General features: G+C 42.1%; 2 protein-coding genes across 3 annotated transcripts in view; both read right to left on the bottom strand.

Annotated features, from left to right (window-relative positions):
- Positions 1–37,157: 37,157 nt before the first annotated feature.
- On the bottom strand, positions 37,158–123,201 carry TBX15 (T-box transcription factor 15). Its single transcript, XM_015874154.2, has 8 exons — positions 122,655–123,201; positions 72,240–72,453; positions 64,913–65,014; positions 62,728–62,899; positions 62,183–62,350; positions 58,792–58,856; positions 52,626–52,723; positions 37,158–39,354 (listed from the first exon to the last, which is right to left on the bottom strand). Exons 1-8 carry the CDS (start codon positions 122,854–122,856, stop codon positions 38,570–38,572), a joined length of 1,806 nt encoding a protein of 601 aa, XP_015729640.1. The 5' UTR covers positions 122,857–123,201; the 3' UTR covers positions 37,158–38,569.
- A 16,223-nt stretch (positions 123,202–139,424) lies between these two features.
- Positions 139,425–144,179, bottom strand: part of WARS2 (tryptophanyl tRNA synthetase 2, mitochondrial) — a 41,288-nt gene continuing 36,533 nt past the window's right edge. For both annotated transcript variants that reach the window (XM_015874134.2, XM_015874142.2), the window contains exon 6: positions 139,425–143,083. In XM_015874134.2, the coding sequence (XP_015729620.2) occupies positions 142,635–143,083 (449 nt within the window). In that variant the 3' untranslated portion in view covers positions 139,425–142,634. The remainder of the gene's footprint in view (positions 143,084–144,179) is intronic.

Genomic DNA, 144,179 nt, shown 5'->3' with positions numbered 1-144,179 from the left:
AATGTGTGTCCAAAATAAATGTTGCTGTCAGAGCTTTCTGTAGAACAAAAAATCAAAACATTGACAAAATTACTATCTAATAAGTCCTACCTTCAGGGGTTTAAATATTTTTTCCATCTCTGTTACACAGGAGCATGCACTATATTTTCTGATTTGATGCAACTATTAGTGACCTGCCATCTAGGTAGAATTATTTGCAATGACTTGAGTCAGGAGCATTAAGGGAATCTGCTGAATTTCAATCAGAGCATGATCCCCATTTCCCCAAGGGCCTGAGAAATGGTAGATCAGAGGTACTGAAACACATGAATAGATAGCTTGTAAAATATGATTGTAATGCTATAAAAATATATAAATGATGTGTCATGAAAGTTAAGCCTTTTATTTCAAAATATTAGGAAATTGAGAGCCATGATTTCATTAGTGAGTTGATGCCTTCTAGCTGCATTCTGCTAAGGTCTTTAATATGTTACATCAGCACACAATACAGGACATAAAGCTTGAAAAATATTTACATTACAGCTCTGGATTAAACCAATTCAGGCATAGAAAAGTGACATTTCTTGGGGTGATGCTGAAAGAAGGCAGAGACTGTTATGAAGTGGGTGCTTGGGTGATGATGGAGCATATACCTTGTTATGAGCTGAGCATCAGAGTGCATGGCATAAAAACCTTGTGGCCGAGCTGAAGAATCTTGACTCTGGTTGAAAGTGCATGGAACTTCAAGAATCCAGTATGCAATTACTGGGGTTGGCCTTCAGCCAGGACATCATGGCTAAGACCTCTTCTGTTAAAAGTGCTATGATAGATTTAGGATAAGATTTTCCCAGTGGCTTCTGCCAAACTCAGTGTTCCAGGCAGTAGAGCAAGAGAGAATGGGCAAGAGCAGACAGCACCACTATGTAAATACTAAGCATAATCAATGTCTGCAAATAGTGTGTCAAATAATAGTGAAAGAACAGTGTTTTTGTTCAGATTTTGGGGGACTTTTCACTTATTTGCTGTTTCATTAGGCTGTCAAGGGACAGGAGGATTGTGTCACAAAACTATGAAGATTGAGATTTCGTGCAACAGTGGACATATAGGATTAGTCACAAAATCTGATTGCCCCTTCCAGAGCAAATTCTCACATCCCAGGCTGAGAGTTCCTTAGTTTGGTATTTGCTCTTCTCTGAAAGCAGAAGTCCCTGAGGGAACAACTCTACTTACGGTGAAGTTAACTACATGTAACTGAGACGTGTGTCAGCTCAATTGTCCCATTAAATCTCCCTAAGAATTGCTGTGAGGCAGCAGGCCTATGTTTAGAAGATCTTACAGGGGACTTGTTTTGCCTCCAGAAGTGGTGAGGTCTGCAGTATCAAAATTAGAGAACTCTGGGTACTGCCCTCAGCTGTCCCTGGGACAGAGTTCTACCCATATTACTCACAACCTTGACATAAAACACCAGCTGTCTTGCCCTCCTCTCTGAATATTGACCGTGTTCTCTCCAAGGTCATGACAGCAATAGGTCCAAGAAAGTTGAAGTCAGTGCGGAGCTGTACCTACTTCCTCTGCTGATGCATCCAGGGCATCCCAGCTGAACATACCACAGATAAGCCCTCTTTCAAACCTTTGCCCTTCATTTCAAAGACTTAGCTGGTCCGTATCTCTGTTTATTTAAAAGTCCGTCTCAACCTTGGCACTGATATCCAAAAAAGATCAAAGAAGAATGCTGGAAAAGCAATTTCAAAACACTGTCAAGATCGTGGAGCACAGGAAGCCAGTAATTCAGTTGCATATACCTGGATTAAGGGGAGCCCATTCCTTGCCCTTTTGTACCGCATCATCTAAAAACTGGAAAGAGGCTCTGTCCTTGAATGAGAAATAATTACACAGATAACTCCCTTCTCCTTCTCAAGTTACTACCACCCTGTAGCAGCCGTGGGATGAAGTAGGTCTGCATTTTGCATTTTATTAGTCACTTTGTATTTTATAGACTTGGAAATGTCAGAAAAGAACACCCGCTATATAGATCTTTTATTTCACATGTCACACTTTGTTCATGAACTCACACCAACTGGCTCCATGTGTTGCTGTATTTGGCATCTCCACAGAGGAGGAAGAATCTCCCTTCAGTCCTCTCCCAGGAGGTGACCTCCATTCTCGAGAAACACAGGGATTAGCTGAGCCAGCAGAGCATGTGCATAATGCTGCTGAGGAGAATGGAAAGTGCTGCATGGCTTCAGTGGGGTCTTGTTACATGCAGAGAACTGACAACTGCAAAGGGAAGAAAAAAAAAAAAGAAAAGAAAAAAAAAGGAAAGAAAGAAAGAAAAAAAGAGAGAGAAAAAAAGGAAGAGACTAAGAGGGCACAGGGACTGAAGCACACCGAGTAATGACATGGCTTGTGAATGTCACCTTCACAGTTAAAAAAGACATTGCACTTACTGCTCAACTCTCAAAGAATTCCACAGATGTTCCATCTGCTCTGCAATTTTGCGTGGTTGTTATGGAAAAGGTTGTTCTAAAGAATACTTTCAGTAGCTCCAATTTAGCCAGTGCTTGAAAAACGGATTATTAAAAATATCAACTTTCTCATTGGTACAATTGAGTGTTGGTATCTCCTACGCTTTTTGAAAGGAAGCATCCTATCTTCTCTACATCTGGTTATTAAGGCTGTGTCTCACGGGCCATCTGGAGTGTCTCCTGTTGTAGGCGCTGGCACTGCAACAGTAACAGGAATTACTTATGTTTTCTGATCTTTCAGTCTGTAAAGCAGTCTTAACCCGAATTAGCAAATGGACCCCTGAGTGTTACTGAGGATGGATGAGAAGACAGCCTGGATACTTACATGGTCAGCGATGCATGTGAAAGAAAAACAGCTTACCTGTCTGTAACTGTTCTTCCTAATCATGCTAGTAAAAAGATTTATTCAACTTAAAGGAAGTAAATTATTATTTTTTTTCTTATCTGGCCTACAGAATTGGTCTCCCAGACTTATGGATAGTGTCTTAGCAGTGAATGAGAAGAGAAGGAGGGTAAGTGACAATCAGTAATTGTCCTTCATTACAGACAAAATATTAATAAGGCAGGCAAAATATCTTGATGACATGTGTAGTTTATGTAGATGCACACACACAGGTTAATTAGCACATACGGAAGATACATTTCTTGTCCAAAATACAAAACCAGTAATATTTCAGACAGTCAAATTGTTTTAACAAATGTAAGAAGTACAGCACAGATTACCTTACTAAGTATCTGAGGTTTTAAAACCAAATACTCACGTGTTGTGAACTGACGGCAAGTAAAATGTAAAAAGAAAAAAGAAACAGAACAAAATACTATCCTTGATTAAGAAAAGACAAAACACAACTCATTTTTGATGTGCTAAATAGGAGTTCTCTCCTTGGAGAACTCCTTAGAGTTTCCTTGGAAATGTTTAACTTTGTATCTGTGATTTTGCACAAGAAAGACCATCAAGAGGAGAATCTCAGTCAGACCAGAAATGACCATCATATCAGACACCAAAAGGTGGATCGTTCCAAAACCTAAACACAAAATCTTCATAGAATCACAGAATCACAAAATGTCCCGGGCTGAAAAGAACCACAGTGATCATCTAGTTTCAACCCCCTGCTATGTGCAGGGTCACCAACCACCAACCAGGCTGCCCAGAGCCACATCCAGCCTGGCCTCGGATGCCTCCAGGGATGGGGCATCCACAACCTCCTTGGGCAACCTGTTCCAGTGTGTCACCACCCTCTGAGTGAAAAACTTCCTCCTAATATCTAACCTAAACCTCTTCTGTCTTAGTTTAAAACCATCTTGTTAACTTGCAGTCAGGACATTTTGAATTGGATCATGGAGCTTTCTGTAATAATGGATTTAATTTCTCAAGTCTTGAGAAACTGGAATAATTCCAATGAGATATTAAGAAACTAGTCTGCTGACATTTTAGAGTGATGAATAGCCTGACAGGGGAAGTTACGGGTCAGTTAAGGTGATAGCAATACTGGGAAAAACAGCAGTGGTACACAATCAATAAACAGTTCAAGCACAAAAATTTATTGAGTGCTAGTCAATGAGGTTTCATGGAAAATGGATTCTAATAAAATAGTGTCACATTGCTTATTAAAAAGATTATGATTGTGGCTAATCTTGTTAATGCGGAGTTCAATTTTTACAAAATGTGATTTGGAAGTATTTTGCATTCTGATTAAAACTAGGCTAGTGTTAAGACACTACAGCACATATTAAATGAGTTAGAAATCAGCTAAATGACTGAAAACTGTTTGCTAATGGGGAATCTTCAATGGAGGGGTGTGTGTTTCTGTTCAGTTCTGATGGAGTTCTGATTTTAGTCCTGCACTGTTGCATATTTTTGCTGATGGTTAAAGCAAGTATAAGAGGAGTTTCTAATTAAGTTATCTGATCACTTGGGATTTATGACATGGTAAATGAGGTGAGAGCATGTGATGGATGTAAAGAAAATTGGGTTAATCATTAGGCTGAAAGTAGCTGAACATATGTGTGAATAGATCCAAATCCATAGCACAGTAACACATATAAGAACAACAACAACAACAAAAATGCAGACGATGTTTACAAGATGGGAGATCTCATTCTCAAAAATAAATAAACAAACAAATAAATACAATTTAAAATGAAAAGCTTTAGAAAGAGCATTGGAAATGTGATTGAGAAATATGACCAGTCAAGAAGATTTGATGCACTTGAGGTAATGCATTCAGCAAGGCCACAGAAGAGGCAATGAGGAAATGAGTACTTTAGCCCTCGTGAGAAACAGGTTGGGAGCTGCCACTGTAAGTATTGAGAGGAACATGCATGATGAGGCATGGAATCTTGGAAGCCCTACAGTTGTAATGGGGCTGTTTCAGGGAGTGTTTTAGAGTTACAACTCTGGGGAAACCGCTAAGATCAGAAACTTCCTGTGGTGTACAAGGTCACTTAGAAATGTCATATCCCTGAAAGAAACTCATAAACTGGCTGGCTTCCTCTTGGTAGGCTTACAAAAGCTCTCTGCTGAGGTTAATTGGGAAGGCTCCCTTGAGGCATTTTCAGTGATCACACTCAGTGATCACAGCACCAGATGATTTCAGCCTTGCTATTTCTTTAAGAAGATAATAGCCTTTGGATGCAGTTCCTGCTTGAACTGAAAATCCTGGGGAAGGAAAGGGCAGTATAAGTGAGGACACTGATTAGGCAGAGTGGCCATAAGGACTTTGCTTTGCCTCAGATAACGTCAGCATGGACAGAATCTCATTTACTGGCAGACCTATATGATATATAATGGCTTCTATAGATCAGTGAAGTAAGGAGTTGATGATTCAGAGGGTCATCTAGGCACTTTACTCATCTTGGTGGTAGGCACTAAGAGACCAAAAATTAACAGGCAGGCACAATATTTGGAAAGACTTTGGAACATTTTTTCTTCTTGTATGCATGTGAATCTCAGACTCCTTACCCATCTCAGAGTACTTAAAGACCCTTAAACCTGGTGTTAGTTTTGTGTTGGAGTACTGATGCAGAGTAGGCATCAGATTTACAGAACAGAAAGATTCCTTTCTAAACTGAAATTACCCTACACCATACCTGTAAGTTCAGTCACTGTGTTGGCCAGCAAGAAACCTGGTATACCCTTCATATATATTTATTTATATTGAGCTTTATTTTGCTCAGGGTCAGTAGGATACCGAAGGTCCTTCCATGAGTTCAGATGTTGAAGGCTGGGAGAAGCAACTAAAAAATGCTGGTTATCTCAAGGAAGTTGGTTGAAGGAGTATATTTGCCATTCTGGAGTCAATTGTATTATTCACCCCTCATCAAGTTTAAGTGTGTCACGTGGAGTGGGGATCAAAGAGAGCTGTGGATGTGCTGGCAGCCAGTGGGAAGAATGCATATCTTCCTTTTGTTTCCACCAGAGGAAAGAATGCATATCTTCCTTTTGTTTCCGCCCTTCAGTTCTCTCTGCCCTTGCATGGGTTTGGGCTATGTAATCTTGAGGCTGGGGGCAAAAGAAAACTTCAACATTACTCTGTCATCTTGAAAAGGAACTGGGGCTTGTGTCAAGGCCCTCAGTTCTACCGATCCCATTCCCGCATGCAGAGTGGCCTAAGGCACTGGCCTTCTAGGCACTCTGTGAAGACCATCTACACTCTGGAGCTTTCTTTGGCTAGTGACAAAGATGTCCCCAGGTATTGATTTGTGGAAGGTTTGCTGTTGCTCATCAAGTCTGTTAAATGGCAGGAGTGAGCGTACAGGGCAATCTAATTATTTTACCAAGTACTTTATCTGGATTTTCAATATGTGAAAATGTTGAGTGTATGAAATAAGCTGAGTATAACCAAAATACAGTTATGGAAGAGGTATTCCGCTAGATCTTGAGGATGTAACTAATCTGAATTGAAACCCTTGCAAAGAACAGGCCTTCACCCTGTAACATACTACATAAAACTGCACTACTGCTACTACATGCAACTGTAATGCAGATACGTTCAGCTCCAATTTCACTTGTCCTACAAGATTTTTATTTACAAAGACTATATTGAAAACCAAACACGGTGTTGACAAGTTTCAAGTTCCTGGTGGGAGCTTCTGTTGTTATGGGCTGTTAGGAAGGAAGAGGAGATGATCTTTGACTGATAATTTGGCATGAGGGGCCACGTTTTGACAGTGATCTTGACCTGGCCTTGAAACTTGCACCTGCTGTTCTCCAAGCACGGTATTTCTGGGGGAGGGTAGAGAATTATACTTTTCCATTGCTCTAATTTGATTTTGCAGGCTGAGGTACGGTCAGGCCCTTAATACAAGTCAGTGACAAGTTCATAAACATACTCATTATATAGCTTGACTACAGACAAGCTGACAGGGTTTGAATTGTACAGAATTTGGACTTGTGATTAAAAATAGATCATACTCCACACTTGCACAACAGTCAGATGGGCAAGGGAAAATTCACAAGCCATATTTGAAAGGTCTCCCAGCACTTGCATTTCATTCTGTCATAGGAACAATGTGAAAATTTGGTGGCAATGGCATGGCCGGCACAACAGCAAATCCAAATCTGGCAGGATAATTTGAATTGCACACTACTAGCCTGGGCTGTAGCTGCATAGATGGAATTGGCCAGGTAATGAACACCTCCAGGTAAATTCTGGGAAAGGGCTTGTGTCAGGTGACAACAAAGCTTGCAAGAATGATTGACTTCCATATGTGTGACAAGACCAAATTTGCTCAGTGTAGAAAGGATAAAACAAGTAAAGGACTGCGAACTTTAGTGGCAACATTAGATTAAAAGGCAATTCCCAGGAGACTTTTTTACATGGTTTAGAGTGAGTCCATAGTAGCCACTAACAACTGAGGACAGTATAAACATTTAAATAAGATTTTAAAAGTAGCTGAATGTTTGCATGGTAAGTGAAAAAGATTAAGTTACTGTGGAAAATAATCTTAAAATGAATTGTATGAACCAGTTCACTTCTGTCAGAATAAACTAGGAAGGAGCTTACCCTGTTGTTCCATGTACACAGACATACAGTTTCTTCTGAAGAAAAGAGAATAGAGAGAAGACAACAGGATACCTTTCATTTCTGTTTGATCAGGTGCGTCAGTTTTCAGATTCCTCCAGAAATAAATGGAGGAGAGACATTTTTAACATGTAATGCCCAAATAAAATTATATGGGATCCTCAAAATACTTTTTTCCTAAAGTCCTATCTTGCAAATAAGCAGAATTATTGATTCTTCTTCTGCTTTAACCATGTTGATGGAGGTGTTGTCATACTAAATTTCTACAGAACCTTTCAAAAATTCAGCATGATCCACATGACTTATATCTATCATTCCACACTAAACTTTACAACCTTCCTGCCTTTCACAGCATTTCTTATCAGCCCCTTTGTGGTACGTGTTCAGATATTGATATTGCTGAATGAATACTTCAGGCCTGTCCTGAGATTAGAGTACTTACTTTTCCAGAACATACACAAGAAAATCCAGCATCTCATAAAATAGTCAACTGCCCCCTAGAATTTATAATAAATAAGAAAACCTTTTTTGTAAAGCAGTTTTGTCACATAAACAGTAGTTAAAAAGACAAGTAAATGCCCTAATACTTTGGAAATGCCTATGAAAGTAGCATTAAACTTCTAGATACAGATTGGGCAACACAAATTGATTCAAGATATATTAAGGATAAAAGTCTGTACCCACAGTAGATTTACAAAAGTCTACTGCTTTTAGATATTGTTCATTAGTATATCAATATGAAAATGTTCCTTGTTGGAAAGAAGTGATGATAGACACATATTTCAGGTATACATTTCTTTCTCTTTCTGTAGACATCTCTGCCAACAGACAAATTTCTCATTAGGACTAAAGGTACCTAGTTCTCTTAGCTGTCAGAGACCACTAAAAACTCTTTTGTGATTTAAATATACTGCATGCTGCATACCAGTACAAGGTATTCTTAATTCTTTGTCCTTAGAAAGTCTGTTGACCATCCACATTCTCTGGAGGCCCAGGATGATGGTAAAATACATCAGCATCTTTTCTGAGTAGCTTGTCAGCCCAAGCATAAAGATTGAACCAGATTAAGAAGCTGCTAATTCTTACACACACCTGTATACTACATCCAAGTTCAGATGCTGTCTTTGAGCAAACTGTTTATCAGAGATGTCACATCTAGCCTGAAGTGATAAGCATCTCTAAGGCAGAAAATCTGACAAGTCATGGCACTCTTATTGTAGACTCACAGACTCTGCTGAATGATGCCTTTGAAAGTGTTAAACCAAGATCATCAGGAGTGCTAAAAGAGTTAAGTAACAAAATATACTAAACCAGCTCAACTGTTGATGGGGTGACAGGTCAGACCACCCCACAGTAGGCTGTGCCCAACAGAATTGTTAACCCTGAGTTGAGCATGTTGGTATTTGCAAAATAAATAAAATAATTTATGAAAATAAATTAAAGATAAACATAGTAAGCAAGTGAACAATGTGAATGCACACATGTAACAGTGATATGTAATGCAGAGTGTAATTAGATTTGCACATTCTTGGTACAAAATGGATTTTAGAAGGATTTCTCGTGGGTAAGGCTACTGAATATGAGAAAGGAGAAAGAAAACACATCAAGGGGTCTTATTCTGTGAGCTGGAATAACCCAGCATGTCCCCTGAAAATCCTCAGAACTTCAGGTGACAGGCAGTAGAAAAAAAAGAAAAAACTAAATTTATGAATAGAAAGGAAGTGGCTTAATGCAAGATACGTTTTAATGTAGGCTACTTTGCCAAGCCTAGCAACAGTTTCAGAATAGATTTGGAAGAAAAGTGAAACGTATTTGTCACTAACATATTTATCTAGGGTCCTTCATCTCAGCTCTGTTTAGGCATCATAGACTGGAGTTGATATTCAGTGGATCATGGAAGCTGGGGAGGAAAAGCTACTTGAAAGAATGAAGAACTAATGTCATTTATGACTAAGGAAACAGTCATATACGTCATGCTCTCTTGAACAAAATGGCAAGTATGTGTATCTATTTCCGAGATCTGTGCTCTCAGAGCAAATTCTGAGCAGTCTGGTTTGCTCTCATGGCTGGCTCTGCTTTGAGCAGGGTCTTGGGCTGGAGACCTCCTTGGAATTGGTGGGATCCTATGATTCTAAATCATGATCACTTCTACATCAAGGCATCCAAATTTGATACTTCCCAAATCCTGGCATCTGAACGTGCTCTGAATATGTACCAATTGCATGACTGGATGACAGATGGTACTCACCAACCCTTACCAGCCTAGTTTCCTATATAGTTAGAGAGAGATGTGCTCCAGCAGGTCTCCTTGTCTGAATAAGGCAGAGGCTGTGGGGACACTGGGATCTCAGAAGCACCCAAAAGTGCTCAGCGCATGCTAAAGTTCTTTAAGAAGACCTTGTCACTGTGATCACTGTTGCACATTGCTGTGCTGGGCACTGTTAACTCCACAACAGACTCAAGTAGAAGTCATTTCAGAATCACAGAATCACATTTGCTGAGACTGAGTCAGTTATTCTCATGCTTACCTGGTCCCCTGGCAGCTCAGCCTGTAAGGTCCTCTGGGGAGTAATGTTCACTGATTTGCCAGCAGCAGTGTACTAGGAGTCCTGTAAACACAACTGCTACCTGTAAATGCTTGTAAAAATTAGGAAGACCTCACATGTCATGCTTGGAACAAACAATGCTCTCTTCTTACATCCAAATAAAGCTCTTGGGCATTCAAGGTTATCTCTAGCACACTTTCTTTTGACTCTGAGCCCCCAGCTCTTGCTACCTCCCATCCTCTGACTGCTGAGCTCCAGTGCTTATGCACAAAGCTGCAGCCCATTTAAATCAATTCTGACACCCAACACCTCTCTGTTTTCTCAGCCTGCCTGCCCCAGATATTTCCCTCCAGCCTTGACAGAACGGGTATTCACAGGGCAGCTACAGAATAACAAGTTTCCATTTCTGAGACGGTTGTATGGGGAGCTTTGTGGTGTGGCAGCTGGCCAACGGGTGATCATTTTGCCAGGGGAACTCACTACCGGGTAGTTAATTTGACATGCAGAACAGAGGGGTTAGGCTCTCTCCGAAGTCCAGTCAGTCACTTCTAGATTCTCAGTATTAAATTATACCTGACGTGTAACTCCAAACTAATGGCACTTGAGTGCAAACCTTGACTTCAGTGAGGCTGATCAGACCAGCAGCAGCTCATTTGCTGTGACACAATCAATTTTCCTTCTTTACAGACATATGTGAGCTGCACCACTAGGCTCTCCACAACATCCACATCAGTAAGCTGGAAGAAAAAAGATGAAGATATAGTAGTGACAAATAATGATGATGAAACCATAAATATGAGGTTAGAAAGAGCAAGACTTATTTTAGTGTTAACAGACCAGGCCTCTGAATTCACTCCTTTTCCAGAAACTGCAGAAAGTGTAGGAATAGGAACATCACTGCAGAGATGTGTTCCTTCTTTACACATGCACTTTCTCCATCTCATTTAGGGCTTGGACTGAAAAGTCATTATCACCACATGGTAGCTATCATGGGCTAGCTGACATGTTATAAAAACCTAATGTAGACAGTGTGTATTAGAATCTTAGCCAACACCTGAATTATTTGCCAGAACTCTTTGAGATAGACTGTTTTGTGGTATTTGTATCACTGGCAAGAAGTAGAAGTAAAAGAAATCTGGAAAACATTTCTCAGTGAAAAAAATCTATGAAGTGTTGCAGAGTCTAGAAGCAGATAGATGGTGCTGAAATTCTGATCATTTATTCAAATGGATGTGGAGTCCAGGAGCCTTTTGGGCTCTAAGGTCAGTGATTCATACATTCTGATTGTGCTAAGAGTTGTACTGACCTGGTCCTTCATGTTCTCTGCAATTCACTGGCCACTCATGTTGCCCAAGGTCTGCACCTCAGTGTTTCTGTTGCTCTATATATGAAAACGGAAGGATTGTGCCTGCTTTTCTCAGTCATTTGGAAATCAGGGGAAAACACTTAAGACTATCAATAAGAAATGTATTATTCTCTTTCAAGGTGACACTGACCTTACCTGTTTCAGTGTTGTCCCCACATTATATGAAGTATCCTAAGGTCCCAAGGGAGCTCTTGCTATCTGATTAGACATTTGTGGAGTAGGATGATGACTGGACTATAAACTAAAATAACCGTAAAGGACAAATAGTCCCTTGGGAATGGAGTTCTACTGATGTTCTCTCTCTCTGAGCTAACTGTGAGAGGTACTGCAGAGCCATTACTACAGTCCTGGGATGGCAAATGGAGGAAAAAGATGATTCTGCAAAAACACAGTTGGAATCTGTAGTACCCACTTACCAGGGAATACTGATATTTACTGAACTTTTCCATCCCCATAGATTGACTACAAAGCTATTGAGATGTTACACCACAACAGAAGTACTCAGGTGCACTGACTGACCTCTTTCTGACATTTCTTGCAGAGTTTTTTCAACAGATCCAAACTCTACCTGATTTATGAAACTGAACTGGAATTGTTCCACTCATGGGATAGTTTTGCTTTGTTTCTTTTCTTTCCAAATCCCCAGGAACTGTGACAGATCTCCGGAAACTCTCCGAGTCCACTGCATCCTCTATGACAAGGACTAGGGTTGGGTTTCTTCTTGCTGTTGTTCTGCCATGGTTCTCCCAGGCTTTTTCATCTGTGGCCAGGTAACTTCAATAAGAAATATAACATTTCAATTTGTGCTCAATAAAATAGGGTCAAATATATTTTTTCCTTTTTTTTTTTCTTTTTTCTTTTTCTTGCCCCACTTCTTTAGAAATTTATAGTAGGAGGATGCATCTTTACACCTTTTGCCTGAAAAAACAAACAGGCAACAAGAGAATTAGTACAAACAATTGTTACAAATGTGCAGTGAAAACGAGGAAGTGGAAATGGAAGTAATTTCTAATACAACTGCTAGTAATGCCATGTGGCAGAATGTCTGGAGAAAAGAGGGAGGTGGTTGCTTGATACCCAAGGATGAGGATGATATTAAGAATCATGGTGCATCCAAACATGCTCCAGGTGGGAAATATATGCATTTTACTGGAAAAGTCTCAAGTGCCATGCTGAGAATTTCCACCAGTCAGCCCTTTTTGATCCCACAGAGCACACACAGCTTGGCCAGAGGTTTCCCAGTGATTTTGAATGTTTTGTTGTCAGCTCCAAGAAATGTGATCCTTGAAGTCTTCAGGCTTTGGGCCACATTTGTAGCAGATCTCATGAGGAGTACCAGTGCGATCCACCAGAATGAGCCTACCTTATTCTATAACATACTATCTTGAAATGAGAATTAAATGTCTATGCTGGCAGGAACTGGATTTTTGATTAGCAGAGGAACCATTAGTGCTATCTGTGTATTACCAGGCCTGCAAAATAAAAGGTCACAGAATCCAGTAACCTGTATCCTAAATGACTCTGCAAGTGCCAGACTGGTTCCCTACTGGGTGTTAAGTGAACAAGGAAATTTACATCAAGGTCACACCAAATGGGAGCTGAAGAATTGAGTAGTGCTGTGCTGACATGGCCCTCATCCTGTGTGGCTGCAGGCATTTGACACCTACTTGTAAAGTTCTTGTTCCAAGTGCATTCACAGATCACCTTTCTGGGAGGTTACTTTGTTATAGGCAAATATAAGGGGACTTGGTACCAAGGGGTAGATCTTTCTTTGTTAGAATTAGAAAATAATAGAATGTGCTGAGTTGGAAGGAACCAGCAAAGGTTGAGTCCAACTTCTGGCTCAACACATTAACATCCTATGTCTGAGAGTAGAGTCCAAGCACTCCTTACACTCCAGCAGTTCAGAGCCATGCCCACTGCACTCTGGTGCAGAACCTTTTCCCACCCCTCATCCTGACCATCTCCTGGCACATCTCAATGCCATTCTCTCATATCCTGTCACTGTCACCAGAGAACAGAGCTCAGCACTGCTTTTCCACTTCCCTTGTGAGAAGCTGTAGGCTGCCACAAGGCTTCCCCTCTGTCTCCTCTGCTCTGGGTTGAACAAACCACAGAACTTCAGCTGCTCCTCATTACCTTTTGCCCTCTAGACCCTTCCCCATCTTTGTCACCCTCCTTTGGATGCTCTCTCACAGTTTTATGGCCATCTCACATTGTGGCACTCACAGTGCAGGAGGTGAGGCCGCACAGCACAGGGCAGATTGAGACAACCCCTCCCCCCATCCAGCTGGCAGTGCTGGGCCTGATGCACCCCATCGGTTGGCCCTTTGGGCTGCCAGGGCACACTGCTGGCTCAGATTCAGCCATAAATAACCCCCTGATCCCATTAAGTGGGGCTGATTTTCTGTCACTTGTTCTCCAGTCTGTACACACGTTCAGGGCTGCCACATCCCAGGTGCAGAATCCAGCACTTGCTCATGTTAAATTTCATGCAAATGATGACTGCCCGGCTCTCTGATTTATCAAGTTTGTTGTTTTTCTTTTTCCTGAAAGGTTTCTCTATTCCCAAGGGTATCAACAGCTTCTCCCAGGTTAGTATAGTCTACAAACTTTCTTAGTATACCTTTGAATACTGTATCCACGTCATCAATGAATATATTACAGAAAACTGGCCCTAAAATGGAGAGCCCTCTAATGATCAGCAACCAGCCTGATTTAGCCCTATAGCCCTTTGAGCCCAATCCATCAACCAATTGCTCATCCATTACATTTTGCTTTTGTCCATAGCCATAGGCCTAACATTTTATGCAGAAGGGTACTATGAGAAACTTTACTGAAATCCAAGAAAATTGCATCCACTGGCTTCCTTTGGTCATCTACATGGGTAACTGTATCTTGAAAGGAAGTTAAGTTCATTAAACAGGGTTTTCCTCTTGTGAATCTATGTTGGCCATGACCAACGATTCCACTGTCTTTCGGGTGTTTTTCAATAACTTTCAGGCCACAGTAATCAGACAGTAATCAGACATCCAGGCCAGTAATTATCAGGGTCTTCTTTCTTGCCCTTCTGGAAAACTGCCATCCTTCAGTTGGCTGGGACATCTCCAAATTCCCAAGATCACTGAAAAATAACTGAGAGATCTCCAGGTGCTATCAGCCATTTCTTGGAGTACTCTGGGATAAATCTTTTAATTCCCAGAAACATGCACAATTCTGTCTGGTTGTGGACCACAGAGATTTGTTGGTGTCTGTACAACTGGAGGAGTCCATTTTCAGAATAAAGTGCTCTTAATGAATGATTTTTGTAGCTTTTTCTATGTTTCCTATCATGTCATGACCTATCACTTCCCTTTTCCTCCCAATTAGTTTAATCTGAACTTTGCTGTTTGCACCTTAACCTCCATCAGCCTGTTATCCACAGAGAAAGAGTACATGACAAGCATCTAAGTAAAACGCCAACAGTGGCTGATGCCGTAAATCAGAGGGGTTTTAGAATCTGATGACAAACCAAATTCCTATCAGAACAGAGTGGAGCTGACTCCTCCCAAACTGTCATCGAAGCTGGGCCATAAAAATCACAGCTGTCACCAAAGCATGCTGGGCCTCTGGGGGACATGCCATCCTGGGGACTCATCTGCTATGTCCACGGCCAAATTCCAAGCCCTCAGGCACATTCCGCTTGACATTTTGTCACATCTCTTACTGGTGCATCTGTTCAGGAGCATTAACTCTTCCTAAATCACTTTATTCTTTTGTTTATTTATTTATTTATTTATTCCCCTCAGTAAAAATCCAAGGGCATGGGAGATGTAGAGGTCTGAGCTGGGGTCTGCAGCAGGAAGCAGAATCCATGTATTAAAGAAAGGGCTGTGGACAGCCTTGTAGGTAAATAATCCTGTAGGGCATATTGTTAATTTTACCTGTGTTCACATAAATGTTTTTAATATATTTCAACTTACATTCATACATTCAAAATGATAAAAGATGTTCCTAGCCGTGTCCTCTTGAGTTTTATCCACAGGCAGAGATCTGTTTCCAAAGGAGAGGAGTAAATATCTAGTTGGACCATGATGGTTAAGGTTGTCCTGAGATGACTGTGCGTTCAGTAGCAATGTGAACTCATAAAGACATTGAGGCGCTTTTCTGTAACCAGTTGTTGGGTCCAGGTTATAAGATACCAGCATTTACGTGAGTGGAAAGAATATTTATGTGTTCCACCTGTTTATGAGATAATAAGCAAACTGGGCCATATCAATCCTTGGATGGATTAAATTTTACAATGTGGATATTAAAAGTCATAGTTACAACCTGTACTGTGAGGGAAGCAGAGGTGAAACTTTGTCTCCAGGCATCAGAGAGACTGTGATGTGTACTCCAAAGTCACTGTTGACTTAGAAACATGAAATCTGAATGCATGAGGGCTAAACATCAAACTAGTTTCACTAAAAATAGAGAAGGACAGACTTCTGGCTGAGAGGAACCTGGGAAACATTTGCTGGACTTCTCGTGTTCTGTTGACAGAACTTTAGAGAGTTTCTAAAAGTAATAATTGGCAATTTATTTACGCACAGTATACTGCATCTGGAATGACATAACTTGGTAACAACTCTTAAAAAGGACAAGAAAGTAGTAGCTAATCTAAAGGTCATTGGTTTCCTGAACACCATTGACCACAAAAGTGTATTTATTATCTGTGGAAGGGGGGGGGGGGGAAATCACATGAAACAATAATTAAATTTCTTATTTGAAACTCCAATTCCATTTTCCAAAGCTTTTAACTATTCCTGATTAGATAACTTGGAAAATCCTAGCCAAGCTTTGGAATCATTTTGTGAATCTCCTACCAGGTCAATGTTCAAAGTCCATCATCGTTTGCATCCGTAAAATGTTACATATGGATGGAAGTATTGCTCAGTGGAAATCAGACTGGTTAAAAAGGCTATCTGGAAGTGGTGATTAAACAAGATGTCACATGGAAAAGGTGGAAGTAGCTGATGATTAATATAATTTATAGATTAAGAATATGTGAGTCTTTAAAATGAAAGTGACCAGTGGCTTTAAAGAGAACACTTAAAAGTGTATTAGGGAAAAAGAAAGACTTGGTTAACACAGGTAGTTTTAACAGAAGAATTGAAAAGTTGAAAGTGTTTGGCTCCCATTGTTGAATGGAGAGGAAAAAAAAAACAGTGGATGGGCTTTTTTTATGTGGTTCTATAGATGGAATAAAAGTTTGCCATCTGTAGCAAAGGAGAGTGCAAGATGGAAGCTACTTAAAGATCCTTGAAATAGCTTAGGAGCTTTCTGAGCGATATACTTTTCACAGATGTTAGCATTCTGGTATAATTTAGAAGTAATGGAGGATTCTTACTTTTGCTCCAGTAACTAACAAATACAGATCTACAGGGAAATCTTTAGACTTTGAAGTGCCAGTTCAGTTTCCAGCAATAAAGCACATAGTTTGGAAAGCAGTGGCTTAGAGAAAGTCACATGCATCAAAGCTCTCCACAGAAAAAAGAATATCTCCCTTTGCATTTATAGCATTCTGCAAAACCCTTTGGTTCTGTGTAACAACTTCAAGCAAATATGGTACACTGGAATATTCTCTAGTTAATTGAAATTATCCTAATAGAGGTTTTCCTCGGTATTGATATCGTGTGCTTCTTTGCTGAAGGTCACAACCTCAATTAAGGTATAAAATGTGCTTTGCTAAGATCACAGTGGGATAAAATTTGTTTGCAGTGCAGAGTGCACTTTTTTTGCAGGGCTGTTGTTTGTGTACATGGATCACTTCCTTGCTACTGCAGAAATATTCACACAGGTGTTACCTGAGGCTTCTTCTATTGTGCCTAGACTTTCGCTTTGGTCAAACTAAAGTTGTGGGACTTAATGTAAAGGTAGCCGGGCAACTTATAGTGTATCAATGATAAAGATAAGGTCTCTGCAGCCTGGTGGGCCCATCTTTCCTGTGAATCTCTGAAAATACTTTCAAGAGTAACTCAATAATGTTTTAAACGATTACTAAAATCCAACATTATAAAGTCCACAGACCAGGTATATGTTAGCAGAGAGCATAAAAGAGCTTTGCTGAAGAGTACTCTGAGCTACTCCAGTTGATATTTCATATGTTCTGGAACACTGAGGCAGCTCAAGTTGATTGTAAAAAACTAGCTGGTTTCCATTTGTTCAAGAGAATAAATGGGTTCACTCAAGAAAACACAGGCACATTAAGCTGGAATCAGTTGCAGGGAAAACTATAGAAAGATTTGTATGAGACATGACTGGTAAAGAATTAAAGGATACTGATGCATTTAAAAATCATTAGTATAATAATATGGAGAACAGATCCCACCAGAAGACAATTAAGATCTCTTTTCTTGGAGAGTGATTATAATATGACCAATGGAAGTATTTCTGGCGGCTAAAGCACTTGATTTTGGGCAACAACATTCAGATAGAAGTTTCAGCTTGTGCCAACATCCAGGCTACACTTGTTGGAGAATTTTTCCACTGAACCAATTCTTAATAGAGAACAATTATAGTTATACATTTTTAAATAGGATTTTGTTTTATATATATGTATATATATATATTCTGTTTGAGAAATTGAAAACATCTGTTTTGGTTTTGGTCTCTATTGAAATATTTCACTTTGCTACTTTGCTAAACTGATGAAAAGCTGTACTTGCCCATGATAATTCAAAGTTTCATTGAAAATGTAGATATAATATGCTTACATATTTTTCTATTCCATCCTATGAGAAGCTGTTTCATGGGCACATGAAAGCTCTTTCATCTCCACAAAACATACTTGTGTCACTGCTGGACTGACCACAGCTCTCAATAAAGGCTTATTCTTAGTGAGGAAACCGTAAGAAATTGTAGCACTTACCTGCACGATTTTAAGCCCTTCAGTCTACAGCCAACTCACAGGCTGTGATTCATTCTGTGGGCCTTTGGATTTAGAAAAGAAAATCTAAGCAGTTCATCATCAGCTTTGAATGCTCCAGACATCTGAAACTAGAACCTAAAGCGGCCTTTACCAAATGGAAACAGGGAAGATAGTGCTTAGTGGAATCTTTTTCCACTGGAGCACCTTATCTGCTAAGCCCTCTACTGCAGAGGTCTCCTTTGAAAGCAGTTGGTCCATGTCAGAAAGGGAAGAGTGAGATTAATTGCACTATACAACAGAGTTGCAACAGCAGAGCCCAATGCTTCTGATAACTTATAACACACTCTTTGCTTGTGCTGCAACTTTGTGATGACTCAGGTAGCCTCTGCTCTGCTTTGCTCATTAGGGCTCACTTCCTAGTGGCACACCTATAGGTTAGACTGCTATAGTCCTACATAGCACAGTGGAAGGAGATCTGTGTTTATGGTTTAGTCTTTCTGTTTTGTTGCTGCCAAGAGTAAAAATAGAGTGTAATGGTCTTCATTTCCCTTTCTCCTCATTACTGTCACTGTTCCCACCACAATTTTCTCAGTCATCTTCCTGTGCTCTGTTACTCTTAGTGGTTATTTCTTCCCTATTCTTTGAGGTTCCTCCTTCCTGACCTGTCCTCCTTTTTTTCTTTTGCTTTGGTTCCTTCAATTTTCCTTCCTAATCACTCCTTGTCACCAGTCTCTCTACCTCACAGACTCCCAGCTGGCTTCTTTCCATACCCCTTATCCTTGCTTCTGATAGCTGTTGGATTTTAACCTCTTGGAAACAATTTTTTCTCTTCCATATCCTTTAACCCGTTGCATCTGGAGGCTGGTGCTGACACAGCTGCATTCACAGAAGAGACCTTTTACAAGCTGCCCACTCCCATGGCTCTCACAGCTGCTACTCTGCTTCCCATCTTCAGGATGAAGGGTGTTTTATTTCTTTTTGTTAGGTAGGATGGGGGTACACTGAATTTTGCTTCCAGTGGAACTCAGCTGTTGCTCCTGAACTGCTCCAATGCAAAATGAATGGAAAAAAATTTAGCAAATTTTATCCTTCAGAAGAAATTGAAGTCACATGCACATGATAGTGAAGAACCGTCACAGAGAGGGATTAAATGCTACACAGTAAATAATGACAGATACACGGCAAATATGTATCCCTCTCTTTGCTTTTTCACCCTCTTCCTCTCCTTCTATCTGAGCAGCCAGCTCTGTTTCTACTTTCTTCCATCTGGCAGCTCTCAGAATAATCTCACCCACCTGTTAAATGAGAGAACGTCAAGTTAAATTTACAGCAGGGCCTGGAAACAGGATGCTACAGAGAAGTATTTTAATTAAAATCCTCTAATTGAATGCATGCTTTCTTGTGAAAAGGGAGGTGCCAAGAAGGGCCTTGATGTCACCACCTCTACCCCCGCTTGCCAAAAAAGGGAGACAATTGAAACCAGCTCTCAAGGTGGAAAGAGGAAAGGGCATTTCCAGGGAGTTTTCCAGGGTCACCCTTGCAATGATGTTAGATGGCTCGTCAGAGGTTTGCCCTTTACCAGAATCAGAGCAGATGTTAGAGCAGCTCTACTTCTTCTGGTCAGGCACTTTGCAGAGTAACAAGATGCTGCATATTAAAGGTAGGGAATATCTCAATGAAATCTGAACTCTGGATAGAAATTCAACAAATATGAAGCCTCTCCCTGACGCGGAGGTCACCATGGTGTGAGTTCTCCTGGGAATGCTTCACAAACAGCTTCATTAGGCAAACAAGTGGGATTTTAAAACTCACTTTGAGACAGTTGCTGGAATGAAAAGCAACTTGATGGAAAGCAACATTTTCATAGGGACAGATGGAATCTGATAGCAAGAGACAAAAGTCTAGGGATCCCATTGGGAGAATCTAGATTATAATGCCTGGATGGGGCCAGTGGACCCTCATCCGGACACACTGTCTGCCTGAGATCTGCTGCAGGATATTAAATGCAGTGTTAATATGTTGAACAACAATTGTCTGGTAACCACGCAGCACTCAGAGAGAGGAATAACAGAGCGGGTATGTTCAAACAAATAAGAGTGGGAGTTAGGAGGAAGTATTTGGGAAGAAGAGGGAATTAACAAGTGCTGTAGAATTGCGTCACTGCAATGTAACTCTAACTCTTCTAAATACTATGCAAATCCACTGACACTATATACTTCCTGTAACCATGACACCTCTGGCTTTTCTTTCCTTGTTATATAGTAGTTAACTGTTATGAAGAGTGAGTTACGGAGAACAAAATGCACAGTACGTGCCTCTATCTAAAGACACAGTAGCACTAGTAACAATTCACAACATTCTGCAGTATTTACAGGTTTTTCCACTAGGCTGCCCACAACACTTGGGAGGGGAAGTTTGGCACTACTGCATTCCTGTGCCTCCATGCTGGTAAAGGTCACTTCCCAGGAGCCTCAGGTCACAGAGGAGAAAAGATCCCGGCACCCTCAGGTGTTTGCCAGCCCTCCTTCCTTGACAACAGAGAATCCTTTCATAAAACAGATTCATTTTATGTTTCAATATCTTAATGCTTCATTGGACTATTTAGAAATAGGAAAATCTTACATCCCCTCTTGAGAAATCTGGCAGGCATGTTTGGCTTATGCTGGGAAGGCAAAACCACTGGCAAACCCTGCAGTCTTTGCTAAAATTTAAAATGGATAGTCCAAGTGTTAAACACATTTTTACACCCTTTGGGATCTCTGGGGCATCAAGCATGAAGATCTAGGGAAGGGTAATTTTTAAAATATTTTTATTATATATATATATTTCACAGAGCATTCCAGAATACAAGAATGACTTCCAGACCAACAGTAGGTAAGTCAAGTTTTTAGGATAATGGGGAATAGAGATGCCACCACTTGTCCACTTTACCTATACTCTTGTTAAACAGATATTAAGCTTAGTTACAGCTTTGAGGAAGTGTTGTTCAGACTAGGAGCATAACAGCCATTCACACACCAGTACCAGTGCTTGCCTATTATCTATCAGTTTACATCACCAAATGTGCTCTGGAGAATGCTTGAGCATTGATTTTTTGATTGACAGCAGAATTAGTGGAGCAGGAGTGCAGGACCACTGAGGTAAATGTTGATAACAGGGATAGGGGTTGAAGATGAACTCTTAGGATGATTTGGAAAAGAACTGCTGATAGTAGAGTTTGATCTGTCAGGCAGAGCTCAAATATTTGCATACACAGGGAGTCTTTTAGAAAGCGAGATGATGGAAATAACTCAGGAAACACTTAACAAGGTTCTAGAAGATGTACCTTGTGAATACGCTCCACTGTATGCAGAACAATTCCACAGAAAAATGTGTACAATGGAGAGGCTGAAGGTTTCCACAAACACATTGCTCTATAGCTGCACTACCCATAGTGAATGGCAAAAAGTGTTAGAAGAGTCCAGAAGTGGGTTTGAGATCCTCAGCTGATGAAAACATTTCTGTAGCTGGCAAAATCCGCATTTTGTTTCCTGCTAGAACGTTTCAGAAGAGCGCAGACACACAAGAAAAAGTTGATTCTGCCTAAAATCCTTTAAGTATTCTACAGCGCTAAGTGTGTTCAGCCATAGACTTAATTCAGACCATATGAACCTCAGGGGTAATTTTCAAGCAATCAGAAGGTAACAGCTCAAGATGAAGAGACAGAAAAATATAGCTAGTGCCACACTGCAAACCTTGCACAGTATACTCATACAGTGTGCCAGGAATATCTGTTTCTGCCCAGTTGTTATCAGGCTGTTAAGCTGATATATAAAAGACAGTGAGAAGTGTTGTCACTTGCAGCAGGGATCAACGAGGCTGACAGAGCTCCAAAGCAGCAGCTGTAAATGGAAGAGTCAGTGTCATTTGAATGGAAGTTTTAGAAGCAGAAGTCAGGAAAGAAAGAAAAATGCAGAAGCTCACATAGATCAAGGCTGACAGGAACCTCCCCAACATCACTTAGTCTCTCCCTGAAGCTCATGGTGGGGAAAAGCTAAATGTGACTAGTGACAGAGGCTCTGGGAGATCAGGCTGCTGTTTTAATAAAGTAAATATTTACCTGGAGCAAGGAGCACTCAGCTGAGGCAAACTGCAAAGTGAGGTGAGCTAGGTAATGCATGCTTGTTTTAGGTCTCCCACTGAAGCTCAGCCCTATGCTGCAGAGGTATGGCAGTGAAAGGGCTTCCAGTTGGTAGATGCCTGTAAGAAACAAGCCTAGCCAGCATTTGGTGTTGCTGTCTGGCTGCCTTCTTGTGGCTTTTGGCAGACCCAGTAAATGCAGCCAGCATCCGAGAAAGCCAAGAAGACTAGGTTCACCATTCACTGATAGAAGTTGTTACTCCAGGTTGGGTGTGAATCCAAGCTGTGCAGCCAGAGCCCTGTGTGGTTGCAAGGGACTGACCCTTTCTTTTATCAGTTTGCACCTCTTCCTTGGAGACACAGTTCCAATCTTTAATTATGTGAACTGCACATCTCAATGCTCCACTGACCATTTTGAAGGAAAATGTTAATCACTCATATCTGTTACAAAGAAGAGACTCAGCAGTTCAAACCACTCAAATTAGTAGCACTGCTACTGGCACACTGTGGAGCTTAAGGCATGTCTGAATCATCACCATCAGCTAAATAAGCATAATATTTTTAGTGAAGGAGTGCTGCATTTTGCAAACACCAAAGCTTTCAATGGAAGAACCCATCTCGAGTCTGAGTGTGTCTCTGGGGACACCATATGATCTGCTAAATCAAGATCTGGGGCCTCCCAAAAGCTCTGGCAGTCACCCACAAAGTGTATTTATCTGTGTGACATCACTGAAGGGTCTGTTTGAAGATGAAAGTCCCTAAGCTACATACAACAGCAACATCGTTTATGCCCACTGCTAGAGTGCTCGAACTCTTCAGGGTGCTTGAGGTCTCGAGAGTTCATGAGTTTCCACTGCTTACCAACTGCTTGCCCATTTCCAGAGCTGTGTGGGACCTCCAAAGGGTGTGCTGTCCCATCACTTCCACTGCCAATCAGTCAAGCAAAGAAGCTGTCTCCATTTCTAGTTAAGTATTACTCAGATAAGGCTTGGTGTGCTCTGAGGAATGCATCATACAGGGATTTCTCAGGACAGATCCTCACTCTTCCTGGAATCTCTATATGCACTGTCTGTACCAAAACTGTGCTAGAACTTACCTACTCTGAGCCTTGCAAGGAGTTGTGTGGGCCAACAATTATTCAAGGGTAGAGAAGAAATGTCTCACTCAAGGCAATACTATTCCAAAAGTAAGTATCACCCCTTTGACTCCTCCTCCAAATCCCCTTTGCACTGATGTTGGGTTAAACATCATGTAACTAACACATGGCTTTCGTTGCTTTCACCTATTTCTTCATTTCCATGCCCAAAGGGAAAATTTCCCAGACCCTGGCTTGTATGTGGTTGTTTTCAGTTCAAAATACAGCTGTCAATCCCACATAAAACATAGGCTCCATTTCCTGCTCTTTCATTCCCTGGAGATGGAGGAACTGCTGCTTGGCCTCTTAGCTTTCCCCCCTCTCCTACCACATCCCTCCCTACCTCTTTAAAGCTATTCTTTTCCTTTATTTTTATTTTATTTTATTTTTTTTCCTCCTCTCCATGGATTTCTTTATAGCTGTACTCTCCTCCTCTCCTCTGCAGCCCTTTGCTTTTCATATCCTCACTCTGAACCACTCTGGCCCATTCTTGCCTCACCTCACATTTCTCTGCACTCCCTCAAGCTCACCCATGCCCTGTGCATTGCATTCAGCCTCCTCTTCCCTTGTGCACCCTGGGCTCTCTTGTGCATCCTCAAGCTGCGACTGTAGCTAACAGAGCTCCCCAGTGTACTCTCACTTCCCTCCCTGTTCCCTAATTCCCTGCTTGGCTTTCTAAGAAATGGCCCCTTCCATATGCCTTTTCAGGCTCATTCTCCTCTGTCTAAAAGCAGCCTGCCAACATCTTAGAGGCTTTCATTTCCAGGAGAATCCAGCTGGTGGAAGGCTATCACTGTCTTGGCTGAGGACCAGCTCAGTACGAAGTTACCAGGAGTGATTGCTCAGTTGGTTGAGAGCCTAAAACAAAATGCTGAAAGATAAAGCTATTCTGAATAATGTGGATTTGTGTCAGCAAATCCTGTGGGGAATATATCAATATCAGATAATTTGAAACTTGTTAGACATGGTCAGAGGATATATCCTCTTTCTTGCTTCTTTCTTGGGCTCCTCATTTCTCCTGTGGGCTATTCATCCTTCTCTCTGTCCCTGATGACTTCTGCTTTCCTTTTTCTACCATTTTTCTCCTCTTGTTTTCAGGTTACAATGAGGAGTAAATTAACAAAATAAAGTTTAAAAAAAAAGAGTCTCAAAAAATGCCCTCAGGACAATCAGAAGCATAGAAAAATCTGACCTTGAAATGCCTGTAAAATCATGGAGAAAAACTCAAAACCAACTGCATGTGAAATTGCAAACAGGATAGAGGTAGGGGGGGAGCAAAAGGAAAATGCATGACAAATCCACATGAAGTGTCCCAGACAGCTTTTGTCTGCACAGAAATGGTTTTATGGGATTCTCTGCAAAAAAAGAAAGGAACAAAAAAATTAAGGACTCGAGTTCAAAAGATCAAGTTGCATTTTCATTGATCTCAGACTTGTAAGAGCTGCCCCATCAATCACAGTTGCTTAAAAATTCCTATTAATGGCCTTGAGTGCTGGAGCAGCCCATATGGTTCATCTTTGTAACATTTGGGCATCTCCTTGGGAGCAGTGTGAGATCTGTCAGTGTCAGAGACCGATGCTCTGTGCTCATCCCCACATCCCCAGAACTGCTGAAAGGAATATACTGTCACTACAGGCTTGAAGAGCTCCATATGATTCCAGAAAAAAAAAAATAACAGCAGAGGAGGAGAAAGGAACGAAGACCAGAGGGTTTGACTTGCACAGAAGCTGGGGACCAAGATAGAAACCCACTGTTTATTCTAGGAGGTGTATGGGAGAACTTCAAGCTAAGGTTGCCCAGAGAAGTTGTGCAGTCTCCCTTTTGGAGATCTCTAGAGCCACCCGGATGTGGCTCTGGGCATCCTGTTCTGGATGTCTCTGCTGCAGCAGTGAGATTGGACCAGATGGACCCTGAGGTCCCTGTCAACCTCAGCCAGCTGTGACTGTGTGGAGGTGCTGCATGACACTGCATTGAAATAAGTAACAATGTGCAATTAGGGAACTGAGTACATGGCTAGTGGATACTTTAGCACTAGGAAGGAAAATCAAGAGAAGAATTCCCTGCCATTATGCTGAATAATGTAATCAGCACCATGGTAGGCTTCAAGTCTTGCCATGTACTGCTTGAATTCTTCTTGTTCCGAGCAGTGAAGTCAGCATGGTGGCAAATCCCTGAGTTGTGATTATCAGTACTTTGTACTTGTCTGTAAAGCTGTGCTCCTCACTGGTAGCTAACTCATGCCCAGGGGTAGCAAATGTGCTTTTACCGAGTTGAAGTTCTCTGGCTGTGGACTTTGGCATATGGGCATCCCTGTTGACATGGACAGAAGATTAGGAATGTGCTTGATGCTGAACATGTTTAAGCCTTTCTGCTATTTCAGATGAATATCTCATCAAGCCAAGCTGACTCTAAAGCCCTTTATGCCCTAACTTTTCCATGGAGACAATTCATATACAAAGCCAAAATTCAACAACAACAAAAATCATTCCCTCTAAGAAGCATACATTTGTCTTCATAGTAAGTTCTCCTTCTTCCTTTGTACTGGGGAAACTGTAACGAGGATGCATTTCTAAACTGTACCTTCAACTCAAGTCTATACTGGACTTATGCAGTAACAAAACAATTTAGAAATGTACACTGAAAATAATTGTGCTGTATCCTGACTTTGATAAGAATCAGAGCATCCATTTTGCCTGTGGTGTCCCAAAAGTTGTGACAGAGCAATTAGGAACCATCAATGTGACCAGGAGGTCCTTTGAGTTTCCACTGTTCTTCTGCAGAGAAATAATAGAATAGTAGAATTATAGAACTGTTTGGGTTGGAAAGGACCTTTAAGGTCATCAAGTTCCAACCCTCCTGCTATAGGAAAGGACACCTCCCTCTAGACCAGATTGCTCAAAGACCCATCCAGCCTGACCTTGAATGTTTCCAGGGAAGAGACATCCACAACCTCACTGGGCAACCTGTTCCAGTGTCTCACTACTCTCACAGTAAAGAATTTCTTCCTAATGTCTAGTCTAAAATCTACCCTCTTCTGGTTTAAAACTGATTCTGATTGCTCTCTTGGTACAAGACAGCATCTGCAGTGGGAGGAAAATATTTACAAACCCTACTGCTCTCACACACCTGATTTGCCTCAAATAGTTCACAACTTGTTTAAAATAAAAGGGAATTGTCTGCAATTAACCAAGGTCAATGCAGTGACAGGGAGTAGTCAGTTCCTCTGCAGATGGGTTGGGAATCATGTGGGATGCAAAGCTCAGGTGCTACTCACAGGGGTCCAGGGTTAAGCAAAGGTCCATCTGCTGAGGGGCAGATGACAGTCACAACAGTAAGAAAAACAGTTTGCTGGAGAAGAACTGAGTTGAGATATTGGTGTGATTAGCCCTCCCTACTCAGAAAGACAATCTGCTGCAGTGAAGTACTTGTAAGCGTTTGGATTCAGTTTATTGAACAGAAACCTGGCTAGTGCTGAGTATGCAGTGACTTTTTCCTACTTCTCATCCTTTGTACACACATACACAGGCACAAGCAAACTTTTTACAAGCTGAATATCAGCACATGTTCACTGTTTCACACATTTTCATCTGGTCTCCTTTTGCTCAAATGCCTATGCATCAAAAGTGATCAAGAAAGGTCATCTGCATTCTGTGGACATCTGTTTCTTGATGGTTCTACAAAGGTTCTCTCTTTGTAGCTTCAAGGAACTACCCTGGTTATTTTCTCTTGGCCAGTTTGAGCCTGCCTTGCCTGTGCTCACAGCAGCAAGAACACTTTTCCTGGTGACTGCCTTAGGATCCCGGCAAGATGCCATAGTCTGTGCAATGAGAAATGGTGATCTCATGAATTGGGGAGGGAAAAGAGGGGGCGAGACTGGATTTTTGGTTTTCTGCATTTAAACCCCACCAGGTTTTGTGTTTTCATTTCAAATTCTTTCCAAAATACTGTATCTATTTTCCTTTAAGATACTGTGACTGAAATGACTTTATGCTTTGCCTCCGCTGATTATTTTTCTAAATAGAAAGAAGATATTTCTAAATTATTATAAATTCTAAATAGAAAGAAGAGCATTTAAAGCTCTTCCGCCCCAAATAAATAAATAAATAGAAATGGACAAAATGAACCCAAAGGTAAAGCAAAATAAAAATAGGAAGTTGTGAGCTCTAGAAACAGCAGTCACAAATGAGTTAAATTTCTTTACGTGTGGTCAAATGAAATAAGACCTGGAGGGACGCATGGTTTTTTCTCCAGCACCCCCTGGATGCTGAGATGTAGGCTAATGAAATGCCTGGGAGGCAAAATTGGCCCCCATTGTGTCTTATTTAACTTGGCTTCTTGAAGGACTCACTTTTTTTGGTTGGTTTTTTTTTTTTTTGGTTGTTTTTTTTCCTAAATTTGGCTCTTCCTTCAGCTCTCACACCTTCCTTTAATGTAAATGCCCTTTATATTTCAAATCTGTCTTTTCCCCAGCCCTCCGTACCATATTGTTTGGACAACTGTCTCCTTTTCTCTGTGCACCTACACAAAGCTTCTGGCACAAGCCTGTTTATCTTTACACAGAGGGGGAGTAAAATCAAACTGAAGATCCCTGTAGTTTCCAGGGGTGCATTTTCAGCTCTGTGCGCCAGTAAAGAGACTGCAGACCTAGATATTTGCACTGGCCAGCAGCAGCATGGTCTGGAGCAACATGCATTTTCCTGCCTGTGCAGCCCACAGCCTTCGCAGGCTCAGCTGAAAACTTTCACCATCACCTTGCCAGCTCTAAATCATCCAATTCCAAACCCTTGGTGGGAGCAGGGCTGCCAACCACCAGATCAGGATGCCCAGGGCCACATCCAACCAGGCCTTGAATGCCTTCTGGGATGGAGCATCCACAGCTACTCTGGGCAGTCTGTTCCAGTGCTCACCACCATCTTGGTAAAGAATTTCTTCCTTACATTTAACCTAAATCTCCCCTCTTTTAGTTTAAAACTCTTCCCCCTTGTCTTGTTACTATCAGACCAAGTAAAAAGTTGGTCTCTCTGCTGCTTTTAAGCTCCCTTCAAGTCATGGAAGCCTGCAATGAGGTCTCCCAATAGCCTTCTCTTCTCTGGACAGAATAAGCCCAGCTCTCTCAGCCTTTCTTCATAAGAGAGCCATTCAAGACCTCTGATAAACTCTGTGGCCCTCCTCTGGACCTGCTCCAACAGCTCCACATCTTTCTTGTGTTGGGAGCCTCAAGACCGTGTGTAGTATTCCAGATGGGCCTCACAAGGGCAGAATAGAGAGTGGAAATCACCTCCCTCTCCCTGCTGGCCACCCCTCTTTTGGTGAAGCACAGGATATAGTTGGCCTTCCAGGCTGCAAGTACAGACTCCTTGCTCATATCCAGCTTTTCATTCACCAGAACCACCAAGTCCTCCACAGAGCTGCTCTCAATCAAGTCTCCCAGACCAAATACATATCTAGGACTGTCCACCCTAAGATGTACCCATGGAGATACCACTCATCACTGGCCTCCACAGCAGGAATATCTCTTCAAAATCAATCAACATAAAATAGAATTTACAGAAAATCTGAAATTATGTTTTGTTTCTATATGGTAGCCTTTTTTTTAGACATAAATATGCCCAACAAATTTGCTGGAAAGCAATCAGATCATTTTCCCACTGAAAGAGAAGGTCGCTACACATGCAGCATTGTGATCAATCTCAAGTAAGTCTATCTAAAAAGGGCAATGCCCAAAGCACAGGAGAAAAATGAAGGAATAGAATAAGCACAGGCTACTCAGACCAGGCCAGATGTTGTAGAAGCACATTCATCCATGTCACTGCAGACTCTTTTTCAATGGCTACTGAGTCAGGAAACATCATAGCTTACAGAACTGACCATGTCTGATGACTGCATGGACTACAGAACTTCATAACTGTTTTATGCCACCAAAACAGTCCTAGAAGAAGGGCTTCTTCTGCTACACCTCTTCAGGAATTGAACACCAGCAGTCAATAACATTTTTCTTTCTGGTTTTGCTGTGAAGGAGAAAAAAAATGGGGGAAAAAAAACAAAACAGAAAATCTGAAAAGACAGGAAATAAAAATGAATGGCTGGACACCTTGGGATTGCTACAGGCGGCTCTGGTTCAGTGAGCTTTGCTGAGCTGCCACTTTGCTGGCCTGGGAGATACATTAGAAGATGATATTTAGAAATCATAAATAATCTCATTATATTGCAGCTGCTAGCATTCTGGGAAACAGGGATAAAAGTAGTAGAGAACTGAATTAAAGAGTCCCCCAGTGGAACAATTGTGGCAACAGCTGAAGGGAGAAAAAACGTAGATATTATGGATGAATTAACCTAAAGAATTTTTTAGGTTTGGATTCAATCTCAATTGCATCTCAGCTGCTCTGAGAAATTGTGAACTCCTCACTTTCCTCCTGTGGGCAACTCATGGATACTGTATGTTGTTCTTTCTGTTGTAGAACTGTTGGACTTAGAAATGGAAAACAGCATGAGCCACAGCCCACCCTGGACTGCTCTTGCACTACTTTCCTGAGCTTTAGAGCTGTGACTGTTCCACAGCTAGATTCACCTCTAAAGATACTTTACTTGACATTGCCCCTTGAATTTCCCTGCTCTTACTGTCTTCTCTTCACATGATGTTGTGTACAATGAAAGCTAAATCACTGCTGAAACTCTGTGTCAAGGGCTGTCAAACACATTGAATGTACATGGCTATGGCCCCATCAGTTGAGATATGATTGAAAGACCACAAACAGATCGTGACGGACAACACATTGAAGAAGAAAATATTCATGAGGGTGAGTTGGCCATAGATAGGTGATTTTAATGTACTGAATTGCATCCCTATTAAGAGCTTTCTTTTAATATTTATTCTTCCATACCACTGCAATTGCAAATTTGAGAGCAATAGCCAGAGACGTTCTTACCATTTTCTTTTTCTGTCAATGGCTACAACCATCTTTTCCAGATCTGAGATTTCCTGTCAGCCACGATATTTTTCAGATGTCCACAGATCCAAAAGACAACCACTTCTTTCTTTCAGTACTGTGTTGGTTTTTGAACTCACAGCATTAACAGCAGTGCTTTGTTTTATTAATAAGATGTTTTACAAACCCTTCATAATTTTCTCAAATTTAATCGTTTAGTCCTCAATGAATTAAAGAAGATAGTGATGATTTCTTTCAACTTATTTATGCTCTTAGAAAGCTTTTTGCATCTATTTATTTTCTTACATTTTCAAAAAATCCCTTCTTATTTGCTTTTATTCCATAGCAGATTTCTCATTTTCCTTCCTGCCTTCCCTTCCCTTCCCTTCCCTTCCCTTCCCTTCCCTTCCCTTCCCTTCCCTTCCCTTCCCTTTCCCTTCCCTTCCCTTCCCTTCCCTTCCCTTCCCTTCCCTTCCTTCTTTTACTTGTGAATGAGAATGTTTAGCAATTAGCTCATGTTGTCTGATATGTTTAGGAACTATAGATAATGTACTAATGTAACAAATTTAATAAATCTTTTTTGTCTGTTTTGGTTGGTTGTTGGGTTTTTTAATGGAGTAAATGTTCCCTTTCAGAGGCTGAGGTTTTGCTGATATGATTTTTGTCTTTGTGGTCCAAAACTAAAGCTTCACTAGATCAGTTTTTTTAGAGTATTTCAAATTCTCCATTCAGGGAGGAGGGCAGTTTATTATGTGTTATCTGCACGTATCTCAGCTACCCACTGATCATCTTTCCAGACTATAAGTTGTACCCTTTACTTTGTGTTCATGGCCAATTCTTGCTCATTTTGGATTTATTTTTCATTTCTGTGTAGATTTCTTCAGACTAATTTGAACCCCTTTTGAATAATATAAATATATATTTTTAACCTTCTCCCAATTCAACAAACTTTTTTGGTTGGATTTTTTTTAAAGTTTGGTCTTTTGTACAGTTTGAGACTGCTCCCAGTTTCATAATGTTCACAGAGCTAGAAATTATAGTAGTAGTACTATATGTAGGAAATAATTTGAGAAACTGAGTGCAAAACTGCTTAAAACTAGTGCTCCAAAAATGTATGTCTCCAACTATTCTAGGCAGAACCACCTGCATGCAAGGAATGGTTAACATTGAAATTCACCTTCTGGCTTTCTTTTCAACAGGTCTTTTATACCTTTCAGAAGTCACAGGTATTGAGGCATGAGAATCATGCGTAGTTACCCAACATAAATCTTAGATGACATTGCTGCACATTATCTTCTCTTTCCTCATTTGGTGTATTTGTTTTTAAGCTTCTCTTTTTGTGTTACAGGAAGATGAAAGTCACGGAGTATTGTAGTCTTGTTACCATCCTCCCATTACTGTATTGCAGGTTTTCTGCTAAGACATCAGTGCTGAGATCTTGGTGAAAGAAACACACTTCTCAGTGTTTACCAGTTTCATTGCTGTTGATCACGTCCCTGGCAATCAGCATAGGTCATTATTTGAATCCTTGCTCTTGTATTACTCTGTTGCTTTTTTTACATACACACATCTGCATTCATACTTTCTTCATACTTCCATAGCAACATAATATAAACCATGGAGTAGAATGCTGGCCCTGGTTTGGATGGTGTTGGCAGACTATACTTAAGTTATGCTGGGTTAATTGCACCACGACTTGTTCCAGCTTTAGTAGGAGAGGCAGATGCAGGTAATTACATCAGGTTTGCAATCACTAGACTGAGTTATTTATTTAAGACATCAAATTGACTGTAGTTTTTCTTTGTGCGTGTTTCTGGGCCAGTTACACCACATGAAAGTCCAACCATAGTAATGTTCAATTGCCAGAATGCACATTAAGGGAAATATTATAAAACAGCTCAGGTAGGAGAGGAACTGGAGGCCATGTCACCCCCCCTTCTCACAAAAGAAGCACTGGTAAGGTAATGAGTGTTGCAGTATTTCATGGGGGCAGTTGTTGACATGGTCTGGTGAGGAAAACCCACTCCTTGTGCAGGTACCTTCACTAAGTACATGTACAGGCAGTCTTGACTGAACCAGCACAATGCTCCTCATTACCTTAAGAAGAAGGCTGATGCTCTCTGCTCGCAGTCCCAGCTAAGCCAGTTCTGGGTCTCTGCAGTATTGCTGAGTCCAGTCAGTTGGAAATAATGTCATGAGGTGCGCACAGTGCCAGTTGCTAAAAGGGAGACATGAACTGTCCTGTTTGTGAATGTGTCCAAGAGGAGCACGCAGAAGTCACTCTATGTATATCAGCAGAGAAGCTGAATGGCAGAGCTTCCAAAACACTCTACAAATTTAGAACATTGCTGGGATAAGAACAGCATCTGTAGGAACTTCAAGCAGTGTAAAATTACACAGGCTCCTAATCTTTCTCCCCCACAGCATACGAGTTCCATATTGAGTTAGAAAAAAAGACCAGCTTAGTGCTCCAGGGATAGACTGTTGCACAATTACTCTTGCTGTGGTGGCTTATTGAATCAGCTGATGCTGACTGCTATCCAATACAGTAGCCATGCTCATCAGTGGGATGTTGCAGCACAACGGCAACTGCATGCAACAACGTGAGCTGACTTTTTTGTCTAGTTGCCCAGTCAGGCAGACCAGAGTTGATGGGGGTTACCATCATGGACAGGATCTAGTATTTAAAGAGTTGTGCTCCATATACCACTCCCATTGTGATCATATTATTTTTCCAGATTCATAAAAAGTTACTGACATGATTAGGCAACACTTAAAAAGACTTTTAGGGTCATTTTATTTTATTTTATTTTATTTTATTTTATTTTATTCTATTTTATTCTAATTTTTATGGCAAATGATGGTCAGTCAACCCTCACCTACATCCATAAAGCTTCCACCAGCATGCAATAAATCAACTACAGTAGCAGATAACTCAGTGTGATTTTTGCTGTGGTGTATTTAATATAATGTCACAGTGCATGTATCTTAATCTGTTTTAACGTCTGTGCTCTAAGTATTTTGCTTTAGTACACAGCATTCACATACCCTCCAAGAACACTATGTTGCACTGAGTGCAATGTTCTGGTATCAATGAACTGCACCGACTGTGCACACAGCAATATTTATGACCTCAGCCTGTCAGTATATAAAGAAATGAAGCTAAATCAGTTTTCAAGGCTTGCTGACAAATCTACTCTGATTATTTTTGCTCCTATCATCTTTGTTTGTGTAGCAGTATGAAAAGTCTACTTTTGGAAGAACCTGTGCCACAAGATGAGAGATCTCCTATTATGAATATTTCCACTACTTTTCCTGACATTTGGATTGGTCTTTTAAAAGACAGACTCTTCATACAAGAGGTACATGACATTTCATCTTATTATTCCACGGCATCTAATTAGGAGATGCAGCACTTTCTGCACTGTAAGCCAGAAGCCTGGCTAAGAGCAAATGGGTGAAGCCTGCTGGAATAAAGGCCTCTGGCTAACATGCAAATGCCAAAAGGAACTAATGGGAGAGTGCTTGCGGGATACCTGGCCTTGGTGTGGCTTTTCTGAATGTGATGATGTCATGTCACCTTTTCCGCAATGATAAAAAGAATAAGGGCTTAGTCCTCCCCTGTCTGATACAGGAACTCATGTCTTTGACACTGTACCCACACTGTCAAAGCTGCTTAAAGGTATAAAAGGAGTTCAAAATTTTGTGACAAAATACAGAAGGATGGAGGGGAACCACACAACTGCAGCTTCTCCCCAGGCTCACACTTGCTATGCAAATCAAAGGCTCCTGAGTGAGAGCAAGTCCATGCCAGGAAGGCTGGCTAGCCCTGTGGTTATGGCAGCTATTCAAGGAGAGGGAGTTTTCCAGGTATGGCTGCTGAATTCTGCATACTGTGACTCATGTCTCCCATGAGGCAAACTGTTCCCACGTGGATGTCCCAAACTGGCCCTGGTGCATCTCTCACATTGCTTGGGCATTGCCTCTTTTCTGGGAAGCCTCAGTAAAATGTGGCAAATAGCTCAGAGATTTCTGTCCGTATGGGGTGGATGGGGAGAGAAGAGCCTATATTGTACACAGGATATCTCTGTCACACATGAGTTTACTTCAGATTCACTGCTGACTGTTCTTAAGCTGACTGTCTGCTCAGGAGAGTGTTGTTCTGGGAGGATTTTACCTGTACACCTAACAGAACACTGAGTAATTTATTTTGACTTGCTTTAAAATGTGCCTGTTATTTTTGATGCTACCTTCCTAACACTGCTCAACTTTTACTTCCTTCTGTGACAACCAGGGAAAAAGCTTATTAATTTTTTTCCCATTTCATTGTTAACTTCTTTTTAATCCTCATAGAGAGTGAAACTCTCACACAAATCATATTTATGTTTGTAGTTGTAACTCTACATTATGGAACATGCAGACAGTCCTCTATACTGAATATTTCAGGAACAGCAAAGTACATATTTAAGTGTTCTGCTGATATCCTAAGTCGAAAGAGTAACTAGTTCATTAAGCTTTTTGAGTTTATATATATGTCACATAGCTATATAAAATCTAAATAAGAAAAGACTATAAGTAGAGTCAGTAAACACAGTCAATAAATGCTGACCCTGAGATCAGTAAGTTCTGAAGGCAATACTGAAGGCAATTGGACAGAGTAACATTATCTCACACGCTGGAGATTGGTAGGATCAGGGATAGCCTGCTCACTAGCTTGAAGTATCACATTGCTGAAGAATCTAGGTGATAGTTTCAAAGGTCTTCCCAGTGTGTTGCTACTGAAACGCATGGAAACTGGGAGTCTGGTTCTTCATGCTGATATCGAAGGTTGTGCCCTACACTGATCCTTTGCTTTTTTTTAGACACCGTGTCAAGTGATAATCTTGGTTGACATTCATTCTTTGTTTTAACAAAGGTTGGAAACATATATTTTGATATTGAGAAGGATTTTGCTTTAGTCAAATCACATTCTCTTACTAGTTGAAATACAGACTCACTCATAAAGATTTAAATGGAATAAATCAGAAAAGCAGTATGATTTCCCTGATATTCAAAAGGCAGTACCAGAGTAACGTATGAGAAAGTGTTTCAAGAATAAGCTTATTTAGGCTGAAAAGCAGTGAATCTCATTGAGGGGACTCCACGAATAGGTTGAGGAGGAGACTGGACACTCCACAGGTCTCCGTGTCTGGCCAAGGGGCAGCCATTCTGTCTGGCAAGCAAAACATCCCTGGGGAGCTGCTCTCTGGAAAGACATCCCCTTCCTTCCTCCTCCTTCAAAAATGGGACAACTCTCAGGCCATTGCCTCCCCACGCCCAACACAGCCATGTTTTGGTCACCATGGGACACTTAGAAATCTCAGCACCATGGTTTTCTGCTTCAGTTTCCTCACTGTTTTCAATTCATCTTAAAAATTGTTAGTTTGCCAAGAAGACCAATGGTACTCTGGGGTGCATTAAAAAAGAGTGGCCAGCAGGTTGAGGTTCTCTGTCCCTCCTCTGCCCCGGTGAAGCCACATTTGGAGTACTGTGTCCAGTTCTGGGCACCTCTGTTCAAGAAAGACAGAACTACTGGAGTAAATCCAGAGAAGGGCCACAGAGATTATAAGGGGTATGGAACATCTCCCTTATGAAGAAAGGCTGAGAGTACTGGGACTGTTCAGTCTGGGAAAGAGAAGAATGATGGTTAATTTTATCAATATCTAAAGTGCAGGAGTCAAAAAAATGAAACAAGGCTCTTTTTGGTCGTGCCTGATGACAAGAAAAGGGACAGTGCTCATGAACTGAAACACAGGAAGTTCCATGCAAACATGAAGAAAAGCTTCTTGACTTTGAGGGTGACAGAACACTGGAACAGGCTGCCCAGAGATGTTCTGCAGGCTTCTTTGGAGATACTGAAAACTCACATGGAGTCTTTCCTCTGTAACCTACTGTAGGGAGTCTGCTTCAGCAGAGGTTGAACTAGATGTTCTCCAGACATTCCTTCCAACCCTTGTGATTCTGTGATTCAGTGACATGCAGTGCAAATGATAAACTGACAAATACCTCAAAATTATGATTTAAAATGAAATAAAAATTATACTATTATCTGTAACTATTTTTTATATATATTAACTGTGAAAAGTGGCTCTGAAAAACTTTTTATTATACTTCAACAATCAAAATAATGATTCTAGCAGTCCATAAGACACAATTCCTGTGAAAGCAGACACCTAATAAATTCTGAGTAATTAACAGAACTTCTACCGTAAATTATGCTCCCTGGGGTTGTTTACTAATTACTTAAGCTGATAGACTGCTTGAGAGAGTTGTTCATATTACAAGAGATCTGATTATGATCAATGCTATGGGTTTAAGTTATATAAAACATCAAGAATTTATTTAGGTCTTCCTGGGAAACAAAGTTCTGGGCTAGTAGTTGCAGAACAGCATTTCTGACTGTTAACATTCTTCTTGATCTGCCCCAACACAAATCCATGCAGATGCTTGCATTCTCTTTAAACACTGTACCTGGACTTTACCTCAACTTTGTATTTTCATTTCCTCTATAGTGAAAGCATGTATGGCAGTACTTAGAAAACTGATGTCTCTAGGAAACTGTTAAAGAAGCCTCATGGACAAAACTAAAAATAAAAAACACAAAAAGAACAATTGCAAAGATTTATTTAGCGCATTCTGTGCTTGGCACTTAGAAACAGAGTTCCGTGCATAGGGCAAATCTTTATACACCTTTTTCTTCATACATATTTTACATACCATTTTTATTGCCCTCTTTTATATTCATAATATTGACTCCCCCACTAGGCATATAAATACATTTATCTACAACACCTCACAACAAATCTCAATAATATCTGTATTCTGTTACTTGGTATTTGCATTTTCACACAACTTAAATGCATAGCTTGCACCAAGCTACAACTGTTTTCTTATTTTTAAAGGATTTGAAGAAGAAAAAAAAAAAAACAAAACAGAAGAAAATAAAACGTAAAAGAAAGTTGGTTAAACAGAGATCCCATGGCAGGCAGGAGATTGGAGAATACTCGACCTCATTGTTACTGAAATGCTATTGGTTTTCTATGGCAATTCTTACATGCAAGGTGAGGGAGGCCAGTTGTACTGCTGCAGAGTGCTCATTTCTCATTGTTATTCCCCACGAGTTCAGTCTTGAGAGTTTCCTCCCATTGAGTTGAGTGCTACAGGACACATGTTCCCCACAGAGGCTTTTGTTCTTTTGGCTTGAGTACATCCCTTTAGGGAATGTCAGTAAGAGCTGATCTCCTTCTCCCCCAGTGCATCTTTTCAAAGATGCTTGCGTGAAGCTTCCAACCCTGCTCATGTCTGAGACTCATTTATGAGTTAAATTTTTTCTCTGTCCTCTCTCTCATCTCTGTCTGCAGACTGAGTACTGGTAGACTCGACCCTCAAAAAGAAAACACTGGTCGAGCAGAGATGCAGTGAAAGTACAGAAACCTCTTTTGGAAGAGAAGCTCCAACTCAGCAGTGCCATTCCTGTGCTACAGTAGAAGGGGCCATAAGTCACTGATGGCTTCAGAAACAGGCTGAGCTGCTTCAACAAGGGACAGTTCAGGAAGGGGAAAGCCTTTAAAACTTTGGCCCATCATGGGCAGTACAGCTTCAGGACAAAGTCTTGGGAGACTGCCTTTCTTCAACACCCAGAGAAGACAGCACAAGGAAATGGCTCCCTCAGCACCGTGAGAGCTCACACTAGCTGAGAGTTAATGCATAAACTGTATGTTTGGTTTCTTCACTCCAGCTTTCACTCATTAAAGTCCTGCCCTTCTCTCTGCAATGTCCAGAAGGAGCAGACACTCCATGCCAGGTCCAGAGGCCCTGGATTTCAACAAGCTGCAGTGGCTGTCAATGGAGGTTTTCCACAAGATTCGGTGGTGCATTCCTAGATGGCTTGTGTTCTAATTTATCATTACAATACTAGTTCCTCTACAAGTTTGAAGGCAAAAAGGTACTAGGATGGGTTTATCCATGGAAACAATGCAGGTCCTATTGCCTTCCATGCCAAGAAGAGGCACTGCAGGTTAGACCATGTGCACAGACATCTGTGAGGAGGAGCCCTGAACAGCACCATACTGTCTGTTGTCACAGGCATTGGCTGTCTGCTGGTTGCTGGAGGGAGGGCTTATCATGTGCATCCCATGATCCATCCCTGTGGAAAGGTATTGCCTCTCTCCAAAGGCCCCACTGGATGGGGAAGAGCAGAGTAAAGTGCTTTGGGAAGTGGTGAGTTTCTCCGGGCTTGCTGCCAGCCTTGGGGAAGCAGGGAAATTGTATCCATAGAGGTTGTAGGGATTGTGCAGGGAGAAGGCGTTGTAGGAGCTCTGCTGCATGTGGCTGCCACCAAACATGTGTGAAGAAGAAGAACTGGATGCAGGATTGCCTGCTTGCATGACATACTGAAACTGGGAGCTGGGGAAGGACCCCAGCTGGCTGCTGTAGGCCTCCATCTTGCTGTTGCTGGGCAGAGAAGAAGGAGTTGGCATTCCTGAGATCAAAGATGGAGTCCTCTGAGGCATGAAGCTTTCGGAGGGCTGTGAGGCAGAAGCAGTGCCACTCTGCAGCCGGTTGTAGCCACTGTCACCCAGCCCTGGGTAGCTCTGCAGGGCAGCCATGTTGCTTCTGGCACATGGAGGGTAGTCAGACAGGTTGAGGTTGCAAAGCTGACTCTCCCGGCAACCAACATTGAAAGTGTTGGGGGCCAGATGGAAGGCTGGAGGGGAGCAGGATGGAGAGAGAAGGTGAGAGGAAGCAGAGGGTGATGGAGTCCCTGTGCTGGAGGTTGTTGGGGAGGTGCCTGTGCTGCCTCCTGCAAAACAAAACACATGGGAAGATGTTCAGAGCCTGAAATCACATGTGCAAAACAAGACAGTCTCATTAAGAAACAGCTTAGTTTAATAAAGAAACAAGGGTGGTAAAATGGCCGCTGGAAAACTTAGTCCCTCTTGGCAAGGGCCTTCACTTTATTAATAGCATCCCTTGGTTTTTCCTGCTGCTGTTTTTTGTTGTGATTTTGTTTTTCAGTGGAGGTTTTTCTTCCCTTTTGAAATAGGAGATGGAAGCAAGCATGCCACAGAGCATCACAGGGTGGAGGAAAAATCTGCAAGGAAGCATTGCTCCATCACTCAAAAAAATCTGCTTTATCTCCTCTCCTGGATTCCAGGAAGACCACCAGTCAGCAATCTGTATGGCCCTGCTGCAAACATGCTTTATCATCCACTCCTTGTGGCAGGAAGTGGCTGAAAACATGTTGGACTTCTGCACTGTTCAACAGTTTTCTTAGATGGCTCATGGTGCAGTGGTGCTCATGTAAGCCAGAAGTAACACAAGTAACACTGGAATGAATGGACAGAGTTTTGAGCTACAGTCTGTTCCACAAAGCTGATATGTAAAGATTTTAACTCATGTGTTTTAACTTTAAAAAGGATTCCATATGTTGTATCACTGATGTTAACAAAATATTGATATTTATGCATGTCAGTAGTATCAATATGTTATACATTATTTATGTTACAAATGGTACAGTTAATTAGTTTGCACAGCAGGGATATTCACATATTCTGACCCAGAGAAAAGAGTGCCACCAAAAATAGGAACTAACTGAAGATATGTGATATGAAGAAGCTGGTGGCACAGTTCTGAGTTTAAGAAGGGATAATTATTGTCAAGATTATGAGATAGAGAAAGCTTCTTTGGTCAAAAAAACCTTTGGAATGCTGATTTCTAGTGTGAAATATTTAATATTTTTTGTTGCTGTTGTTGTTTTGGTTGATTGGGTTTCTTTGCATGAGTATCCATTTCTGAGTTAGAGAGCTAACACTTAAGATTCTTCTAAAAAGAGCAAAGACATGCTGGTGAAGTGAGTGGATTGGAGGAATCAGGGAAACTAGGATGACAGCTGGTCAGGCAGCATTTTGGAAAGGCTATAAGATGACAGGTGAGGCACTAAGGGAATGGAAAAGAGGGTGGTAGAGTGGGCGATTGAAATTTAACCAAGGCAGACTGCACATTAATAGGCCAAAGTAAGGGACGGGTTTCTCGTGTGCTGTCCTGTGGAAACAAAAACCAGAAGGGTTTTAAGAACAGTCTGGGTTTGCTACTAAACAGGAGAGAGAATGAATAAAGGAGATGGGGCGATAGTTGAGGTGATTAGGAGATGCACTAGAAAGTGATCCGACTATGTCTGATTCTTCCTACACATCTAGTATTAAACAGAGTAGGATATTAGGGTAGAAGTGGAGCTTTGAGAAATTTATATTTGTTGTTGTTTTATTGTTTGTTTGTTTGAAACAAAAGCCAGAAACAATAAGAAAAGCAGCCTTGGATAAGCACAGCCTGGATTGGCTGCAATGACTCAGGCAGAAACAAGAAAACTTTTGTTTCTATGACGCTAAGTCGAAGAAGTCATTCCCATTGCCAGCCATAGGAATGAATGCTTATTGCTAAGCCACAGATCAGATCCTTTAGTCATTTATTCAGAAGACAAAAAGAGAAATATAACATAAAATCTGTTAGAATTAATGTGAAAATGTCAGATTTCAAATAACATTGTGGATTTTCTACATGTCTTTCTTGATAACACTGAAATGTTCAGACCTGCTAGTGTATCGTAGCTCCAGAGCCCAACAACCTTTTATGTGAGTTTATAATTATGCTTACAAGAAGTACCATTCCCTGCTTTGTTCAAATTCTCTGAATCTCCAGCTGATTTTGTGTCATTGGTTAAGAAATTACATCCTTTCTCCCTATCTTTCTGTTACAGGATGTCAAAACTGCAACAAGGCCAGCAGAAGGGAATCCTCCTGCACATTTTCATTGGAGGTGAGTTTGATCTCAAGTATACCACTATAGATACATATCTTCCTGTTACATTGGCTTTACAGTAAAGAAGGTAACCTCTGACAGGGGACAGGAAGACAACTGAGTTCAGATACCATCAGTTATCTATCAAAATACAGAAATTTATTTAACCCAGAGATAATCATGCACTTCAACTTGATTCTTTACACCGTGTATTTCATGAACAAACTTTGGACTGTGATTAATGTGTTGAAAATGTCTGGTGAATAAGTAAAAATACATTTTTTTAATGATCGGCTTGAAATGTAATACACAGAATAAATTACTAACTCCATTTCAGTCCGCCTCTATCTCTTAGTTAACATGAGAAAACTATACAAGAGAGGAGCACACACCAGTTACCTTGAGTATTAGGTTTTAAATATCTTTAAATAATATAAAAGGGGACTGATTCTGAGGTATGTGTATCCAATGATTTGGCTCCAGAGCACGAGTAAGGATAGATCCCTAATTAATAAATTCAATGGTTACTTAATGGTTCATAAACTAAAACTATGAACTGCATGTTTCAGGTTACCCTAAAGGGGTACTACAGTGATTCTGCTCTTAATAATCACTATTTGCAGACCAATAGAATAAAAGACTGAAGTGACAACACAGTAATTCTAAAACACTTGAGGTAAAAAAGTTCTTTTTCTCTACCTCTGTAATTTTTTCATGATAAGAAAGTGACAGATCTATCAGCAGAAACAAATGCCAGACATGATGACTTGCTTTCTCAAAGTCTTTGCTGCACATGTCAACCATTAAGGACAAGATATTCCGAACTTCTACTGCAGTAGAGCATAGTGCAGTTTCTGATCACTCATAGAATAATCTTTACACCCTTATGGAATAGGAAACACTACAAAGAAAGGCCCATCAGCTCATGTTCTTTAGAATTCAAATAGCTCTATTCTGTTCTCAGTGATATTTTTGATTCATATTTTTTGGAAGCACTAAGTTTGGGCAAAATGCAACCTGGACTTTTGTGAAGTTATAGCTTGAACTGTAGCTGTTATGAAGTCAGACAAATATGTGTAGAGATGGCAGTAAGCCCAGATAATATATCTACACCATACTGTACACTCAAATGTACAGATGTGTATGTCATTTTAATGGAAGGCGTAGACACAAACCAATCTAGTTAAACTGATACACAAGGATATGCTTAGGAATGGATTAAGTAAACTGAAACCACATTTAGGCAAGAACAAAATGAATCTGAATAATTCTCCTCTGTTTTTTTTCTCTACCCACTATTGCCCATGGAAATAATTGCCAACACCAACATCATTTACCACTGATGCCACAGCACTCCTGTCCTCCATGCTTATCGTAACTCTAAAGTGGTGAGTTATCCTTGCATTTGGTCTTCAGACCATTTCAGGCACTGCGTACATCATGTCCAGAGTTTAATCAAGCCTGGTACCATCCCAAAGGAAGCCTGCCCTTTGTCTGAGTATACAAGTGATAATGAAGTTGACTTTGAAGGGACAAAACCATTTCCAAAGACAGAAGGTGAAGAAAGATTTTGTGCAAGAAAGGTCAGAATTTGTAAACCAGAATGAGTAGTAAGAATCATGGGTGAGGTGGGAAGACAGGAAGAAGACTGAAATTGTAGTGGAAGAGAAACACCACAGAGAGGGTGGGATGTAAAAGCAAACATTCTTTTCCACACCACTGTTCCCTCCTCTTTTTAATGAGATATAGAAATATAGGCTGCACACCATAATTGAATACCTGTCCACAAGAATTAGGAAAACACCTACAACTTCTCATCTGGATAAAAATAGAATTGTCATTAAAATTTCATCTTAAGTAGCTTATGACAAGCCTTTGCTTCCTGTCTCGTGCTTCCTTCTAAGCCTTAGTAATGTACTGCATCTCAAGTAGACTCTTGTTTTTGCTTTTACTTGCACTGAGCTTGTGTTAAAGATAATTTCAAGATAAACTGCAAACCCAGACACAACCAATTCAAGAGTATGATGTGCTTTACAAGGAGGGGCAACAGTGCTCCTGAAGCACTCAGCATGCCAGGACATACAAAGGGACCACTTCTGCACACTGCAGGCCAACTTCTAACACCATAGTGTAGTTGGAAACACATCTGCCAGTAGCCAGTGTTAGCCAAATGAGGCTTCTGGCAAGAGGGAGGTAAAGAGGAGAGTATCAGAGCCAAGAGAGTCTGAAACAATTGTTCATGGAAAATCTTCTGGTATCTTTCTTATGAATGACTTCACAGTAGCCAGCTGACCCACAACTTATCTCAATCTTCTTTATCTGGAAGATGCACATAAATCACACTTTGGACTCCACTGCAGCATACTTTCCTTGCTAGTGTTTCCAGACGTCAATTGCTTCCATCACCTGCAGTTCTTCCATGCAAACCTCTTGGTCCCTGAAGTCCTTATTTAATGCACAGGAAGAGATCAAACACTAGTTGAAGCTATAGTCAGCACAGGAATGGCCAAGCACCAAGGCCATGCCTTGTACAATAGCAGAGTCTCATCAGACAACCACACAAAAGAGCACTGCTGATTATTGTCCTGGAGGAACCACAGCTCCTTCTCTAATATGTTGACATCTCCAGCAGGCAATGGGCATGTGTCTGAGCTCCTGATGGTGCAAGAAAGGAGCTGTAGCCACTAGTCTTTGTCTCATGGTTCTCCTCATGGTGCTTTGATTGAGTTAATAAGCCCTCTTGAGAGGCAGTTTATATTCACTCTGGCACAGAGCTATGCTAATGCAGTTCTCCAGCTTTCCAAATGGAGCTGGCTGGGAGCTGGCATGTGTCTGGCCAGCAAAGAACACAGACTTAGGCACCTGTCCATGCAGATGTGCTCTTAGTTATTTCTGAATGGTCTGGACATGTATGCATACATAAAGGGATTTTCTAAAGCATGGAAGAAAGCAACCCTTCTCAGGTTTTCACAATATTCTGCTCTTGGATAAATGTGATGGTATCCATGCAGGAAAATGTATTAAGGAAAAAAAAAAAGAAAGAAAAAAAAAAAAAGAAAAGAAAAGAAATAAAAATTATTTCCCATTGTGTATTCACATGTTAATATACCCTAAGCGTGGCTTAAGAAACTTACACTTCATCTTCTGAGTTACTGTACCTTTGGTGGCTGAACAAAAATTGAGTACTCATCCAAAGGTAGATAACTTGGACGGTTGTGAGGAAGGAATTGTACAGATTACCAGGAGATCTGATTGTTTATGATGCCAGATGGTGCCATTCTCATAACCTGATCTCATATCCTTGAAGACTCAGGCCTAGCACAAGCGTGGATCTATTCCTGCTTCAAGTAGCACATTTCAGTTCTGCTTGACGCCTACTTGCACCTCTACGTTTTTAACTACCATAAAATGAGTTGTCACTTCTGCTCCCACTTTTCATGACAACTTTTGTCTTGTAAGCATAACCAACATCCTGAGGTCTTTCCTCCTGTTCCCATCTTTCCCGTACCCAAACCTAAAACCCTCACAACTACTGAAAGTTCTTTCACCACTTCTTTCTTACAATACTACTAACCCTTCTGAGTTCCACATTTACCACCACAGGAAACTAAACAGCTCTGATGTCTTCTCCTTGGTTTCAAACTGAGCCAGGGCAGAGCCACCAAGTCTGTGACATGCCTCCTTTCATTCTCTCCCAGTTTCAAGGAATTAAAAATCTCATCTTCCAGGGGAATGAGAGCTATTTCTGCCTTCACAGAGTAGCTGTTTGTTTTTTTTCTCTAGAGTCCTTGGCCAATTATCAAATTATGCAACTGCTGGTAAAATGTTTTAAAGGCCCAAATGGGCCCCTAAAGTAATTTCATGCTGAATTGCTGTATTGGTAGGGGAAACATTAAGAGTATTTTCTTGTTCTTAGAGATACAACTTATCACAAAAAGGAGGGCTACTGCAATATGTTAAAGTTTGAGCAGTTAGGAAAGAAACTATCCTGAAGGTTAGTAAATCATAGAGAAAGATATTTTATAAATTTGTCTCAAATTACAGGAATCTGTGGACTTAATGGTTAAATCTGCAACTTTGATTAATACTTCTCTAGCACTTCTGAACCCTGTAACTCAAATTGGCCAGTCAGCAAGTTAGAGATAAAACCTGCCTCAGTTACCCTCCAAGATAAAATACTTCCAAAATCTTATGTTGAAAATCATAATTTTTTCTTTAATGTGAGCAGGCACTCCAAAAAACTGTAGTCTGGGACTTCTGATTTTCATTCCCTTCTATATCCAGAGCACCAAGAGATTTTTCTCGAAAGAGACAACTTCCCCCTTCTGTTCCCTGTAGACTTTAGTACAGTGGGTTTTATTCCTTGCAAAAGTACAGTTTTCTAGAGCCAGTTTCACACAGTCTCAGGAGCAGACTTACAGGATGTGGCTTTGTTTTGTGTGTAGACTGCTGAAAAGCAGATTTTATACCACGTTTGTAACATATACATCAGCTACTACAGAAATGTTTTCTTTTCCTCTTCTTCAGATGTGGGCATCAAATGGACCAGTTCTGAAGACTGATAACGCCCCAATTTTGTGGAGAAAATTACTAACCAATGATAATTATGTACTGTTTCTCACCATTACAGCTATTATCTTTGATAGCTGATGTCTGTGTCATGGAATGGAAGCTACACCAGGTGACAAATGTAAATTGAATTGTGAACCTCTTTTTCCACTCTTGATGGAGTGAGCTTTGGTCCAACATAGGCCTTGGAAGCTCCAGCACTTTCAACAGTGAAAAATAAAGTAAAAACCTATGAAACCCCATAAACACACCGTGGATCAAAATTTCTGAGTTGAGGAAAAAATGTCAGCATTGTGTCAAGCTCAAAGAACACACCATATTATACTTGAAAGAAAACATGACACTGAGGAAATTGTGCAGACTTTTCAAGTATCACTGCTTCTTTTCATTCACATGAAATCTGATCAAGATTAATGGAACAATAGAAATTTAGGCATCAGCAATTAGGCTTCAAACCTAAAAACCTATCTGAAATAATAAATTGTTCCACGTTCCTTTCAGGTCATCAAGAAGTGGCAAGAACTTTGACTCACAGACCCTCATGTCACATCTGGGAACGTATTTTAATTTCTAAATATGGAAGATGAGATCTTGGAGCACCAGCAACAACCCTTCCCTGAAGAAAAACTGGCTGCTATTCTACATGAATGGAGCTGGAATCATTTGTTCTCTGTTGCTTCATTCAGATGAGGCAATCTACTGGCCATTTGAAGTACGGAGCTGAAACCAGAACTTGATCCCAATAACTCTGGCAACAAGTATTCTGTTTCCAATCTCCTTTCAAAGGATTCAGGAGGATAATTAGCACCAAACCCGTATGTCTGACCTCTGCCAATAGCCTGCACCATTCACAGTTTCTTTCCAAAGGGAAGTAGCATCCAGATTATCTTGGTGGCACTGCTGAAAGAACCAATGGCTGCAGTCAGGAGGTGAGTGGCCAAGCAGATGCATTCATGTGTTGTTCAGATTCCTTTGACATCAGCAGCTCCACACTCTATTTTGTGCATATGGAATCCCAGACAAAGCCAAATGGATCTTTCTGCCCCAAAATGCCTCTGAAGTCAAGTTCTGGAGGGCTCTGCTTGACCCCAATACATGTATGTGCAGTCATGATTTTGTTTGCAGATGGGTGCAATCAGGTTGGCTCTCTGAACATGACGCCCAGCAAGAAAAACAGTATACCAAAGGAGAAATAAGTGACAAGCAGTACAGACAAACCTTGACACTGCCTGCAGAATCAGGGCAATGTTTACAGACAGAGAAGCTGGAAAATCAACAACACCTCTGTTCAGACTGTCTCCCATCTGCTAATGTATCATGCAGGGAGTCCGTTTGTTCTCACTGCTAGTACAATAAAATTTTGCTCTTATCTAGCAGTAAATGAGTGGATTGAATCTATTCCATACAGAGGAGAGGGATCCTTTTGTGTATATCCTTGTCAGCACAAGACTGCAGTGTTATGATAATCTCTCTCAGAGGGAGATGATAGAGCTGTATTCAAATGCCACTTTACATACGCATGCTGCTCTATCCTATCAGAGACAGCAACAGCTCTCTAGCCAGAGAGGAGCTCACTTTTTTTGCTTCTGCTCTTCCCGTTTAGACCTCTTTTAAGCTTATGATGCTAAGATCAACAGCCATTAAGGATGATTTCATGGGCTGCCTAATGGGTGCCAACATACAAAACTGATGTAAGAGTCATCCATTTCTGTTGCACAAGCTCTGCATTTTTCTGTCAGACTTTGCTGTAGCATGGTGTTTCCTGCCCCACAGCCTTAACAAAATGGCTTGACATAGTGACATGTTTTAGTGGGCATGGTGGTGATGGATTGATTGTTAGAACTAGATGATCATAGTGGTTTTTCCATACTTAATGATTCTATGATTCTATACTTGAGATTCACCTGGCAAGATCAACAGGAATATTCAAATCTGATAGAGAACAGGTTGAATTTACTGCAAGTAAGTGGTAGAGGGGCCTCAATAAAGGTACCTAGTCAACTGAGGAGACATAGTTTGAAAAGAAAGCCTTTAGACTTCGTCACTTGGACCTTGACACTTGTGGGTTTGGTACATGTACCAAAACAGTGATTTAATGGAGAAATTACATTTTATGTGCTGTAAATTTGCTGATATATCATATCATGTGACTCTCATACTTGACCTGAATTCTTGCTCGGGAGCTGATTCTTTTCACCAGTTGCCAACAAACATTTGATTTAAATTTTTGCCTAAGTTATCAGCTTTTATAGGAAGGTTCCAACGCTGATCACTATTCTAGTATTGTCGCAGTGTCTTTCTAGTCCCTATGTCCTGGCAAAACTTGCAGTCACTGATAGTGATCTGCTCATCTCAGCATCCTGTGGAAAACTGAATATCATATGGGAGCCAGCACTGGCTCTTTTTACACTTGGAAAGTGACACAATCCAGAGTTACTGGAACTCCTATTTTCTTATCCCCCTTCTCTTCTTTTTTCTTAATGTACCCTGTTAAAATCGAGAAACTAAGCCACATACTTTTAATAATGAGAATCTGGATAAAGTTCAAGCTAAATTTTGAAAATAGATTCCAATTAAAGTCTTTAATAGATTCTTGGCTTTCCTCACATCTCATTGCCATGTGCATTCAATAATCCCAGGCCCCCTTTTTCCCTACTAATAAGTAGTCTGCAGAGTGGTTGACATCATTCTCCAGAAGGTCAGCCCTTCCTGAACTGCTGTTTTCTGAGCATCTGTAAAGTTCTGTTTTGGGGGGACCTTTTAAACTACTATCTTGAGTTCTACTATAATACTGTCAAAAATGGTACTTGCCCTAGTAAAGCTGTGATGACTTTGGCATTATGTGGTGCAAAAGAGACTTTGTGCTCAGGCCAGGAAGGTTCACAAACAGAAACGGCATTTTCTTCTCTTTGGTACTACGACACGGTGATAACAGAGCTATGGAGACTTACTGCTGTGTTTTACTACACTGGAAAGACATGGAAATAAAGTTTGTGTGCTGCTAGTACAAGTCATGAGACATCTGTGTGTGTGGTTGTGCTATCAGGCTCCCCAGCTTGTGTGGCAGCTGAAACCTATCATTGTGTAAATCAGAAAGTTATTTAATCCCTGTATGAAACAGCTGCATACAATGCTCTGGGTATTGATTCTCTGTGTCATCGTGGCCCTTACTCAACATATAGCTTGGGCCAAATGAATGAGCAAAACTCTCAGATGCATGTTAAACAAGAGAAAAGCTAATATGGAAAAAATTATAATACCTTGAGATAATTGTATCGTGTAGCTGTATCTGGAATACTCTGTGCAAACATGTTTTTAAAGAAATGATTAAGGACACAGAAAACCTCCCAATACAAGAGAAATAAAATGACTATCTCTACTCATGGTGAGAAGTGCAGATAAGAGACATAAAAATCTGTAAAACAATTAATTGTATAAAGAAGGTAGATGGGAGGGAACTTGTGTCCTGCTTATCTCATTACCTCTCCCCAAAAGGGATAAAATATTCAGCTAGAGTTGAAAAGGCAGAGACACCTGAAAGAAGTGTTTCACACACTTCTTTCCAATTAAAAGATGGAAACCACAGTTACAAGATTCTAGTGAGTGATGGGATGTTACCACGTATTCTTTTCTCTGCAAGATAGCACTGGCCATAAGCACTTCAGTTCTTTTTGTTCTTTTTGATTAACTATGCAAACTGAGCTTCCATTCTCAAGGATCTGCTCCAGCCAATAAATCATTCCAAATTTTTTCCCTTTAATTAATTTCTTTTCACCCTCAAAGATATATACAGTGGAAGACAATATTATAGTGTTTGCAGCCAGGAAATGTTCACCCAACTGCTTTCCACTATTTTCTTTTTTTCTACAACAAAGATTGTATGTCCCTGTGTATCACTGCTCATCCACCATGAGTTCCAAACCTTTGTCAGTGCCAATGCTTTCCATCACACTCAGTAGGTATGCACCCTACATTTTGTTCCCAGGCACTTGATATTGTATCTGGTTGAATTTAAACCCACACTTTGTTTGAATGCATGCAGGTTACCAAGCAATCCCTGACCTTTCATACCTTAATCCCCATCATCACTTTTAGCATGGCAGTCATTATGAGATTTTTATCTTTTAGCAAATGTGTGGTTGTATTTGATTCCAGGCTGGCTAGTCCATGAGACAGTCTCCACAGAGAAACACTGAGACTGTCCTCATAGGGCGGTGTTTTCACATTTATCATCAGGTTTCCTATTTACTCAATGGCTTTGAGATTGACCTACTACTCATTCCTTCACATATGAAAACTTTTTCAAGCTGGTACAGGTGGCATTAAGTTAAATGCTCAAAAAATCTTTCACAGCTATCCAGTTTTTTCTATCAGTCAAAGTTCCACCCCAATCAGTAAATTTGGTTAGATTTGTCTGACAAATCTACTTTGGAAAAGGCAGACAAGACATTTATTTCATAGAAAAAAAGCATACCAAAGGGCAAAAGAAAAGGTAAGAATCCATAATAATCCTCAACATGTAAAAATCCAGATTTATTTTAAAAAGCAGAAAACGCACTGTATTTACACTGCTAAAGTCCCAAGCTTCTGTCTTGGAAAGCATCATTTTTCCTACCACAGTAAGGGGTACTCATCCGTAGAAAATCAGGGCTGAATTCCACAGTCTCTGCAGGGAATCTATTCCAGCACTCTGCTAGACTTCACGCAACTGGAGCCTGTTACTTCTTCTCCTATCCAGCACAGACAGCATTTTATTTCAGTGCCATTATGTCCTCCCTCTCTCCCTTCTAGCCTGAACAACCACGGCTTGCTCCTCATCTATGGTATCTCTTCCTAGGCACAAGGCCATTTTTACTGCCTCCATTTCAACTCAGTGCAGTAGATGTGCACTTCTCAAGCTTCAAAGGACATATCTAGGCATCATGAAAAGCCACAGCAGAGGGGAGAAGCAAGGAAGGACAATACACACATCCACAAAGTCTCCTGTAACCCCAAGGCAGTTTCCTATAGCCAACCCTGGGGCACTCCTTGCTGGTGCCGGGTGTCAGCAGCTGATTTGCTTCTCATAGCCAGGAATTAAAATAGAATGTGTTTGTACCTTGGCTTTGCACCCACAGCTGAGACCAGAGTTCAGCGTGTCAAAAGAATCACTGGAAAGAGGAGCACTACAAAGTAGGGAGTATTTGTGATACACTAATTTGGGGCTGTTTCATTTGGATAAATGCAGAGCTTAAAAGCACTCACCGTTTTCTAGTGAATCGTGAAGTTTTGAGACCAACCTGTGGACACAGCTTTATTTAGGGCTGCCCTGCTCTCACTGAACTGTAGTGCAGTGGTGGTGGTCTGAACAGAGCTGGCTGGTCACAGGGTACTGGCTTGCTTCCTGGCTTTTCAGCTGCCAAACTATATTAAAACAAGCTAAAAATACATTAAATATTTTCCTTTCCTAATATTACCTTACCACGTAAGCGAGAGCTGGACTTGCCACTAGGATGTTATCTGATAACCACTGGGAGGGGAGGGAGCCATGTGAGCCCGGACAGGAGGTAAGCTGGGCCAGCCGGCTGCCAGAGGAGAGAGGCCACTCCAGCAAGGATGACCATGAGGAGAGGTTGTTATGTTTCTATTTAGGTGGGTGATGAAAACCATTCTGAATCCCTGCTTTAACCCATCTCTGACCGCACAACCCACCACAAGTTGCTGCTCAATGCATATCTCTGAGCTGCTGCAAAACATCTCCTGCCCCCCACACTGTGTTGGATCCTCAGTGGGCAGCCCTCAGCCTCCCTCTGGAGTACAACACATCATCTCCAGGTGGGTCCAAGGTCTGGAGGGAAGATTTGGTTTGATGTCCAGCACAAACTAGAGAGGCCAGAGAATTTGCTCTGCTACACCTGGCACCCATTTAATTCTGACTGTTTGACCTCACAGGTGTCACATCTAAAGATACTTTTGCTTTATTTCTTTTGTTGTGTTTATACTAGGGGGAAAAATAATAGGTTGCAGTGATAGCTCTGTTCCCAGAGATGACTGTGTTTTTAACTAGAAAGAACTATAACGAAGTCAATGGGTGAATCTTATCAGCACAAAATAAAAACGATGCCATAGCCTGAAACTGGAGATGAAAGCCCTGTTTAACAAATGAGGGATATAAAGGGCAGAAGCTATGAAAAGACACAGCATGAACAACTGGGAAACACTTGGGCTACCCAATAATTCTTCCTAGCCTCATACTAACAGTAAGTCTCTCCAGCAAGGCTACTGGGTTTTGCAAGTAAGACAGTGTGATCCTGGGGGAGGTGTGCATATTTCTTGCCTCCTGAGGCTCCCAAAGGACACAGACTCCTTCTCCTTGTGTTTCCGTGCAAATGGCAAACTGTAACTATAAATGATGATCAATGCATTTGACATGCTGGAACATTGCCTCTGCCTGTCTTTGAGTTTAACTCAGCAACACCATGCATGTGGACTGGTTTATCCAATGCTGCACTTCCTCCTACTCCATGTCTGAGCTCCGAGGAAGTGAGACAGCTGCACTGTACCTCATAATGTATAGCCTGTCCAATGTCTCCTAGCTGCCATTCACCCTCCCTATGTCCTTTCACAGTCATCGAGAGTTCAGCAAGGTGAGTGATCTCCTGGCAAAACAGAGCATGTCACTGTGCCTGCACTCTCTTCTTCTGCTTTGCACATCCTTTGTACACTCACCTTGCTGCTTCTGCATGGTGGTGAAATCCTCAAAGGTGAGGGTGCGCACTGGGGGCCTCCAGAAGGCGTAGGTCTCCATGATGGCCTCCAGCCCTGTCCTGCAGGATAGAATAAAGCAAGAACATCAGTCAGCCAGCAAGGGTACTGGCACAGGGAAAAGGGGCTCTGACCTCACTAGACAGCCTGCCAGCGGCCAGTAAAATGCCACCAAAATGTCACCTTGGCAACTGTGAATTCCTCCAGCAAGCCTTTCTGGTTGCTGCAGTAAAACAGAATTTCCCCAGTCAAGACTTCCATGGTCTTCCAGTACCTTTTTCAACAAGGATCCTAAACTTCCATCTTGCTTCACAGGGGACAGATGACAGGCCCTCAAAGCACACTTAGACAAGCAAGCTGTCATACATACAAACATGGGAGATCAGAGATTAGGCCTACAGAATCTGAGAGGGTTTTTATGAATGAACCTTCCTTGTCACTTCCCACTTCTGGACACTGTTCTGAAGGGCTTTTGGAAGTCATCCAAAGGGGAATCTTGTTGTTTTTGTATTTTGACCAGAAATGCAGTAAAAGGCTTTTTATAAAAAGGTCAGTGACTTCTTTGTTTTGGGTCCATAACTCACTACAGCGACAGCACCAAAGAGAAAAAGCCAAAAATCAAGTGAGAACAGCTTTTCCTCTCAAAGGGCTGGGGTCTCAGGTTTGTGGGGTTTATTTCTACTGCAAAATGTTAGCTATGCTGGAAGTCTCTGACTCCACGAGCTCACTGAGAACAGATGCATTACGAGGCAACCCTCTCTGCTCTTTATGAGACAGTCTCCTGAGGTTTCTGCCTAGGAAAATTTCCCCTCTGTGGACACTGAACCTTGTGCTGTTCCCAAGGCCTCTCCTTGCCTCCTTTCCAGCAGGAGGCTATAGCCCAGGCACTGACTTAACACAACTAGAGATGCTTTGTCAAATGTGAGACCATATCCCCTTTCAATGCAAAAGGCTCTAACATCCCCAGAGCCTCTCATCAGATGTTGAGCTGATACTGGAGCTGCCTTTTGCTTCTGAAAATGTCTTTCTGCACGTGCCTCCTCTTGCTCAGTTAACTTTCCAAAGTCTCCCCGGAAGCTCAGATGCTTTAAATACATTGGAGTTGGCAAACCAAAGTCTGTATTTTAAGAGGAGGTTTAGAAGAGAGGTTGTTGCATGGTGTTTATTAGCTGCTAAGCTGTTAGAAGTAGAAACAGAAGACATCTCTGCATAGCAATCTCACACTAGCACTGAGCTTATTACAACAAAACTATCTGGTTAATACAGTGGCCTCTGCCAGCTCATGGAGCTTGGAGACAACGAGAAAGTGCTGAGTGTGAGCCCATCTGCTAAGCCGGGCTCTGTGTGCAAAAAGCAACTCTCAGGCTGCCGGACCACTCCCAGGATTTCCTCTGCCACACACGTGCAGACTCCAGCTGCTTCTCAACACAGCCAGGAAGAGACCGATTCCTTTCTGCAGCCTCCTGAAACGATCCCCAGCCTAAATGCTGAGGGAGAACTTTCTGGGTCCGTTTATCCTGGAAGCATAAAATGCCCTGCTGATTCTGAAGGTCTTTTCCAGCCTAAATAATTCGGCTCCATTCCAGTTAAATCCAGCCCCTAATGGGCTTTGGTGAAAGGAAGCATTAAGCTATTGCTCCTGCCTCATTTACAACTCAGATTGACTCAAAAGTTCAAGCTTCCTAGCAATTAGAGCTCTCAGTCTACAGCTTTCCTTTGCATCAATACAGCTCTGTTGTGTACTGTATTGTTTGTATTTCTAAAGAAATAAAGAGAAAGAGAGAATAGTCAGGAGATAATAAAAGAAGAAATAAAAGTAGGAATCAGAAATAATGTACTTCTTTTGGGGACTGGACTCTAACTCTTTCTATTACTGAGGATGCCAGGGAATGAGGGATGCCATCAGGGACCCCTCTCTTCACAGACCTCCACCACAGGATAGAAAGAGGCTGCTCTCCTAGGCAAAAGCGGAGTGCTATTCTGTGCATGTATCATTCTCTACAGGGAAAAACAATCCTCAGTCTACCAATGGAGAGACATTTTGTAACAGCAGTGAATGTTGATTAAAAAACCCTCTTTTCTGAACTTCTGAAATACTCAGAGGTTTCTTTTGGTCTTCAGTGAGTGTTGCTGGTACCAGTGTGCTGAAATTACCCATGTGGCATCCACTTTCTCTTCCAAAAAGAAAAAATAAGCTCTGAAAAACTGACTTCAAAATGCCTATCAGGCCGTAAACGCTTCCCTCTCACAACAACTTTATGAAGGAAGTAAGAAAGTATAAGAAGAGGACTTGCTGCCAGCTTTACTTTAATAAGGTCAGTCCTTTAAAAGGTATCCAAAATTCTCTCTTTCTTTTTCATTCATTATTTTTTTTTAAATTATTTTGAGTGCTATAAAGTTTTAATAATAGGCAATAAATGAAACAGTTCCATTGTCTGAAAAATGAAAAAAGATGTACGAGCTATCTGTGCACGTCCATAATCCATCCCATATGGCTGACCCTGCCATTCCCACTGCATGCGGGATGCAGGTCATCATTTCATTGTTCACAAGGGAGGCCAAACCACTGGCTCCAAGCATCCTCCTGACTCTCTTACTCTAGACAAAAGCTCTAAGACCACTTCCAACACAAACGGCTTTTATTCACCTCAGCTGCCCATATCTGAAAAGAAAGTGTTGTTGCTTGCCTTCAGCTTTGTTGTTTTTTTTTTCTGTCCATCACCTCACTGGGTTTCCAGTCTGTCTCTCCTTCCGGTTTTCTCCTACATATGGAGCATCACACCATCAGATGAACTCTATCCAGTCTCCAAAAATAGGTTCTGTGGTATTAAACCTGCACCACTAAACATTTGGCTAGCTGATCTCTGTATGTCAAAAATGCTATTTATCAATCTCTTGAAGTTCAGGAAAACAAACAAGTAATACCTGGCTTGTAAGTACACTGCCCTCTTAAAGAAGAACCTCTTCTATGTTAGAGTCCTTTTGCCACTGAGTCCAGTTCTTTTGTTTCACCTTTACGTATGTTTCATCTATTAAGAGGAAACTAAGCCTAGGCTTCATTGACTCAAGCTACCTCTCTGACCCATTAAGGCTGATGGCTAGATTGCTGAAAAGCATTGATTAATATTGTTTGAGTGTTCAAAGACTTCAGAAAGTTCAGCTGCTGAGCTATTTGTATCCTTCCCTCCAAAAGACTTCACTGCTGCCTCTCCCAGCATAAGCACTGCAAAAGAAGGCAACCATGTGAACAACTGAGAGATATCCAAGAGGGGATACACAACAAGATCGCTCCCTCACATGAATAAAGGTAGTTATACTGTGATGGGAGTTCCCAGAGCAAAAGGCTTTCAATACACTCTTGTGCCAATGAAAAGAGACCTCACTCATAAGGAAATACATAGGAAAGCTGCAAGTTGATGCAAAGGAAAGATTTAAAATGAAATTTAATTTGAAAAAAAAAAAAATAGTCAACCCTGCCATTCATGCAGCAGGCAACAACAGTAAGCAGTAAGATAGATATGAGTGAATAAGAAATGAGTGAAAGAAAATCATGCCTCTTTGTTTTGTGGAAAAGCCTCAACACAAAGAAGAAAGGCAACGTCTTAGAGAAGTGACCTAAGATTTCAGTTTGCTCTGTTTTTCCCAGTGTTTGTATTTTCTTTATCATTTGCTGGCAAACTACCTATGGCTGTGGTTCAGCATCCCGATGTGGCTGGTTGCCCTGGAGCACTCCCAGATGTTCTGCAGCCTCTGCTGCTACTAGATTGCTGGGATCTTCTTAAGATCTCATACAGAAAACCCTTTGGACAGATATACTCCTGCTTCACAAATTGTGCCTTTCTCCAATTACCCCACATTTTTAGGGGGTCATTCTCCAGCTACAGCCTGGTGCACTGTAGATGACCAAAGGTGCAAGGATGCAGGAAGTTGCAGAGCATTATGATTGTTCAACCAGTTGGCCAGTGATGGGATTTAAATTCATTAGGGGAAGGGGAAGCATTGAGCACATTTAAGAAAGGCCCCAGTTCTTCAATCCTTTCCACATACAGCTTGAATCTTACTGATTTTCTCCCTCCTATGGGTACACCTATGCACATGTCCCCCTGAAAGGTAGCAGTTGAGCATCCCAATGTCCTCCGCTAGCTGACAGCAGCAGTACAACCTTCGCCAGACTGCTGCATGTGAGGCAGGCGCCTGGCTGCTTATATATGCTTGCAAATACCTTTGCCTGTTTTTTCTTCCTAAAGCCTCAGGCTCCTCTCTTTGATGTGTAATACCTTAAAGATTTTAATTCCTCTTTACATCAGCAGAGAGCCTTACTGAGCTTTCCCCACAGCTGCAGCCATGTAGCAATTTCCTGCCCTTTCTTAAATCAATGAGCTACAAAGATCAGTAATTCCCAACCTTTTCAGGAAACTGTCCAAATTCACTGTGCTTGGACCTTATTAATGCCTTCCATGTTCATCTAGCCCACCATGGACCTGGAACTGCATCAATCCCTCTTCTGAGCCCAGCCTCCAGTGCAGCTGCAGCTGCACACAGGGAAGACCTTGTACAGGGGCATATGCTATTTCCCCCAAGCAGGGATGGAGAGAAGAGCACATGTACCCTAAATATCAGAACTAATACTCTTGATGGGGATTAAATAAGGATTGGAATGTCTTTTCACAAAGCAGCTTTGTGATGGAACCTAGAAAGTTTTTTGAGTGAGTAGGATATATTCTCTGTGAAGATGTATTTAAATGGGTGATTGAAAACACAGGGGAGTTGCCCACTCATTGAAGGCTTCCAAGTCAAACCATGAATGAAGTTGCAGTCCTGGTGAAAGCAGTCAAGAGGACTATGCAAGTAAAGACTAAATCACAATACCCATGGGGGCAGCAGATGAAGACAGTGAACACAACTTGTACTCTGGCCAACACATTCAAAGCCTTGCTTTACTACCTTAATGCTCTTGTAATGTAGTCATATATGTTCAATTTCATCATTAATTTAATGTTAAAAGCCTTTGTCATGCTGATTCAAAGGATGCCCACGTCATTGGTAAAACTGAAATATTTAAGTTTATCACACACTGTTGGAGTTGTGCACGACACCATAACGTCTTCCACTAATACAAAAGGTTTTTCCATAAAAGTTTCTGCTTTTACACTGATCTATTAAAATATAAAGTATTCTAAGTAGTGTTTAAGGTGTTCAATTTAATCTTTTCATAAAAATCCAGACAAAATTTAGTAGCATAAAGTGAAAAACTTTGACATCACCAGAGAAAAACTGAAAAGTTTCAAAACCCTATCAAAAAGTCAATCTTCTCTTCTGATATAAAGCAAGCATCTGTACTCCAAGTTTTAGATTTTCCTATGAAAATTACAAGATAAACCTATCTTTTAGCCAGACTCAGGAGTGATTAAAAAAATGAATAAAATGTAGAAGCGTCTAGATCCCTCTTAACCCCTTTTATAGCATCATTCCTTATTTTGCAGAGAATTAACATTGCACCTATTTGTTCATTTTCCAAACTGCAGCCCCCTAATTTTCCATCTCAGTTCTTCATTTCAGCAACAGATATTTCTGAGGAGCTCTACAGTATCTGCACAAGTTCATTTATTTTAACTAATATTTTGTGTATTTTAGTGTTATACCAGTAATATGTATATAGAAGCCTATCAGAGAAGCTAAAGAATATTTTGATCATGTTCTAAACAACCAATAGAAAGATTCAGAGAAACGTGGAAAAAAAAGAAGTAAGCATAATATAATAATTATATAAATTATTAAATAATTTCACTATTAAGATAGGAAAAAGGTCAGCAAAATGAATATAAGAAGAAAATACCCTGAAGAATAGTGATTATGGAAAAGATGTTGGCATAAAAGTGAATATTTAATTAAATATCCAACAGCAAAAATACACAGTCACAGAAAAATAAAAAAATGTAAAGCAGGAAAGTGATGCTGTTTGACAGGTCTAATAGTATACAGAACCACATCTAGGGCTTGGGTTTGGAGACTGCATGACCAAAGCTTCCCTCTACAGTTAGAAAATGCTGCTCTTGGTTCCTAGGTAAATGCCCCGTGCACTCATCAAGGAAGGAGATCAGTTTAGACACACAAAAAAATCTGTCCTTACCTGTTTCTTCCAGAATCTCTGAAGCCTTTAGCAAAAGGGTTTCTGTCAATTTTTAGTCTGGTGATCTACAAAAGAAGGATAAGAGAATTTGTGCATCTCCTCAAAAACTATTTTTCTTTCAATAAATTAAAATTAGGGATGATTACCACTCTTTTCCAAGACACCTCTATGATTAATTTTTGTATGCTTTGCCACAGATTTATGTTAAATTCACCCTTCATTGTCTATAAGTAGACCATCAGTTTAGCAAAAAAGTAGTGCAGCACCAGGAAACCTGCCTTTGCTGTTTGTCTCTGAACATTTGCAGAGCACAGCACTGGAGATAAGAAGCTATTCCAAAGAAGAAACCCTAGGATCTACAACCCAGCAATGGCCCTGCATTTTCAGGAAGCAGGCTCACCATATTGGTTGGCAGTAGGGGTATCCCCACCCCAGCGTTCCCAGTTCCCAACAGCTGGATGAACTCATGGGCCTTAAAGCAATGCTGAGGAGAAAAGGCCAGGCAAAGTGCAGCCTACAGTCTTCCAAAGACAGCAGCTGGCCACCTGATCACATGCACAGCTGCCGTGATGCTCAGCATCTGGGTGGCCTTCAAGGAATTGCTGTTGTGGAAATCATTTCTTTCCCCTTTTTTTAACAAAGAAGATAACTGGACAGTGTTTTTTGAGGAATGTTCCCTCCAGTTTTCTTTCTTGCTTGCTTGCTTGCTTGCTTTTTTTAACAGAAATTCCATGTTTTCAAGAATGGAAAATAATACTGAGATACTGAGGTGCTGACTTTGCATTCTGTGATATCCCTAATCTGATACCTTCTCTGGGTCAGCCTCCCCTTGTCCTCTACACACTGGCTCTGAAAAGGAACCAAGACCTCCAGATCCAGCTGAATTTGAGGTGTTTTTTGCTGAAACTGCTCAAAAGGGACTAGTTCAATATAAACTGATGTAAAGTGGACTTGCAGGTGTCTTTCTTCTGTCAGAATCAAGCCCTTACTTCTGGATATTAGCTTCAGATATGGAATGCAGTTCCTATTTTTGCAGAAGCTTAATTTGTGAACTTAATTTCCGCTAGGCTGACTTTGCAGCTGTCCTGGGACTTGTGTGTACAGAGACAGAAATGTTGTGTGGAGTATGAAGTTACAGTAGAGGGAATCCCTGTGGTGGCTTTGCTAACATTTTACAACTCTTTCCTGAGACACTTCTCCCAGTAAGGCAAAGTTTTACAACCACTGGAGGGCAAGTGTGTGGATTCAGTGGATTTATATTTATTTTTAATAAAAAAGCTTTTTCATCCCTCCAGAATCTCCTTCATTGCTGCTACAAAAATACCCCAAAAATGTTTTGGAAGAAAGAAAACACAAATGTTTGGAATTCAGAGATGATAGGAAGAAATTTCAGTGCTTTTTTCTTACAGTAAGGTGGCGTACAGACTTCCTTCCTTTCCCTCTTGCAAATTGTGTCTTATACATCTGATCATCAGAAAAAAAAATGTCAACTTTTGAAAACCTGTCATTTCTTCTCCTTTCTCTATATTCTTTCTGTGTTTGGTCTACAGTTATAAGTTTACTGAGTTCAAGAATAGGGGTGGGAGAGCAAGAGTAGAAAGTTACAAGTGCTACAGTGATAGTGAATCCACCATGGTGGTGTAATGTTTGGACTTTCTCTCTGCTCAAATAGTTTATTCCATTTTGGATTCTGTATGAAGCCAGTTTGAGGGATTGGACTGAGAAAAAATTAGGAATAGGTAGAAACAGCCATAGGAACACTGCTTTTATATGTTACAAAACAAAAAGTGTGTAAAAATTCACTGGCTAGTTATGACAGTCTGCCCTGAACTGATTTAAATGGTTCTTGTACTTAGTACACTGTTGTCCTATGTGTTCATGACTTCACTTTCCAGAAGCTCAGATGGCAGCACAGAGAGATGTTTGCCTTACCATTTCTGATTCAAGCCTCCAGTAGAATGTATGGAAGAAAATTGTGTAAATTATTCTCCCAACAGGCTTTGTAACAGATTGTTTTTCTTCTAATGTGGCTTGTGTCATCATTCCATCTCTCAAACTCAAATCTCAAATCTCATTATTTGTCCTTTCAAACTCACTCTCAAATCTCATCACACACAGCAAAAAGCCTCATCAACTGAGATTTTCTTTGACACGGCTGGGAAAAAATTACCTTACACTGAATTTTTAATGTCATCACAACAGTTTCCCCCCCATTCCTCCAAGGAGGATTATGGCAGGAATTGGAAATGTTGTGCACATCTCATCTGAGAATAAGATAAAGAGTACATGTACATGAACAAGATGAGCATGCCAAGCCTAAAGCATGGCAGAAGTGGTGTGAAGACTGGAGGAGTGACAGGGGCAGAAGTGGCTGGCAAATAAGCAGCACATGTGAAGAGTATGGAGAGAATGGATGGATACAAAGAGCTCTCAGCATGTACAGTGACCATGCCTGCAGAAGCAATGAAGCAGACAACCTCCTTCTTCAAAGGCTTTGTTTCAAGAGACAAAATGAAGGAGAAAAGACAGCAAAACTGTGGAATTCAGAGTCCAACCCTTCCCAAAACTTCATTATTTGCTATAGCCTCAAATGCATATTTTTCTTTAAACACTAATGTTTTCCTAATAATTGTTGTCCTTTTGAAGATATCTTATATTTTGAGAAGGAATTCTGTGATCAAATGCTAGTGTGGACTGAATTTACAGTTTTGGGTGCCAAGAAGACTAATTCAAGAAAAATGGCAGATCTGTCACAAAGCTCCTTAGTCAATGCTTCTGCAGAAAGAATCCCACTGCAACAATACATTTTCCTTATATCTGGATTCACTAGTAATTCTTTACTGTAATTCTTTACAGGATCAGGATCAAATATGAATTGTGCATAAGAATTTTATTTAGTGTGCAATAAATAGACTACTGTTGCTCATACTCAAAAGCTTCTTTTGTGAATAAACCACTGATGTTCCTTTTTCTTAAAGCTTCTACCTTCACTGAAATGAAAAATAAAGTTTTGTCTGCTAGATAATGGCTCTGAAGTGTCTGTACTGCTTCAAAACTGCAGTGTGGACAGGACATTGGAGTTTGAACCACAAGGTGGCAAAGAACAGTGAACAAAAATACGTACCTCTGTGGCTGATCTCATCTACTTATTTTACAGTAAAAATGACAGGTGTCTTGTCTCCAAAATGGTTGTCTGGGTCTATTTTGTGTCTACTGACTAACTCACAGCAAGCATTTTGTTTTTGTGCAGAAAAGTACAGTGGGCTTGTAAACTGGACACACTTATTTAGCCATATTTCTTGGAGAAGTTAATGACTCACAAACACAAGAAGCACACCAACTTTTTTATGGGCACCCCGCATAAAAGATGCTTGAAGACACAAAACTTTACCTGTTGATTCTGGTAGGCTGTCACAGTGGTGAACACAGTCTCAGGGAAGTTGAAGGTTTTAACCCCATCTCCTGAAGGAACTGGCTTCGTCGGAGAAAGATCACTGCTGAAATCCTTGCGGATGACATGAACACGAGGCTGGTACTTATGCATTGAATGTAAGATTATCTGAAACAGAAAAAAAGAGGAGGAATACATTTTTTTTTCCTAAAAATTCTGCACTACATCCACAGGTACAAGAACACAGGAATGGAGTGAGGACTAATAAAATAGAGTTACTCTTTCTTACAAGTTCATATGACACAAACATCAGTTGACCTGTCAAATTGGACTTTTTGGAAGAGAAATAGGCTTGTTGCTTTAAAGGGACAACAACCATTTGAGGAAAAGCACTAAAGTAGGGAAAAACATTTCCACAACCATGGGGAGTGTCTACACTTGTGGGGTCACCAGGACAGGGGTGCATTAGTGCAACAGCATCGCTATTCTGATTCTGGGATGAGCAAGGCTGGGAAAGTATGAACTAAAATTAGCTTCTAACTTACATGTCCTTGATCATCAAGTTCATTGTTGGTCAGCTTGAGCTTGTCAAAACTGACCACCTGCCTCATCCAAGTGTCTCCAGAAGCCAATGAGTCTGGGTGGATGTAAACCCTTGGGGGCACTGGAGAGTCAGCATTGCCAGCCACCATCCATTTGGAGCTGTGGTACACATACCTGGAAGAGGAAGAGGTGATGGGTAAGAAAAATTGTCACTCAGCCTTTGCAGGAACATTTCCAGAGTTCTCCCTCTCCTGCCACCCTACCACACACACTCCAAGAACTCATTTGCAGTCAGGGGGGAATGTGCTTTATTGCAACCTCCTACCTTCTAAATGAAAGCCAGATTACCTCTGAGCCACTTGTTCGGACTTGATTCCTTATTAAAACCACCTTCACAGTTATTTTCCCTGTAAAACTCTGCCACATGTGCCTCCTTAACTCCTTAACCCTCTCTGAGCCAGAGTAAGAGGACGGAAAATAGTAAATAAAGCTCGCTCTGAAAATCACAGAATCACAGAATTACAGAATGTCAGGGATTCGAATGGACCTTGAAAGATCACCTAGTCCAGTCCTCCTGCCAGAGCAGGAACACCTAAATTAGGTCACACAGGAAAATGTCCAGGCAGGTTTTGAATATTGATAAGTGATCTGTGATCTCTGGAAATATGCATTGATGGCCATGCCAGATTGTACAAAACATACATTCAACCAGAAAGGCCAAAATCCTTTGGATACCACCAGAACAACCGATAAAAAATAATGTCTCATTTAAAATATGGTGAAATCAGAAACCCTATTTATTATAACCAATGTCAGGATTAGAGGAAAAAAATTAAATTATCTTCCGTGTTCCTGACCTAACCATCCTGTGTATGCCAAAAATTCCTCTCCTACAGCTCTTCCTAGCTCTTTCTTTCTGTCCTGTGGCTCCTGCAGTCTAAAGTATTTCACAAACAGTCCTGCTAACACCTCTTAATTCTGCCCTGCACTGCCCTTCCTTAGGTCTCTACTCAGCTCTGCGAAGCTATTTCAGTCCTTACCTACTTACAGTGATTCATTTCCTGTATTTTTAAAAGAAATGGAGAAGAATGTTCATTCATTTCAGCACTAGTTTATTCTATGTGGTTGCATAAACTGGCAAGGGCAGAAACAGAATATAAGACAGTCTTCTAATTTTTGAGTTAAATACTCTCAGATTGTCATGGTTTTGTACATTACATTGAAGGAAAGAGGCAAAATAACTAACTGGTTCTAGGGAACTGTCTTGATGCTACCAAAAATTTACTTTCCTGAGAAACACTTTGCATAATCTGAGAGAAAAATGCAATATTTAGCATTTGAGGAAAAGTTCTTGACTCCTTGAGATGTGGAGTAGTAAGTACTATTTTGGGAAAATAGTTGCTCTCAAGGATCTTATGAGTATAGATAAATCATTTCTGTCTGGGTCATATTGCTTCAATAGGTGCATATCCTTATGCTACAGGGCCCATGGCAGAACACATTACTGCAGGCGGAATCTTAGGAGACTGCAGTCCAGGATGATTGGCTTTCTGGGCTACAAGTACATATTGCCTGCTGAGATTGTTTTTCAGCAATCAGTACCCCAAGATACTTCTCCTCAGGGCTGCTCTCAATTCATTCTCCATCCAGCCTGTATCTGTGCTTCAGATTGTCCCAGTCCAGGTTCAGGATCTTGCACTTGTCCTTACTGAACTTCTGGAGGTTTGCACAGACCCGCCTCTCAAACCTACTGAACTTGCTCTCCCTTCCCTCCTACACGTTGACTATACCATAAAGTAGAGTGCTTACGGTTCACTCAGTCCTACTGTCATTGTCACCGATAATGATAAGTAGAGCCAGTCCCAATATCATCCCCTGAGGTATGACATTTGTCACTGATCACCTGAATATCAAGCTGTTGATTGCAACCCTTTGAGTGATACCAATTCCTTATGCACTGAGTGGTCTATCCATCTCAGATCAAATGTGCAAGGAACTATTTTAAACCTCTGTGGTTTTGTCTTACAATTCTGGTCAGCTCACCTAAAGCCTTAAACCAACAGAGTCTCCTCCAGCATACTTTAGCAAAAGTGTATAACGACATATTATACACTATTGCCTTTATTGGGCTTTTACCGACACTGATACATCACAAAATGCTCCTATCTCTATGCCTATAAAGCTTACCTGTATCTCTTGTTATCCACAGGTACAATATCCATAGCAATATAATATTGCTGGTGTGGATCCAAACCTGTTATTTTCACCCTCATGGCTGGAAACATTCTCCTAGGAATAGAAGGGTAGAAACAAGGGAGAAAATGGTGAATAATGAAGCTGAACAAGCTCTTTGATCTGTCTCTGACACCAGAATCATGCTACTTTTACAAAGATCACTTCTTGGCGTGACACATAATGAACTTAGTATGGATAGCAAAGATTGCTCTGTCAGTGCTTTGAATCATCCTTGTTTTTTGTTGCTGTTGCTTTATTGGTGGTGGTGTTTTTGTTATTTGTTTCTTTGTTTTTCCATTTAAGAAAAGGAATAGCAGGATAAAAACCTGTTAGTAAGGCACTCTCAGTCAAGTACTTTCTATTCCTGACTCCTGGTATTTAGCCTTCCAGACAAATTGTCCCTCAAGTCCAGGCTCCACTCTCAGTGCTTCACTATAGATGTAGGCAGCATATATATTCTATTTTGCTGTTTTTTCTTTTCATCTAGCACTATGGTCTCATGACACACCAAATGCTTACTTTGAGAAAATTACATTTCAGTATGGATTTTAATTGTACTGGAATAATATCTAAAGAAAAACCATCATTACAGAAGATTACAGACTCTTGACTTTACGTTCATAGACACTTAAGAAAAAGGTGCCTTAAATGAATTTGCTTATTAGACCTACATCCCACAATTAACAGAAATACTGGTAGTGTCACTATGGCTTTCCTGAAGTCTAACTTTTTTGTAAATGTCATCTTCTATGTGATGTCTAATCCCATTATGTCTTAATTTTTTTCTTTTGATAGGTAAGTTATGAAGCTTCTACAACAAAAAATTATTTCCCTGCTTTTCTTCTCTTGTCTGAACACAGAAGAGCTGTACTTTGCTCTGGTCACTGTTCCGGACCAAGTGTACAACAAACCTTGACCTGAGGTCCCACAAGAGAGTATTATTCAGTTGTACTACTTCTATCCAGAAGATACAGAACTTTGTTGGGAGAAACTAAAAATACTGAGTACCAATGTGTAATTACATGCTGATCCTCTGACAGGTAGATGACTCTATATGGAATGAGAGTAGGTTAGATGGAAAGGGAATATTAAAGGGGAAATAAATAAATAGTATTAAAATGATGATGGCAGAATTAAAAATAAAAATAAAAAATAAAATAAATAAAATAAATAAAAATAAAAATATCTTTGTTTACTGTTTCCAGAGGCCTCCATAGAAACCACCATCACATTTTGTCTTCTTGTTTAGTGAAGAGTAGTGAAATGTCTGAGAAGATTTACATCTCCACCCAACATTTTTATTTCTTGAAGTATTAACAATAGAGTCTGGAAGAGGGAAAAATGGAAATGTTTGTGGACATCTCCAAACATGCCTTTCAAAAACTGCACTGTGACTGTGAGAAATTATTTCATTCTTTCTTTCCCATCTGCACTACATATATACACTTGGAGAAGAGGGTGGGAAGGAAAAGCTCAGTGCTCAGCATTCACCCTGCCCACAGCTTTTCCATTTCAGGCCATTGAGAGGCAAAGTTCTGATGTATTAGTAATTAAAGCTGCCTAGGAAAAGGCTTTCATTGCAGAGGTGGGGAAAACATCACCTCGCAGCTGCCAGCAAACTGCTAGAGTTATGAGAGACGTAAAAGTATCAGAAAAGTTGCCTGCAGAAACCCTTCAAGGAGAGAGTAGATTTGTGGAGTTGATGGTGTAAGTTTGCTAGCTAAGCAGTTAAGGGGGAGGAAAAGAAATAACGGATAGTCTTCAGTGTCTTGAGGGCATTACCTTGTTTCTATCATAATGGCTCATTAAATCTGCCAAACCAAATGGGTACAGAATGTGGCATTTTATGAATCCACTCTCCTTAATTGGATAGAGGTGGCTTGGGAGTAGCTTAAGAGGTGGGTCATGTTTCAGAGGGTTGATGAGAAATCCAGGATTTAATCTGAGTCTCTTTGAGACTAAATCTGCACACTACATTGGGAAAACTGAATGCTTTGTGTTCCCAGCAACTGTCTCCAACACTTCAATCCTGTGTAAGGTTGCAATATAGCTTATGGGCTTGTTTACTTATGAAATACCTTGTAAAAGATTGCCACAGACCATTCAACAGGCTTAGAGGCTAATCTCTACTGGAGAAAGCATGACTGAACCCACTGCTTTCTCTAAGGCTTAAGTATATTTATAAAGTTTTGTAAAATATTACTGTGATGATTTTCTGTGGGTGTAAAAATAACTTGGGTTTGTTTTTTTTTTTACATAAGGATGTGGCCTGGAATTATCACAGCAGGTCTCCAGCAGCACTGCTACATCATCCCTGGAAAGGGGAAGATGGAAAAGGCAGAAATAAACAGTAGTGACTGAGGGACTTGGGTGGAATGTGATATGAATCCCTGTGCTCTTCCTGTGAAGTTTTTGAGCAGGCACTTCACATTAAAGGATAAGAATCTAAGAGGTACCTGGCAGGTTATCTCAAAACACAAGTGCAATTCCTTGCAGCTTTTCAAACACTTGAAATCCTGCACAGATAGCTTGTTAGGAATTCACATAGCATGTGAACTGATGTCACATGACAGTTTAAAAGAACTGACAAAATTCACCATAATTTTCATGACTGTTCAGCATAATGATTTATACACTGCTTAAATCAAAGAAAAACTAACTTCAATGGGATTACATTTGCTCAAGGGTGACATCTGCTAAATGGAAACCCTAAAATGAAAATGTGTTCTTCAGTTACAGCAAAAGACCGTTTGTATTTAGCACAATCTTATTGACAGTAACAGACAGAACAGACACTTCCCATCATAACAAATCTGATTAAGTAACTGTAAAATATTCAGACTGATTTAGATGCGCAGATTAGGTGTATGTAGCATTTACAATGTGCAGAACTCTGCAGGGTAGCCTGAATATACAGCTATTTTACACCTCATAATACTTTGTCTTTTAAGACTGGTGCCAAATGTGTATTTGTTTAGAAAAACAAACTTGTGAGGAGTTAAAGTGAGGGGCAGGAAGGGAAGACGTGAACACTACATCAGAATTCCACAACTAAATCTTTGCTGCTGCCTTTAACTGAAGAGCACCTTGGAACTCTTGCTTCCTTCCACTGGAAACAGAACAATTATTTGGTAGTGTGAACAGCTGCAAGTATGTGTTTCATAGAACTCAGGCTCATAGTACAAGGCAGGCAAAGAAAATCCAGTCAATATACCACTTATCAGGAGGCAGAGAGGAGCAAGGCCACCTCTTACATTCACTATTCTCTTTTAATTCCATTCTTATTACTGAGCCTAGCATGAGCACCCAGCTTCAAGACATCCCTCAGTACAGATTTGGTAGCTATGATAAGACTCCTGTGATTGTTACCCTCATTTCTGAGAAGAAATCCCAAATTTGCTAAAGATAGAATCAGTATCCTTGGAGGAACACCTTCCAGTTGTGCCTGTGTACTTGGCCACCCTTGTGTAATCACCCCCATGAACTGTTTCCCTCCTAAGGCGGGACTTAAAGTAAGTTTATTTTATTTTGTAGAGTTTAAAGCTCCCTTTCAAACCAAAAGGAGATAAAAGAGATTGTAGATTGGAATGCACTGCAGCTGACAGAAAGAAATTTGCATCTTTTGCAAAAAGAACAAAGGACTCTTGTTATAAGAATCTTATTAAGTCTGAATAGCAACATTCTGGTAGAAAGAAAGAAGGGAAAATTCTAAGAGGACTGTAGTCAGTTCACGGAAACAGATCAAAAAATAGGCATCTATAAATGCAACTTCAAGAAAGAAAAAAAAGAGAAATTGGATTTAAATGTGAGTGGAAGTGGAGTTTAAAAGTTAGAAAGTGTAGTAGGCCTGATGTAAGCAGGATATAGTTCCAGAAATAAGTTTGAAATGAGAATGGAGACTAGAAACTAGCATTAATCAGTAAGAGCAAAAAGTCTTCGTGAAAACAAGCTGGATCCAAGGAGTGTCTTACCACTCATAGAAAGTTAAGGAGCTGCTGTACGTATAGGCAACCGACTCTGCAATTACAAGGGTTTTCAAAATAAGAAGGCCTTGTAGGATTCTAATAGGATTTCTAGAGGGAAATTGACAAAAAGGAGAACAGTCTTCCCTGGAGAAGCAAGAAATAGGAAATGAAGCTGTGCACCTCTCAAAATTTCAATTAGTAATAGGAAATCCTGAACAGATAATAACAATTCATGTCTCGCTTTGTCAGAAATCGTGCTATCTAATCTATGGGATGCACAATGTATCTGTACCTGTGAAGAAACAGAATTCAGTTCTCATCTATCACAGAAACATCCACTCTGAAAAAAGGGTATGTTTAATCAAAAATATTAAATATTTAAATAGTATGTTTCTTCAAATCTGTTAGGACTGTCCCAGTAAACAGATGTCCTGGGTAAATAAATTGACCAGATCTTCTTTATGCTTTGCAGTGATTAACTTTAAAATATAGTCAGCAGAAAAAAATCTCCTCCAATACTGTTAATATAACCACTGGAGATAACATTAAATGGTAAAGACATGTACATTTAGTAGCTATACATGAAGACTGCTCTGAAAGCAATGCCTCCTATTTTATTATGTTGGCGCATGATATCAGAGGAGAAGGCTAGTGATGTAGTAGTATATGTTGGATTTTTGTGCCAATATCTCATTACATTTTGTTGTGTGACAGATGGCAGCTGAGAGGCAGTCTGACAAAATGGTGTCTGACATGGAAATGAAGAAGCAAAAATGAGTCATTGAATTCCTACATGCAGAAAAAAAATGTTACCCACTGACATTCATCAGTGTTTGCTGAATGCTTATGGAGACAAAACAGAGGACGTGAGCACAGTCAGGCGGTGAGTGGTGTGTTTCAGCTGTGGTGATGGTGATGAGAAAGACAAGCTGAGTTCTGAACAGCCACACACAGCTGTCACACCACAAAATGAAGAGCGTCTCAATCAACTCATCCCCACAAATCAGCAAAATGCAGTCAGAGAACTGTGTATGGAGCTGAATATCTGTTTCAGTGCATTGGAAATGATAGTGACAGTGTTGGAACAGAACAAAGTTTGTAGTAGATGAGTCCTATGAATGCTCACACAGGAACAGAAAGAACTTCATACGCAAATATGTGTCTATTGAACCACTCAGTATGAGGCTGTAGGTTGCAATTTTCTGGATCAAATCATTACAAGATGCAGAATCACAACTATAAGCTAGAGTAAAAATGGCAGTCCATGGAGTGGCGACATGAATTCCCCTCAGAAGAAAAGGTTCAAGATGAAGCCTTTAGTGGGTAAAATGATGTGCATTGTCTTTTGGGTTAGGAAAGGAGTGATCCTTCTGGATTTCCACCAATGCTGATCGCTTGTGAAAATGCACAGATAATGCTGGGTTATGCTGAAAAGTAGAGTTTTGTAGCTATCAAGTTGTGTTTTTGTGATCTTTGTTGTAGTTTCCAGGGAAATAAATAGGGGGTGTTACATTTGGAGTGACCTACATAGATTGCGTGGGTACAGTCAATGATTAACTTAATGACCGTGAAGACTAAAGAAATAATAAACATCTTTCTTCAAGGATAAATGATATGATTTAAAAATGTAAAGAATACATGGTTTGCTTGGTATGTTAAACTTTGCGCTGTGGTGCATCAGTTTTTGTTAGTGGAAAAACTGTCAAGGCTGAAGCTTGTAAATATTCTCTAACTTGCCACTTGAGAATGCCATTAATGGTTTTACAGAAAACCACATATTGAGTCTGAGAAATATTTCTTACAACTTATACAGGCTTACCTGCATCTATTCTCTAAAAAATAAAATAAAATAAATCAAAATACATATTATTTTGGGCTAATTAAATAAGTTTAATATCTCTAATAGCTCTGATTCCTCTGCCAAAACTCCTGAGGCTTCTGTGAGAACAAGTGTTAAACAATTTGTATAATTACATTGGCTCTGATGTTGCAAGTTTTTGAGTGATTTTTGTAAAGACACTGTAATTTCCCTGCAGTTTTTTAAGATCCCAGAGAGGTCAACTACTTCATTCAGAAAAGTTATCTTCATATCAACAAGCTCCGCTCATTTTGCTGTGCTGCTGTTAAGCCCATCCCCTCCATTTATCATAAAAGAATGAACTTCTTCCCCACCCCTCAAGAAAACAAAACAAAACAAAACAAACAAAACAAAACAAAACAAAAAAACAAAAAAAAAAAGGAAGAAAGGAAAGGAATGGGAATGGGAATGGGAAGGGAAGGGAAGGGAAGGGAAGGGAAGGGAAGGGAAGGGAAGGGAAGGGAAGGGAAGGGAAGGGAAGGGAAGGGAAGGGAAGGGAAGGGAAGGGAAGAAAAAATATTGTGGAAAATTTGCCCTCCACGTTTCTGCAGTAGGGGCGGAACAGCTCTCGTGACAGCCGCGCGGTTCGCTCCCGTTGAACAACCCTGTCCATGGTGCTGATTTTCTTAGCAGCAATTTTAATCGCAATTAAAATACCGTTAAGTGGAGGAAAGGAAAATTATATTATCACAAGCACGTGTAAAAAAAATAGAATATTTAATACCTTGCTATATCTAGAGATTTTGCAGCTAATTTCAGGTTGTGTTTGGTGAACAGATTCTCACCATTGTTTTAAGAATAGACAGCAATGAGACACTCGAACAGGAAGGCAGAATGACTTTCAGCATTTTGTTTTTGTTTTTGTTTTTGTTTTTGTTTTTGTTTTTTAAATCTGGCTGTTAGTGACCCTTCCTGGCCACAGCTGACATGAGATCATTTGCAATAGCAGAGGTAAGCACTAAACCTGCTCTTCATTAATACAAGAAATCTTTGGAATTTATCTACTCAGAACTGCAGGAATACATTATGTCATAGCAATGATGAGTTTAAACTAGGCTATGTGTAAGATTAAATCAGTTGGGTCATGAAGTGCTAACAGAACTAAAAAGTTAAACTTAAAAGTTCTGTTAGTCCCCAGATCCATAACTCGTCTCAAACTTAGTGCAGCCAGCAACAAAAAGACCATTTATTTATTTGCTGTTAGAAAGAGCTATCTTCAACTGCTTCCTACAGTTGCCATCTACCCTTTGGAACCACTGGTTCAAGCAGAAATTTGGAATCACTTTATTGAACTTCATAAAGTTGGTAGGATATGCAGCTGTGAAAATCTGACAATCATTTACATTTGTTCCCTCAGGTATTTATTTATGGGCTTTTCATGAATGAAAATAGTTGTTCGTTTGTTTTGTTCTGTTTTTTTTTTTTTTAACTACACAGAAAGCCAGAGATATCTTACCTGCCTGCTTTCGTGATGATCATCTCTGTCCCAATGTCATGAAATCTTTTCCAGAGGTCAGCACACTGCAGTTCTACTTGGATCTCCTCCATGGATGAAGGTGGAGGAGGCTGAGGACCTGATCCACCAGATGTAAGGTCAGAATGGGAGCCAAAAGAGCAAGATGTTCTTTCTGCCAGCACCTCTGTGTCTGACCCAGTGCTCTGTTCTGAGTCTGCAAAGTAAACATACCAGGTAAGACATTGCAGTTTCACCTGCTGTGAGTTAAAAAGGGAGAGAAAAGGAAAGCCAATAAAGGAAGTGCAAAAGAGTGATGCAACTGGCTTTTTTGGTATATGGTATGTCACGATTTATGATCTGATTTTGGTCTTTGAGCTTCCAACATAACATCTGGCACTCTTGTAAAGCTTTACAAACAGATTTTAAAAGATTCTCAACATAAAATATAAATAGTAACAAACATCACTGCAATGCCAGGAATGGAACACAGAATATAGATGAAAAAAAAAGGAAAAAAAAGTGAAATGAAAAATAATAATAATTGAACCCATAATTTCAATCCAAGATTAAATGGGCTCACTGGAAAACTACATTCCATTTAATTGAATATCCTCCCACAAAGCTATTCAAGAATTAGTTATTTTTAAACAACTTTTTTTTTCCTTTCAATATCTTTGTCATCAAAAATAATGAGCATTTTATATTTTCCTATTTGGCAGTACCATTTTGGAAATGTGTTTTATTTGTTTCTATAGCATTTTTTGGAACAATGTTGTTTCCTGGCAAAATAACCATGCAGTTTTTGGTGAAGAAAATGCTTCAGGCTTCTGAACAACAAAAAGGGAAGATAGTAAACATATGGAATATGTTACAAAGGAAAGCAGATGAAGAGAACTGCATAAAACACTACATGAGACACTCAGCTCACTTTAAGGGGGAAAAGTAAGACGTAATAAAAAAAGAAAAAGGAAAGAAAGAAAGCAAACAAAAAACTGAGGCTGGAGTATCTTAAAATTACAGACTGGCATGTTGAGCCATGTAGCCTCATCTCTGCCAAAATATCTCATATACCTTAGATAGATATATAGCATGTTCTATATTTCATTCCATATAGCACGTCCTAGATTTCACACAATGAACTTAAGTGGAACTTTGCAAATAACAGTATTTCACTGCAACAGGGTGTACACCCACATTACAACAAAATAATTCACAGTTCATTCTTTAAAGCAATGTGTTTACATTTAGAATCTGAGTTTTAGCAAATTGACACATGTATTACATAGATGACTGAGTTAGCAATAAATTGATGTGAAGTACTTGGTCAAATGTATCAAGAAGAGCTCTGTAGATTTCAAAGACAATACAAAATCAATACCATATATCATCTGCATTGATCTCCTAAGTGCATGCATGCCAGTGAGGGAATAGAACAATTATAACAATTCTATTATATAGAAACTTAGAGAGACAAAAACTAAAACATATTTAAAATGTGGTGAAATCACCACAGCTGTATTTCCTTCCATATCAACAAGTGCTAAAGACTCTTTAGTAACTCTTTAGAGGTCATGCAAGCTAGTTCTCAGTTTTACACTGTCTCTGAGACAGTATCTCCTGGATACTTGCACACCAGTGCAGAGTGCCATGGTGAAGATGCTAGGAGTGCAGATGTCACCTGCAGAACCCACACCCCCACAGAAACATTCTGGAAAACTGTTCTGCTGCAATGGAATGGACATGAACAGTTTGGCTGATATTATTTAAGAAACTCACAGCCCAAATGCCATCATGAAGCCTTTGTCTTCTCTGAGAACCTTATGTGGACTGGATAATAGACTTGCTTGAAGGACACAATAAACTTTGACAGAATTTAGGCAACATGCAATGTAGAAAATCTGTAGGACACTGGAAAGGTTTTGCATGTACCATTTCCAAATACTTTTGAACATGTGGTCCTTTATTTCTCTCACTGACATCCGAGCTGGGCTGAAGCTACAACAGATCTGTCTCTCCAAATGAATAGCATGAACCAACCAACAGAAAACCACTATGTGGAAATCAGTATTCCACCTAACACTGGTATCATAAACACAGTCTAATTCAAGATAATATGAGATAACCTGCTGGGATTCTGTGACAGCAAGCTAGAGAATCAGTGTGAAATTACAGAGGGGTTAAATAAATTTGGTGCCTGCATAAGAAGCCCAGTGATGCAGGAGCAAAGCTATTTCCTCTGGTTCAAATGATTCCTCTTCAAAGGGCTGGAGGACATAAGCCTGAATATGCATCATTTGCTTTTGTAGTGATGTTTAATCACTTTATCCTTTAAGAATAAGCAAGATTATGCTTCTTACATCACTTTAAGACCAATCTGTATACCTACTCATGAGATGAACCATTAACCAATAGTCTTATATCTTCTCGGAGTTCCGAAGAAAGTGAAGGTAAACTACTGTAGGACAAGTAAACATCTGAGATGGGACGGATGGAAAAACTTTTATTATAGAGCCCTTCTCCTTGAATGAGGTATTAATCTGAGGGTTTATATACAGATAGAGTAGTCTAGGACATATCATCTTTCTGGTTCAGGCACTTAGAAACTGTATGACCCCTGAAACAGTATAGTAAATGGCCAACAGATGGCACATGGCTAGATATTGTTCCAGAATCATTTCAGTATTTTCTGGACAGCCTTTCAAAATGGGCATGTAAATGGGGTCTCAGAGAACCCTGGGAATTAACTGGAATTTCATGCCATGAAAAAAATTAAATACCATTGGCTTCAGCCCACTCTCACAGATTTTATGCCGATATCACTAAACTGACTTCAGCAGAGCTTTGGGGGATGTTTTTGACTATGGTGGAAGTGGAAGTATAACCACATCCTTGAACATAAATTGCCATGCTGGCACAAATCAGCAACTGCAAAAGGAATTCACTGATTAATGATATGCCAACATCTACCCAAGTATGCAGTAGCGCATAGTGGAAAAAATAGTATCTTCGTTCATATTATAATGTTTAGTGCCCCAAAATGTGATCTATAGTACTGTAAGATAAATGCTCAGAACAGTAAGCTCTTCCCTCCAGTTTTGGAAATGGAAGAGAGGGAGTCTAAAAGTATGACTGCTCTTTGTTCAGTTTCAGTAGGTACTAACACAAATTTTTGGTTTTTTTTTTCCTCAGCCATTCCTGAGCGAAGTCCTTCTGAATGGTGACAGCCAACTGTAGACACTAAGTTCATTCCAGACCCAGGGAATTCAGGGAAAGTTAAGTGTATCTAATAAACGAAAATCATCTTTAGTGACAACCAGCTCTGTAAAACCGTGTGGATTTTAATAGGAGTTATCTACATATGTTAGGATTCTGCATCAGTGAAGGGGCAGATATTGACATCCACATGTGAGCAATGTAAGACAGATGCAGAGCAAACCAGTCTCATTACTTCATGGCTGCTGGCAGCTAGCACAGCTCAAGCCCCTCTGCTGCTCTTGTATAAAACAGGACAGGAAGAATATCTGAGTTTTCTTCTGACATTCACACTGGTAGGTTTGCTTACTCCAAGCATCAGTTTTAGTGTGATGCAACTTCAATAAGCTTAAAGATGTTATTTCTACATTACGTTGGTGTAAGCAGAAGGGATTATTTAGGGAATAGCTCCTGAAGCTTAACAAAAAAAAAAAAAAAAAAAAACAAAAAAAAACCATGCCTGTTATGCCTGTGAATGCCTTTAAGAAGAGATTTCTAAGGGTGTTTCTAATAGCTTCTTCTAGCTTCAAAGGGACAAGACAAGATTCCCTACCTTTACAAGATTCCTTAACAACATGCCTTGTAGGAGAGCCCACATTTTGAATCAGAGGTCCAGCTACAAGGAAATGTAGAAACTGTGTCCTGTATTTTTTTTCAGAGTTAGATCTTCTCTGACTACTGTCACAGGAATGCTCGTTCTTCAATGCCATGTAAGGTTGCACTCTGCCACTTTTGGCTTATGTTAGGCAAATAGCAATTGAAAGAGTTGTTTTTCTCTCGCTAGAATATGTTTTTGACAGTGAAGCTTGGCCTAATCTACCAAAAAGAGGTTCTTGCAGGAACTGTATTCCAAAGATCTTGAAACCTTCTAGCAGTACACTATTAAGAAGTTTAGAGAGAAGATCCATGAATGTCAGAAACATCCAAAATGACTTTCTAAGTCCTGAAATATAGCCATCTTACTGCCAGTGTGTGAAAAGATGTTCCCTTTCTATTCCCCTGTTGCATGGCTTCCTATTATCTTTTGTTACTGTGCTAACCACACATCCAGCTGGTACACTTCCACAGTGCCAGAGGAAAGGAAATGTCTTGCCCCTTTCAGCAAACTTGAGTCTATCAAGAAAACTACAAGATCACACAGAGAAGTGACACTCAGAATTTCTAGGGATACAGTGGCCATTACTGATATTATAAAAGAACACTGAGCAAGTTCAGATTTTTCTTTCTTAATCCTTTTCCCATTCCTGCTATCCCCAGTTCATTCTGGGAAATCTCAGCACATAATTTCTTTTGATCTAGAAATTCCCAGGCTTCTTGTTGGCAGATAAGAATTAAAAGACACCATTCCCACAAGCATAGTGACTCTGAGGTCACCATCCTCATGGAATTCCCCAGGATGATGGTTAATAACTCCAGTCAGTTTCCTGCACCAATGCTATGTGTCCTGGGATCAGAATGCTCTTATACATAAAAACAAGATGTGAGTGACTGCCTTATTTCTATAGCTGAGCACTCTAATTTTCCCTACATTTTTGCCAGTCTGGTACAAGAGACTGGTATGCAAGACACTGAAAGACATTAACTTTCTAAGCAACTTCATTCATGCATCTTCAGCAGAATTTTCTCTGCAGCTGGTACACAGCAGGGGTGCTGTGCTCCATATTTAACAACTCAAACAGAAAGAGTTCTGTTTAGCCTTTGACCATATCAAGAAGCTTGTGCATTCAACAAATGTTTTACTTCAAGGTATCAAAGATTGTAAAACGCAGAAGTGAGAATAAGTACAAAAAGCCTGCATACATAAAACACTACCTACCCAGAAATCTTAGTCTTTTCCTTTTCTCTCTCTGTTTTTTTGTTTTCTTTTTCCAACCTTATGTGTAGATATCTGATGTAGATCCTGTCAGATTCCATTAGCATAAAGATTTCTCTTGGGTGGAATGTGGCAGCTGTTACAAGCTGTTGGGGCTTTTGACTTGTTATTTTTTTTTAAGTTTTTTTCCCCCAACTGTTTATTTTTGTTTGTAAAGATTGTGAACATTTAGCATAAAAGGTGATTCTTCCTTCACCTCTACAGTGGATTTGCTGACAATCATGGTCTACAGGTTACTGAGGTAGTACACCCTCCTGGACATGCATATTCAGAGAAAACTTGGAGGTTGCCACTCTTCTCTGTGAACTCAGATGAAATAAGCATAGAGGTATGACATTACTGGAATCCAGATAGAAACTGCCAAATCCTACAGAAGTGAAAACACGCAAACATAATAAGACTGAATAGACTGGAAAAGTAGAGTTTGCCTAGCAGTGGCTGCTGATGCAACAACTTCAAAGATACAGCTGTTTTCTCCCTGATAACTAGTACATAGGCAGAAACTGAAGAAAGCCACCAGGAACTTCAAAATTACACAAGAGGTTCTGCAGCAGCAAAGGCAGCAAGAAAGCAGAGGTGAATCAAGCTGAGGTTCAGCAAAGACACTGAGATTATTAGAGCTGCATTTTATGCAGCTGATTCAGCAATTGCCTTTGCTGCAAGCAAAAGCTTCTGAGCATTTCCCAGGTGATTTTAAACATATGTACTCAACAAATAACACAAAGATCATTCTTATATATTGTATTATTCCCCTAAAATTGCTGGCATTCATCTATCATACTAATTGTGCTTTCTTTGAGCATTAGGCCCCATAACAATTGCAGGCTAGAATTTGTAATATTTATTACTGATAATATCATTTCTTTATTACATTAGTGACCACAAGTTGAAATCAGTTTCAAGATTTTCTAGTCTTAGGGCAGTATAAGCATGTCCAAACCCAGAACTTCATCAACACCAATGCTACATTTCAGTCTCAGACAGAATAAAAAAGTGTTAAAATAACTTATTTCCAGAACTTTTTATGAAACCAGAGAAAAACAAAATTACCTTCATATCAGCAAACCTCAAAAAGGAAAAACTAGAAGACAACTGTTATCTCATTTTATAGATGGGAAACTATTGTGTAACTGGTTGCTCTGAAAACAATGCCTCCTATTTATTTTCATTAAAGATACAACAGAGCACAATAACACTGTTTGATGGAGCAAATTGTCAGATACAAAACACTATTTTTCAACATAGTCACCACCAGTAGGTATGAATACTTGCCAGTGATGAACAAGAGCCTGCATGTCATTCTCATCAAAATCTGCACCAGCAGAAGTACTGTCTGTCACTGCCGCCACTGCTGAAATGCACCACTCTCTGCTTCACTGTGCTCACATCCACTGCTTGGTCTCCATAAACATTCAGCAAGCACCGATTAACGTCAATGGGTACAACTTTTTTCCCACAGAAGAATTCAGTGACACACCTTTGCCTGATCCTCAGCGCCATGCCAGATGTCAGCACTGTCAGACTGCCCCTTTGCTACCATCTGTCACACAGCAACAAAACATAATGGAATACTGGCAGGAAGTTTCAGACTCTACTGTTGTGTCACCAATGGCCACCTCTGATTACATGGACCAACATAATAAAATAGAAGAAGTCCTCATAGGTAAATAAAGCAACCCAATACGGTGACAAATGAAAACCATGAGAGACAAGATGATTCTGAAGTGAAAAACTCCTCTGGCACTTCACCCACAAAATTTTCTTCATTCATCTAAATCACAGTTTTAAAAGACATTTTCATAAGATTCCTTGAGCAGCTAAAGCCTGTGAAATGCACTCAAACTGATGGTTATTTGTATCAAAATAAAGACTAACTATAAGGCCAACATGACAGGGAATTATTACATATATATGGCAAACAACTAGGAGAAGAATATAAAGGCAAATAAGATGCAAAAACACAGTGGCTTTGGCTTTAAATGTAAGTTTTGCATCAACTTGATTATCCAATGCCAAGAACTGACTGCTTCTGCCTTGGGTTATTCCATATAAGATTTAACAAAGGGATAAATACCTCAGCAAAGTAAAAAATCACTCTGATTCGTTGGTATGCTCCAACTGCTCTGTTCCACTCCAGCAAAGGTAAACAGTTGTAAACCTGTTTTAACCAGCAAGTTAGGTTGGGTTTGTGGCTACTCAGTTTTGGCAAAGATGTACAAAGCAGCTGGAGTTTGCTAGTACGCTTAGCCTCCAAAGTTAACTCCATCCAGGAAAAAGAACATCCATCACAGTTTATCTCTGAAGTGATTTTTACTCTCACAATCTGTCGTCTTTTATAAGACCACACAGATAAAGAGAACTTACACATTTTGCCTACATACTGTTTAGGACCAGATATGCAAGTGTTCAGCTCGTTTCAAGCTGCATCATCTAAGGATGGAGATGCTGACTGCTGGGCTCTTAATTTATCCTTGGCAAATACAAATTCTCATTACAGAAGTGTAAGCTAGGTGGCCAAGAGTGCTCTGAGTAATTCCGTGGCACAGGATTTCTTTGTGGGCTTCATATTTAATCCAAACAAATTATCTTAAGAAAATTGTCCACAGCTTGTCAGTCTGCGCTTTAGATCAATCAAACTCTCACAGCCAAAAATGTCTCACTGAACAGCTGCCAATCAAAAGACTGTTTTATAAGCTCTCTCATCTTTGGATTGAGGTAATTTGTTTACTTAGAAGTATTTCATAAGCATTCCCAAGCAAAGGTTTCTGGTAATCATCTTTCAGAAGAAAAAACATCAGTAACAGAACTTGGATTTTTTATTTAATGTCATACTGTTGTCTTTCAGAAAACAAAAAATAACTTGGCTCTTCAGTATTTTGAGGAAGATGTAATTTGAAATTTCAGTATAGAAGGATCCAAGACATTCCTAAAAATCCCCAGGGAAACTCTGCAGCTGTCACTCAGCATTGCCTTAGACTGGAAAAGAAAGACAGCTCAGTAGCAAAAATTCAGAAAGGCCATATTCAAAATGGAAATGGTTTAGAAAGAGTACACAAAAAATAAGATTCAGTTAAACAAACAGATAAAATGAAAGAGTGTAAAACTCATTAAAGTCCAGGTGAGAACAGAGAATGTTAACGTTCAAAAATCTGTGAAGTACTAAGGAGAAAGTGGGATGTTATTTAAAGAAGAGGGAGGTAAAATTGATGACAACTTGAATCTGGCCAAGATCCTGAACTTTACAGGCTACAGAGAACTTGTCTGGCCAGTTTCCAAGAGTTTGTGTAAAATCAAAGAGTGGAAACACACTTGAAAACTAGAGAAACTTAAAAAAATAAGATACCACATATTAGATATATGCCGTATCCTGTAAACATAGAGCCATTATGCTTACAAATAAAACCATGCAACAAATATGTAGAAAACTAAACCAAATCCAAGCCTTGTGGCAGGCCCTTCCCTGGTAGGAATAGGCACAAGCTTTGGTACAGACTGTCTCTGGATTCTGATGGCTATACATATCTGTATATATTATATATGTGAAGAAAACATAACCGGCTCAGGACACAATCAGCACACAGAATTAATGCTGTAGAGACATCTGTTCTCTCAGAGACCAGATTAAAAAGTCCATAAAGTGTTTCCTTCTTTTGTAGGCAGGAACACTGCTCAGACAAATATGAAGACTAACATCTTAAATATTTGCAAGCTGAAGATACTTGGTGGCCTGCAAACCACAGAGAAAGAGACATTACGTATGTTTCCCTATACCATGATTATTATCGTGACAACAATATCAGGGAGCCAGCTAGCATCTTCATAATGAGAAATGTTAATGAGAAATGTCCAAACCTTTCTTAACTCCCACTGAGTAATTGGCACTGTGGTCACATGGCAGTAAGTTTCACAGTGTGATTACACGAGAAGAAAAAATGTCCTTTTTCACTTATAAAGACACCTGTCTGTTTATGTTTGTGTTTCCATTTGCTGTAGTGTTATAATGAGATAAACACCACTCCATGTGTTTCTTGTATTTCCTTTCAGAAGATAATGATTAGGAAACAGCCATGGAAATAGCTTTGCAAGATAAATAAATAGCTCACTCCAACTGAGCTGAAGTTTTGAGACCAAATTCTTTGCTTTATTCACAATCTACAGTTTTATTTCAGGAAAACAGAACTGATCAGACCAGTTCTGTTGGCTGATGTTTGAATTTGTAACTATTCAACAAATGATTAAACTCAATTTTTTCATCCATATGCTCCATTGTTCAAGCTTTCTTTCATCCACTGACCCACCCACACACCCCTTTCTGATTCAGGCTTTGGGGACTATCTGCTCTAGTGCGGTTATTACCCTGTATACAAACTTGTCAACTATAATACAAATCTTTCAATATTTTATTCTTAAGAAAGCTCTTCTGTGGCTCTAAGCATTTTAATTGCCTACTCTCTGAATCTCTTCTCTCTTTATTATATACACAGAGACAGGTTGGTTCTTCTAAGTCATTTATCTCCTAAGTCATTGATCTGCCCCTGATACACATAGCAGAAACTATGATATTTTCAATGACACTTTCCATCAGGATATTTCTTGCAACCTAGCATTCTGTTTGCTGTTTTGATTACCTTTATAGGCTGACCATATGTTTCCACTAAACCACTCACAGTGAGCCTGGGGTATTTTTCAAAAGTGATAAATATATTCCTCCTTTCATTTGTTTCACATGGAACAGACTCAGGTTCAAACCAGACAATTTTCCTCCTTCTTACTATGCAGTCATGTGGAAAGGGTAGAGCGAGAAGTCTCTCCAGAAAAACCAGAGCATGCTGATGAGCTCTAGCACTTCAGCAGCCATCACTGAACATTAAAACTATTTCTGTAAGTATGGGATAAAGCAGGGATAGGACAACAACAGAGGCTGAATGGGTTACAGCACTGTGTTACAAGACTATGGTGAGCAGACACTGAAATAATATATTAGAACCTTCAATCCAGCATGTGTTGTGAAAGGCAACTGCATCATATAAAATCAATTTAATTTGAAGTCTGACATACACATGCCAACCCTAAAAGAATGACAACTTCAGCTACATCCAAGAAGGCATCTCATATTAATTTGAAACAATTTTATTAATGTCCTAAAAATAATTTGATATTCTGCAAAAGTGCTTGTGAGGATGAGGTTATTCAAAAGTAGTGTTAAAGTTGTAAAAGCTTTAAAATGTGCAAAAGCCAGTGCTTCACATCCAGAGAGTGGTACCAGATACTGATGTTTAAGAACTTCTAATAAAATCACTGCAGTGATGAGCTGAAAGACAAATGGAGGCACCTGTATTTGGCAGAAGACAGGGAAGGGGATGCTGAAAGAGACCCTGGGTTAAGAGAGTGCAGATGACTTAACGCCCATACTTTGCAATTTGACCAGTCAAAATAATCCCACACAATTCTTGACACTGCGTTCAGAGATTATAATTCCAAGAGGGCTAGATGTAAGGAAACTGTAGTTAGAGATTTCCCTTTCATGTACAGCAGAAGAGGGAAGTTATGAGCTATGTTCTTCTTCAGCCCAACAGATAGTCAAGAAGAGAAAGGAGGAGGAACAGATAAACCCAAGCCTCATGCCCATGCCCAGCACATCAGGCAGTGCTGCTGATGTGGCCCAACAAGTGTGAGCTTTTCTTCTACAGGGATTCTTCAGGCTTACCCCAGCTCCAGTGCATCAAGGGCTTGGCAGCAAAGAAATAACCTTGAGATATACTACATCACCTGTGTTCAGAGTGGATTATCTCCTAGTCAAGCTTTTGAGGGCAACCAACCTCCTCAAAACATAGGAGAGAACTAGAACTGTACATTGCATGGCTTTTGAGCATTTTGCTCATAAGAGTTGATGAAAGAATGAAAGAGTTAAAAACAGTGGCAGAACAAGTTTTAGGGATGAAATGAGCTTCTTTTCAGAGAAAACTATTTAAGAACATAAATGTCCATAATTACTCTCATTTATGTATGATTACTATGCATAAAGGTACAGAACACCAAAAAAAAAAGACCAAAGGTTTTTCGACAATCTGTTGCCATACTGGGAGTGTGTACATATACTGTGTTTCAGTTCATCTTGGAAGAGTGATTTTGAAGCAATTGCCTTATAATCCCCAGTCACTTCCCTTCAGTTCACGTTATGGAGGAGTCTGGTAGCACAAGCAATTATTTCCCTCTGTGTGAGTCTAAACAAGAAGTGGCCCTCTGAAAGTATCCATGTATGCAAATGCTTATTTGCATCTAATCCACAAAGCACAGTATAAATTAACTCTCTCCTAAAGTCATACAGCATGGACACCAGGTCTTTAACACCAACCATTGCACTTTGCAAATGTGCTCCTGTTGGACTGTATGATCTGCTAATGCAGGTACTGCAGGCAACTGAATTACATAAAAGACCAATAAAATTCCACAGCTTCCACATACTTCCATGGGGAAACAGTAGCACAAAATTTGTGTTTAACCTGGAGAATAAGTCTTAAGTTCATATAACTTTTTCTTCTTCCTTTAACATCCATGCCTCCTGGATGTGCATTTGTGGCTCGGATTTTCCTCTTCTCTTTGACTGTCCTCAGCCCAGTTTCCCAAAGTCACATCCTGACACAGTCTGCCAACTGCAATACCACACATCCAAATCCTTTCGTGCAGTCACACATAATGGTTCCAGGAAATGCACGCTGGTGTACTTTGTTGACTTCCACTGAGCCACCCTGATTTACACCTGTTGAAGTTATGGACTTGAGAGTAATAACACCTACTCCGCACAGTTGTCCCACATGTGTGTATACTATTACCCATACAACAGATGCACCAGCATGCATGCACACACATATCCCAACATCTGGCATTCACAAGCTAACTATAATAACTCCATGAACTTCATTCTTTACAAAGCTCACTAACACTTCATCTGTATGTGCATTAAAGAGGTGCATAACCTCTTCCACTTCACTGAAATAAGTATGTGCTCTTAACCTGGCATTCACAGTCACATGCAGAAATACAACCAAGCACTTGCACTTAGTCTTGAAGCACTCATTTAATCCTTCTGAGTAACAGGGCTTGAATGGTTCTTGACATAAACACTTCACAGATGTTGCACATAATGTACATATAGACGTACACCTCCTTACTTTTCAGCCATACCTGTAATTTTGCCTACATGACCTTCCCTGCTATGAGGCTCACATTCCTGCTTCCTGGCTAGAAATCAGGAGTAAAAGTGATAAAAGAAATGAAGAATCACTTGCAAAGATCCAGGCACAAGTTAAATTAAAAACATACCTCTTCTTAGTACAAACTCAGCTTCATAATTCACCATTTCTGAATGTTAGGAAATTTGAATCTCATCAAAATCTAACCTAAAAGATATGCTCAGAAAACACGTGGGGAAACATGACAATTCATGTTTGGTATTTTATGTAAGATACCATAATCCAGAATACTTGTGCCTGCCTAGGTCTCAATTCCTTGCAGTGGAAACAATGGGATGCCCCCCTGTGCTGTTCTCAACAAGTTAAATTACAGCAACAGAGGCCGGAAAGCACAGAGCTTGGAAGATGGAAATTCCCTCAGCTTTTCCCACTTTCCCCCACACCAGTGTCAACACATACTAACCTAAAGGTTTTCATCCAAAACAGGGGTAGTAATTTTCCACGTATATGAATACCCACACATTTTCAACCTAGCTGAAGTAAACTGTTCCAGAACTAAACTGTCTCATAGCCCATTCTTTTAAACCTCTACAAGTATGTACTACACCTCAAATATTATGTGACTATTTTGAATTTATTTTAATTTTGAAACTCCTGTTGCACTTAGAAGTTTCCATTGAATAACTGTGCACAGAGAAAACCGAGAGTGTGCAACTGTATAAAAAAAATAGCTCATGTTAGAGCCCAGAGATGAGCAGGTACCCATGAACACCAACAAGCCAGGAGTCTTGATTTCTGGCAATCCTACTGATGCTTATAACTATTAAGCACATTCCATGTGAGAGTTCTTAATGAAAAAAAAAAAGGCACTGTTTTCTTATATGCAGATGGTTCCTCATATTCTTCCCAGACACTGCTGCAGTTTTGTTACCTGTCAGCTCCAAAGTCTCTCAGAACAAAGAAGCTATGAGGAATTTTAATTGCTATTGGGATTTCACTGTGGGTGGATTATAAATGCAAAGGCAGACAATGAGTTCATCTCCTCTTAAGACTTTAAACATTTTATTTCATCACTCAATTTATTATCTCTGTTGTTCCTGTGCTTTCTCTTATCTTATTATATACTTATCCTCCTATCTTATTACATACTTATCACTGAAACATCCTGTCTCAAAAATTCCTTTTAGCCCTTTAAATCCCTTTACACCCTACAACATGCAGAAGTCAGAGGGAAGGACTAAACTATAATAAGAGATCCACCAGCTTTCATGGGGAAGAGGAAAGGAAAGGACAGTCTCAAAACAACGTACTTTCCTTCCCATCTCAACACCTTCCCTTCCATCATACTTCATCATCTCCTTGTGTGGTAAAACCTGATGTGGAGCACAGCCCAGTCTTGCCTCCAGTGCTGCTGAGCTGGGCAGTGTGACTGCAGGAGGAGGCAGCAATTTCCTCTCCTGATGCAGTTGCAAAGCCCCATGATGATTCTTCAAAGCAGTTCTGTGACCCCTCTTCCAGCCTGGAGCCCAATGGGGGCTGAGAAACAGCTGGGCTTCTCATGTGCTATGGAAGGCAGGGAGAGAGAGGGCAGGGGGGAAAACAACGGTAAAACAGGAGTTAAAGAAATGAACAAGAGTAAGAAAGGAGAAAGCAGAAGTTGGGGATTAGGAAAGATTATTGCAATTGGCTTCTTGGTGTCAAACACTGGAAAGGGAGAATTGTTTGGAAACTACTGCAGTCTCGTGCCGTACAACTTTTCACAGCCACATTCATGTCCTTCATGATGTACTATTCTTTCTTTCCTTTTTTATCTTGTTTGTCAGACAGTCCTGCTTTCTGTTACTGGCTGAAGGTCTGTATGAGCAGATCAGATCACCTCCTGCTGTGTGTGCTGGGTAAGTGTGTACCTCTTGACTTGACTCAGCATCTTGCTGCCCATTGCCATTTGGTGTCAGACGAATAGATGAACATAATAATGAAATATAAGGTTGTTCCAAGAGGATTCTTTCTGCCGCAGGAAGTGCCCAGATTCTGGCTGGTGGGTCTGTTTTTTGTTTAAATCTTACAGCCTTTAAGTGTCAAGAAACCAGGATTAAAAAAACTCGCATCCATCTGCAGACCCCTTTCTCCCAGCTCTGGGCAGACAGGGCATCCCACAACATTCCTTACTACAGACATGGCACGGTGCAGGTAGGTTGTATGGAGGCATAGAGGAAACAAAAGTAAAAAGCATGTGTCTTAAAGCAACAATGTGCTTTTCTTGTAGGGAAGGCAGAACTGGAGACTAACTAACTCCATTGGTTATAGAGTGGGAGGATTGGAAAAGGTCACATCCATGAGGCATACTTTGTGTAATAACTCTCATGTTTCTAAATTGAGAGGTATCTACACATGGAAACAGCCGAGGAGGCTTTGGGGTTGCTAAGGTAGCAAGCATGATGAAGTTTTTGAGGTTTCTTTTATTTCAGGAGTAAAGGATATCTTATAATAAGTGTCAGTCAATAAGCTTCAGGGAGTATCTTCTATGCAGAGAAACCTCTGGCAACACAAAGCAAGTGTTCTGCACAGGGTATTGATAGGGTAACCTGTAAAGTCACTCCTGTTTCCATCCCACCTACCACCCCTGCACTCATCTGCCCCCACACCTTCAAAACTGCGCAGCTCAGATCTCTTCTTCCAGCAGCAAATGCTATGAGACAGCTGCTCCTGCCATTCAGCAAAGACACTGCTCATTTGCTGATTCGCAAGGCCCTCACTCCTTTATGAAACTCAGACAACCTAAATTCAAAGTCTTGCTCAAAAACCTTCAGCAAGTCCAAGCAAAACTTTGTTTTGAGGTCCACCACAAGTTTTCTTCTCAGCAACAGCACAGCTCTGTGCCGGTACCTCGCAAGAGTCCTGGCCTATCTAGGAGGAACCATGGGGAAACCATCTGTCTGAGGTAAGGTATGTTAAAAATTCACCCTTTGAATTCATCCTTCAGAGATTTTCCATGGCATAATTTAAATTGTTTGTCTGGCTCATGAAATTACCTTATAAATGGCTTTCTGTAGGCTTCTCACCTGCCATGGAACAATTTCAGCCGAACTTAGGCAGCACAAGAAAAGCTTGGGCCTTTTTATGATAAATTCATAAGATTTGTCATTTCTGGTGTTTTGACTATTATGAAATCCTTATCCTTGGCACCTAACAGTCTCATCACTGTTAACATTTGTTTACAACACTATTGCAAGGATAAACATCCACTTGTCACCCGAGCCCTTTGCTGCTTTGCATCCCTTTTTCTACTTAAAAATCTTCAGCTTTCAAGGACCTGCTCCGAATTTTCTATCCTCACCCTATTACCACAAAAGCCATTAAACTGCCCAATGCCAGCTCTTATTTGCAGCATGCTATGGGTCTCAGCAAGCGCTTCTATGCCTATTCCCCTTCTGCACAGGAGAAGAAACATTTGCATAGGTCACTGTTCTCCCTCCTGCCCTTCCTCCAGACTTGCCTACACTGTCAGGATTTGAAGCCCATGAGATACTGAGATTATCAGCTGACAGGTGACGTGGTGAGCCTGGGGTCACACAGGCACCAGGAGGCAGAGCTGAGACCAAGCTCACAGAATTACACCTTGTGTTTTCGGCCTTTTGTGCCTATCTCCTGCAACATTCCACTGATGCATGAAAAACAGTGTTTTCTTTCAGGAGGGAGTTTATTTAAAAGACAAGGATAACTTCCAGGTGCCTCAGATAAGTCAGAATATCAGCATCCATTTGTCATTCCCTGTTCCTTCTGCATACAGGACTGCACTGAGGAACTCAGGAACTGATCAGGACTCCAAACACGGAACCATTCCTACAGTGAATGCTTCCTCTGTCCCATCCCTGAACACTGACGCACTGAATGAGCCCAATGCAAGGACTGTGTATGACTATTTCACACTCGCAGTGCGAGTGGCACAGCACTCCACTTCAGAGGAACTGGAGTATGTGTGCCTCCACCTATAGAATGTTTGTTTAACTGCTATATTCAGCTGTTGGCATGGAGAAAAGCAGCCTTCGCGCCGCTTAGCACCTGACCCACTGTTTTTCTGATTTTGTTACATATCTTTCACAGTATCATCGTTATTTCACACTTTCTTTCACAATTCTTAGGCTGCCTGTGAGCTCGTATTGATTTACTGCATGTGATTTCCCCACATTTATTTATGCACTCAAATACTCCATAGCTTTTTATTTCAAAGGTTTGCAAGGAGCTCGAAAGAATCTGCCAGAAACTTAATGCTCTTGAGCAGAAGGTTCACACCAGTCAGCCATACAGGCCTGCACAGTCTGCCCAAGAATGAACAGACCTCTTTGACTTTACGGGCAGCGTGGTTGCCTTGATATTGCAAACCACGAGGAAACACAAACCCCTGTCAGTAGCACAGGCTGGTTTAGTGCAGATTCCAGTAAGTGCTTTAATTTCTGCACACAACTGCAAGCAATTCCACACAGAATTTGTCACAGAGAAGTATAACATGCTCTGTTCTCCAGCAAACCCAAGCACTTCATAATTATTTTAGTCCACTGTTGGTTTGAGGGGGCTTAAACAAGGGTTATCGTTCCCAAACACAAAACTGGACACATCCACTTCCACATGGTTCTCCCAGACCCCAGCCAAGACTGTTTCTTCATACCTGTGCTGGGCACATCCAGAAGACGCCCACGCTGAATCACACTTACCAGAACTGCTCAGATCTGAGCCATTCCCTCACAGAGCCTATGATTAATTCACAGCTGCTACCTCCCAAGTAACAGTAAATCTATTAACATTCACCATCACCCAGACTGCCTTCCTGTATAAACTCGAAGCCCTTGCACAGAAAGCAGAGTCAGGCTCTCCAACACCTGAGGACTTGCACAAACCACCTTAAGCCATTGCCCAAAGCACTGCTATCATTATTAAAGGAGAAAGAGCTACCATACATCCTTACAACAGCTTCACCTTGTTCATGCTAGCACCACACTAATGCTGCTCCGAGTCATTTACTGTCTCATTACAGTCTTCGGTTTTCCTAAGCTGAATGGTCCATACTGTGCCTTTTAATAACAAAAAAAGCTATTGCTTACCATCATGTAAATTTTTAAATGGAGAAAGCAATGCATAACAGCGGAAATAAGAGTAAGGAGAATACAAGGAAGAAAAGGGTAGAAAAAGCAAGACAAAAAGGACCTTGGAGGGAATAGCAGATGGATATAGATTTTGTGGTGCTGCTATGAAAAGAGAAACAATTTAAGGGAGGGAAAAAGAAGAATAAACACACAACAACAACAACAAAAATCCAACCCCTAAACATAATATAAGAAAGGAGTAGGGAAGAAGTACAAAAGTAAAGCAAAAGAGAAAATCTGGCCACACAGACACAAAATATTTCAGTGACTGCAGACTTGCAAGCCAACAAATTGAATCACTAAAAACATTCTCCTACATGGTCTGGAAGCCAAGGTAAACATTTGGGAGACACCTCTCCTGCCATGGGGAAGGCTACAATAATTTCTATTTGCTGAAATAGCTCTTCAGGCCATCCTGAGAAGAAAGAGAAACACCACAGGCTGCACAGCAATAAGAAGAGGGAGAAAGCACAGGAAAAAGAATGGAAGAAAAGGAAATAAAATGACAGCATTACATAAATGCAGATCAAATGAGGAAGACAAATAGACATTAAAAAGACCTTAAGTAGAAATAAAAACATGAAGAAGAAAATGTAAAAGATAGGGTGAGGACAAAGAGAAAATATAAGTCCAGCTGAAATTTGGAAATGACTGACACTGCTGTATAGTTTGGACAGTTTCCCACTGTCCCCCAGGTGTTATTTCCATACTTCTGTGAAATGCCCTCATTATATCGATAATTTTATATATATATATATATATATATATAAGTCCCTACATTCAGGTGGGACATATATATATACATAGGCTGGATTATGGAGGACAAGTATGAAAGTCTTCTAATGTCAGGGCTTAACAGTATATTTCTCCGAGTGCGTTTAACTCAATGTGAATTAATTCCAGTTCTCTTCTGAATTACAGTAGTGGTGTTTTTCCTCATTTACAGTGACACTAGAGATGTATAATCATTCTCTATCTTGCTGTCTTTTATACACAGGGTATCACTCCTTTCCAGAGGTAGCAAACCAAAGAAGAATAATCTCTCCAGTGTAATATAGTGGAAACAATTCTTCATCTCCATCAACTAGCACGCTCATGCTCAGGCCCTCCTCTGACAGCAAAAGTGAAGACATCAACTATTGTCTTGTGGAAGCTCAGGTAGAAGCAGTTGTGGATTGATTTGGAATACATGCAGAGAAACAATGCGCAACCCACAGTACCAAACTGACTTTGGGAGTGCTGCCCTTCCCTTGTGTGGAAAATATGACTACCTGACATCTGATTTCTTCTTTGGGGAAGGGTTAAGTGGGGTTCAGGTGGCTCTTTTCCCACAGTGCTCCTCCTGCCCTGGAGAGGAAGGTGGAGGTAATTGTAGGAAGACCATGAAACAAAGCTCATGTTATCAAGCAGCAGAGAAAGTGAAGGTAAAATGAAATTATGAGAGAAGTTGGTCAAAAATGCTGATTAAATAGTGTTTCCACTGAATTCCTCAGTTTACTAGCAATACAAATGCGGGGAGGTATTTGGTTTCGTTTTGTTTCTCTTGGTTCAGAGAGGGGCTGATCTTGCAAGCTGGCCTGGGAGCCAGGAACCGAGGTGACTTCCTTCCACTGAAGCAGATTTTATTCTTGCAATTGCAGCAACATCTTCCTGGTGGAAGGCAGGCTCACTTCTCTCATAACAGAGGCAGCAGAAATAGCAAGCTATAAAAAACGTTTTGGTTTTTTTTTTTCTTAAGAAAAAAGTCTAAGAAAAGAATTTCTCTTCCACAAAATAGAGGTATTGAACCCTGTGCTCAACAGACTACAACGGATTTGTAATTTTAGCACAGGTTCTTGTTTATTTGTTTGCTTATTTGCACAGGTACAATTTATGAGCTGCAGCTCTTCCCTCTGACTAAGAATTACTCTGAAATGGCCTTCACAGCACAACCACAGAAGTAAACAGTGTTTCAGAAAACAGCAAGTTATTACTCCCCGATTCCTCTAAATCCTGTGCGGTAGCACCGCCTTCAGATAAACAGAAAGCCCCCCCTGTAAGGAGCCCTGATGTAACCCACAGGCTGAAGAAAAGCACTTCCATTGCCATTATCAGCAAGAAGCAACGTTTCAGTGCAATTTGCTGTCATTTCTTCTGAGTCTCCAGGGCAGCAAACCCAGCTTCCTGAAGCCCCTCCTATAGAGTAAGCAGGCAAAAGCTGGCTGAAAGACACACCGATCTCCTGCACGGCTGCCTGATTTTTGAGTTAGCAAGGGTTGGGTTTTTTTTAGAACGAGATTTCGATGGAACTGAAAATATCTCATAGCACAAACTCTGCAGCATGCTGTGAGTAATTTACAGCTGCCAAAACCATCTAAATCAAATCCCATGGGGGATTCTTCTTTCTTCAGCCCATGCATGTTAGAAAACAAAAATGGCCAGCAGCCATCCTCCTCCTCCTCTCCTTTCACCAGGCAGATTCCTGCAGCTGGAGCAATGTCACTGGGATCTGTGCTTGCAGACTTCAGGGCAGGAGCACAATGTGGTTCAGCAATTTAGAACAAGCAGTTCAACACAAAAAGCCCAGCTTTTCCTTTTTTCTCCTTCGTTTCCTTTTTTCTTTCCTTTTATTTTTCTTTTATTTTTTCTTTCCAAGAATAGGAAGGGAATTAGGAGAATTTGAGAGATGAACTCCAAGGTTTATTTTTCAAAACATATGGCACCATTACCCAGCTATGTAATTATTAGTAATCACAGTTCATCCAATTACATGCAAAGCCAGCTCAGACCTGAGTTAATGTCTAACCACTGTTCTGTCTGTAGATTTTTTTTATTTTTTTTATTTTTTGTGATTGCACTTAATTAAAATAGGTTTCTAAGGCAAAAACTGAGAAGTCTATAAAACTCCATGCAAGCTGAATACATGAACAAAGTGTTTCAGGTTTTTCAGCCGGAATAGCCCACAGACAGTTCGAAAAAGGTGAGTCTTGATTTATTGATTGAGGAAATTGTTTTGAAGAAGGCCTTTTTCATTCATTTTTCAATTTTCAGATTCCAGAGGGAAGCCTCAGGACTGAAGGCCAGGGTAGGTAAGGTGAGAAATTCCCCTTCCATAAAGTGATGGAGACCATCTGGATGAAAACCAGGAAAAGAGACAGAATGTATTTCTTGACCATACAGAAGACGGATAAAGAAGATATTAGCCAAGCTGACAAAATGCTGGTTGAGGTACATTACCAAATGAAAAAGAGCAAACCATAGCAGAAAAGCAGCAAAAAGGAAGCAGTGCCATGAGAGACATCAGAAAGAAAAATTAGAAGGAGCTGGCGAACCACAAATGTCATGCTTCATGACTGGAGGGCAAAGTTTCCCACCAAGTGCAGTCATGGGGTTTGCTCAGCTCAAAGGAGCCCGACAGGGAATGTATGATCCCAGGGCAGAGCAAAGGTGGCAAAGAGAACTGCCAACAGAGTGAGTTTCTGTAGGGAGTGAGTCCCAGAACCAGGTCCTGTTGTCTGATCCCCAACAAAAGTGGGAACTGGCTTTTTTTCTTCCTTGTTATTCTTATTTTAAGAATTTTCTTATTGTCTTCTGCATCCCTCAGGCCAAAAACAATTTTCTCCAGCATTCTTTGTACCACCACCCTCATGGCTTGTGGTAAAAGTTCATATATTTGCAAGGTCCTATTCAGAGATATTTTCCAGAGCAAATGAAAAGTAATTTAACAAAGGAAGAAAAAATGAGTAACATGTTAGCTAAAACTGACTTTCAGTTTAGAGCCATCAGCAACCATTGGTAAAGTTAGGACAGAAAACCTTTCCAATTCAGGTTTGGTTTTGCTCTGTAATTATCATAGTATCATAGTCTCATGCAGGTTGGAAGGGACCTTAGAGATCATCAAGTCCAACCCCCCGGAATTCACTGTTACAAAGTCAATTTGACCCTAAGTTTTGCCCTCCTAATGCTTCCCCTGTGTAGGAGTGGTTTTGCACTGCAATCTCTCCAGCCCTCTGTTTTTCCATTATATTTGTGGCGATGTTATTTTTTATACCATTTCCCATGACATTTTTCTCACTATGAAAAATTCTGCACATATTAACTGGTGATTTTCTTGCCTCTCCTCCCTTATCTGGACAGGAAAATGCACATCCAATGGAAGGTTTTTCTGACAGGTACCTCATTTGTCCTCCTTCCCTCTGCTTCTATGCAGTCTGAGGAGGTCTTCTTCTTTCCTACATTAGTTCCTCTTTCATCACAAGTTTATCTGGATGTGACCGGTATTTCAAGAATATCTCCTTTAGCTTTAGAAATGCCTTATTAGAAAGAATTATTTCATAGAAGCATTAATCTTGGAAAAGATCTCTATGATCATCTAGTCCAATCATCAGCCCATCCCCACCATGCCCACTAACACACATCCCTCAGTGCCACATCTACACGACTCTTGAACACTTCCAGGAGTGGTGACACCACCATGTCCCTTTAGCATTTAACTGAAGTTAATAAACAAGGCAAAATCAAACCTCACAGGGAACTCTCCAACCTCAGTAAAAAGTAGATTGCTTCACTTTACCCTTTATTTTTTTAAATCAACATCAAGAAATCGGGTATGAGTAGGAAAAATGTATTTGTGCTGCTTTAAAAACTGTCATCTTTACAGGAATTCCTCTGCATAGAACTATGTACAGAGAGACAATGGAGGAAACTATACTGAACCAAATTAAGGTGTTAAAGTGGATTTGCTAGGTTGCATTAAATCCCTTTTGGGAAAACCCTTCTGAGAAATGAGATGACTTTGATCTGATTTTATTCACTGTATCTCTAAAGACTGGCAACCTGGGGTTTCCACCTAAACTAGGCAGCACATTAATAACAAGTTCACATTGACTTTCTGGCACATTCCTCCACTATGAAATCTTTAATTAATGCTCTGTATCCCACTCAAGATCAATAGATTTTAGGATTTCCTGACTACCTTGGAACAATGCAAACAACATGCAACTGTAACAGATAAAATATGCTGCTTTAACAAAGACTATTTCAAACTATCTTTAAATTCTGCTGCCTGGGGTGGTGATTATATATACTCCTGAAAACACTGATTGAGTACCTGGAGAAAGGACCCAGTGAGCCCTGGGAGGGGAAGGGAAGGAGTGGAACCTGGCTGTACCTGTCTTAGACCTTATTTAAATATTGACTGCCAGTGGGGAAGGTTCTCTGGTTGGAGATTCCTTCCTTGCGGAGTTTCCTTTACAAGCATGGATTTTCAGAGATGTGTGAGCATTTCTCATTTTTCTTTGTAATACCTTTCCATTGCACTCTGTCTCTTGTCATTGCATCTCCTGTAACACCATTCTATTTGTGTTGATCATTCTGATTGTTACAGCTTCCAACTCATTTCAGCTGATCTGAGGCCCGTTTACCTCATAGGCTGAATGCATGGGGGGAAGGAAGACAGGTCATGCAAGAAGTCTGCAAGCAGTGAGGTGACAAACCAGATCATGTCATCTGTGGCCCACTCTGCCTAGGTCACAAGACTCTTGGAAAAGCAACAACAGAGAGAGATTTCCAAGTTGTATGATAAATCATTCTGGTGGTCCCCATGTGTGTGTAACCCTCATGAAACGGGTTATTGCTTCTTCATTTCCACCCACGTTCTGTGTCCCTTAAGGCATGGTCTGCATTTGAATGCTTTCTGAATGGAAGGCATCAGGCCAGCCATGCATCATGCAAATCCCCATCTGGGTTTTTATGCCTGCTGTCCCACGCTCTTGACATTTGAACATTTAGCTAGTCTCCTGATATTCTTTTTAACTTTTTTCCCCACTGCCTTTTACCATCTTGTTGTGAGCATAGTCTCTGCACATTGAATTGTCTGTGTACTAACAGTATGTATGGGAACAGCTGAGCTGATGTTCAAGCTTCAGGTGTTAGATGTGAAGGTGGCAGATTTGTGTATGCCCAAGCCTATGCAATCATGCAGACTTGGGCACTATTTTGAAGGATGTTCAGGGCAAATTGTGTATGATCTGAAGTACAGTGCAGCCCAAGTACAGCAGAACTCCTGTCCCTTTCTTCTGGTCCTCAATCTCACTTATAGGCCACTGTTACTCTGGCAGACTTAAGAACCCTTATGTTTTTCTTGGTAGTAAAAGGGTTTTCGGTACTTCTAATATCTAAAGAAAATGAGAAAAGACCTTATATGTGCTACTGTTCATGATCTATATGGTAGTACTGATGTGTGTTTTGAAAAAGCTACATTTTGGATTAATTTTAGGATATGCTGTTTTCTAAAGTAAAATGAATTAATCTGAGCAGCATGTATGACTATTTAGAAAGATGGTTTGTGTGGGGGAGTGTCTTTCATGGAGGAAGATTGGGAAGAATTTGCTCTTTAAAGAAGTGGAGGAAACAGATAATCTATTGTGTTTCCCTGTATTTTGAGACTATGAGCACATATAAACATATACAGATTCACATGCAGTGACACAAATTCCATTCAAGCCAAAGAATGCAAGGGATGCACCGGTGCTATACTTTGTTCCCTCTTCTAGGTCTTGCCCTCTAGGAAAAAAGAAAAATCAGCAAGGATTACCTTGATGCAGCTTCCCAAACAGTGAGACTGCTGTTTTAAGACCTGCAGGAACAACAGTCTGAGGAAGAAGTGGAACCCATAGAAACCACTTTTTGTTCTGCAAACCTCAGGGTAAACTCCAGAGCATGAAGGTGGAGGCAACAGGCTGCCACACAGTGTGGGTGATGTGTTAATGGCCAGCCCCTGTTCACCAGGGTGTGCAAGAATGAAAGCCTCGTGTCCTGGGGGATGACCAGCAGGACCAGAAGCCCCCAGTCCAGAAGCAGCTGCAGTGCTCATGTTACAGCAAACTATTAGCATGCACCAGAGCTTCCTGATGGCAGGTGTGAGCACCTCCATCCACATAATCATTTTCATGAAACCAGATTGCTTGAGGAACAGGGTAGAAGATCAGCACTTTTGGTGGTTAAAAGTTCAAGGATCAAATCAGGTTCTTAAGTATGACCTGAAAGAAAGTTGAAAGTGAATGGGTATTTGTATTTAGAAGTGTTTGTACCAATGTTCCAAAATGATTTGAATTTGCAGAGAAAGAAGTAAATTGCTCATAGGAACTAATAGCATGAGGGAAGCAATGAGTAAAGGAGATTTTGGGTGGAGTTTTAAATTATCTGAATGAGTCAAGGATGAATTAGCCAAAAACAGCAAGCAACTCTGTGTTAGTAAGTAAGTGTAAATGCTATGTCTGTAAATTCCCTGATACATTCTTTACCAGAAGACAGCAATAAACTTTAGCTGATAGCCCATAAAATGGAATGCCAAATTAGCAAGATCAATGCAAGATCAGATATGCTAATATAAATACAAAGTAACAATTGCTTACGCCTGGGACTCAGAAGTAAGAACATTTATTTTTATTAGTAACAGAGGAGAATGCTAGATAAATTCAGATCAGTCCCCTAGGAAAAAGTATTTTCAACTTGGCAGGCTGAGACCACTTGTGCACAACAATTCTAAGTGACTTGGCTGAAGAGATCTCTGGTCTGCTGTGATGGACTTGAATGTATCTTGGAAATGCTGGGGAATGTTAAAGACCAGAATGGTGTCAGTATTCAGTGAATAGGCTGCCTGCCTGGTATCACCTCTGGGCAGAAGAATGCAAAATCTGGAGAGGGGTCCCATTCATAAAATGAAATATATCTTCATAAAAATGAAGATATAAAGATATACCGTGTAGTTCAGTTGAATATAAATCCTGTCAAAGAGTGTGCTAAATCAGGCAAATGCAAAATTATATGTTTAGGAAACAAGAATGAAAGCCAGACCTACCTAGAGGAGATTGTGTTTGTAACAGTGGTGTGTCTGAAAAGAGTTTGGGGTCGCCGTAACAAGAAACACAACATGGGCACCCATTGCAGTGCCCTAGCAAAAGCAAGTAATGATGCTTAAACTGAGTAAGGGGAAGCAGGGTGTTTTTAATATTGAATGCAGTACAGTGTTACTGCCTCCGAAATACTGTATGCAGTCTTGTAAACAACTTTTTGAAAAGATGTTTCAAAAATGAATAAAATATAGAGAAAATGAAGAGCAAAAGTACTTCAAATCTGGAGAAAACATGTTAAGAAGATGCTTGCTTCTTGTATTAAAGGAAGACAGGGTGAGTTTACAACGCAAGAATACGATTGCAGTACAGAACATGAAATAGAAGAGAATTCTTTAATTTCCTGGAGGAAGGCATGATAGGAACCAAAGCAAGAAGACAAAGCCCTTTTCAGAGGGAAAGAAGATGTGTTCCTAATGGTAGAGTGATAGCTCACAGAGCAAACTGCCAAAGGTTGGACTGAAGCACACAATTTCTCAAACTTTCAGATTAGTTTTTGTGTGCTTTTCTAGAGAATATTCTTTAGCCAACCAAAAGATGTGACAGAGTAAGAAGATGCAGTCTGTGACACCTGGAAGGTGTAGTGGGGACCACCTAATGGTTCCTTTGGTCCTTAAGTACTCTGCATCTCAGCTGTTATTTCATGATTAGAAGGTGGGTAGATCTCCACGTGTTACCATAAATATGAAAGAGAAGTCTGTTAGAGTCAAAGACCATTCCTTCTCCTACACCATGAAGCTACAGTCATCTCAGAACCTTATGATTTCATTTAAAAATATATAAGTTTTTTAGTCCCTTATCTCTTTGAATGTGTATTAAAGCACTGAACTATGAAGAAACTGTTGGCTTTCGATGATACTGAAAACTTCAGAAGGGCTTCATATCATAAACTATGTGAAGGTTTAACACTCCTAACATTAAAAGGAGTTATCAACTAGAATTTCAACATTTTCCCTAGTACTATGCAATAAGAAGTACATAAATTGTGGATATTACTTTGCATTGTAAAGGAAAAGCATAAGCTGTTAGTGGCAGAAAACAGCAAAATACTGTAGCTTATAACATAATACCAAGAAAATACTACAAAGGCCACTAGGAGCCAGCAGTATGTTGTTCAGTACAGAATATCCGTGCTGGGAAAGCTTGGAAGTGCAGTGTTAAAGTACATAGTCTGCTTATGTTTATTTACATGAAAAAAAGAACTCACTGTTGTGGAAGAATATTATTAGTAAGTAAAAGTTCTCTTTGAGTTTCACTGCAAAAGGCAGAAGAGTTATCTACTTTATCAAGATCCGCTGAGCTGCAAGATCCTGCAAAGCCAGCAGGAGTTTCAACCAGAAATAAAGATTTAAAAAAAAAGAACTCAAGTCTGTTCCTTTTCCTCCAACTTAAATGGGCCAAATTCCATGCTGCCCTTCATCTTTCCCCCAGTGGCTTGATTTCAGACAATCTCTGTTGACAAGGGAGCTGTAATGGGAATGTGCGTTATCACTATAACCCATGCTAAAGATAATTCTTTAATACAATGACATAGCAGCAAATTTACAGCAAAGCCTGCAAAAGTAATGTAATGTCTGCATTAGATCCTGAGTTTGCCTACTTTGCTATTCCCCTTTGCATTCCAGAGCACTTTTTGTTCATGCTCATCCTATGCTTTTCTCTGTAGGCCCAGATGGAAAAAACAGAGAGAACTATTTTTCTCCTTGCACATTTGCTGGGCTTTACATCTTGCAGTGTTTATGGCTTTGATGTGACTTTTTAAGCAAAAGCTACAGTGGGCTTTGCGTGGGCAAATTTACCACATTCTCCCACTTCATGATTTCATCCAAACTGTACTCCAGAAGCTCTGGTTTTAATATCCTACTGCTTTTTTTTTATTATTATTCTTTCACTTCAGAATCACAGAGAAATCAGTGCACAGGAAAGCGACACCCTCAAACTATATAGAGTTTCCCTGTTAAATTACCATCTTCAAACTCTCTTGATCAGGTCTGATTTCCTCTTTAAGCTCCTTTAAAATCTCTTATGAGCCCTGGATATCACTATGGAGCATATCCTGCTTTCAAACATGCTTTCACAACTGCTCACAGCTTCAAGAGGCTTAATAACAACCAGCACTTCCCCCGTCTGGGCAGCAGAAATCTCTTCTGCGAGGCAGGGTGCCTTCCTTGCCTTGACTTTCAAAGAGAGAAAAAGCTCTGGGGACACCCAAGGCCTTCTGCACTGCCAAGTTACCCCGGATGTGGAGGCCCCTTCCATCTGCAGGAAATAAAACCTCAAGCAGACACACTCGTCCTGGTAATGCTCGGGCACCATCTTGGTTCAGGCCCACCACTGCCTGGGTAAAGGCAGTGCTTCCAGCCATGCCCTTCATTGCATTTGTTGATATGACCACAGATCCTCAGGCAAACAGCTGCAAGATGTGTAAGCTGTCAGGCAGAACAGCAGTCTGTGTGTTTTAAAAGCCGGTGGAGCTTTTAAAATACTGATGTTTTCCTGTCGCCAATGCTTTCTCTTTTGCAAGCACCATTCGCTCGTGTGGTCATTGCCTCCTGCTTATAAGTAACTTCTCATTCTAACCTGCAATTGTACTAAGGCTCCAAGATGCACTGGCCACATGCCTGGAGATCTGAGACTGTAGAAATAGGGATACTAAGACAGACAACAGGCACGAGAAATTCAGATTGATGTCTAAGTCAGTGCTAAGGCAGTAATAGGCAGTACAGAGGATGCAAGAAAGTAAATCACAGGTACAAAGGTGTCTGAAAAGGCATTTGAAAACCTGTTATCTATTCTGCCATAAAGAGAGGGCTTCTCTGTTCCAACAGGTAGCACCAAATTTGTTACGGAAGCATCAGCTCAGCTGAGTGGTTATAATGCTTAAGTGTGTTAGAAAAGCAACAGCTAGAAACCCTGCAGAACACATGATCCAGTTCAAAAGGTGTCTTTAAATGTTAAACGGATGGTCACCACTGGGAAAAGAAATTTATAAGAAATAAAAAATGAAATTGCTGCTATTCAATTACAAGAACCTCCTTTGCAGGTCAATGATGAAAGCTGCTTGAGGTGCAATATGAGAACAGATATATTGCTCCTCAGGCCATGAAAAAGGCCTCTTTTAGGTGGCAGTTTTATTAGTCAAATATCTTCTTTTCATCCTTTAGGATGGTGTTTGAAGATGGCAGATATATTCTGTATTCTGATCAAAGACTTCTGAAATAGTAACTTTAAGGAATGTGTACTCCATATCATTTCACCTAGGGACAAGTCCTCCTTTCCCTCCTCCCCTCCCTTTCTTCTTTCCTTCCTTTTCTCTCTTTCTCTCTTCCTTCCTTTCTTCCTGAAGATTAACAGAGCCAATCACCTTGTAAGACCCTGATTGCATTTGTAAGGTGGTGAGCTCACAGCTCAATAAATGAACTGACTGTTGTCAGTCTTGTTACCCTGTTTCATCATTGGTGTGTTTGTTGTAGCTAAAACTTGTTAAATCATGCTACTTCAGTCTCTCTGTAGCCAGTCAATATCCTCACTCCCCATGCCTAGATTTTAAAGGTTTAATTTTAAAATAAATTATATTTATTTAAAATGAATAGAACTCCGCTTATATCTGAGGGCAAAGAATATATATATACAGTTTGTTGGTTATCTAGAGGAAAACATTAAGCTCACTGATACAAGAAAAAGCTGGAGGATGTTTACAATGCAGTGATAAATATTAAAGTTACCAGCAAAAATTCTTAAAAGAAAAAAAATTGCTGAAAAAAAGGGTTTGATGAATCCCTTTCAATCTGAAAATGGAGCCAACCTATGACTAAGAAACAGCGTTATGTAAGGGAAAGATTGTGGACAGGCTTAAAAAAACAAAACAAAACAAAAAACAACACAGATAATAGAGCATTTTCTTCAAAAGGGATGGCAAAGGACATCTGGTAACATGCTGAGAAGAGGCAGAGGGTGATTAAAGACCAAAACCTTTATTGATTACAGGTCAGCTCTCAGAAACCCCGCAAGATTTAAATCGTGTTAAGGACATGTTTCCCACAGAACCACATGAGAAATGCAGAATTCTTGGATAACCCACTTAAAGGGTAGGAGTAACATTACTGAAAGTTCTGGATGCAAACAAAGCAGCAGAAACATATGGGTTTTATGTCCAAACATTGTGTCGTTATTGCACAGAATCACAGTATTACCTGGGTTGGAAGGGACATCAAGGATCGTGAATCTCCAACCCCCCTGCCTGGCAGGGCCACCAAACTTCCACATTTACTAGATCAGGTAAATGGTAATAGGTTATTAAACCTATTTTATGTAGATCATGTGAAGTAGAGTCCCTCTTCTAGAAGACACATAAATATTTAAAATCCAGATAGCAACAAAGCTTAAATATTGTATAGACTGGAGATGCTATCTCTTGATTCAGAAGTATGTTTTGTTAAATAGAATAGAAATCAATAATCATGGCATTCAAGGTATGATGTTGAAGGTATGCTGAGGACTTGAAATTATGCTCAGTCATACAGCTCGTCTATTCATGAATTGAATAATGACAACGTCCTGCCAAAAGCTGATGGCTGTCTGTTTGGGCCACAAGTTTTCTTTGGCTATCTGCTTCTTAAAGGAAAGCAGCTGGAAGATGACTCAGAGGCAGGACCTAAGATAACTCTGTGAAACCTTCTGCACAGGATGCCTCATAAGCAGAACTGTTTGAAATATGCAGATGTAGTTCAGCTTCTATACAAGGAAAAAAAAAATGATCATCAAGATAAAATTTTTTGCATTTCTGCGTTTCGTCAAAAGAACCCCTCAGATACTTAAGGGACTAACTGGGAAAGACTCAGTGAGATACCTGCATAGCTCAGGTCTTTTAAAACACAATGGTATATTAATAGGGAACAATACATGAAATTTAAAATAAAATGGGTTTTTTAAAAGGGTTTAAAGAAATTGGGTAAGAATAGATTTCTGACATAGGCTTAAAAAACTTCTGAGAAGTGGATGCCTTCCCTCACATTCTTTTCCCATTTTACTGCTCACTTGTGTGTATACCGGACAGCACTTTAAGGAGTTGAAAAGCTGTTGTCATGAATTTCATCTGGCAGTGCACAGAGCCAAAACCCAACAGCTCGATACTGTTAAGGCCTCCCACAATGGGAAGCCTCGCAGGCCTAAAACTGTGGCATATTATTACACAGCTCAGCTGAAATAAGGAACACATCAGAAGGATGTTTTTCACTTGTGGGCAAAGCCATATTTGTAGATTGATGCAGAATGAAAACAGCATGAGGAAATTTCTTAGATGACTGCTGCATAAGAAAGAGATTAGGAACAAAGTAATTAGTCACTTCTTCACTTGGCCTACCTTAATATGCAAGATAAACAAGGGAAAAAAATTATGTTCTCCCTTCATCTTTGCAAATTTACCATCTTGGTTAGAAATAAAGAATCCTTCACTTGTTCTAAGGTATAGATCTGTTTGCAGTGTGATAGGTTAACTCAGATTAACTCTTTCTGAGGATGCTGTCCAATCTTATGAAGAGATAACAAAGAAAGCACTTCAACAGCCATAGCCACTGGAAATAATAATTTAACAGCACTCTTCTGACACATTTGCCCTTCTGAGTAATTGACATAAATGAACACCAGGAAAAAAAGAAATGGAATATATATATTTTTTTAAATATGTGTAAATTCAATGAAGAAGTAGATACACCAGCACAGAGAATGGGAGAAAGGGAACACATAGGGCCTTCCTCTTCAGAGTGTGATTTGCTCAGAGCAAACCTAACTAAAATACTGTTTTGCATTTTTGCATTGAAATATCTGTCTCAGTAGCAATTCAAAGTATATTCTGTAGTGGTAAATTTTCCACTGCAGAACCTCTTCAGAAACAAGCTTCATTTCTGTCATCCTGGGGGATGTCAGGGGCCCACATTTTCTGCATGCATGTGAATGGGCTAGTCCCTATGGCAGGCAGTGATACCCTCTGGACTGCTCCTCACATGGAGTTCACCTTGTGCAGAAGAAAGAGAGGATATCCTTCTTGCTGAAAGACCTCAAGTATGAAATGATCAAATATCAGTTCTGCTCCTTTAACCAGCCCTATCCTTTCTTCCTTAAAGATGCAGCCTGCTAACTCTAGAATATATTTGTAAGAGAGGTGGAGGACACCAACAAGTCTTGTTTCTAGAAGTTAGAAGAAGATGTTCGTATATATTCCATTCTTTGCTTACACAAAAAGATAGGAGATCACCAGATAATGAGTCCAAGTCCCTCATCGTGATATTTTTTCTTGGTCAGTACTGAATAATATTATGTATGAGTTATTACATATAATAAATTAATTCAGTGTTTATATTTTTTTATGTTTGTTAGCAGGTGTAATTCTAACCTTATGTGAATTGTATCATATTAATGCACTCACAAAGCTTGAATATCTTGTTTTGCAATTTCTGCACGCTCTAGCCATGTTTTGGCCTGGGAGTTTTATTTGTCTAAATAGAAAACTGCCTTTGCTATTGCTTTTGTTTTCCTTTAATGGAAGGTAAATATCCTAGGAAGTGCCTGGCCTAATAGTTATGTGTCAGACAACATCTGGAGAGAATTATCAGCAGTAATGTTGCTGTAGGCAAGACGGTCTCAGAGTGTGAGCATGGTGAATTTTCTAAGGAAAAGTGAAGATGGAAAATTCTGAAACTAAAAGGGGAAGCTGTGGTTTTAGAGATGAGGTATTAACAAACCAGCTTATCAGAAAGTAATTTAAAACAGCCTGGAATAATCAAGAAGGAGCAGCGGTTGATGTACTCAAATAACCTGTTTTAATGATGGGTACTTCTTTCTAGCCAGGCATGCACATCCTTGACAAAAGAATGTCTCTGGCATTTCATCACAATTTTCTTCCCTGCAAAACCCCAGGATGAGTAGAAAAGATGCTTTACTGTCTTAATAGGCCAAGGAATTAAAAGACAGTAGATGTGCAATCTGAAATTAATGTTCCAAAGTCATGTGTCAAGCTCTTATATATTACTGGCAGGCAGTCATAGGCACGCAGAAGAGATGCTCTACAGCCTGACCTCATCTATACGATTTGCACTGTGCAATTCTTGCTTTTATTGAACAAAAATAAAGGGAAATTATCTCAGATTACAAAGATAATGTCTATCTCACTACTGTTCTGCTCAGTCGGCAGCTACTTTCATACTTCTGTCTTTCTGGGTCAGTATCACATAATGTCAACAAATGAAAATTCACTCAGGTCACTGGAGTAAATCTATAGGCACAAGAATGTGGTTTTTGTCTTTGTTTTCCTTTGTGCTACTTCCTCACTCCCTTTTCATCTTACATTTTCTCCAGATTAATTTCTTAAAGATTTCTTTTCCCAGCACTCTGAAGCTTCATGAGCCCAGTAGTGCAAAGGCAGATACAACTGACTTCAAAGACTGCACAACTGCAGCCAAAGTTGTGTTGTATGAACCTGGCCTGCTGAGCTCATGAAAGCAAAATTTCATCTGTTTTTTGAATTGTGCTTTTGACCTGCCATAAAAATAAATGATATCTTCTACAGTTATTAAATGGTAGACTGTTTCTTGTTACTACTGTTGTAGAAGTGTCTCTTCCATATGCATGTCATTAAAAATAATAAATAGGGTCCCTTATCTTAGGGAGATCTCTTATTTTACCCCCTTGTTTCGGTATCTTGTTCATTTCCAGTTATTGTTGCTGACAGACTTTCACAGTAGAGGTTAAAACAAAGTGCAGCAGCCTTTCTTCCTCTTACAATAGGAACACTAGCAATTCACACCTTCTTCTGATATTCCACTTCACCAACTGTACTCTACAAATACATAATAAGAGTGATGTGAAAAAGCCTGTACAATAGGAGAGGAAACTGATTTCCATGCAAAGACAGCATTCTTGCTACTCTTAACAATTGTTACAGCATTAATCAATTCCTTATTTAAAATGCTGCCATTTTTTTGGAGATCTTTGATATTTAATTTGGTATATATTCTTAGGAAGCCATGTAAGTGTCTACTTATACCATGCTATAGTTGACCAGGATCTTCAGTGCTTTAGGGACTGAACATCATCAATAATGATGTCCTTGTTTTGTAATGATCAGTTATCAGTTATCACTAATATTTTCCACACCATCATGTTATTGACATACAGGTAATATTCAATGACAGTCTTTGTCCTCTAGACTTAGTTCTTATTTTTTGTCCTATGGCAAGCAATATCCTTCCCAGTGACTGTACAACAAGATAGGGTTAGTTTTCTGTCTAAGTATTCATCAAATAGTTGAAACAAGTTTAGAAACCCTCCCATTTCAACATATGGATCAATAGTTTCTTAATTTAAGGCTGGGAAGCCACAGGTTTTTCTGCCCCCAAAAAAATATGGTTTACCCTGTTCCACATCCAGATGGCAGGCATTAAGAGTATTAGCATGAGCTTCCTTATAACAGACAACGAAAATACCGAAAAACCGAGCAAAGGTGAATGAATGCTGTACTTATTTGAATTAACACAGGGACAAACTATCCAGCAGAAAATGTGACACTCCATCTTAATGCCAAGCTCCACAAAGGTATTTAGGTTCCTCACATGTCCAATTCATGTTGCACCTTTGATATCTGTGGCCAATGGGCATTCACATACTTTTCCAGACAAGAGCAGATGATTCCTGTCTTGGATTTTTGTTCTTCCTATCCTTTTCTTCTGGCTAGTTTAGTTCCTCTATCCTACACTGTTCTGTGAGATAAAAAGTAATTTTTGAAGACATCAGTTTCTTTCCATTTAAGAGACCACACTGAGCTCTGCTTTAGATTGTCTTCTTCAAGTAGCCTTACACTACTTTTTTAAATCAAAATATGAAAATTAAAGCTTCTCAGTACTTATCACTGATTTCCGCGGTCATGTTTTTCATTCCTACTACCCACCATGATCCTATTTCCATGTGAAGAATTATAGTGTCTCTGACATTCTGCTAGTCAAATGCATTAGAATGCACCAGGAAGTCGTGTTGCAGAGTACAGTGGGAATTCATTAGTCACTTGCATGTGCTGAGTTGCTATCCAGAAATATTTCTCAACTCCATCTATATAATTGGCCACCCAGATTCCTTGGAAAAAGAGCAGCTCGTGGACTAAGCCAAACTGTTCCACAATGGTTTTCCCTTACAACCAAGAAAAAAAAAAAAAACAGGCAAAATATTTAATGTTTATTTATTACTGAATATTATTTGGATGCAAGGACTTAATCCTGGTACTGTTAACTATAATAGGTGCAGAAGGTAGCTTCATTGCAGTCACGTGGATTCTTATTAGGAAAAGAAAACAACAACAGAAACAAAAAGCTATAATTATCATTATCGGTGGTTTGAGCTCATTTTTATATTGAATTCATCTGCTAAGTCTTTCTTTACATTTTCTCTATGGCATTTCCACACATTGTTCCATTCTCTCCCCAGTGTTCAACCAGAAGGACAATGGGAGAAAGCAGTTCCATATTTTCAGCTATCTGTACACAAATGGAGCCAACCCAGGCTTCTATTTTATTCTTTCCTAAAAAGCTCCCAGGGCAGGAAAGGAATGCTGGATCAGTCCTGTCCATAGTCGCATGTTCCTGAGCATCCCACAGAGGGATGTTGTTGCTATTATTTTAACAGCAGATCTCTGCTGTTGTTGCTATTTTAATGGCAGATTTTAAAGCTTCCGCTGACATTGGTACAGACCCCGAAGCTCAGCTAGAGGTGGCGAGCAGATGGTGATACAAAGGAGGAATGTTGTATCTATAAATATTCGAGCGAAATTCACATCCAGTGCTCCATGCAGGAGCCAGCAAACTACACTAAACCCTTAATGCCGGGTCTAAATTAGTCTTAGCTGGTAAATGCGTTCTTAATCTGAGCTTCTCTGCCAGGGAGATTTTCACTCGTGGGATCTGTTTATTTATAGAAGATCACTGTGGGGATGGGGATGGGGGGAGGAGGAGATGGTTAAAAAGAAAAAGTTTATTCTGTATTAATTTTCATTAGAAAAATGTTAGCATTTACCAAATAAGGGGAAACATTTCTCTCTGGGGTGCTGGGGCTTCTGAAGCATCCCAAAGGACAGGGCAGTAGTGAAGACACATCCATCTCCAGGAAAACATTCCTGAAGGTTTTGTCAGATAATGTTACAGTACATGAGCTGAATCTGTGACAACTCAAATCTTCCTCCTAAAACTGCAAAGTGTTTTAATGGTACAGTTTAATACCCTTGCACTTCTGAAAGCAAATATTAAGCACTATGTTTTGCATTCAAATGGCGTTCTTGATTTTGCCATAGATGAGTATGCTTTGGATTTAGGATGATGAGTCACACTGTTTTCTTATCATTGATTTATCATTGACTGAGTACTCAAATGCTGCCTGAAGCAAAATGAACAGGTTCTGAAACATCTTGTCCTGAGGATGATGGAAGGTGAAGCAGAAAGCAAGTGGTAGAACATGGAGGTAAGCTCAAACTGGATATTAGGTTCAGGCTGGGGCTTAGGAAAAGATTCTTCACTGTAGGATGGTGGAGCTCTGGAGCAGACTCCCCAGGGCAGTGGGCATGGCCCCAAGATGCTGGAGTTTAGAAAGTGTTTTGATGTTGCTTTTAGATATAGGGTTTGTATATTGGGTTGTGCTGTGTGGAGCTGGGAGTTGGAGTTGATGACCCTTGCGGATCTCCTCCAACTTGAGATGTTCTGTGATTCATCTTCTTGATATCCACATCTCTCAACCCTTACCTCCAGGAAATGTAACTAACTGTGTACTCTAACCTGAGTAGCACAAAGCAAGATATGCTATGGACGTCTGTGTGACTCTGAAAAGCCTAAACTGGGAGATACGAGTTCTGGCATTTCATTTTTATCTTCAAGTGTCAGTTTTTTTGCTAATTGTGGTAAAACACACCTTCTTAACTATTTCTCTACTCCTCAAATACTCATCAAATATTTTGAAAGAAGATCAACTACTTTGAAAAGGGAGATTTGTATTTGGCAGATATATATCAGTAACAAAAGAGTCCGGAATCCTTCATTAGGTACCCTTTTAGCAGCAGCGCATTAGCATGATGCAATCGGTTGTGTTTCCTGAAGTGCCACTCAAATCTCAGCACTGAAGAAATTATGTCAAAGCTGTGTGGAACTGTGAAACATTATTTGGTCTTTCTCCTTTCATAAGGACATACAGTGCCTTCAACTTAAAGCATGTTCTTTGAACACAGGGATGAAGAATGTAAGGGGAGAGACAGTCCATCTATATAGCAAGCATTTTGCTTATACTTTGGTCAGCTTTCCCTTTGCACTGAATGTTTTGTACCTATAATTCCATACTGACTGGTCAGCTTCAACTATGTTTTACAGAGGGACAGAGGTTGCAAAGAAATTCAGTATTGGCAAATTCTGTAAAAATCAATGACTGTAACAAAGAAGGGGCTCAAATTAGATCACAATTGAGAGATGAATTTAGCTATTATTTGCTCTGTGTTTGTCCAAGCAGGGCATGCCAAGACTGAGAAAAATACTAACAACTCGCTTATGCTCTGCAAATCAGCTGCACTACCACAGTAGAAGAAAGAGCAGGGCATAAAGATTGCTATGTTTCTCCATAAACATCCTGCAACTGAAGTCTAAAAGTCAAGTAATAGCAAATCTCCTTTCCCCATGTTTTATCTCAGGTTGATACTCAGAAACAAGGATAATTTTTCAGCTAATGGCTCATCCCCCTATTACTGTGGTTAATCATACTGGGCCTGATGGAGTTTCATGCACCAGCTGTACCCAGACCTGTCAGATAACAGTGGGTTTGCACCCAACCAACTCTAGCACAGGCTGAAACTGGCATGCTAGACTTTTTTGAGTTATGGTCATGTATTTCACCATAATACTTCAAATCTTGATGGCATTTTCTAATGCATATAAATGATATAAACATTTTAATTTCAATTTTGAATGCAGTTGAAGACTTTAGAATTAAGTAAACATATAAATTGCATCTGATAGACAAGTATTTTCCAGTTCCCGGGGTCAGTTTTTCTGAACATGGACATTTGAGAAACTTCATTTTTCTCAACATTCTGTCTTGCACTGACACCATAAAAGATGACAGCAGGTGGTTGCTAAATGAACTTGAGTTCCATCGTCAGAACTGCCAAACATGCATAATAAGATCATGCACAAAGGGAAATAAAGTTCCACCAGTGTCTAATGGCAAGGCTCAATGATTTTATGTTGAAAGGAAAATATGGAATGAGAAGAAAGAGTGTGGTTCCTCACCTCACAAGTACAATAATTTCAATCTATGCTATGTCCAGTTCTGCTTAAAATTACATACTTACTTATAAGATGAAAAAATTACATTCCTTTCTGAAGGGTCTATCCCTTTCTAGAGTTACACATCACATCTAGAATTCGTGCAACTGAAGTATTGAAGAAATACATTACAGCCTACATCCTCAATTGTTTACTTTGTGCCACTGACAGAACTTTATGCAGTTTCCATTTCCCCTACAGTCAGGCACTGATCCTACACACACACGAGTGTGAGCTCACCTTTCCTGCCGGGAGTGATTTCAATGGGAGACTCACGGCAGCAAAGGACGGGAGTACATTTTGGCAGGATCGGGGCCTCAGATAGCAAGGAGGAAACTGGCTAACAGAAACCACCTTTGCAAACACAAAGAGTGGAGCAGGAGAGATCCCGGGAACAAAAACTGGAGTTCAATACACTTTTAAATGCCAGCCAGCATTTTTAAAGGGAGCTCTGCTGGAGCTGAAAGATTTTGGAACGGATCAACCTTCTTTTATGTTCGAGTTGAGAGTGTCCCTTTAAGGATTTACAGTATGGCACAGCCCAGAGTTTGCTTGGTATGGCTTTTCCTAAACTATCATTTTCTTTTGCTGGGAGACTCGACAACCAAAAGTGCAGCTTTTTCTTCTTCACAGCTGTTTGCTCCCATACTGATAAATATTTCGCCTCCAGCTTTTGCCCTTGCCTCCTTCACGGGATGTAAATGATGCAGGAATTTCTGCTGTTCTGCTTCAGTTTAGCAGAGTGATAATCTCTGGCAAACGATGGCAATCTGTCTTTCATTAAAAAGAGGTTTTTGCACTTCTGTTTAGCACAGGGAATTGTTTGAATTGTCCTCTTAAGGAAAGATTTCACCCCCACTTTTGCCTTGAGGGAAGCCCTTGCTGCCATGAATATATCTGCTGGATCCATGGGAACATTGCTGTTGTTGAGTGGCTCCCACCAAAGACAGCAGCAGAGTAACTTTTATGTCTTAAGTCCTTACTTCAGGTGCTTGCAGCAAGCTAAATTGAGCAAATAAACTGATAAAGAGATGCTTCTCCCTTGAAAACACAAGACAATTCTCTACTGCCCTAGAAAAAACATATATATGCTTAAATTCTGTGGTAGAACAAGAGCCTCTGCTGGAAAAAAGTAATAATAATAATAAAATGCAAGTTGCTTTCTTCACCAGAGCAAAACTATCCTATTTCTGGCCATCAAACATGACGCTGATATCAGTTACTGCTGAGACAAACTGGAAGTGCTAAACAGGAACAGAAAAGACAGATACTTCTCAAACACCTTAAAAAAGTTAAATGTTCAACTTTAGTCATTCCAGATTAGACTACACTCTTATTCAGAAAAACACACATACTCAGAATATTATTAATATAATACATCCAGTACGCAATACTATAAATCTGTCTGTATAGAGGGACTAACACATGCACACAACATGAGGAGAGTACATAACAAGCAAAATGGGATTTGAATGCAGATGCTTTGCTGTTCGCTCCTTGACAGTCACTTTTACTAACCTGGAGGAATTTCCTCCCTGCAAAAATCCCCAGTTTTAACAAAAAGGAGAGAGAAAGAGGAAGATAGAGAGAGAACTGCATTCAGTATAAACGGATGAGAGTAGAAATTTGGAAAAAAAAAACACAGCCACTGCACAGCCTCTGCTTAAACAGTGATACGATGGGTGGATTACTCAGCTGCTTGCTGAATTTGGCCCTGAATAGATATCTAGGGACTGATATAGAATTGTAGAATCATAGAATCACAAAGGTTGGAAAAGACCTAAAAGATCATCCAGTCCAACCGTTCACTTATTACCAATAGCTCCCACTAAACCATGTCCCTATAAAAAGAGAAAGGAAAGATTTAAAATAAGTTTTGAAAAGAGATGCCCTCATAAAAAAAAAAAATAATAACTTTATCTGTTTGAGCTTAACCAAAATCACATAGAAGATAGAAAAATTGATAGATTCACGCTTTGGAAAACACTGTCACCGATTCCATACCAAACAGGGAAGACCTCTGAGGCATCAGCATGAGCTGGGACTTCTTTTACTTTTTACCAAATGAGGAACATGAATAGGAAGAAATAACAGAACTCTGCGGACATGGTCTTCTCATTTTAGATTGTTCTCTGTGTCCATGGATGAGAAATCATTGCTCTCCATTCCCTTGTTTATGTTCAAGACGCACAATATGCACAGGTATCTCTTTCAGCGTCCTAGGCAGAGGAAGGGGAACTGCATCTCATGAATTTTCTGATATAGTACACAAAATATACCTTAATAAAATGGAAATTTAACCTGTGATTCACTGTGCACTGAACCAACACAAGACCCCTGTTCCACTTCACAAATTTGTTTGTTATTTCTTCATTCTTCACTTTGTGTTTTCCCTGTACTGTGAATTCTGAGTTCCTGTCCCAGTATCATCAGGGATCTCTTCGAATTTGGTATTAAATGATGCCAAATTCACCCCTCAAGTAGAATAATGACAAATTGTGGTTGAAGTCTCTATTCCCCTCATCACAAAGTCAGCAGGGAAGAGTTAGGGGCATTTCATCTCTGCGCTCAACGCAGCAAATTCTGCTTCTCTTAATGAAGTGCACATCTCAGTATGTATACGGGAATGAATGCATCCAACCACGGTGTAAATGGCTGTCGGAAATGCTGCATTATTAAAAGAAGGTGACTAACCAGCAACACCTTCCAAACATTACTCTTTGTACAACTGCAGTTTGTCCCAAAGCCCTCATCGTGGATTGGTGCGCTCTGCAGTAATGTTAATGCAAACAAAACAAAACAGAAAAGGGAGCTGATCCAAAAAGCCACTAGTGTAAGTAAGCACGTGTAACATCCTAACTGGTAACAATGAACCGCCTCTCACTTCACAAGTAAAAGGAGATGAGAATCCTGATTTGCAGGAGAAAACATGATTAATGTCACGACTGAGACTTGAAAAAATATTATGAATCTGGAGTAATGCAAAAGAAAAATGGAAAACAGGAAAAAAAGCAAGATAAAAAAGCCACACTTGTATATTTCAGGAAAAATAATGCAAATTAGCTAGCATACAATTCATTGGATGACTATGATAATAATAGTTTTCTTCCCGTGTATCTGTACAATGTCACTGTGCTGCAGAGAATAGCAACTCTATGAGATGCAGCCATGTAGATCCCGGCTCAGGATCGCCAAGCGTTTTCATGAACAATCAGCGAGTGTCTGAATTTGCATAAGGAAAATGATTAAGGGTTGATTCAGCAGCAAAAAGGCAGCTACAAACCATTGTCATAAGAAAACATTATTGTATTCATAATTCTTCATTTAGATCACTGACTCTCACCAGTCTGCACAAAAGAACAGCACTTCCAAGAAATTCTGCTGCTGCACAAAAATGCTGTTTTCCTCCCCCTTCTGTCCCCAGCCCCAGCAAAGACACAGAAATACGCACAATCACAAGTAGAAATTGGGAGCAGGAGAGGCTGAGTTTTCGGAGTAGCCGATTACCGTACGTAAACTTTAATTACTTCCTTAACGACATGAAACGTGCTATGCATAATTTAATTAGCAATTAGAAAATGCCTCTAGGTATACCTATATAGTAAGAAATAAGCTCATTGCAATAGTGGCTGACATGATCCATAGGGCACATAAAAACACTTCCATTTATGGATAATTTAAATATGAATAATATAAGGAACAGAAAGATCTGGTTTTTATACACAAAGGAAATTGATGTTATACAAGTAATACAACAGCATAATAGCTTAGACCTAAGAAAAATCCACATGCAACTTCTATTGATTATAAAAAGGCTGAAGCTCTGAATAAAAATGGTGAGTAGGATTTAAAGTGTTCTTCTTAAAAATAAAGAAAAAAAAATCTATGGAGTTTATTGTAAGTGAGAATATTTCGTCTATATATTTATCCTGCAATTCCTGATTATTTTTTTTGCATCAAAAAGTGGAGAACAAAAACCATGGGAAGAAACCCTGTTGGTTGGTTGGTATCTTAAAACTTCTCTACGAGATGTTTCCCCTTCTTTTCTCGGGGCCCTCACAGATCTTTGCCATACCAAATGATTATACATTTGTTCAGTACAACATACTGCTTTCATAAACCCTATAGCCCTAAATCCATAAACCCTATAACTCTATTCACTATAACAGTATTTTGCATCTCAAGGAGTCATGCCATTCATTTTTCTGGGGGGAAAACAACATGAGGCATCCCAGATGTAGGGGGTAAGTCTGAAAATAGTCTCTAGATTCTCCCCATGCCACAGCCAGACATTGGGGTAGGAAACAAAACACTGAACACTTCCTTCCTCCTCTGATCTTTCCTGTCGTGTTTCTTTCATTCCTTCTCAAAAAAGGTCTCCTTCAGTACCTAGTTTTCTACTCCTTTGCCCCTTTTAGATCCTCTCTCCCCAGTTTCATAACCATTTCATGCCCACGAGAGTCATGCAAAGGAGAACCTCAGCATCAAAACGGAGCTATTGCAGCAGTTGCCCAATGACATTCTTTGTCCCACAGTGCAAAAAGAACGCGGCAGCAAATGTCCCAAACATTTTCCATTCCCTTTTGGGGCTGAACTGCTTTTTTGATTGATTTTTAAAGAACCCACATTACTCTGGGTAAATGATGCTCAGCACCTTAATATTACTCGAGCAATCCATCTTGAAACACTCTTAATAAACGGCCACCCTACAATCAGATCTTTCATTCCAAGGAGCAAGAGGGGAGTTTTTCCTCAAGCTTCATTATACGACCCTATTTTCACAAGAGCTATCAATTATTGACCATTCCTGTAACAGCACACCGCTGGCAATCTTCATGGCCACCCTCCCTTCTCTCACCCCCGGCACAATTTCCTGAGTCCTGCAGTAAGCAGAATTGCTCTGCACAGACCAACCAGAGTGGGATGCAAGGGCAAAGCTGGATTTGCAGTGCAGGGACCGGCACAACAGCACCCCAGCATTATGTCTGCATGCAAACAATGGCAGTAAGGAGTGGGGCCACCTCGCTGACAGACTTTGATAGAGTTGTCGGATGGTAAATGAAGACTTTTGGTGCTTGCTCCAAGGAGCCTGGCACAGGAAACACCCAAATCCTACAATAATAGATCTTCTGTTTATCCTTTAAATTCTGAAGTGAAATAAAAACCATTAGGCTCCACAGCCATGTGCTGCATTCTACATTTTTCCACACTTTCTACATCCCTCTGGCATAAGAAACAAAAGGACAACTTCTCAGTTTGAAAAAGCAGCCTTGTTGCCTTGTATGGAGCACTGCCGTGTTGCTTTACACAACTCAAAGGCAGGAGTGCTCAGACACCACAAGGCCGGGCATAATGCCGAACCTTAATCTAACCCGACACAGCAGTTTTCATACTACCATACATTTGCAGAAGAACTGAAGAAAAAAAGAAAGCACGGTCCTCTCACAGTATAAAAATGGTCGTCCGGGTGTTACCCTCGTGGTCATGGCTATTTATTCCTACAGACAGACACAGCACTCCAGTAGACCAAAGGAAGCCGAGGAAACGCAATAATCTCAGTTCTGACAGCCTCAGTGTGAGCATTGCACAGCAAAGAGCAGGAAGCAAGCAAGGGTCTGATTTGTGCAGTTCATGTATTTGCAAAAAGAGGTGTCAACTGAAAGTTTAGGATTGCCCATCCCGGTTGTTGAAAGGCATTGTGCAACAAGTTGGGGCAGCAAAAGAATCCATATGATATCAGGGCTGAAGTCTGCTTTTTAGTTGGTAGGGGTGTTTCCATTGAGGTCTGAGTAGGTACAAGTGAATACTCAACAGGTCTCCTACTTCTGCCTTTTCATCCCAGTAAGAAAAACTGCTTAAAGGTCAATAAAACTACCTTTGTCTCTTATTAGTGCATCTATAGAGCTGAGATAACGTCTTCACTGAAGCAGAATAGAACAATAACACCTATGCACAATGAATCGTTTCATTTAAAGGATCATCTGAGTGGGACTGAAGGCAGTCAAAGGGAAAAAAAGCCCATCTCTGAATCTCTCCATCTCTTCTCAAGGTCCCTTCTTCCTCAGCAAATTCAAACCGACAGAACTTTCAAGGACTCCCTGCCCTCTTTGTACAGAGTGCCATTTATTGCTAAATATTACCATATATTGCTTTGGAATTCTTATCTACCCAGAAGCATCCACACGGTCAGTCAGCACTTTCAATACCTTGATTAGGAATGATGCTGTTGGCCGATGTTTCTTCTTAAGAATCCTTCTACGCTCTCATTTAAAACAATGGCCCTCTGGTGTCTTCAGTTCTCCCTTCAGTCTGGGGGCACATTTCTGATCGGACGGCTCTTTATTTCCCCGAGTTCCAAAAAGTAGACACTTGGTTTTGTTAATTCATCGGTCATGGGAAATGAGTTCACGCCAGCCAAGAGCACACCCAGCCATCAGGGGAAGTCGCAACTCCGTAAGCCATTCATAATTGTTCCGGATGCACTCAGCAAGTGACATTCAAACAACTTTTGCATTGCTGATTTCCATCTATGCGCTGATTATTAACATTGTTTGTGTCCATTTCTTAATCAGCCACTTAAGGGATCTTTAGAAACTGCAAATCTGTTTGTCTGTTATTTCTTCGCAAATTCCTTTTCCAAGAATCATATACATGGACATCACTAAAAATGCCCATTCAACAGTATTTGATGGTGTCCTGTGCTTCCTCACAAAGGAAGAACACTTCAGAACGGGACAGTGAGGGTACTCTTGTGAAACTACCCCTCATGACAGTACTTTATTCGGTGTTTTTGTTTTGTTTAATTTTAAATACAATGAACTGATGAAGAGAATATGTCTTCAGAGAGGAGAAAAATCAGTTATGTTGGATTTGGGAAATCACTTCATTACAAGAAGGAAAATGAACAGGTAGGTTGTTGAAAAAGCTCAAATACCCGAAATCATCGTTATCTAAATCAAAAATCTCTCTTTTTTTTAATTAAAAATGCATTTCGAAATTGATTTTAGAATTATTTTTAACATAATTTAGACGGGAGGTCTTGGAAATAGTTTTAAAAACAAGAAGCATTCCGATGATCCAAAAATATGTATTGAAAGGTCGGCCAAAGCTGAAGTTTTCCCACTTTTAAATAAAGTTAATTTTAAAAGAATTAATTGAAGGAAAAAAGAGAGAAGAATTTAAAAAGAGAATTAGAAAAAGAAAAGAAAGCAGAAGAGAAAGGAGCTTCGATTCAACCAGACCTGAACCCCTCCTCAACGTCTTCACTGTATCGGTTCAGCTTCCCCAAGAAAGACCTCCCACTGATTTGGGTGCAGGCAGAACATCCCCCCAGCCCGGGTTCCCCTGATGCTGCGAGTACTGACTTGGGCCATCACACCTCTCCATCACCCCCCTCCCCAACCGAGCTGCTATTTGCACTCACGCACACACAACAAACAAGAAGCAACTCCTTGTTATCCCCTTTCAAACAGGAATGTTTTTGCAACTAACGCTTTGGTCGCTCCTGCTGTCTGATGGTGCGGGATGTGCAATTAAAGGATGCCAACGGCGTGAATATCGTTGCTGGAACTTGAACGCCCGCTGTGTTTCCTATCAGTATTAAAATTTCTTAACCAATTTCCAAGGTGATTTTCATTACCAGAATACTGCTTTATTTGCCCTTAGCCCTCCTCAACGGAGCACGCCAAGGGGAAGATAGGGCTTTGTGTTTTGCGACGACAGGTGCTCAGAAAGCAGAAAGGATGGATTCGTAACCTGCTTTAAGTGGTGATGGTGCAGATTTAAGTGGGGATGAAGCGACCGTTTCGAAGGAGGAGGGGAAAAAAAAGAAATGGAAAACGAAAAAAATAAAAATAAAAAATAAAAAATAAAGAAAATATATAAAAAGGAAAAGGAAGAAGAAGAAGAGAGGAAGAAAAGAAAAGAAAAAGGGGAAAAAATCTCAGCGTCGCCGCTCAGGACCCCGCGTCGTATCGCCCAGCGCCGCTCCTGCCTAGGGCGGACATCGGGCGCACAGATCCCGTTCCGCCGCCCGCACACCGCCGCGCTCCAGAGGTCGGGACTCGCCATTCCTCGCCAGTGCCCGGGGAGGCGTCTGGGAGCCGAGAGCTGGCACCGAGTCCTGTAGTTCTCTCAGCGGGCACAACCCCTGCGGGCATCTCTATCGATATCTGGAACGTGGTCAGGGTTAGAAAACTGAAGCCTCTTCCAACTGAGCCTCGCTTTATGTCAGCAGCGCGAGGTACGGATCTAAGTGTGAGCGCTCAGGGTGACTGAAACCGCATGTGAACAGATCTTGCTTTCAGCAGGGAATGATGTAGCTGCCGTACAAGCTGCTTGCAATGCATTGGGAATGTTCCGAGTGCTCTCAGACAGATTTCAGTGCGTTTTTAAACTATTGTAAGCTGTAATCTAGAACAGAACACTATGTGTGCGTGTGTATATATATGCACATATACGTGAACAACATAACGCAATTCTTCAAAGCTTGAAAACCACGAAAGTGGAAGCAGAGCCATGAGGGAGGTGAGCTGGGGGGACGCCGATCTCTGCCCAGAGGTGACCGAAGCGGTACTGCCGTGCTGCGAAACGATTCAAACTCTCTTTCTTGCATTCTAGGAAGACATTTTTCCACTTTCCCATCTGAAAGAAAGCATCCGTTTCCTACGAGGCAGACAGGACTGAAGGTGGACGCTGCTGCCCGAGGAGGGGCCGATACTCGATACAGGCTCTCGGTCCCGAGCGGGAGGAGGAAGAGGTGATGGATGGTGCGGAAGGAATCACAGACCTATGCCGGTAACAGAAGCTCTCTGGATTCTCCCACAGTTCTTGTTAAAGACAAGAAATGCCCATTGATCTGACAGCTTTCCCCCCGGATGGAACTAAACCACATTAAAAAAAAATAAAATAAAAAAATATATTAAAAATGGTGGCGATTTAAAATACATTTAGGAGAACGTGGTTTGATGCCTCTTCTCTTGGTTCGCACCCCAACGAGGGCGATGGGACCGCACCGCTCAGCTCTGCGCACTCTGTGCACCCCGTGCAGAGCTCTATCCGGGATCCCGGCCCTGCTATGGCCGCAGCCCGAGCCCCTCGGGTTCGCATCGCCGCGAGTGGGATGTACGGGGTCTCAATGGGGTGAGATGCTGCGAGGGTGGCCTCCGTGTCTCCTACCCGGGAGGGTGCAGCGGGTGGGAGGGAGGAACTCCTGCAGCCCCACTCAGAAGTGAGACGGAAAACTCGGTGCCAGACCCGGGGTGGGGGGTTCTGCCAAGCACAAAGCCGACGTTCCTCTGCTCGCAGCTCGTGGTGCCGAGGCGCTGCTCAGCATCAGGGCCAGGGCCTCTGCGATCCTCTTCTGCCCAACACAGGCAGAGACCACAAAGCCCTCCGGAGCCCCACGCCCGCATTGCTCCAACAACAGGCAGAGCGAAAAGCCGAGTTACCCCGTGGGCACGGCCACAAACGGAGATGCACCAGGCTGAGCAGCCAGAAACAGGCGTGTACGTCGAAACAAAGATAACTAAAATTAATCGAATTAATTCATGCTCTGATAACTCGTTCGCCCTTGCAGCGGGCGGGGAGCCCCGGTCCCTCTGCTATGAGGCCCCCAGGCTGGGTGCGCGTACCTGGGCGTGCCGAGTTCTGCTCTCGCATTGATCAATACGGCTTCGGGCAGCGCACTGGAAAGTAACTACGTCTTCCCGGATGGACAAAAATAACACTTGCTAAAATGTGGGGTTTTGAGGGGCTGGTTGGTTTGTTGGGTTCATTGTAACGGACGTGTTCATTTTCATTACTGTTATTATTATTATTATCATTATTATCATTTTACGAGAGATGAGGGTGCGCGATCCCGAAGGCTGTAGCGGCAGAATTCGCTTAGGAACGCGCTGCCGCCTTTCTATGTCTGTGAACGCCACGAGCACCGAAACACACGGAACTGAGCATTTCCAACCTCACTCTTTAGCTCTGTCCCTGGAGCTCCTGCGGGTCCACCCGTGTGGAGCGACCGCGTTTAGGAGGAGGAAACCCCGAACTCCCATCGGAACTTTCCCCAGTGCCGGCTGTCGGCTGTTCGCCGGGCCGAAATCCGCCCTCGGCCGGGAGTTAATCAGAGACACAGCATCGACAGGGCCCCGCGACACGCGGCGGGGGCTCTCGGCCCCGCAGTGCCCCGCGTGGGGCTGGGGCAGAGCTAAAAGAGCCGCCGCCGCCCACGGCCCCGCATCGCTCTACGCGCGGCTCCTCCCGGCGCTACGCGAAGGCCGTGGGAGGCTCACGAGGCTCCCCAGGCAAAACACGGTCCCCGACGCTGCGGCACGGAGGAACGATCTCGTTTATCTCACGGTACACGCACGCCGAGACCGGGGGAAAATCCACGACAGACTCGGTAGCCGAGAGATGAGGCATCCCAAGAGAGGGGCGGAGAGGAAGAGGACGGAACCTTCCTCAGCCTCCCTCGGGCGGCACTGCGTTCCCCGGGGCAGACGAAAAGCGGCTCGGCGAAACCCCCCGGGCTCGAAGTGAATGTTTGCGAGAAGTTCGATAAATCGGGGCCCGTTCGCTCTCTGCTGAGCCGGATCGGTGCGCGATTTTCAATGCGGTGTTCGGGACCCGCACCGATCCGCCTCCGGCACGAGCGCTATAGCCGCGCTATTTCCTACTCCATTCAAAGCAGCGATATGGAATCGGGAAGGTTTGGGACGCTATAAAAACTCCCTCCTCCAATTTTTGGTATATCGCCAGAGATTTGGCGACGTTTAAACGCTCGAGGTGTAAAGTTTGTTCTTAATGGGGCCTTATAAAGCCGGAATGTGGGGGCCATTACGCGGCCGCGAACCAATTTCCACCCAGGCAGCAGAAGTGCGCTGCTCGGGATTTGGCTTTAATGAAGTGAGCGCGCAAATTGCAGCCGGGACTTCGTTTAAAGTCCATCAGGCTCCTCGGAATGGTTTCCCGAACTGTTCCTGATTTCCTTCGCTTTATGAAAAACACCACAACGGCTCGCCGGGGCCTCGGGCGTTTTGCAGCCAGTTTTCTATCAGTCTCCAGCCCGGTGAGCAGAAGTGTTGGGGTGTTTTGGTTTTGTTCGTTCGAATTCGTGGAGGATAAAAGGCAAATCAAACTTCTAGACCGACACAAATACATTGTACGGACACCGGGAATTAGTGAGAAACTGTTCTAAGAAAGACCAATGCGCGCATCTTCTCTGCCTTGGCAAAGCAGATCTTTGTCTCTTCCGTCCCGTATTTGTTAATTTGAAAGAGGAATACCCTAAAGCCGTGATTTCTCTCCTTTTTATTCTTTTTTTCTTCTCTTTTCTTTATTTCCTTATTTTTTTTCCTTTCTATTTTCAGCTGTTCTCGCTGTTCGTTGTCTCTGGGCGGCCGCTTCACTCCGTCTCTCCGGGACGGCACCGGTAGCACCGCGCAATGGGAGCGCCGTGGCCGGGACTGCGCAGCGCCGAGCATCGGCTCCCTCCGTTAGCACCCGGCTGGGTTTTTACTACGGATTTCTTTCACTTAATCGTTTGGTGATCCGTCGCACTGTTTCCTTAAGCTTCTCTACGTTCTTCACGGCGGCTTTTCGGCGGTTGATGCAGGAAAATCACCAAATGCGCGCATTTCTCACTATGTACAGTACAATATATAAATCGCAATATATACCGTGTAATATATGGATATTGCAGTAAGCGTATATATAAGTTACAAAGGGATTTAAGTGTGACTGAGCGGCCCGGGAGCGGGGGAGGAAGCTCCTATCCTTTCTCCTACGTGGTGGCAGCAGACATCCTTTGGCCTTCCCCCCCACCCCCAGCACCCCAATACTGAAGGAAGAGTAATTACCGAGAGCGACCTCGCTCCGAGCCCGAACCCCGCGGGGGGCAGCGACGTGGCCCCGTCCCGTTCGGCGGCGCTCAGAGGCGGCGCGCACCCACCCGCGGCTCCGCGGCCGCGTTGGAGGACCGGAGAGATGTGGCAGAGTGAGAGAGGGACAAGAGGAGCCCCAGGGCTTCGCTGGAGCCGGGGGAGCCCTCCGGGCTACCGTCTGCCTTTCGAATAAAATAGTACGTATAATGATGGTAGCGTATTATAAAAGTAGTGTATCATCGTAACAATCATAATAGCGTATAATAAAAACTGTACTAAATAAACACGGTAATATCGATGGTAACAATAGTCGATTTTAAGATACGGGAGCGGAGCCCCGTGTTCTCTGTCTCTAAGCAACACGCAGCCCCGTTTCCCCCATCCCGCCGCCCTCCACTCCCTCCCAGCCCCTGAGGGTCCCGAGCCGGGCAATGCGCTGCTCCGGGGCTCTCTTCCCTTGCCCGGCGCCCCGCTCGGTACCCACGGGGCAGACTCAGCGGTGACGCGGCGTTTGTGCACCCCAACCTCCCTCGGTGGTGGGGGACCCGGGCGATGCGGAGCGCGAGTCCCACCGCGGTCAACACAGAGCACAGAGTTGGGGGCAGAGGGGGAAGAAGGAAGCGAGAGGTGCTCGGAGTCCGAGAGAGATATAGGATCGGGAGGGAAAGTAGAAAAGAGCTACGGAAAAGTCACTGTAAACTGAAAATACTAAGAAGAAAAATAACACAAATCCGAGAAATCTCCGCACAACGCCTTCCCTTCTCCTCCCCCCCAATCCGCCACCCCCCCCCCTCCCCAACTCCGGGAGTTTCCCGCAGCAGCTGCCGGAGAACGGAGCGGCACTGACCGGGGTTGAGGTCCAGGCATTGCGTCGGGTCCTCGCCGTCGCCCAGCTGGCCATTGGGGCTGAGGCTTTCCATGGACAAATCCAGCCCCTTGTCTTCCCAGTCCCGCAGTTTCCTCTTTTTATTCGTCCCAATCAAGGCTTCGACCGAGAATGCGTGAGCTCGGGAGCTGAGGGCCACCGCAGACCTCCGCCTCTCGCTCATCTTCCCCCCGGCCCCGGCCCTGGGCGGACGCGGCCCCGAGGCTCCAGCACCAGCGGCACAGCCCCGTCCTACATGGGGCTGCGGTGCTCCGCGGGGCAGAGCTGGAGGCTGTGCTCTGCTCACAGGGGCAGCGGGCCGGGTTTCATCTTTTTCTTCTTTCTTTTTTTTTTTTTTTTTTTTTTTTTTTTTTTTTCTTTTGCCTTCTCCCCTTTCTCTCTGTCTGTCTCTGATTGATCCAAACTTCTGGGAGTCGGTTTTTTGTTGTTGTTGTTGTTGTTGGTTTTGTTGTCGTTTTTTTTTCTCTCTCTCTCCGAGAGTTAGGCAGGCTGCTTGCGCCTGTCAAAACGGGGGGGGAGGGAGAGGGGGGGGGGAAACCACCTAGTGAAAATATATATATCGTTGGCCAATGGGAAAGAGGGATCGGGAGAGACCCAAAAGCTGTGGACCAATGGGAAAGGAAGGAGAGCCGGGTTTCGGGACGAGGAATTTTGGCCGTCCGCGGCCCCCGAGCACCGGGCGGGGAGTTAACCCTTAACGGAGCGCCTCGCTCTGAGTGCGGGGAGGTGTCCGCGCTGCCTACGGGGTCGGGAACGAAGCCCCCGAAAATTAAAAAGATAAGCAATGTGAGGTGTTGGAAAGAGGCCTTAAAAATCTGGGGGTGCTGCTTAATCGTCATCCACACCGTGTGCCGTGGGGTCGGCAGTGGGGTTGGTGGTGGGGACTTCTTGCTGTTTTGAAGTGAAACTTGCAATGGTGAATGGAGTTGTTATTTTATTTTATTTTATTTCATTTCATTTCATTTCATTTCATTTCATTTCATTTCATTTCATTTCATTTCATTTCATTTCATTATTCGATTTTATTTTAATATTCGATTCCATTTTTTTGTTATTTAATTTAATTCTATTTTACCGTATTTTAGTTTGATTTTTATTTCTTTATTTCTGTCATTTTAACCATTGAGCGAACGAACCCTCCAGGCACAGCCTCGGGCAGCGGTAGAGATGGCATCGGCCCCTCTGCCTGCTCTGTCCCAAACCCTTCGAGCTTGCAGAGAAGGGAAATCGGGGCTGAACTACGAGAGCAGAGGGCAGCTCTATGATCAGAGAGCGGGGATCCGTGCGATCGAGAGAAACCCCGACTGGGGAAGGAGTAGAGATAGTTACATCTCGTCCAAGGACCGAAGGGAGGCTCTGGATAAACAATAAACAATAGAATTATTTCTATAGGACGAGCTTGGCTTAGTGTAGACCGAGCCATTTAGGGCAGTGGATCGCGGGGATCGACTTTTGTGATCGGAGGCTGCGGAGCGCAGTGGGGACGAGGGTTGGGGACGTCTGGCGACACTGCAGCGGTGCCGCGATTGGGGGTACGAGAAACACCTCGGACATCTCTGCCCGACCTAAAGCGGGGTCCTCCTGGGTTCGAGTGGGGGAAGGGGGATTCGGGCCGAAAGGCGAGAAAGGAACGATTTCCTCGGGAAACGCCGACAAAACGGAGTGCCGCTCTCTAGGCCGAGGAACGGGTTTTGTGCGGCCCCGCCGCCCGCCCCGCACCCCCCGCCGCTCCTTTCCCCTCCCCTCCCCTCTGGGGCATCGCCTCTGACGGGTCGCGCCCGGCCGGGGGTGCCCCAGCCCGAGGGGAGGGAGGTCGCGTTCCGGATCCCGGGGGAGAGGGGGGAAGCGGGGGGAGAGCAATGCGCTCCGAGGGAGCGTTCGCAGGGGGCCGCGGCGCAGCGCCGGCACCGGGGCCGGGACGGAGTTAGGGCCGCACAGGACACCGCCGGCCTCAAGCCCGACGGAGAGGGGCTGTGAGCCCAACCAGAACCTGCTCCCTTATTTACGAGAGAACACGGAGAGCGAAGAGGGCTTCTAAAGGATCTGGAAGGGAGATTTTAGGAAGAGAACCCAAGAAAACATAATTATTTATAGCGTTTTAGAGAGAGGAAATGGTGTTGGAAAAGAAGCTCAATTTGGGGGGCGATGCATGAACACCGACATAGATTTTCCTGGGTTTCAGCGTGGTTTCGCGCAACGAGCGTTTCCAGCAGCCCCAACTCCTTCCCAGTCCCTGACCGAGGGGCAGAGACCGCACTAGGAGAGCCGGGAGCGAGGGCAGCGCCCAGCACCGCTCCCACCCTGACCGAGCCCGGGGGGCAGCCCCTCCGCCGGCCCTTCGGCCTCAACCTCCATTAAATCCAGGAAACCGCTCTCTGGAATCGAGCAGTGGGAGCAAGGGGTCTCAGGGCCAGGCCACGAGATGCAGAAAGTAATAATTCTCTCCCGCTCCTCCCCGTTGCCTGAAAATATTTGTTTGTGGATGGAAATGTTTGCAAAGGGGAGAAACGGGGGTGGCGGCAGCGGCGGAGTGCTGCACAGATGTGGTGCTCGCGGGGCTGAGCGCAGCCTGCAACACTTCTGCACTGCTATGGGGTACGGCACCGAGGGTCCCGCAGCAACATCGAGCACAGGGAGTCCTTATTCTTTCCCCCCCCGTCCCCCCGTTGGTAATTGAAAACAACGAGCGTGGGCAATGAGCTGCCCGATAACGGGGGCTCGGGGTTTGTTACTCTTCAGTACATCGATCGCCTTCAGAAAGCAGAGGAGCAGCCGAGGCGGTGCCCTCGGAAGAGGCTTCGAGCCACGAGCCACGAGAAAAGCACGGCAGCGGGTTGTTTTATGGTCCGCACAAACGGTATCGCTGAGTACGACGAACTAATTCCTAATTACTTCCCTACTGTGGCGCCCATTCGTTGCCCCCTTCCGCTCCCCCTCTCTTTTAGGGCACAGAGAAGCGAAGAGCCGCACAAGGTTTACGGTCCGGGTGTTTTTAAATGGGCTTTGTTTGTACTTTACGGAATGAAGCTCTCAATGAGTGTTTAAACAAACACCATGCCACTCTCCTAAGCCTTCCAGATGTTTGCAATAAAATGTCAGGTTTTGCCTTTGGGACTCGAAATAAAATTTAACTACCTTCACCCTGTAATTATTCTCTTAGCTCTCCCTTCATAAATTTATCTGCTTTCTATCAGGATAGAAAAAAATCCGATTATAAACTCGGACCGTAAAACAGCCACCGCTTTCCCTCCATTTTACCAGGACCTCTCTCGTTTCTTTCCTGCTTTCGGCGTGTTTCCCGGCCACAAAGCAGCTAAATGTCCCGTCTCCCAATATTGTTCCTATGCTTTAGCCCGTCTACAGAACCCCGGTCCCGTGTCTGGAGCTGGGGCTGTCCCCGTGCTGTAGGTAACGATGGTGAACCCTTCGGAACAAGCGGGTCCCTCTCCCATACAAAGGCTTGCAGAGACCTCTGACTTTTGGCTGCTACCTTAGAACAAGAAAAGCAGAGCTAAGAGCCCTACATCGGGTATTGACCAAAATTCAGAACATCCCGGAGCGCTAAACGATATTTTCCTCCCTTTCTTTCTCATTTTTTTCGTTTTCAGCCCTATTTCGTTCCCCTTTCAGCTCCGCGGAGCTTCCGTAGCGTTCAGCTTTTGCTTCCCCAGTCACCCACCCCTCCATCCCTTTCTCCCTGCGCCCCGCCGGACTCTCAGACCCCGCACACACAGGAGGTGGCTGCAGCCCCATTTATTTATAATTATCATCGTTTTCCTTCTCTCTTTGCAGACGTACCGCCCGCCCCGAGCAGGTGAGCTCTGGGGCGGTGAGAGGCCTGGGGTCGGGCGGGGACCTCCCGAAAATGATTCAGAGAAGCCCTTGGATCGGGACGAGGGGAGCGCTCGGCCCAGCACCATCGGCCCCTGTGCGGAAGGGAAGGGGAAAAGGCGGCCGCCCTCGGGGGTCTCCAGGTGTCCTCCCACCTCCTGCCCCCGTCCCCTGTTCGCAGGTGGACTCAGGGGCGATGCTGGTTAGCGGGCTGAAAGAGATCTCAGAACGGCTCCCGGTGTTCGTTTGGTCGGTTTTGTGTGCGTTTTTTTCTTCCTACTTATTGGGATTTCGGGTGTTTCGAGGTATTCTGGAGATTTATTTATCCGGACGGAGCTGTGCTTCTCCCCCGAGTCCCCACGCCCCGCCCGCCACGTCCCCAGTGGCCTCGGATCCCGCACACAGCGGCTCCCGCACGGCTCCGAGGCGCACAACGGCCCTTTGTTACCAGGCGGAACCCGAGGTTCGGTGCTCAGGGCGGAAAGCCGAGCTGTGTCGCTTTCACTGTGTGCTCTGGCTTAAAACAAAATAAATACGGGGCATTTCTTTTTTAATCCTTTTTTTTTTTTTCTCTTCGAGGCGAAGCTCTTTGAACGTGCGCTCACCTCCGCCTCTCGCACGATGTGTTACGCTGTAAACGATCCCGTTTAGAGCCGATCCTAAAACTCAGCAGACTTTAATGGCATCATTCAGGGAGCGAGGGCTGAAGGATGCCATCACTCCACTCTCGAGCTCAGGAGTTTCCCCACACGGTCACCAAAGAGGGAGAGCGGCCTCGGCATCCACGCGGCCCAGGAGGGATCTCACCCATCTCACCGGACCCCGGACTCGGCTCCGGGTTCCCGATCACGGCCACGAAGGCCGCCCCTTAGGGCCGCCTCGGGACATAGCCCGGAATTCACCCACGTGTATTGCAATGCGTGCCGCGATAATTGCTTTGAGCGAATTCCATTAACCAGAAAGCTGTAAGGATCGAGCAGCGACGGGGCCGTTTGCTTGCGGTGCCCCTCGTAGGGAGGTTTTAATTTCTGCTCGTTTTTATTTTTATATTCGAAAACAGAAGCGTTGGGAACGAAATGTGAGAGGATCTCATTGCCACCTCGGTTCGGCCTTCCTACGGCCGCACAACCACCGGGGAACGCCATACGGGGATCCCCCTGCCTGCCTCGGTGCGAGGCTGTTTTTGGCCGGGTCCCTCAGCGTTAGGAATGTATACACCGCAGTGATGCTCTCTCTGAGCGGGTTCCTCTTTTCTCCTGTATCCCGGAGCCACCGCAGCCTCGGGACCCCGCTGAGCGTGAGGCCCCGTAAGGTGGGAGAGCCAGACGGGTGGCAAAGGAGTTTCGGAGGGAGTTGTGACAGCCCCGGAGGGGGCATATGGGAGTGACCGTGAAGGTTCTCCACGCAGTGGGGTTCGTGTGGGATGCGGCAGCAGAACGGATACGGCGACGAATGTTCTGAAGCTGCCGGACGGTCGGACTCTGCACCTCGCAGTCAGAAGCACCGCCGAGGAATTGGGGTTTCGACCCTGCAGACGTGCCACCAAGCCCCCTCCTTCCCCCCCCCCCAACCCCGTGTTCTGTGATCCCGCCCAGCGGCGTTCGCTCGCCCTCCTCTGCTGTGGTTTCCCCTCTCGCCTTTCAGGATCTCCCTCTCCTCTCCTCTCCTCTCCTCTCCTCTCCTCTCCTCTCTTCTTCTCTTCCTTCTTTCTCGACTTCCTCTCCTCTCCCTCATCTCTCTTCCCGTCTCTCCTCCTCCTTCTCTCCTTCTCCTGCTTCCTCTCCTCTCCTTCCTTCTCTTCCGTGCTCCTTTCCTCTCCGTTCTGCTCTCCTCTCTTCCTCTCCTTCTCCTCTTCTCCTGTTTCCTCTCCCCTCCCCCCACTCCCTCTAAAGTCCTCGGAGGAATGTTGGCTGAACCTCCCCAGCCGCTGCCATCTTTTCCCTACGATGGCAAAGTCGACGTCGTTTGCGGACTTGCCCAACGCAAACATCGCATTAAGGAGTATTTCGAGGCACTTAATTGTCGCCCTGCAGCTCTTTGATGCGGTCTATAGGCACCAGTGTCTGATTTCTCCCTACGACTCTCCGGTGTCCGCATCCTGTACATCGCGTTGCCTCCACACCCTGTTCTCGCTTTGTAAAAACTCGATCTACTCCTATACGGCTGCAGCGCAAATCCCGCGGCAGCTCCGTTCCGCACCGCACGGCCGCCTCCAGCGGCACCGGGCCGCCTCTGCTCTGCCCACGGAGATTTCTTCGCTCGCAGCTCCACACCGAGGCTGCGGGAGGGGACACCCTTGTCTCCTCGTCCCCACAGGGCAGCGGCATGGCACTGAGCTCCTCGCTATCCAGAAAGCGGGTGGAACTCTGTGGGTCCGTCCCCAGCCGCACAGCTTAAGAGATGCTCAAGTTCCAAGCATTCCGAACGCATCTCCCCGGGGAGGAGCTGGGAACATCCCCACAGGGAGATGATGGATGGGGGGGGGAGCTGCAACGACTCACCCGAGGCGATACTTTAGAGATGGATAGGAAAACCGAGAGGAAGATACGGAGGGAAAACCCTCCGAGCCCACACGTGAGGCTGGGGACGCGCATCGTGCTGTGCACGGCACTTTCGGCTTTAGGACTGCGGAGCATCTCTCACGTCCCTGGGGGCCTCTTCCCTCTCCTTCGCCTTTCATTTCCCTCCTTATGGATCGGGCTGCTCCGAGCCTACACTCGAGAGGGAAAGTGGTCGAGAAGTCCCCAGCTCCTCCCAGGGATCTTTCCCTGACCGTGGAGGACCTGGGTCACAAGGATGGGCATGCACTGGAGACAGCTAAAGGCCGGGTCCTGCCGTCCCAGCCCGGCATGTTCGCCCCTCACTTCGGAATGGTTGTGGAGCAAGGATCGACCCCGCAAGCTCTGTGAGCTGTGTGCACTAGGCAGGGACCTTGCTCCGCTGAGCAAACGCGGATGTTACGCTGGCCTTGAGCAGATGTTCTCGCAGCCACCCCCTGCCCCGTCCCGGTTATCTCGGTACTCCCTGCCTGCCATCTCCCCCTTCCAAGGTGACCTCATCCTCTGCATGGTTGCCATTACTCTCCGAGTTACCCAACTAGTTTAAAATAAATAAATAAATAATAGAATATAAATTGCTGGTTTGGGAGATCAAAGTGAAGATTTGTGGTGCATCTGGAGACCGGAGGAAGAAAAAAAAGAATAAAAAAAATACGGAGCGGCAGCAGTTGCACGACTTCAAAGTGCTTTTAACAATGATTTTTTTCTCTCCCTTTCCTCTCCTCCCCGATCTCTCAAGCATCAGATAAAGACAATGAGCCCCGGGGCGGTTTTCCAAGAGGAGAACCTGCCCCAAGGGCGAAAGGATAGCGGGCAGCCGGGAAAAACCTTGCGTAGCTTTACTTCTTCCTATCCCACGGAGAGCATAGGAAAGCCTAATGCTGCTTGCCCCAGCACGGCGTCTGCGAGCCGTGTTATAGAGTACAGGGCAAAGACCAAGTCTTGATTATTTTATAGAGGCTGCTAAAAGCCCGCACACGCCCCATGTAGTGCAACGGCCAAGAACCTGTGGGGAAGGGGATTCTTCCAGCTGGGAGGTTTTCTCCTGCGGGCCCCCCCGGCACGGAGGGATCCGAAGGACGGTGTTGGGGACAGCGGGAAACGTTCCCTTCTTTGGTTATGAGGGACCTCGAGATGAATGGTCCGAAACAAAATTGGAAAAATGGGGAAGGGAGGGATGAGCAAGCAGCGATCTGCTTATCGCTGCCCCTGCTCCTCGCCCTGTTCTCCCCTTCGGGGGGACCGCCGGGAGCCAAGGAGAGCGAACCCGGGAGGTGCAGGGGCCACGACCCCGCGCTGCCGACCCCGGCCCTCGGCCCTTTTTCCCCATGGAGCTTCGGGTCCGAGCCTTCGGGATAAGAGCAGGAGGGGAGAGATCCCTTTGGCGTGGGCTGCCCGCGAGGAGGAAAAGGCAGCGAGTGTCGGGAGGGGAAACCTGACAAAAGCTTTTAGGGTTCGTGGCAAAGCCGGAAAGGGGATCCACCAGAGGCCGCCGAGCAGCGCTCACGGCGCTCCGCTCGCTGCTGTCAGACCCGGAGCTGCCTCGGCTCTGCTCGGAGACCCCGCAGAAGGCCCGAGCCGCCCCTGGCAGCGGGGCACGGACGGGTCACGGCCCCCACTGCTCCCTCTGCGACCCCCTTTTATCGTGTCTCTGTCTCCTCGGCTTTCCGCTTGTTGTTTTCTTTCATACTTTTTTTTTTTTTTCCCTTCCCCTTTTCAATCGTTAAGCGCGAGCCTCGATCTAGCCGCTGTTAAGTTTTATTCCCCTTCCCTACAGCACAGGCTGCTCGGCTGCCCGTCTCCTCTCCAGGTTTCAAGTTCCAGGGCCGCAGGACCCTCCCGAAGGCCGCTCCCGTTTCACCCAGGCACCGCAGCCCCGCGCTGCCTGAGCCGGGTGCGGTGACGCCGCTCTCCCGTCCCGCAGCTCCGACATCGGGCACAGAGAACAACAGCCCGGAGCGAACCTTTGGGCGGGGAACTCCACGCAACCCTCCCTCTGTTTTAAGGCTCTCCCTCCCTCAGAACACCTTTATCTTAGCACAGTGCCCAAACGCGTCATCCTACAGACAAGACCGGGCCGGGTGTGCGAGCTCTCGACCTCTCGCTGCAATGCAAGCGAACACTCGTTATTCCCGTTTGCAACAGAGCAGAGACAGGAGAAACTCCGGTTGGAACACGAACCATCTCCGAGCTCAGATCATGTTTATTCCCGAAGGAAAGCAGCTGCGGAGCGGTGACCCGTTCATTCACGTGCCCTACAAGGGATGGAGGTGATCTCCTCCCGCACCGTACGCTCTCGCACCTCCCCGTTAAGCTGCGTGGCGACTCGGGGGCTTTATCCGGTCCATGTCCACGTGTGCGCATATAAACACAAATATATTTCCTTTAGAAAAGCCATCTCCTACTGCTGAGATCGAATTTGATTTGAGGGCCTCAGCAGCTCGGGAGGGAGACGGCTCTTTGTATGCACCGTTTCTCAAACGAGAACTAATACTGAGGAGAAAAAGAAGAGAACAAAATAAAATGGTAAAGCGGCAAAGGATGTACCTGAGCATTCACCGGCTGAATGTAGGTTTCCTCTCCCAGAAAGCCCAACCCGAAGGACAGACAGACGGACACACAGACAGAGAGGGGGGCGGGGAGGGAGTCACAGCGATTTTGCAAGCGAGAAAACGCTTTTGAGCTCAGCCCGGAGAGGGGTGGCACAGCGCAGGGGGTGCAGTTCGCTCGGATTTGTTTATTTGGACGGAAGCAATCCGTACGTTCGTAGGGGTTGCTTCGCACCAGCGCTGTCCTTCCAGCGGTAAAGCTGTAGCTGGGGATACCGAGGGTAAAGCCCCACCGCCCAGACTGGAGGCTCGGCCTCGGCTCCGGGGCCGTCCGTACTCACCACCCCTGTGCCGCGCTCGTGGGGATTGCGGGGACAGCGCTGCGGGGCCGCTCCGCACAGCGCCCGGAGGGGAGGGCGGCCCGACAGCACCACATGCGTAAAGCGCTCCCACGCGATACACCCACGAGGGAAACACGAGGATGTGATGAGGCCGAGCTCATCAGCGCAGGGGCAACGACAGGGACACTGCTGCTCCTTTTGGGGACTCTCCCAAAGCGGGGTTTGGTGCCTTCCCCTTTAAATTCATTTGTTCTTCTTAATCAATTAATCTCTTATTCATTTTTTTTATCATTTATTTTCCCATCCATCTATCTATTTATTCGCTTACTAATGTTCACACCGGGTCTTAACTCCAGTTCTTGGTCTGTTCACTACAGCCATCAGTGCTCAGTGCTTCGCCTGCTTTCCCTGAGAGCAACGAATCAGTCCCAAGGATACCAGTTTCCTCGGGGTCCTCTTGAAAACGTATTTCCCCGAGATTTTATTTAATCCCTCCGCCCAAACAGATCTCCCAAACCACCCCGCAAACCCTACAATGTGGAAGGAGTCACATTCTTATGAATACGCCTTTCCCAACTCGCAAGAATTAGGGGAGAAAAAAACTAAACCATATGTGTACAACGCCACATTCCGTATGCACTATGAGATAAAGAGCTTTGCGGCATTGGTTCCATGGAAGTCATTAAAAAGAAAGCCCACAGAGATTATATCTGCGTATGCGAGGCGAAGGCTCGCTTAGACCAATTATTTCGGGCACAGCAACGCTTCAACGCCCGAAAATAAAAGAATAAAGGAGGAGATGGCACCCGGATGGTGGCGACGGGCGTTGGGGGCTCCGTTTCCCGAGCCGTGCCATCTCTCTAATTGTTTTCTGCTTTCTTTTTCTCCCTTAAATTGGTTTTAGTCTGCGGGTGGGTGCTCGGCAATTCCCGGCTTTATTCCTCACGGCGGTACAACCTGTCCGCCTCGGCTGGATCGGGAGGGAGGCAGTCGGAGAGCCGCTCTCCGTCTCCGCGAAGGTCCCGATGGAGGCTCAGAGGCCGCTGCCCACCCGCGAGTGGGGCCAAGAGGGCTCCGGGGCAGCTCTCAAGGCCGGGAGCAGAAGGGGTTGTCCGAAACCCGTAGCTTCTCTTTGTTTTCAAAGAAACGTACGTCGCTTAGCTCAGTTTCAGCACAGTTTTTAGCACAGCTTTTAGCTGTTCAGCCATGAACGAATAGAGCCGAGGGGCCGTGTGTCACAGCCCGTCCTGCAGCAAGAGTAGATGCTGCTTCATCTACTCACACACCCACGGTGCTGTCGTGGTCGTTATCAGGGTCAGGTGTATTTGGTCCCATTGCATGCTCTCTCTCTAACACGGAATAACACAAGCTTCTCCCTTTCCACCTAAGTCAGAAAGGCGATGAGTCGGGCTGCCTCCGGCTGAACTATTTGTCGTGTTTGGGAAGCAAGAGAACTTAACCAATAACCCCTCTATGGGCAGAGATGATCAACTCTGAGCAGTCCCTCTTGGTCACTAAAATCCTCCCCATTCCCCAGCTTGCTTTAGGGAAAGTGCTGGGGAATAGTGCTCGGGAGGGGATGGGTCCAGAGGGCTGGCCCCGGCGGTGGGGCTGGATTAGGGACTGGGGCTGCTCCTTTCTCTGCTCTTCAGGATGCCGGCACCTCGGGCTCTCCCGTGCCAACTCCAGCGTCCTTCTGGAAGGATGCAGGGAGCGGACGTGGGCTCCTAAAGGCAAAAGGAGATGATTGAGCTCTGGGGACACGGGGACACCGCCCTTGTGCAGCGCCAGGACGGGGAGCCGACTGGAGAACCGGAGCTGCCCTCCTCCGCCCCAGTCCGAGAGCGCCCAGAGCCCCGCGGCCGCCCCCTGGCGCTCCCTGCCTCCCTGCGGCGCATCGCTCGCTCTCGGGGTGGGACTTGCGGCAGCAGCAGGCTGGCAGATATCCACCGATGGAGCGAAAGCCTTCCTCAAATCAAAAATCAAACAAAATAAAATCATTAAAAAAATCCCCAAATCCAAGCCCAAGCTGTTTACTATTCAGGAAATTCGGTAATTATTTTTCCCCTCCCTGTAGTGGCATTACCCTTCTTTTGATATTAGATCCTCGCTAGAGGCCCTCACTTTCGGACTGCAGACAGGAGACAAAGATTAAGGAGCCGCGGCAGAGGTTGTAGTGTAAGTTGCTTTGGGGATATTCTCAGGTTTTCTTTTTTCTTCCCTGTGAGACAGAATCAAAAGTATCAGGCCAGAGTGGGATAGCCTGCAGGTTTCTGTAAAGCGGACAACTTTGATGCTTTCATTGGATGCATTATTTATTACTTTGGATTGAACTGTCTGCCCTCCAGCACTCTCTCTGTGTTCATCCATGCAACAAGCATCGCTAACCGTGCACCTCAGGAAGGAGCGCTATAGCTCAAAGCCAAGTTCATCTTCAGCTGGGAAGCTCAAAATGTTCGGCAAACATTAGTTTAGCCTTCCTGCATCTCTGCTACGAAGTCAGCAAAGGGAAGGGAGGCAAAGCAAGCTAAGCGATTTGCTGAAGGGCATCAGAGAAACAGAGAGTAAAAATAATACTAAAGGAGCCGAACACTAGAAGGCAGACAACAAAGATCCAGTCGTTTCAAATATGACAAACTGCTGATACACATTCGGTTGCTTTCAATGAAACTGCAGAAAGAACATTCTACAAAGTTGATAGAAAACTCTCTAGTTATTTTAATTTTTCAGCTGCTGATATTCAGCTGCAGATTCATTACATCCTTTCTTAAGCTGAAGAGAGCTAAGACAACTCCCCCAAACCTTCCAATATCCCTTAAATCTTCTCAGGCCACCCAGTGGTCTCCCCTGACAACACACTCATCATCCACTGAAGCATCCTCATAAACCACAGAGATGACATTCACACTTCAGCTCATCCATCTCCCCAAAGCCAAGTGGAGAGAAGAGCAAAGCCCTGTGAGTCAGGGTTTTGCTGGCTGAAAGATGTGAAAAAAGAGGAGTTTCTACTCCAATGGAACCTACCAGCGTGTGGTATGGGTGAGCAAGATGGATTAAAAGAGCTGTGATGTTCAGCACTTCAATTTTGCCTTTATTCTCTACAGGTATACAGTAAATCTGAAAGCTGTTTCAACACTACCATGTGTCTGCAGTAAGGTCCTTAAAAATTAAAACCCCGCAAAACCAGATTTTATCTCTAGAGGAGTCAGTATAGCTTGCAATATTCAGCAAGACACCCAAATCCAAAGATCTTCAGCATATCCCAGAGCTATTTCTGCAATTATGGGGGCTGGTAAGCAGTCATGTCAGCATCAGCTGGCAGTTGAGGGCAGTCTAAAAAGAATAGGCGCCATACAACCACTCACAAGTTACTCATGTCCCACCACCCTAAACAGAATATTGCTGCTTTTTCTGATGTTGCTGTGGGAAACATCTGCCAGACAGGCTGTGAAGGAATGAATGTGGGCAGAGGAAGCCCCAGTCCCTGCTCCAGAATGTCTTTCTTGGTACAAGAACCACTTATGGAGTTCTTTGTTATTCACTCATCAAACACCATGAAGACAATCTTGACATACATTTGAACAACTGCTTCCGGTCACAATAATTCCCATCAGTCCCACAATGTTCAACACACAAAATCTTTGGTCAGTGAGGGGTATGTTTTAGGGAAGGAAACATGAGCATAAACAGGGTGAATGCAGTTAGTGACCACCTGAATAGGAAACTCTGGGTAACATCAGGGGGTAACATTGCTTTATAAATTTCATTTGTATTTAGCTTAGCAATATGTTTCTGCAAATGCTAAGGCATCAAGAAAGAAGTTTTCACCAAAGGCATGAAAAAGAATCTATATTCCGTGCTTCTATCAGGAAGCTTTATCAGTACCGGAGCATTGTTTCATGTGGACAGATGACAATAAAACCACACTAAGACTGGAGACACTTGCATGTGCACAAGTGATGCTGTCAATGCAGGATCTCCAGCCTGTACTTTGTGCCACCTGAGGTTCCCACCTATCTATACACATAATTCTTGGTCCAGAATTATTTAGGGTAGTAAGAGAGACCTGGTGCCATCTTGCTGTGTAGCAAGCTGCTGCTTCCCACCCAGGAGGGTGAATCCATTGACTCTTCAGATTAGATTCACAATGGCTTTACACTCATTGCATCAAGAAAGCAGATGGCTTACTTTACCACCAACACACAGCCTTGTGACTTCTCATGTCAGCCATATGAACAAGGCTATGACCATACTCCCATACCCAGGCTTTTACAAGCATGCTGTTACTACCAAACATTTAATAACTTTTAAGGACTCCAGCGCTGGAACTCTTGTCCTGACATTTTGTCTTGCAGATAGACCAAATATAGCACATCTGGAACTGATTGAGCCTTCTGGTGTGGCATAGATTTGCCGTTCCTGCCTCACATCCATGTTGGAGTGCTGAGAGCACAACAGCACAACAGACGTTAAGCTCAGGGCTTAGCTTCACGTTCACAGGCACTATGAGACCACTCATGTAGTGGATAATCTCATCTTCATGTCACGGTGTTCTGCAACAGCAATTTACCACAGTAGCAAAATCTCTACCCAGATGCTAAACCGTTTGTTAGAAACTAGCACATGGGATCATCCCTTAGCGTGGGTTGGAATTTCATCTTATAAAAACCAATTGTTGAAACCAAAGCTGCCTAAAAGATAACGATCCTTAGATAGTTCATTTGCATAGCAATAGGAAAGTGTTGTATGTGGAATGACTTTTCACTATCACTCAACAACATAAATACTTCTCTTTTGTATCTTCTACAATATATCCATTAGCACAACAACAACAACAAGCCAAGAAACAAACAACAACAAAACAAACAAACAGTTAAGTCCTATGATGTATATTCTGAAATAATGAGAGGAGTAGCCTAGGTCCTGCCAAGACTTTCAGCTGCACAAGAAAAAGCCATTCAGCTTACAAGTATTATTGCCAAACTGTTTGAAGGAAAGTAAAGGTGCAGATTGGACTAAGCTTGGAGAGGGATACATCACTCTTATTTTCAAGAAAAGGAGAGAGGAAGACTTGGGGTTGTGATCCTCACATCTGTGCCTGCAAAGATAATGGATTAGATCTTTCTGGAAGTTATGTTAAGGCACATGAGAGCCAAATTAATGATCTGTGAGATCCAGCACACCTTCAACAAGGGCAGATAGTGCTTCACCAGCCTGGTGGTATTCTATGACAGCGTTGGTGGACAAAGGGCAACTGAAGTTGCCTACCTGTATTTCTGCAAGACCTTTGACATGGTCCCACACAACATCCTTATCTCTAAATTGAAGAGAAATGGATCTGATGTCTGGAATCTTCTGTGGATTAAAAGTTGGATGGTTGCAGCCACTAGATTCTGATCAATGGTTCTGTGTCCAGGTGTAGGTAAGTGATGAGTAGTGTTCTCCGTAGTTCTGTTTTGCTATCAGTACTCTTCAATTTTTTTGTCAGTGACATAGACTATGGGATGGGGTACACTCTCAGCAGGTTTGCTGATGACACCAAGCTGAGTGGTGCAGTTGACACAATAGAAGGAAGGGATGCCATCCAGAGGGACCTCAACAAGCTTGAAAAGTGGGCCCATGTGAACCTAATGAGATTCAATAAGGCCAAATACAGGATGTTGTACTTGGGTCAGTGCAATCCCAGGTATGTGTACAGACTGAGGGCAGAACACGTGGAGAGCAGCCCTGTTGATAAGGACTTGGGGATCCTGGTGGAACAAAAGCTTGACTTGAGCCAGCAGTGCGTACCTGCATCCTGGAAGGCCAACTATATCCTGGGCTGCACGAAGAGAGAGATGGCCAGTGGGGAGAGGGAGGTGATTGTCCCCCTGTCCTCTGCCCTTGTGAGGCCTTGCCTAGAGTACGCTGCATCTAGACCTGGAGCCTCCAAGCATGAGAAAGATGTGGAGCATGTCCAGAGAAGGGCCACAGAGATGATCAGAGCAACACAGATAGCACAGGGTGGAAGCATACCTCTTTCACTTTCAACTCTTCTTTCTTCCATCAGGAAAGATGTAATTTGATTTCTTCCTCACAACCAATTTGGGATAATGCCTTATCTTGATTTCCACAGCTCCACATGGACCATCTATGCCAACAAGGTAACTGGGAACAGAAATGTCCTTTTGTGGAAACTCTTACTGTCCCTACTCACTGCACATCAGCAGGCATTACAGAGGGGTTTCATGGAGCATGAACTGGATGAACTTGAACAAGAAAATGAATTGCAGGAGTGCACCTACTGATCTCTAGTTATAATTAAGCAGTAAATCTGTGGGAGAAGACTAGAGCTAGTGTGAAGGAAGTCTCTTTGAGAATATGTAGCATCAGTCCTACTGCAATATTAGTTTTGCTCTGAAGAGATGTTTTAGTTCATCTGCACTGCTTTACTGGAGTAAACACTGTCACAGAACACCATCTAGAATGTGTGCTTATACAAATGTTCTAAAGAGGAAAGAGGGAAGCAGAACAAAGCGATCACAGTAGGCTGGAATCAAACAATTTTTATAGTAGTAAGTGCATGTTGCTTTACGCTCAGCTTCTTCCTGACAAACTCCTTTAGAGCGCTCAAGGAATGCTAAGAGATAGCCAGGTTAGGTCCAGCCAAATGCCAAGATAATTAACTTCCCAGAAAACCATGCTCTCAGAAAACTGAAATAGGCATCAAACAACTACATTATAGCTGTCTTCTCTCAGAGGACTCTAATGATTGTGACTGTTAGCAGTGCAGGGATTACCGCACTGGTCAGATGTAGCTTTTGTTTTGAGAAGTCCTGCACAGGAGCTACTAAAATAAAGAGGCTAAGCCAACAATCTGTAGGTGAACATATTCATTTTATAAAAGTCTAACTTTTCTGAAGAGGAAAAAACAGGCATATTTCCTTAATCCAAGAAGGTAAGACTGGCAAGCAAGATTTGTTCAACTGAGAAGGGAAAGAGAAGAAAAAAAAACCCACACAATCCATTTCTAAGTTAATGAAAAAACAGTGAATTAGATTGAAACATTGCTAAACATTCTAGGTAGAAGACCTTACACCCAACAAAGGGCCCTTCTGAAGCTGTTATTACTGCTCCATTTCTGTAATGTTCAGAAAAATCTTGACAGTTTTATAGAAGTGCAATAGTTCAGAGCAGTTCAGGCATCAAGCCAGAATTGCTTGTTGGTGTCTCACACACTCACACACACACACCCTTTAAAATGGTATTGAAGGCATATGAATACTCCCACTTCTTTTTTCACTGCAAATGAGATGTGTTTTATGCCAGTCCTAGGTGTTACGTGATTTGAGCAACGTATGCATAAAAAGAAAGTGAAACTACAGTTGGTCTTTTGAATGCATGTTCCTATCTTTGTTACTGGGGAAAAAAAAAGAAAAGAAAAAGAAAAAACAAATAAAAAAGAGGCAGAAATCAGATCCATTATTGTTGAAGATTCTCTGTGTCAGCATCTCACAAGTACAGTACCAGTTTCTCCTAAGGAACCAACTGTAGGTGAGGCCTTTGGTCCAATCCAAGCGTCACAGCAGGAGGGAGTATTTGCTTTTCATAATGTTACATGCTTTGACTCACAACGTACAGAAGTCAGAGGTTGACAATTTTTGCGCAAGAAAAAAATCATTAAAAAGTGAAGATTTACTTTAACCGAAGCATTTAGTTAAACAAACCCAGTAAGCTTTAATCTTGATATTAATCAATAATACTAATCATGAGGTGTGTCCTATTTTTTTTGCCTTGTTTCCTATGCAGACTGGTATATATTTTTTTTAATATCTTATGAAACACTGATAAAAGTCTAATGAAATACCTATGTAACCACAGCAATGTGTCCCCGTTGCAGTCTGCTACAGTTACTTTGAAATCAAAGACTGTTTTTGAATACATTTGTTATTTCTAGAGGACTTGTTAATACTGCACTGTGTTTTACCTCATTCTCACCATTCACTCTGCTCCTCTTGCACTAACACTAGAAACTCCACCATTATCAAATATTTGCCTCGTGGTTCTCTTTCTTCAGATCCTTAATGAGCAAATACAGCTCTCAGTGCAGATTCCAGATGCTCAGACCACTATGTCTTGTTTTGCAAAATTAACTAATTATTTCTGAATCATATAACTGTTAATTAAGTGCATTAAAAACCAAACAACTTTAATTATTAAAATCTGCATTACATAGAAATTCCCAATTTTTTCAACTCAGTCATATAAGACTGCAGTTCTCCATGACAAATGACACAGGCACGAGCTTACAAAGTATGAAACTCTCAAAGTTTAAACACAGCACCATTAAATATGCTAGCACAGGACAAGGAAGGCTTTCATTACATCTTATCATGTACTAGAATCATAGGATCAAAGAGTATCCTGAGTTGGAAGAGACCCTCAAAGATGATCATCAAGTCCAACTCTTGGCTCCAAAGGACCACCCAAAATTCAATTCCCATGTCTGAAAGCATTGTGCAAACACTCCTTGAACTCTGTGCCCACCTCCCTGTGGTGCAGCCCCTGTCCCTGACCCCCAGCTGCCCCTCCCCTGGCACAAGCTCCATGCTGTTCCCTCGGGCCCTGTCGCTGTCACACACATAGCAGAGTTCAGCGCTGCCCCTCCGCTCCCTGTGAGGAGCTGCAGCCGCCATCAGCACAGCACTGGCCAACTTCAACTCTAAATAAGCTTTGGCTGCACAATTTTTTCTCTCTACAGATGTAAACAGCACCTCTTGTAGTACCCTGACATCACCTGACCTTGTTTGCAGTGTTCAGAAAGTTACCGTCAAGGTGTCTCAGGAATTTTATGGACCTGTTTGTATCAACTGTGTGGTGCTCCCAGCTAACTCCTAACAAACTGATGTCACCCATTAGCACAAGGGTGGCTGATCTAGAAATATCCTTCTACTCTTTACATAGTAATTAATTAGCGTTGTCATCTGGTCTGGGTGGTGATAGCAGAGTACCACAATGATATCTGCTTGCCTGCTTGTCCCATAATACTTAACCAGAGTATCTCAATCATGTCATTGCCAATTGTAAGCTCGATACAGCCAAGCTGTTCCATTACATACAGTGCCACAAACTGCTTCTCCTGCCCTGCCTGCCCCTCATGAAAAGCCCATAACCATTCAACATGACACATCACTCACAGGACCTCAGTAGCACATCATCCTTCAAACTTTGGTATGTCATCTCACAGCTTATCACTGGCAGGCCTCGTTTCATCTCTTTTCATCTTCAAGTCTGGCTTGAAGTTCTTTCAATAAGCCCAGAAAAAAAAAAAAAACAAACAATTTTCCCTCTCTGAAAATGGTGCATCCTGTTAAGTACCACAGGCCTGGTGTTGCACTGACCATACTGTGATCAAAAAATCCAAAATTTTGCCAGTGACACCAGCCTCAGAGCCATGCATTGATAAGCTCTGCCTGGATATTGCTTCCAATATAAGCACCTGGATGGATAAAGAAAAACACTATCAGCACTCCCAAACCTTTAACCAATTGTCCCAAGAATCTGCAGAACCTTTTGATTGATTTCCTGATCTCATCACAGCTTAACTGTTGCCAACATCGAAAACCAATAATGAGTAGTAATCTGGGGCTGCACTAGGCTAGGAAGTTTTCTTGTAACATCTTTAATAGAGGCCCCAGGGGGGCAGCAGTCTTCTGGGTCTAGTCAGCGTATTGGGACCTCAGTTCTCAGTCACCAATGACAATAATAATAATAACAATAATAACTTTTCCTCTTAGTTGAGGTGGCTGTATTGCAGGCAGTAGGCTGACTTGCCCTTGGCAACTTCTCCAACATATACAGACGATCATCCACATGATTTTTTTATTGTCCTTCAAGTTCCTCTTGTGTCAGGACACCCAGGAAGATGAGGTTTAGCAGTGAGGTTTCACAAAGACCTATTTAATTCCATTTTGATAAAATATTTTACCATAATCCTGGCTATGAGCTCATCACAACTTTTAAATAATTAATTTTGCAAATTATATAGAATTACATACAGATCAACATAAGATCTCTTCCACGCATCTTTTCTCCCTGAGCCTTTTCAAAAGCAATCCTAGACTTGAACTGAACTGAAAATCTCAGGGCTTCCCTGCTATACCAAAAAGAAGGTGGAAAAAAGATGAGTTAAAGCCTGTGTAGCTTTCTGACAATTAACTTCAGAATCAATCAGGAGGATGGCAGTGCTGGCATACGTGAAATTCACATCTGCTCTGCATTCTTTGGAGAGACTTCCAAAGAGGCCATCTATCACTAGGAGCCACAGTGAGTTCTACAGTATGGGTATCAGTATCTGCAAGATAGATATCATCTTGTCTATACCTCAGCTTCTTGTAGTGGTCTGTGGAAAAACCCAAAACCCCATCTGGGCAACCTTGTATTCTGCCTTTGTGTATTTTCTTCATAACTGTGATTGCCTGCACCCTCTGACCATCCTGATAAGTTCAGAGCTGGTCCCACTGGAAGGAACTGGCTTCATACCCTTTTTTGATGCAAAGAGCTTAGCTATTCTACTTGGATTTTGCAGAGGAAAAAAAAAAAAGTTTTTGTTTCAAACTGTTTCAAAAAAAATAGCTGTCCCAGGAGCAAGTGATAAAAGTCCTTGCAACTGCTTGTCAGTTTCTACTGAAATCCCACCAGTCTTCTTACTTCTTGATAGACAGGGGTAGCCAGTTCTTTGGCTTTCTCTGCTCCAGTCTCTAAAATCTTTATCAGATAGGCTTTGTCTTCCTGGAGTTTCTTGATTTCATTCCTGATAGGTGTAAATTTTTGAATAACTGACTCCGCTACCACCATTTTGTAGTGAGCAGTATCAAGACCAACAGCTTGGTGCAGCACTTCTTCTATGCTAAGTCCCGTTACCGCAGCATGAATGGACACAAGGTTGGAGACACCAGGGCGTCTAGATGGATCGTAAGTCACCTCAGAGGTAAAGTCAGTCACAGCCTTTCGGAATTTCAGCACTATTTCCTCAGGGCTGTCTGCTATGTTAACAGTAGCTAACTTCTGTGGGTCTGACTTAGACATCTTCACCGCTGGATCTCTGAGGGATTTTATTTTCTTTGTTGTACCTTAAAAAAAAAAAGAAAAAAAAAGTATTAATTATGCACACGTATAGACAATTGTTTATTATGGTAACTGCTAATAACGTATGGTATTCATTGGTAAAAAGAAGCCCAGAAGAGGTAATCACCTTATTTTAGGGAGCTTTACCACCCCAAATTTCTTGGTAGCTCTCCCAAATATCAATAAAGACAGCTAGTTTTCTCTAACTAAACAATAATCAGCTCCATCACAGGGAAGGCACAGTTTAGATAAAACAAGTATAGGTATTGTACAAACTCCTAAGATACACCAAATTGAATAATGACATTAAGGGAATATTGCAAAGTCTTTTATTTAACAGAATCAACCCAAACTATTTCAGTCTTTCACCAAGAAACATGATTCATAGAGTACACAAAAGTACCTCTGAAAGTATTCACACTAAATGTTTTATGACATCTAATAAATTCAACTAAATTCACCACATATTCTTCAGTGACTGATCAACAATCTACTTAAAGAATAATTCAGGCGACCCTAGAAGGGGCACTGCTCTGATACACCTTTTGGAGGAGTCTTATCACTTCCCTGTAAATCTGAAGCAGCCCAGGCAATGCAGCTGTCTATATCTAGTGCGTGTGAACAGCTTCCTAACCACATAATTTATCGAGGACAGCTCCTTGGTTTGTGTATGCTTGCTCACTTATGCTTCTCAAGAGGAAAGTGAAAAGTACTTTTTACAGTTTGAGCTTTTTATTTTCTGTTAAACAGCCTCACCAGTAGCATAGGCTATATTCATCTCCTCTTTACAGTATTTACTATATAGTTGTTCATTAGAAACTGCAGAGCTTGCAAAACTCAGGAATCAACAAGCCCCACTCTGGGTCTAACTGGATCTAATACCAGTTTTGTCACAGAGGCCTGAAAACTGAGAAAGGTTTATTACTGTCTGTCTTTTCTAAGTTGAGTGCTCCTTGCCCTTTTGGGGCCGAAGGTCTCTGCTGTGCATTCCTCTACATTACTTATAACAAAGATGCAATGCTTCTTCCTTGCCCAATTTTTCACGTTTCTTAACAAACACACCATTTGCGCTATCTGACTCCCCGTCACCCCCCGGCCTAT

The sequence above is a fragment of the Coturnix japonica genome, chromosome 1, assembly GCF_001577835.2.
Source record: "Coturnix japonica isolate 7356 chromosome 1, Coturnix japonica 2.1, whole genome shotgun sequence".
NCBI classification, from domain to species: domain Eukaryota; kingdom Metazoa; phylum Chordata; class Aves; order Galliformes; family Phasianidae; genus Coturnix; species Coturnix japonica.
This window is presented reverse-complemented; position numbering and strand designations above follow the sequence as displayed.

Excerpts from the sequence above, each read along its gene's own strand:
- TBX15 (XM_015874154.2), bottom strand. The coding sequence starts at position 122,856 with ATGAGCGAGAGGCGGAGGTCTGCGGTGGCCCTCAGCTCCCGAGCTCAC. Across the intron at positions 62,900-64,912 it reads GTGGATAACAAGAGATACAG|GTATGTGTACCACAGCTCCA; the intron begins GTAAGCTTTATA and ends TTCCTCTTCCAG. Across the intron at positions 58,857-62,182 it reads CAGCCTACCAGAATCAACAG|ATCACCAGACTAAAAATTGA; the intron begins GTAAAGTTTTGT and ends CTTCTTTTGTAG.